The sequence below is a fragment of the Chenopodium album genome, chromosome 15 (assembly GCF_948465745.1).
Source record: "Chenopodium album chromosome 15, dcCheAlbu1.1, whole genome shotgun sequence".
NCBI lineage: Eukaryota > Viridiplantae > Streptophyta > Magnoliopsida > Caryophyllales > Amaranthaceae > Chenopodium > Chenopodium album.
Genome location: NC_137848.1, coordinates 2,774,637 through 2,904,547, shown reverse-complemented (window position 1 = coordinate 2,904,547; position 129,911 = coordinate 2,774,637). Strand labels below are relative to the sequence as shown.

Sequence of the window (129,911 nt, the reverse complement as noted above, 5' to 3'; positions counted from 1 at the left end):
TTCCTTGCTAAAGCAAGTTGGTAACCTATATACTACTATATTAAGGCCATTGATTCGTCCAAAGTACAAATTTGAGGACGTTTTAATGTGGATCATCACTGTATCTAAGAAAGAATCAGAACACTTTTGAAGGTACGTTGAGCACAAGGTCAGTGAGAAAAATTGGAAGATTCGAGTCGTGACTACTACTAAACTTTGTTTACCGACTAATTCAGCTGGAACACTTGAAGAATGAATGAAAAAAATTTAGAAACAACCAGTCATACCCTTCTACATCATATTGTATACAGAGTAAACCAAAAATTGATCAATCATTTATTTGTGTGTGTTAATTTTGTCAAACTTTATACTTAGGTCTGTTCTCATTTACTTAACTGAATTGGGCTGAGCTGAACTAACCTGAACTGAATTGTTTATGAGAGAAGGAAATTAGGAACTGCATTAAACTGAACTGAGGTGAAATGAATTGAACTAAACTGAAATTAAGCTGAAGAGAACAGACACTGGAGTAGATTATAAGATTTATAAGATCTCTATACAGGCTAAATTGTATGGAAGTTTAGAGAGGTTATATTTATCATGAATTCATGACTCTGAAAGACATCCAGCTGCACTCCAGATTAATTATTTGGAAAGTCTTGCCTTTGTTGTTCATTCAATTAGATAGTTTAAAGTGCTGATGTCGTACGGGTAGTTGATCAGCGAATTTGGAAATGTAAACGATAGAGAATACGTGGGAAATGTCTATCAACTATTGTCTAATCTTTCCTCAAAAGCCTCAGATGTCAAGTTTTGCAAATCCACAGTTGGCGAAACACCTAAGAAAGTACTAGTATATGTAGAGGTGTCAATTCGGATAACCGGATGGAGTTTGGGTCGGGTCTATTCGGATCGGATATGTTCGGGTCAAAATTATTCTTATAATTCAGGTCGGGTCAAATTTGGGTCATGGTCTATCGAGTCCGGGTCGGATCAACTCCAGATCGGTTCATCTTCGGTTCGGATAAATTCGGATCGGGTTCAAAACGGGTTTAACCGGGTTAATTTCGGGTCGGATGAATTTGGGTCGGGTTGATTTCGGTTCGGTCAAATTCTGTTTGATTAAGATAAGGTTGATCCGTTGATTCATTAAATTGGTCAATTTCAATTCAGTTCCTTTTGCGTTTGGCTGGATTTTAATCGAGCTGACCCAATTCATATTTAAATAAGGTTATTTTTAAACTAGAGTTATTATTGAGTTTTTACCTTATTATTGGGTCAATATCAAGTCATTCATGTATCATACGGAGTATATTTTATCGAGTTAAAAGAAGAGGTTTTAATGTTCAAGTATTACAAACTATTTGTAGCAAATTTTAGATGAGATGAATATAAAGCTTAGAAAATAATTTTATATAATTGGTATATACATGAAGTAAACTTGTTACTCCGGATTATTTCTTTGTAGTAAAAAACGTAAACTTATTAATAATAACGGAGCAGTATAAGAACTTGAATAAAAAGGTCAAAAATTAATTATGGCCTGGTTAAATTCGAATCGGGTAAAAATCAAATCAAGTTAAAATCGGGTCGGGTTAATATCAGTTTGGGTCAAAACAGATCGGATTAGATCGGTTATTTGCCGGGTCAATTTCGGATCGGGTTGGATCAAGTCGGTTCAGTTAGAGTTCAGGTCGGGTCAAATCGGATTCGGGTTGAGTTTAGGTCGGATCAAATCGGTGTCGGATTACGTTCAGATTGGGTCGAATTCGGATTCGGGTTGAGTTCAGTTCGGTTACAGATCGGGTTTGGGTTTTGAATTTCTCGAATCAAATCGTATCGGTTACAGTTCGAAACGGATAGTTTTTTTCGGATCGGTTCGGTTTTGACACCTCTAAGTATATGGGATGTTTCAATGCCGGGAGAATTTAAACCAGCAAGTTTGCAGCAAATGCGTATCTCGAAAAGTGGTCAACGAAAAGTAGTCAAGTTTGGTTCAAGTAAATCTATACTGCTACGAAGAAGGGCAATGCTAACTTTTTTTTTCCACTTATCCTGGCCGAGAACAAATATAAACTACGCGTTTACGTAGATCAATTCTTTTGTAAAGTACTAGTATTTTGGATACGAGCATAAGACTTTTCTTTTCATTTCTTACAATTTAAAGATATTACTCCGTATTTCTGATTATTTTCGAGAAAAATAAGTCATCCTGGATACTGTACTTGATTTGAGCCGTAAGTGACGAAGTCAAGACTTGCTAATGGTTGAGTCAAGTTATATGCGTGTAGTGACTGAGTCAAGTTAATTAATGCTTCTTAGGTTGTTCTTAAATCTTAAGTCTAAGTAGGGCGGACCCAAATTGGAAAGATATGCATGGGTCAATTTTTTTTTTGACACTTGGGCATGCATGTACAACGAATTTAAAACAAATATGCTTGTAAAAAAAAAAATGAAAAATATATGATGTTGTATGATGATCATGAGAGGTAATATTCGTGATCTAACGTTTATTTCAGTGCGACGTATGCTAAAGGTTGTAAGAAAAGGTGGGGCAAGCATGTCACCCCATCGCGTAGACCCAAGTACTATGCCAACGTATTTCATGTTGAAGCAGAATATGTTTAGCAGTTTAGAATAGTGACAGATTTGGGCTAAAAAGTTTAGGGGCCAACCGGCCAAGACTTTCACGATCCTTCAACCTTTTGCTCAAAAATAACAAATTAATATGTCATAATCTTTTAAATGTAAGTATTAAACATTATATTATTTATAACTAATAACTTTAAAAAAAATTAAGGGAGTCAAACTTCGACCCGTCGTAGTCAAGAACATACTCCCTCCATTTAGTGTTGCAATTATTACGAAATGGAAGGAGTAACAAAATACAGTTACATTATGGCAACTTCTGTAGAAAAAATTGTCTTCATATTGTGTTGGACCGTTCAAAATCGAAGTTCATGCACGATCCAACCCACATGTCAGCTGAGCTTGTGATGGCTCGTGTTGGGTCAGTCATTCTTGTACCATGCCTAGCCGGCATTCGTGCTAGCCTGATCTATATCCATCTGATCTCTTAACTAGTCATTACATAAGACAAAACAAAATAAAAAGTCACTTGTATTACCTTTGGTTAATGTGCATCTATTTTTGGTGCCACATTGCCGCATGATTGGTTGTGGAGCCATAGAAGAGTTTTAAAAACAGAAGGAGAAGTAGATCGAGTGCTTAACCAAGAGATTTGCTTGAATCAGAAATAAATGTTGGAAATAAGTTATGTCAATTATGGTGAATTATTTTTTTTATTGTATTTTGAAAGATTGGTTACAAAATAGTCATTATATCTATTTGTATCCAGTCCTATTTACATTAGATACAAGGATATTTTTAGGCTTATTTATAAATTATAGACACATACTCCTGTTATGGGACCTTTTTTTTTTTTTTTTTTTTTGGAAGAGAAGAAAAAGGATTTCATTAATGAAAAATAGCCAAACGACACTTATTACAAACAATTTCTAGGGAATCTAAAATTCCATTACAAGTACAAATCACCTTAGAACTAGTTAGATCGCAGATTCGATCAACAATCGCCTTAATAAAAAACTTCATCCGTAGCAATACAATATGTGATTTAGCACTAATCCGGCTTGAGATCCACGGATGAGTAGTTGTTTGGGTGAAAAAACTCATATGGCCTTCTAGATACTTTTGGAGACAATGAAACCCTAAATCTTCAATCTTTAGCACACGAACAAACAAAAGGAATAAGCCTAATTGAATAAACATCATCATAAAGATGAGATCCATTTATTGAAAGCAATTAAAAAGTGTTTTGGGGCTTACCACCGGTAAAAACATCGGTAGAAGCCTCTACAAAAATTTACAATGGAGATCAGAAGAAAAGAGATGAAAGAGAAAGAGAAAAAAAAGGGAAGAGTGAAGGAAAACCTTCAAAAAAACAGAAAAAGTCTAGCAATGAAGGTTAGAAAAACCCTCTCAAGGGAAAATCCTAGAGGAAACCGAAAAACCCTCCCAAGGAGAAAACCTAAAGAGAACAGGGACATTGCTTTTTTAAAAGTACAATGATACTCAGGAAAATAGTAGCCTAGTAGGAGAACGTCTATTTTTGTTATACGTAATAATCCCAAAAGAGATCAACAAAAGCAACAAAAAATAACCCTTCGGATTATTTTGTTAAAACCACTTTTTCCAAATAATTTCAGTTCCTTAGAAATAATTTTTATTCAGTAAAATAATTTAAAATTTTGAAAAAATAATTACAGTTTAATAAAAGTAATTTCAATTTAGCAAAAATTAGGTGAGAGACCATGGTTCGAATATGCGGTTTGGGTTACGATCACAAAAACAATTGTGGTGTCAGGGGAACAGGTATATATGATGCGTTGATCGCGGATCGTATCACGGTTATCGCGATGCAAATTTGGTTTAAAGATAGTAAAAGATTAGAGCCATCAATGGCGAGATATCGTAGAATGAATACTAAAGGATTAGAGCCGTTAGTGGGGAGATCTTTCACTATATCTTTGAATAGGAAGTAACTTTTGAGTAAAACAATGTATGTAACTTTCAATAAGGGGTGATTTGGGATTGGAATGTTTTATTTGGACAAAATCGCGGGTTTTTTTACACCCCTTGTTGATACGGATAATCTTTTTTTTTTTTTTTTTGATACGGACAATCTAGGTTCGGTCAATTGAAAATCCTTTACAAAACGGCCCAACCAAGACATCGCGGCCTTGTTTTTACACCATGGGTGAGGCCCTAGTCTTAATTGCAAGGGAGTGGGGAGGAAATTATTATATTCGATTCCTAACTGTCAATTATTGCTGAAATTTCAAAGTAATGCAATTTCACTAAGATATTCCCAAGCTACGAAATCACATAAAATAGGGGTCAATATTTTTAGCTGATTTGTCAAACAAAATTTTATGCGTTCTTAAGCTTTTGCAAAAGGCTTTCAAATGATGCTGAATGATATCCTGCTGCATCCAGGCTTCATTAGAGAAATTTTGCCTTTGATATTCTGCTTTTTGAACATCCACTTCATTAGTATCACTGCTGATGTTACCCTGTTAGTTGATAAATGTGTCAGTAGTAAGGTAACTGTTGATGGAGGATACGCCGAAAATGTCAATAAGCTACTGTCTGATCTGTCCTCAAAAGCCTCAGATATCAAGTTTTATAATTCCACGGTTGGAGATACGCCTACCAAAGTACGTGGCCTGTTTCAATGCCGGGAGGACCTAAGCCCACGAGTTTGCAGTGAATGCGTTAATGCTGCAGCTAAGTATATAAATGAAAAATGTCCTCTTTTTGAATCCACTAATTTGTGGTATATGGAATGCTCTTTATGGCTTTGCAATAGTTCCATATCTTTAGAGGACGTAACAAAACATACTTTCTTTTGGGGCTCATCAGTTGAGATTGCGAATCCAATTCAAGTTAATGCAGTACTGACAAAAACATTTGAATCCATGATCAAGGTTGCGGCTAATGATTCATCCCTTGCTCATATTGCTATGAAGGAAGCAACCTTTCCATCATCGTCTGCTAGACTTTACTGTCTTGCACAGTGTGCGCGTACCTTAAATGGATCTGAGTGTGCTTTCTGCCTAAAAAAAAGCTCTTAATACCTCTGCACATCAATTCAATAGATCAGCTCAAGCAATCTTTCTTCCAGGTTGTCGATTGATGTATAACACAACTTTATTCTATAATGTGAGTTACCTGTCATCGCCTTCCCCTAACTCAGCCTCACTACCTTCAATCAAAATCAAGTCCAGAGGTTTATTTTACACTCTTTACATATTGACTCTGATTAGTAATTAGCTTAGTATCTATAATTTTCTTATGTTTTTTTTTTTATTGTAATCTTTGGTTCCAGGGAAGCCCTTGGCTGCCTCATATATTGGTGGAATAGCAGCAAGCTCTGGAATCATGGCAATAATATTTCTTTCCACTACTTGGTTTTGTTTGCGAAGGAGGAAGATGAAAATGAGATTACAGGACATGCTTAAAGAAACATCCAATATTAAAACATTTTATGGTAACATTTTATTCAGTTATAACTTTTTTTTTTTTTTTTTTTGGTTCTAGCAGGTTTGTTTAATCAAGAAATTTTCTTCATACACATGTTACCTGTAACTTTGTAAGTTATATAACGCAATTTGAATTTCCAATGTACTTGTTGTTACCTGTTATTTGACAACGGTGTTTGTTGTTAGCTAGACACGATACATTTCCAGTAGCTCCTTAAGACTAATACTTTGAAGCGTAGAAGTAAATTTTTAATTATATATGTGTTTGCAGATGATATGGAAGACATTAGGAACATAGGATCGTTGCAATATGAGTTCAGCACTATAAAAATTGCAACTGACAATTTCTCCAAGGATAATAAACTTGGAAAGGGTGGATTTGGCGAAGTCTATAAGGTAACCGTGAAGGCGTGAACTGTTACAATCTTTATCAGTCTTATGTTGATTCATGACAATTGGATGTGAGCACAACTACAAACTACTATGTTAATTCGAAAACGTTACAAACAAAATTGTTACTACATATTTACAGTTTTAAGTCCTAAAACAAACTCACAACAACAACGAACGAGCCTAATTTTTTTATAAATGGCCTTGGAAGTTGGAACATTCAGCAAACAGTAGGTCTTCTAGTGCTTTTATTGTTGATTAGGTAGTCTATTGTAAGATAATTCTTAAAAGAATGTAGTTCACTTGTATTTCTATTAGGGAAGGCTTGAAAATGGGAAAGAAATAGCTGTGAAGAGGCTCTCAGAATATTCTGAACAGGGCACCTTAGAGTTCAAGAATGAGGTTCTTTTGGTTGCAAAGCTCCAACATCGAAACTTGGTTAAATTACTGGGATTCTGCTTATCAGAAAAGGAAAAGATACTGATCTACGAGTTCCTACCTAATTCGAGTCTTGATCGCTTACTATATGGTACATCATAAGCAGCCTTAAAATACTACTCCCTCAGTCCCTTAATTAGATGCCTACTTCTCTTTATTAGGTGAGTAATAAATGTTAGAAACAAGCATCTAATAAAGGGACGGAGGGAGTACTATGAATGTTATTATTCCTCTACACTGCATGCATTTGACATAGTATGCACTCACAGACCCACTGAAGCGTGCATCATTGGATTGGAAAACAAGGTTTAGCATCATCACCGGAATAGCAAGGGGGCTATTATATCTACATGAAGACTCACGACTGAAGATAATACATCGGGATCTAAAATCTAGTAACGTACTCATTGATGAGGCAATGAATCCAAAAATTGCTGACTTTGGCCTTGCTAAGCTTTTCAGCGTGGATCAAACCCAAGGGGACACCAAGAGAATTGTAGGAACATAGTAAGTACTAGTACCAATTTAGTACGTTTGTCTAGCATTTTTACTGAAGAATTGGACACTATTTTTAATAATGTCCTAGTTATGATGATGCAGTGGATATATGGCTCCAGAGTATGCATTGGCAGGTCAATTTTCAGTAAAATCTGATGTTTATAGTTTCGGGGTCATCGTCTTGGAGGTGGTCTGTGGCCGGAGGAACAATTTCTTCCGTCGACAACAACATGAAGAGGGTTTACTACACCGAGTAAGTTTCAAATAAAATCAGTTGACATCTTCCTTTAAGAAATTACTCCTGAGATACTAGCAGTAGCAGGAGTTGTTTAGTACTTTGGTTATGATCACAAAACGGAAAAAGTAGCTTGCATGCTTAGTCCCCCAGGACAAGTTGAACTTCTCAGGAAGTCACTCTTCCTGTAATTAACCAAAACGCTTTCTGCTTCTCTAGTTGATGATATTACTACTTGGGAATTGCAAATTATGGGAATTGTAACTTTCTATATATATATATATATATATATATATATATCCAACTAAACATTAATTAGGCCATGTTCACTCCACTTCAAAAAATTAGTATTAAGTAAAAATAATTTCAATTTAGTAAAAATAATTTCGGTTCAATAAAAATAAGTTCAGTTCAGTAAAATTTAGTAAGGCCCCGTTCACTTCACCTTATTTTTGCTGAACTTAAATTATTTTTACTGAACTGGAATTATTTTTGCTGAAGTGAAATTATTTTTATTGAACTGAAATTATTTTTGTTGACCTGAAATTACTTATACTGATTTTTTATTATAAATCTTCTTTATAGTTAGTGAATTTTACTAAATTGGACTTATTTTTACTGAACTGAACTTATTGAAGTTATTTTTATCTAATATTTTTTTTTTAAGGTGAAGTGAGCATAGCCTAACTATAAAGAAGAAATATAATACAAAACCACTAAAAATAATTTGTAAAAATAATTTCAGCAAAACTAAGATAAAGTGAACGGAGCCTTAAACACAATTTTGCAACAAATGTCATAAACATGCCAAAATCATTACACGGGCATGGAGGCTGTGGAATGAGAATGCTGCACTAGAGCTGGTAGACCCTTTATTAAAGAACAACTTCTCCATTCAAGAGGTGCAAATCTGCATCCACATAGGTCTTCTCTGCATCCAAGAAGATGCAACTAAAAGGCCTGGAATGACCTCGGTTGTTGCTGCACTGAACGGGCAGTCTGTTACTCTATCTTTGCCTTGCTCTCCCCACTTTCTCTCAGCTAATGTTGACACTGATGAAGATCAACCAATTCTTCATGTTCATAGCGTTGATGTATACACGGGACCTGAGAATATTACAGAACTCTGTCCTAGATAATGCCACAAAATGCAGTATTTATCAATCCTGTGAAACTAATTCCTATTCACTACACCCCCCTTTGGCTAGTATTACCTACTCCCCCCCTTGAAATTACTGAAAAACCCTTCCACCACTAACCACACCCCACTAACTGCAGTAAAACATTTAACCTTACCCAAGCAGTTACCATCCACTTTCCACGGTAACTGCAGTAAATGCAACTTCCCACCCAAAAAACCCATATATATACGAATTAAAAAAAAAATTTCAAAAAATTGATCCAATTCTACACTCTTCTTCATTCATAATTTCTCTCTCCATTTTCTCTCTCATCAAGCGTATGAACAAGCAAAATTCATACTAATTTCTGCAATTTCTTATAATCGATCAACAATGAGTACTCTACAAGAAGAACATGCATTGCAAAAATCTGCTGAAAAATCAGAATCGTAAGTATTTGAGCAATTTTTTTCCAATTAAACCCTAATTTTTTGAAATTTTGTTCAATCGCAAGTTTAATTTTGTTTAATTTTTTGGTAGAACACAAAACGAATATCCAAAGGACGACAAAGAAGATCCAAAGGACGACAAAGAAGATCCTGAAGCTTTGTAAGTGAACAATTTTAAGAATTAAACACTTAATTTTTTAAGATTTTGTTCAAAAACGAGTAAGAAAACTACTAATTTGTATAATGTGTTTTGCAGAAAACAAAAGGAGAAGGAGCAACCAGAAAACAAAGATCCTCTAGTTGATCCTAAACTTTTGAAAGACATAATAACGTCTAGTGGTACTCTTGAAAAAGAAATGTCTTCAGTTCCAAGGTATAATGGTCAATTATGAATTACTAAATGTTCATATACCTATTTGAAGTTGTACATTTGAATGTTGATTTTTAATTACATAAATATACATGTTTGTACTTGCACATTTATACATATATAAATGTTCATTTTACTGCAAAATTATGAATATGTACATATTCATTTATACAATTGTACATTTTATTGTAAACTTATGAACAAATATAATATATGATACTTTTTTCCTATTAAAATGCAAATCACTGTAATTAAGAAAAATGAACATTTATATTTTATAAAATGATCAATTACAATTTGTGTTATAAAACTATCATTTCTAGGCTAATTCAGTGCCTTGTTTGTGGATGTTATATATGAAGTTGCATGCAAACTGATATATTGATGGTAACTTTTGATATTGTAGTGTTGAACCATATAAAGTGAAACACATGATGAAATTTAGATATGGAAATTCTAAACCTAAAATTGAACAAGAGATTATGCAGCCAATTATTTCCAATGAAATAAAAGAAGACCATAGTAGTTGGTGGGAACCATATATTGATAGAAACATGTTAGACCCCAAGTAAGTTAATTTATGTAATTTACTTATTTCCATAACTAATTATATGCATGTCATTTTTCTGAAATAATTCTTAAAATTCTAGTGAGAAAAAAAAGTTCAAGATAACTTTTATAATGTCAAAATCAAGGCCAGAGACAAATCAACCAATAAGGTATCAAATTTTAATATGACCATTGTTTATTTCAATTACATTTTTAATTTAATATAACAATGTAAAATATAACCATTGTTTTCAATTAAACTTTTTATTTCAAACAATTTTAATTAAAACAATTGAACTTAAAAACAATGCAGAGAAACAAATCAAGAGATGTCAACTGCTGTTGATAAATCACAGAAAAGGTAAATGTTCATTTTGAAATTATTAAATAATCATTTACATAAATACAAATGATTAATTTTATACTGTTACAATTTTTGCCTTTCAGTGATGAAGAAAAGAAAGAACCAACTCCTATGGCTCATGATGTAGAAAAACCAATGAACAAGGAGTAAGTATGCATAGAATAATTAATGTTCATTATCACTATATAATATAAAGATATGTTCATTATCACTATATAATCATAATCAACTGTTTCAATTTTTATGCTGTTTGTTATCTAATATATTTAGTATTATTTGAAAATAATACAGCAAAATGGAAGAAATGCAACATGATGCAAGAAAAAATCCAAAGTTTGCAAAAAGAACTCAGAAAATTCTTCAAAAGCTGCAGAAGAAGAATCTGAAGTTAAAATTAACAAAATTGAAAAAAGAAAAAGTTGGTGATGAAAAGAAATCAATTGAGGAAGGTAAACCTGTAGAGAAGCTGTCAAAAGAGGAAGGTGAAGGAGAAAAACCTATTGAAGGTAAATGTTCAATCATAAAAAGTAAATTGAACATTTGTATAGGACTGTTTACTTATCTATTTTTAATGTGTGAACATGTATGTATTGTAGGAGATGAACCAAAGGATTCAGAAAATATTCCAAAGAGCCAGAGTGATGAAAAGGAAAAAAGCCCTCCAAAGGAAAATGTTAAAGATACTCAAGGTAAAATGCTCAATGGTATCACATAAAATGATCATATTATCTGTTTTTACATAAATGTTCATTTTATATTATGTATGTGATCATTTTACATAAATATTAAATTACATGCTAAAATAAATGCAGCAAAGAAAAAATTGAGTGAGGTCATTATTGAGGATGAGACTCACCTCATTGATAAAGAAAAGGAAACAGATAGTCTTGATGCTTCAATTGATCCTAGTGAAGGGTCAACACAGAAGAAAAAAAATTTTAAAATGGTTGCAAGAAGAGTGGGAAAAAAGAATTCCCCTTTGGCAGAGGAGCTGTCAACTGGTAGAGTTACAAGAAGCAAAGGTATATATATTTTATATAAGTTTGTATACATAAAATGTTTTAGAAATGTCATTATCTAATTGACATTATCTAAATTTTGCAAAAGTCCTATCTCAAGCTTCACAATCGGAACCTGCTGTCAAGGAAGCTTCACAAAAACAGACACCTGCTGTCAAGGAAGCACAACAATCTGGAACTCCTACAAAAGGTCAAAAAAAAGGGCAAGCAAAACAAATTAGTCCCATTCAATAGATGCCAGGTGCTCCTGTTGAAAAAATAGTTAAAAAAGGTAAATATTCAATATGTTTTTTATATCAGAATAATTTACTTTTTGAAAATGAACATTTTAATATCTAATGAATAAAACATTTTTCTTTTTGAAAATGAACATTTTGTTTTAAAAAAATGATCATTTATGTTATTTTTATGTAGGAGGAAAAAGGACAATTGCTGCAGATATTAGTCCTATTCAAAAGATACCAGGTGCTCCTGCTGAAAAAGCTGTTCAATCAGGAAAAAAGAGGTCTGCTCCCACACCAGCAGGAGGAACAAAGAAAATTGCTAAGAAATCTGGTACAATCATGATTTTTATTAATGTTCATTTGCAAAAAACTAAATGATCATATAGTAAAAGTTCATGTTTTTTTATATAGATAAATTTAATTTATTAATGTTCATTTACAATAATTTAAATGTTCATAGTTAATCACTTTTATATTCATTTCAGTTGTTAGCCCTGCAAAGAAGATTGCTGGAAAAAGGAAAAAAATAGATGAAGTTCCATCTGATGAACCATCTCAAGATCCTTCTGATGAAGATTCCACTGACAGTGGAGATGACAGTGAGGATTCTGTCTACAAAGCTGAAACAGAGCCTATTGATGATGAAGATGATGAATTGGAGGAGGAGCTGGAAGTTGAAGTAAAACAAAAGAAGAAAAAGGCAATAAAAAAGGGGAAAAAGAAAGTGAAGGCAGAAACTGAGAAGGAGGAGAAAAAGTTAGTCTTGTATGATCAAGAGAAGAGTGAAGGAAGAGGGAGAAAGAAGATGAAAACAGAAATAGTTTTGGCAGGTGAAACTGATGAGGTTGAGGAAATTCAAGAAGAGGAGTTTGAGGAAGAAAAATCATCCAAAAGGGGAGGACATGTCAAGTTCATAGCTTGGGTAGATCAGATGACAAACACCGAAAAACAAGAAATTGTTGATATAGGTTTAGGATCACTGCTAGAAATCAAGTTACCACAACTTGATCAAAAGTTCTGTAACTGGATATTGGATAGTTTTGAAGAGAATAGTCAGAATTTTGAATTGCCAAAGAATGAAAAAATTTAAGTTGAGGTAGAGGATGTGAGGGTGGTTTATGGATTGCCTATGGGAGAAATTCCTATTGTTGAGGCAAAGTCTGATAAAGCTAGTGAAGAATATGCAGAATTTCTGAAGAATTGGAGAAAGTCATGGGGAGGAAAGACTCCATCAGTGAGCCAGGTATAATCACTTTCTTTCTTTAAATGTTCTTTTTTAATACACTAAATGATCATTAATAGTAATTGTCTTGTTCATTTGCTTTACAGATTGTGAATGGATACATACATGACAAATTGAAGAACAACAGACCACCTAGTGAACATTTCATAACCAATTTTTTAGCAGTTGATGTGAACTGCATGATGAAGTGCATAGCAAACAATCAATGTCATTTCAAGTTTCTTTTTTCAATGATGGACAAAGAAAGAATAAGAAACTTGAATTGGTGTCAGTATGTCTTTGATTCACTAATAAAGAGTCATGTTGATTGGAGAAAGCAGAATGGAAAGGGGTTCTACAAAGGCCCTCTGCAATTTCTGATGGTAATATATGGTTTTATAAAATGTTCATTCATAATATGTAAAAATGATCATTCATTTTATGATTATGTTCATTTGTATTTTCATTGATGTTCATTTTCTATTTTGTCTTGTAGCTGTTTTACTTTGATAGGGTTCAAAGGTTGGACAAACGGCCTCCAAGAACATTTCCCATTATATCTGCTTGGAAAAGAGAAATGGTTCTTGAGAGGTTGAAATTAGAGAATGAACTGGGGTTTGGAAGAGGTAAAATCTTACCTAGAATTGCTGTAAAAGTGGAAGAAAGTCCAGAGGTTAGGAAAATGATCAATAGTATTGACATAAATGTTCAGTTTATTCATAATAAATTTATTTTAGTAATTCTTATAATTTGATTTGCAATACAGGTTTTCTTGAATGATTTTGTTAGCCTAGTGATAGAGACTAGTACAAACCTTTCAAGACTTATAGGAAAATTGATGAAGGCAAAGGAAATATTTCCAGAAAATCATTTGGTGAAAAAAGTTGATGAAGTTTTAGGAAGAATGGCTACAAGAGAGCAATCAATCCTAAGCCAAGATGAAGAGTTCTATGAATCAGAGGAGTTCTTGAATGCAATTGCTCAAATAGAAAAAGATCTCATGGAAGCAGCTGATTTGAACAAAGCTAGAAACTGGAAACAGCAGGAGTATGATGTACGAAAAGCATTCACCTTACATTTAACTCCACCGTCTCCAGCGACTGGTAAATACAATTTACATTCTTTTTTAAGCATCATTTTATCGCTTTTAATTTAACAACTTTGTTTAACTAACAAAATTTAATTCAAAACAGGAGCAGGTCCTAGTTCTTCAACACAGGCTTTGATTCTTAAACCCCAAATGGAAACATTTTTAGGGTCTATTGGTAAGGCTAATGAATGTTCATACTTAATAATCATAATGGTCATTTTCAATATTTGAATGTCTAAAATAAGTTGATCATATTACAGATGAAAGAAATGAAGCCCCTGCTACAACATCAGTTGAAAAGGCTGTTGAAGAAAGTTCAGCTTCAGGTAAACGATGTTCATATATAATGAATATAATGATCATTTACAAGTAATTTTCATTATAATTGTTTATTTTCAATAATTGAATTTCTAAAATTAATAAAACATATTTTACAGAACAAGGAAATGTAGCCTCTATTGTAGATCCAAATACAAGAAATGTAGCCCCTGCTACAACAGCAGTTTAAAAGGCAAATGAAGGAAGATCAGCTTCAGGTATAAGATGGTCATATATAATATGTATAATGATCATTTACAAATACAAGAAACTGTTCTTTTTCACATAATTAAAAATGTTGATTTTTTTAGGTGATCCAAAGAGGGGTTATTCTCCAGTTCCTCCTGATAACATTGATTTGAAATTGACCATAGGAGGAAAGAATGAAGATGATAATATGAAACATTTATCCTCACCAACTCAATGCCCATCAATGGAAGAAGTATTGGAAAAAGACAAACAAGGAGGACAGGGGTAATATGAAAAACCTCACCAAACTTTCAAGATGTATTTACTGGACATGTATCTTTAAAACAACCTAAATATGTAATAAGTAAGACTAGTGTTTTATTTTTGGGGAGGAAGAAGTAGTGTTTATTTTGCTAAGAATAATTTGTGTTATGGTAATTTATTTTGCTTAGAACAATTAGTATTATGTATAATTGTTGTATTATAATTATGTAATTGAAGTTTTTAACTTTTCTAATATAAGAATGTTTAAAAATGATGGGCATTTTCAAGAGGTTATTCAGAATGAACATTTAATGTTGTATGATTGTTCATTTCTGTACCTACTAACTACCTTTGATATTTCAGTGAGAACAAGGAAAAAGATTCATCTGGGAAAGTCATGGACAGGTAAACAATTTTAAACAGTAATGAACATTTTCAGATAAGTAAATATTCATTTGTGTTCAATGTTAAATTATAATGAACATTTATAGATTACTAAATGTTTAATTATGTTGTTTAATCTGTTCAGGAATGATGAAAAGAAAACCCAAGTTGCAGAAAAGAGTAAAAAGGCTGGAAAGGAAAAGGCTCAAAGGTATAATTTCAAATTTATTTATATACATTTAAATGTTCATTTAATTTATTTATTTATATACCTTTGATATTTCAGTGAGAACAAGGAAAAAAATTCATCTGGGAAAGTCATGGACAGGTAAACTATTTTAAATAGTAATGAACATTTTCAGATAAGTAAATATTCATTTGTGTTCATTGTTAAATTATAATGAACATTTGTAGATTACTTAATGTTCAATTATGTTGTTTAATATGTTCAGGAATGATGAAAAGAAAACCCAAATTGCAGAAAAGAGTAAAAAGGCTGGAAAGGAAAAAGCTGAAAGGTATAATTTCAAATTTATTTATATATATTTAAATGTTCATTTAATGTTCTTAAAATAAATATAGTACATTTGTTGAACATCAAGACCTCAACGTGAAAAGCAAACAATTCCTCATGCTTTCCGATCTCCGTACCTGATCAAGTACAAAGATCTATTCAAAGATGAGAAAAAAATGAACCAAATTGTAGTAGACTTTGCTCTCAGTGGTGAAGATTTAAGGTAAATACTTGCAATAATTTAATTAAAGTGGAATTTATTATCTAACAATATGTTCATATCTATATCACTAAATGTTCATATTGCAGTGCACTTTTATATTATGATGGCTTGAATCTCATCAATAGAGAAGAAATGAAAACACTTGGAGATGATGTTGAAGTAACAAATTGTGTGATAGATGGTTGGGCAAGAGTTCTTAATCATAAAAGGCCAAAAAGCAAAATTTACTTCTCAACAATGCTTCACGTTAGTTTTACTTCTTTTTTTATACTACACGTGTTGTTTTATATGATTGTTTATACAAAATTTTCACTAACTTTGTATATCATTGTTTCTTTTTCAACAGCACATTATGTGTACAAATAGAGTTTGTAAAGAAGGTTCATCCATGGAAAAAAGAATTCATGCCTTCATAGAAAGAATTGACAATGAGTTGAAAATGAATAAGATTGATAGCCTTGTTGGATACAGACAGGTATTGCCATAAACTTCATAATAAACATGTTCAATTATGAATAGCAAATTGATCATTAACAGTATAATATTTGTTCAGGTCTTCTTCCCAGTATCAACTTCTCAGCATTTTTTTCTATTGTGCGTCAATCATATAGAAGAGAAAATTCAAATTATTGACAATAGGAAACTACCTCAACATATCTCACTCCAATCAAAGTATGAAGAGCAACCAAAAATGATGGTGAGTAATTATGTTCATTTTATTTTTGCTAAATGATCAGTTTATGTTGCTATTTGTTCATGTATTCTACACAATGCCAACTTCTAAGTATTTTTTACTATTGTTTTTATTAGCTGAAGGGATTGGCAGGATACATGAAACACTTTGGGTATGAAGATGCTGATAGAATTGAAGAGTACAAAATTGTTTTGGAGAAGATGAAATGGCGTAGCAACGACGAACATACAAACTGTGGTGTATACATTATGAAGCACATGGAAACCTTCACTTTTGATCCTAATGAAAGTTGGATATGTGATTTAAAACCAAACAATGTAAGAATACTAAATGTTCAATTATATAATATAGAATGGTCATTTATATAATACTAAATATTTTAATACATTTTGTTCAACAGGTGAACCAAATTAGGAAGCTAAGGATCCAATACGTAGCAGAGCTGATGCTATTTCCAGAAAACACTGAAGTATTGATAAATAGAAGGAAAGCGAGAAAGTTTGCAAAGGATTAATTGTAAATGTTCATTGACGAATATGCATATGATCAATGTTTATATATAGACATATAGATTTTTTATTTTTCACAAAGTATTCTATGTGATATTTCTTCTGGTTATTATAATGCAAACAATATTTTTCAGTTTATTTTGAAATTGAATGTTTTATAATTTTGCTCTAATTCTTGAATATAAAACACTTAATAAAACAAAGTAATAAATCTTTCAAAAAAAAAAAAAAAAACAAAGTAATAAAAATGTTCATTAACAATAGAGCATATGATCATTACCAAAATCAAATTTGTTCAATTACATATCTTGCAACAAAATATTTAAGTGCAGCAAAATAGTTCAACAAAGTAAGTTTTTACATATTATTTTTTGCCAACCTCTTAGCTACATTAGTATCAAAAAATGCCATAAACCTATCATACTTATAAGAAACATGTTGACCACCACGTTGAGTGCCTAGAACTTGTTCATCAGTTGATGGACCTGTAACTTCAATGCTTCTTGAAGATGGTACAGGAACTTGAACAGGTTTTGGAGGTAACTGAACATTTCTTGGAGGTACTTGAACATTTGTTGAAGGACCTTGAACATTTGTTAAAGGAACTTGAACATTTCTTGCATGAACTTGAACATTTCGTAGAGGAACTTGAACATTTCTTGGAGGAACACTTGAAGAAGCATGAGCATTACTTGAAAAATTTTAATCCTTCTCCTGTATAAAAAATTTTAAGCATTATAATAAATATAAATATACATAAAAAAAATTATAAATGACATTTAAAAAGAGTAAATAAACCTTAGCAAGAGCAAAAATATCTTCATCAAAAGAACTTTCAACAGCAACCTATAAAAAAAATTACAATTAACCAACAAAAAAATAATACAATTATTATATTTACATAATATCAATAAATTTTAACATAAAAAGAATTAAAAAAACAAATACCTGATTAAAACCATTAAAAATAATTTCATCAGAGTCATTAGAACAATAAGGATCTTTTTCTACAGAAGATGCCTTCCTAGCAACCTAAATTATAAAAACATGAAATATGATCATTCATGAAAACGTAAATGAACAAATTAAGGAAAAAAAAAAAGGTATAAAAATTTTACCTTAGAAGGTGGGTTTTTCAATATAACCAGTTCATCAGAATCACACATAGAATTAGCATAAGAAATAGGAAGTCCATTATCATCAAATTCCTAAAACAAAAAAAATAAACATTAGTACAAATAAAATGATCAAGTATAAAAAACTTTATGTTCAATAGTACCTGAACTCCTGCTTGACCTTTAGCCCTCATGTAAGGTGTATATGATGACTTTCTCTTCCTCCAATTACCCCTAGCTTTATTAAACTCCTTTTCAACAGTACTTTTAGGCCGAACATTTCTCTCACCAACAGGTCGTTTTTTTGGAGGATCATTAATTTCATGATCAACAATTTCAACACCTTCAGCAGCCTCATTGAAATCAATTGTGCCCCTAATACTCTCAACTTTGTCTTTTAAAATATCAAAATAGAGGTCAACTTCAGCTCTTGAAGGCAAAGAATTTTGACAACTAGTTACCAACTTCACAAACTTCCTTAATGTTTGCGACCTCCAAACAGTAGAGGACACCAAATTAGTTCTTGAAGATGGTTTATCAACAGTAGTATGAGTACACATTGCAGCCTTGGTCCAACGCTTCATAATATACTCATCCGGAATCTTAGGTACACAATGTAAATGATATACACGAAGAGAATGAGAACATAACAATCCCATTTCACTAAAGTACATGCATGTGCAACATATAGAATGAGTTTCCTTGTTGAAAACAACTTCATGCCTAATCTTATCTTTACCAGATCTCCATAAATGGTATGAATATTCAGGAAAATGAAGACCAGCATCAGAATGTTCATAAGCAGTACCCTTAATGAACTCCTCTTCAAAAATAATATATGCTTGAATGGTGTACAAAGACTTAGCATGAACTAAAATGCTAATATGAGCAAAAGCAAGATGACGATTACCCCTCAATGTATTAAAATCATTTCCATTCTCTTTGCTCCTCCACTCAGAGATAACATCAAGAAAAACATGATAGAAGTCACACAAACCTTGGGTCTTATTAAGCCTTTCCGAAACAGATTTATTTGTAGTTTCACTTCGTTGAGATGATAAAACACCACCAGACCAATGCTTCTTAGAATAGGCTGGACACCACATCTCTTTAATCTTGTACAAATCACACAACCAATCATCTTTGTCACATTTATATTTCAGTAACATTCTGCATAAAACATATGATCATTAGATATTGTATAATTGAACAAATTATATTAAAAAATGTACATATATACAAAACTAAATGATCATATTATATAACTAATATAAACAAACTTCTAAATACATATTATAATTAAAAAAATTGTCAATACCTTTTCCAAAAATGTTCAAATTCAGCAGGGGTTTCACAATACTTGAGCAAATAACCAAACAAATCTGTAAATCCATCCAAAGCTCTCAAAGCCCCAATATGCTTCTTTGAATTTTGCTCAATGTGCCAAACACAAAGACGATGATGCACACTTGGAGGAAATACATTCCGAATACCAGCTGCAACAACTTGAGCTTGATCTGTCATAATAGTGATAGGACTTTTGTTTCCCATAGATTTCAAGAATGTATCAAAAAGCCACACAAAAGATTCGGTTCTCTCATTGAAAATAAAACCCATACCAAACATGAGGTTATTAGCATGATGATTCATACCAACAAAAGGAGCACAAATCATTCCATATTTATTTGTCCTATATGTGGTATCAAAAACCAGTAAATCTCCAAAATACTCATAATCTCTCTTCATCCGACCATCACGCCAAAAAAAGTTAACTAAACGCCCATTCTCATCTTGTTCAAAGTCATAGTAAAATTCAGCTTCATCAAGTTGTCTTTTAGCAAAGTATTTGATCAATTGATGACTGTCACAACCATCAAGTAAAGCTCGTTTTTCAGCAGATAAAGCATTATAGGCATCCGGTGCTGTAAATCCTAAATTAGGAGAGCCACCAACATCCTTCTTCATTGCCCTCAAGGCTGCAGAAATTTTAACTCCACTACACCTCAATGTAGACATGAATTGCAAATTTTCTTTAGAGACATTCCTTTGAGACCTTAACAAATGTCTCTTTTCAAGAGGAATCATATGATGATTATGTTTCATATAATGCTTTGTACATGTCCATAAACCTAAACGATCAATCTTAAACTGAATAAAAGCCAAACAACCAGTTCTTATATTAAGTCTCTCATAAGCTCTTTTATTCTTTGCCTTCTCATCCTTCCAACCTTCATTGCAACAAACAAATCTTTTCATCTTCAAAGAGCCATCATTTCGACTTTTACTTTTATCAATTCTAATCCCAAATCCATGCTTAAAAGCATATTCATTATAAGTATCATAAACTTCTTCTTCAGAATTAAAATCTTTATAAATTAACTCTAATTTAGTTGCCTCTTCAAATAAAATTTCATCACTAGTACCCACTGCATAAGTTCTTAAAAATGAACATAATGAATAACAGATATGTACAAATACAAAACAGTACATATATAAATGATCATTTAGCATAATAAAAATGATCAAAATATTTAAATAAAATAAATTACAGAATATTAGTGTAATTGATAATGATCATTTAAATTATACAACTGTTCAAAATAATAGTACACAGTAGCGTAATCAAAAATCAAATCAAAATTCACAAATAAAACTAAATCAAAAATAATTTAATCAAACAAATCAAAATCATAAAACAACTAAAATAAAAGCAAAATCAGTTCAAAAACTAGCATAAATCATAATCAAACAAATCAAATTCATTAAACAACTAAAACAGAAACAAAATTACATTCATCATAATCAAACAAATTACATTCATAAAACAAACAAAATCAAAATCAAAAATGATCAAAACAACTTACATTCATCACAATTAAACTAATTACACGTATGAACAACAAAATCAAAATACAAAATTAATCAAAACAAATTACATTCATAAAACAACAGAATCAAAAACATAAATGATCAAATCAACTTACATTGATCAACAAATGAATTCAGCAATACAGTAGAAGACGGAAAAACAACTTCACAATAACGATCAAACTCAGAAATGGAAGAATGCGGAAGTTCGAAATCACGATCAACATCTACAATCATGAATTCATCCATATTTGAGAGAAAAAGGAACGATCTAGAGAGAGAAAATGAACAAAAAAAAGAGACAAAAATGCAAAAATTAGGTTGAAATTGAAATATATACGTAGCTTGAACAATAAGTAAGGAAAATTAGAAAAAAAAGGAAAGAGGGGAAAAAGGAAGGAAAGTCAGGGGAAAAAAAAGGAAAAAAAAAAGAATGAAAGAAAAAAAAAAAGAAAAGCCAGGAATGATCAAAACAACGTAGCTTCAAGGGGGGGAGTAGACAACAATAGCTAAAGGAGGGTGTAGCTAAAAATTGACCTTATTATTGGGCGGGCAGGAATGGACCTTGGAAAAACAAGGTTGGGTCATTGCAGGACAAAGCTTAGGATCAAGCCCAAGTTTGGGCCACTATTTTGGGCCATATAAAAAGCTCGGCTTTCCAGGAAATTTTCAGGCTTTTTTTTATGGCTAGGCCCAAGTTAAAACTAAAAAGAAAAAAACAAATATTGAGCTGTTCAAAACTTAAAAAAAAAAAAAAATGGATTTCAAATTCCTAATATCGTGTTTGGGCCAAGCCAATGGAATAGCCAAATCGAAAAGAATCAGGAACTAACATTAGTTTATGCAAATATGATATGGATATTGGTTCATTTTTCTATTTTAGGGTATGATTCAGCAAATATTTATGTATCGGACAAGCTCGAAACTCTTAACGTATTCAATTTTTTTTTTTTTTTTTACCATATGTTAATCGAATTTGTACTTATGATACCAAATATAAATTTCGTAGTACTAACATAAGGTTTGTGCCAAATTTAATTTATTTAAAATTAAATAATTAATTAAAGTAACCCTCTAAAATATTACAATATACCATTTTGAGATGGAAACAAAGAATGTCGCATGCAAGCATGAGATGCAAATTGCAATCGGTCAAATATTATGAATTCTAGCTTAATTAGCAGCAACATGCATTATCAAATTTCATTTAATTAGTTGGTGAAGTGCTTAATATATTGTACTTTCATCATAGACTTATGATCAAATCAAACCATTTTCATGTCTAGTCTAACTGTCAAAGTTACTTGAGACAAATTAAACTGTCACGCAATGTTGTTCTTTTGTTCCACTTGTATAATTAAGGAAAGTCAAACAAATCTAGATGCAGCAAATGACCGCAGCCCGCTGAGTAGGTAGCAATCGTACCATTAATTTTACTTCCGTTAAATATTAGTTGTAACTTTGAGGTATAATTTGTGAGATATAAAATATTTCAAATTTGCAACTAATATTTAACGGAGGTAATATAAGTTTATAATTCATAATGTGTAGGGGTGCAAATGAGATAATATATTTACGAATCAATTACTTTTCAGAATTGAATGTGAAGCTATTAAACAAGCTTGAACGAAATCTTAAGCTTGCAAAGTACACAAGGCAAGCATTAACAAAAATTTATGTTCAACTCAATAAGAAAATGAGCTAAGCTTAAAGAACTCGTCTATTAATCCTTCCACTATTAAAAATAACATTATACAGTGCCTAATAGTCATTTGATGGTATTATAAAACCGATTAACTATACAAAAAATATCTAAATCGTACAACTAGGACTTGTAGTAAAGGCTTTTCCATACAAAATAAAGTACACCTCAAACTCAAAGACGGACTAAAATCGGCCAAATTAAAACAACCTTAAGAGTCAAGACACACTTTTGAAAAGATGTAAAATCCATCAAACATAAGTCTTTCAAGATTAAGACTGCTTCTAAATTTGGAAAGCAATAATTCAAATTAATTAGTATTCCCTCCATCCTATAATATAGTTTCTGTTTTTCTATTTTAGAGAACCAAAATATTATTTCTATTTTCATTTTTGAATAGTGTGTAAAAACCATTATACCCTTACTTTTTAACTTTATTCATTGTTCTTCTAAATTTATCCTTGAATTTTGCACATGCTTGTACTTTTTTTCATTTTCTCTCTCTAACTTTTGTCTATAATTGTACTTTTAATTTTACTTTTATTAATTTACTTTATTCACTTTCTCCTCCTATTTCCTAAATAAGGTGTAAAAATACAAGCAATAACTATATTATGGGAAGGAGGCAAGGAGGGAGTAGTAGTCGTATCCATTTATATGTATCTTGATTCTTGAGGTTTAAGACTCTGAATTTACCAAATCACATTGAATAAAAATGTGTTCCCATAATTCTGCCAGCTACACTATAGTCCGAATTCCAAAACCTTAATAATTACAAGCCGTACTTATCTAGCTGTTGAGTCTAAACACACCCTCGTCACGTGTAAAATTTGTTAGGGTCAAAAGAAAATTTGAGTGGTAATTTTTCTTTTGGAATTTAAAGGAGATTGTGTAACAGAAGTAAGTGAGGATTTTAAGGGAAAATCCTTACTTTTTACCTTTAAAGCAAGCGAAAATATGACATTTTTCGGCGGAACAGTTAACTTTCACACTTCACATGCCCAAATTTGCAAAGCTACTTCTTGTGTTTGGGTTGTCATTTGTTGAATTTATGACGCTTTATAAACAAGTTTCTGATTACACAAGCATTCTAGATAGTACTCCCTTGTCCGTCGCAACTTAGTGAACTTACTTGTTTCGTAACTATTATTCCGTATATTTACGAATGATTTTATGTAAGTGAAAAATTAAAGAAAACAAATTGAATGGATGAGTATGAAATCCAACTTAACTTTAAAAAATTATTTCTTTACAAGAATCGAGATCGATAAATTAATTAGTACATCTTATCTTAAAAACGAGACAAGTAAATTTACAAGAGGCAAAGTATGTCGTTAAAATTTTTACGTAGTATTTTTAAAAAATAAAAAATACTATCCCTACTCTCCCCATGAAATATAGTGCATGGGTAGTTTGGAAGATGACATACAAAAGTACAATTGTACGTACAAATATTTTGTCTATACGTACAAGCATAGAAAGCTTGTCGTAGGTGGTCATGAAAGATATAGAAGCAAAGTATTGGTCTTATTCTTATACTATGGGTTATATGACTAAATATCTCATTGGAGAGTAGAGAGTTTGTTGGTATCCCATATTTAATAAAACACTTGTACGTTACCTTGTACGGAGTATCATAATAACTTGCATGTACAAAGTACGGAGAATAATTTTGGGTCGTCATATACATACTAAAGAATTGAAATACCTATACACTTATAGTAAAGTTGGATGATATTCTTGTATTTACTAGGTTCGCAATAATTGCTGACATCCATTTATACAATATATATTGATATACAATCGCTTACATTATTGTATAGTATATAAATTATCTAAATAATACTATTTTTGTGGTTATTTATATACCTTAATTATTACTATTTTGTATTTAAATATAAGAGAGATATTTCTAAACAAGAAAAAAAAACAACCAATAGATAATACGGAGTATAATAAATAATGTTATTAAAAAAAAATGTATATGTACTAATATTATGTCATCGTTTTCATTTTAATCTACACATACTAACAAAGTATCGGTTATATATAATTTTACTTCTCTTCCAATCCTTATTTCATTAATTAATCAATCTATAATGAAGAATATGTTCACTTTTATATTAGGTTAACAATCTTAATATCATATTTCAATGACAACGAAAAATATATGGTATCATCTGATCTGATAAATAGTTTCTCAGTTTCTCTTATACAATAGTATATGTAGTACATTAAGCTTATTCCGATGAATGCAATTTTTAAGTGATGGTAAATGCACGCAATAGTGTTAGTTGCCTATTGATTTAGCACTCTAATATTTCATCGCATTCAAGCTGACCAAAATGATATAAAATTTGGCAGCTTAAAGGAAACATACAAGTATAATTAGATTTGTAGTGATATACGTTAGTGTATAGGAAACAATACTCTACCATAAAAACATAGGTTGCCAAAGAGTAACGAAAACAACACGTAGCTATTCTGATCTTTTTTGTCCATCAAGTAATTTCTATATTCACAAATGCAAGTACATAGTACTCTATATTATAGTAATGTACTAATTTAACTCTTTTGTACGTTAATTAATAACTGAGGTCTTACTTCTAGGAAACTATACAAGCCTAATCCTTTTCTTTTCTTTCTTTCTTGTACTGTACTAGTTTAATTTAATGTCGAGATAAATTCAAGATGTAAATGTCATAACTACCTTTGCGAATTCACACAACATTCCCCGCACGACCTCTTTCCACCCCAGGTCACACTTCTAAAAAGACTCAAGAATCATGTATAATTATACAAAGTACGACTTTTTGTCAAACAAAAATACCTTGTGTGCTCAAAATTTCGGACTCCCTCCGTTCCTGGAAAAACGATCATTTTGGGTTGATTTCGCGAGTATGAAGAAAGTAAAAAAAAAAAAAAAAAAGTACGATAATACCTTATATATCAAAGTTTTTTTTTTTTTTTTTCTTCTTCTTTTTTTTGTGTTCAAGGAAATTAAATACAAAGTACAATATCTTGAAAAAATCACTTTGTATCTAAATATTGTTTGTTAATTTAGTACCAACCAAATACATTGATTGTTTGTATCTTCTGGAATCAGGAGAGAAGCTCTAACCACTTGAGCTATATATCCCTAACTCTCTGAAATTATAATTTGTATAAACAAAGTGGTTTATAGCTAGTGCCTACTAAGGGTCTGTTCACTTCAGTTTCAGTTCAGTTCAATTCAGGTCCAATCAATTCAGTTCAATTCAATTCAACTCCAATCAGTTCAGTTCAGTTCAGTAAATGTGAACAGGCCCTGAGTGCTACTTCATATGTCGAAATAAATAATGTTATGATATAAGTTTTTATTTTTTTCCATAAAATTAACCATATAAGGCTTTTTTTAACAAAATTTTGAACAAATAAGGTTTTTTTTTATTATTATTTTTTTATTTATTTTTTTACAACAAAACATAATTTTGATATTGCAATTAGACTTTACCTTTTTAAGTTTTCCAATTTAAAATTTTGAGCATTAAGGCTCTGATCACTCTACCTTGTGTTTTGCTTAATTGAAATTCTTTTTATAAAACTAATTATTATTATTATTATTATTTTGCAGAACAAATAGTATTTTTCTTGAACTGAAATTGGTTTTTTTTAAACTGAAATTAATTTTACTAAATTAGAATCATTTCAATTGATTTATATTCCTTCTTTAGAGTTACTGATGTTTACTGAAGTAAAACTATTTTTACTGAAATGATTTTTTTAAGAAAAAGTGAACAAGGACCAATACATTTATATATTTATTAAAAAAAATCTTGATATTTTATAATTGTATATATATTGTGATTAATCAAACTAGATTATACATGAACCTTCCTCTGTTTTCATATTTTATGTACTCCACTTTGACTAGCTTTATCAATTTATAGTTAAGGAAAAATATAGTCATGGAATATCGTTAGGATCGTTTCGATCTGTTTATATACTTTATTGATATCAAATTTTGATCATTTCTTACATTTTAATATAAAAGATATTAAGGATTGTAATAATGCAAGTATAACCAAGTGATGGTCAAAGTGTAACCCTAATTTTGAGACATAGGTATTAGGTAGTAGTACTCCATTATACTTCTTCCGGTTTTTTTTTATAGTTGTATCAGTTTAATTAATTTTTACTCTATTCATGTGTTTTACTTTGACTAGATTTAGGGTCTGTTCACTTCAGCTTAATTTCAGTTCAGTTCAGCTCCTAATTTCCTTTTCTCATAAAATATTCATTTCAGCTCAGTTCAGTTCATTTCAGCTCCAATCAGTTCAGTTCAATTCAGTTCAGCTCCAATCAGTTCAGTTCAGTTCATCTCATTTTAGTAAATGTGAACGGGCCCTTGGTGACTTATACTAAAGTAAAAATATAGTCATGTGGGATAGATCTTGTTAGATTTGTCCCGATTTATACAATTCTAATATCAAATGTTTATAATTTTTACTTGATAATTAAACATATTAACGACTAAAATAAAATGAATTGAACACACCTTAAACTAATCTGAATTTATTTTAGTTGTTATTTAAACTTGAATAACCCTTATCAAAACTTATTTTTCTAAACTGGACTTATCTGGACTTAACTAAACTTATTGGACTTGAAATAAGTAATAATAAGATGAATAGAATAAAGCCTAAAACTTCTACTATGATTTTTTTTTTCTTTTTTTTTTTTTGTATTATATTTTGAAAATGTCAGTTTTTTTAAAAAAAAATGTACGAGCTTAAAATATTGATATAAAAATTAAATAGAAGAACAATATTAACATATGCTAGATTTGAACCAACCCATAAGGTAATAAAACAATGCTCGAGTTTTGTTTGGTTTAATTTGGAGGCCGGTGAACCAGCATAAGAACAACTTGATTGAGGAACCGATTACATTGGTCGTGCCCATCTTTACCATTATTAAATATAAAGTGGTCAACTATACAATCATGCATATTTTTGAGCAATTATTCACCCATCAATCCATCATCATTTCTCAATTTATTTTTCTATGTTTATTTTGATTGTTTGTTTCTTGTTCAGCTTTCTACGTAATTACAAATGGATCCATCCTTGCTTGTTAACTCAAAATATCAATGACTTCATATTATAAACTAGATTAATTTGTTTCGATACATTGAACAATGTTTCATTATTGAAAAATAAACACCACGTTAATCTTTTTTGTCTTTTATAGGTTTGTTTCAATTCTATTTCTTTGAATTGGACAAGTTAAATTCATGCATTTTTTTTTTTTTTATATAGTGTCAAATTAAATTTGCGGGCATCTCAGATAGATTAATGTTCAAGCTATTTCACAAAAAAAAAAAAAAAAAAAAAAAACAAAAAAAAAAAAAAAAAAATGAATAGAACCACAATTATTGAAACTCAAGGCAATTAATATAAGGAATACTACTCGTAATATTTTGTTTGTGCTTGTCAATTGTGAAAATTCGTCACTTACAAGTTACAACCTTTTCATAGATAAAATGTGACGTAATTAGTTAATTACAACATAACCTTATAAAATAAAATCTGTTGTATTTGACACCTTTTTGCATATTCTTTTTTTTTTTTTTCGTGTGATTTGAATAAGTGAATTCACTGATGATGTTATTGATGCTATCAAGTTAATGAGTTACATAATAAAAACACCGACAACAACTTTATTAATAAGGAGTATAAAATCGATCATCACAAATTGTCAAAAGATACTTAAATCAAATAATTTTTTGTGTATAAAAGTTGTACACTAGTAATTATTATATACCAAGTATGTTTTTTTTTTTTTTTTTTTTGAAGATTTTAAATTTCAATTTTATGTCAATTCTCATAATCATGACCATGTAAACTTGTCTACGCTACTCTAAGCATAAAATAAATGAAAAAGATCATCGCAAATAAGGAAACGATTCCTTAACATGTAGGGCACTTGTTCTTAAATGATTGACATGCTCCGTAATGTATGTGAAGGATTAAAATACAATGATTTGCACTCATATCAAACTTCCTGTTCGTTGATTAAATGATAATAAACCATATTAATGTATAAAGAAAGACATTTATAATGATAAACATACTTATATTTATATTAAAATATGATAATAATGCTAATCACGTTTGGTTACCATTTCCTTAAGCTGACGAAATATGAGTATATGACCCTTTGCCAGCTACTTAATTGGAATGAAAGTTGATACAATCGACATTTATTCTTCTCGTAAGTAAGCTTTACCGTTCCTTCTACTCTTCACTAGTTGATTTAATTATCATTACTTGAATTGGTAGAAATACAATTTCAAGTTAATTAAATTACTAATTATCCGACAAGCTAGAGATCCTCGTTTGAAATAGAGTTGTATGTAAGCAGTTATACTACGTATCAAAATAGAGGAACTAACTTAGTCGTTGATTAAAGTATTGTAGGTCGTGGTACCTAAATTCTGAGATCAACATTCATACAAAGGCCCTATTTGATAATTAGTTGGTAGCTGATTTATATAGTTGACTGTATTATATTAGCTGATTTGACTAACTGGTTATAAATAGCTGGCTGTGTAAAAATGTTTGGTAATAGCTGTTAATTGTTAGTTGTTTTAGTGTATTTAATAATCAGGCCAAAAAGCTAATTGTTTAATAAGCTAATTCTAAAAGGCTCATTATGAGCCCAAAAAACTCTTTTAATAATCTATTTATCAAACAGTCAAATTAGCTTATTTAAATGGTCAAACTTTTAATAGGATAAAATAAGCTAAAAGCTGTCTAAAAAGCTATTTACGAGAGTCACCCAACCGAAAGAGAGAAGAAGGATTGAATAACTGAATTTCCAACTAAATTTCTCAAGTAATAATAAATAAGGGTATGTAGATGTACCATATAAACTTGGTACTACATATTGAGAGAGAGAGTAACAGGTACGTTTAGTTAAACCAAATAACCAGCTAAAAAATAACAAGCTCATATAATATAGTCATTTTCGAGTCCCTTAAAATAAATATATATTCGTAAGTCATATTCAAGTCTTTTCAGAGAGAGAATGATATAAAAAAGAATAATGAATAAAATAAAATAAAAAAATAAAAAAACAGTTGGAGAAGAGAAATGAGTTTTCCCTTCTGAATACGGAAGCAAGCAAGTAGCTTGAGTAATTGTTTTTGTCAATCTTTGAGGCTTCCTGTTTAACTACAATCTCAACCATCTTCCCACGTTAGCCCCACTCTCCTTATTTTTTTGAAGGAATCTAGGATTATTTCTTCTACTTGATTTAAATCTTATTTTTATTTTTATCACTATTTAGTTTTACACAAATATCTATTATATATGTCTAGACACGTGGTGTGATCACTTCACATATAATTTAAGGTAATTAATTGAGCAATAGAGATTACTGTAATGAACAAATGAAGTTGCTCTGATAATGCATGAGGTAAATATCATAAATAAGTAAAATTATAACACCAAAAAAAAAGTAAATTATTTTTTATTAGTTAAGACTTAAAACTAAATAATAGGAATTACTCAAATGAACAAATAAACTTATTTTTTTCATAATTTAATCCATATAGAATGTTTTGCCAAAAATAAGAAACTCTTAATTATACTCAAATAATAAATATACTTTATGTCAAAAAAAAAAAAAAAAAAAAAATATACTACACCTTTGTCTCTATTTAATTATAATTTTGTTTTCAAGGTCAAAGATCATCAATTTTTCTCTATGTATTTTCTCACTACTAAAGAAAAAGATATTATACTCCTCATGTATGTGGATTAGCTAGATTTATTCATCAATTGAAAATATATATATATATATATATATATATATATATATATATATATATATATATATATATATATATATATATATATATATATATATATATATATATATATATATATATATATATATATATTGTTTTCATTTCAATCAAACTTTTTAATTGAATTTAAGTAGCTCTTATTTTTCACTTGAATTACATGCTAGTACGTATAACGGTATAAGATTTTTAGGAATGCTTTTTTAAATTTGGCTCTAGAGCAAGGAGAGTGCATCCTTGACATGGGATCCATTACTCATTAATAAACATGATAATTGAGAAATGATAGTGGTGTACCAAAAACATTTGCAAACTGTTTAATTATTTTGGATAAGCTTCTTAAGTTACGTTCAAGCTTGTGTGGCCCCAAAAACAAACGTCTTAGTCTCTTAGATGATCATTAATGCACGTTTCTGCTTAACCTTTCTTTTGATTACTTCTTAATTATGCTTAATTTGTCTAGTCTACTATTTACATATCTATCAATGTAAGAAAATGCGTATACTTCAAAGAGTTTGGAGCTTGCTGTTGTAAGAATTTAACCTAGTGTAAACAGTTGGGTATCTCTGTTGCATTGACATCGTAGCCCGATATTTGCAAGCCAAAGTCAGCAATTTTTTTTTGAGAAATATGTTGACTGCGGAGTATGTTGTAAGCTATACTTCGTATTAATTTTAAATTACATTGTATTGTTTATGTTTCTTTTTTTTTCAATGCATTCAGAGTCATTTTTTCTAAACTATATATATATATATATATATATATATATATATATATATATATATGTATATATATATATATATATATATATATGTATATATATATGTATATATATATATATATATATATATATATATATATATATATATATATATATATATATATATATATATATATATATATATATATATATATATATATATATATATATATATATATATATATATATATATATATATATGTATATGAATTTTAAATGAAACATCAATTATTAAGGATTATTTTATACATCTAATTTTTCACTTATCTAAAGTTATCTTATTTTATTAGAATTTACCTGAATTAATTAGACCTTATTAAAATTATTTTAGTTGCAATTTGAACTATTTTAGTGACCTTATTATTTTATTAATTAGACCTTATAATTTTAGTGACCTTATTTTATTTTATTTACCAGAATTATTTTAGTTATCTTATCCCTTATCAAAACTTATAATTTATGAACATATCTTATTTAAACTTATTGAACTTATTTGAAATAAAATAAGTGAAAATAAGGTGAACAAAATTGGTCCTAAGATTGCTTTTTTGAAAGAATGTTTTTCATCCCAAAAATATATTCTAGTATTCTACTAATATAGATGATTATTATAGAGCTTGAGATATCTGATTCCAATTTAATCAATCATTTAATTACAAATTTTGAGTTTTCTTTAAATCCCAAATGGCAAAACTTTGACCTAACTCAACGAGCCGGCGATTACTTGTATATAACAATAGTGCATATTGCAAAACCCTTATACTATGTGGCCTCATATAGGCTTTTCTTTCAGTTGGATGAAATTGATGAGAGAATTAATTGGTAGAGTAATATAGTGAATAGGAGAATAAAATAGTATTGTACTCGTAATACTCACTCACATACTCAGAATAAAATAGTAAAAATAGGTTTTTATTTCAGTTGGATGAAATTGCTTGACAATAATGTGATTATGTAGGGTGTTCCGCAAAATAAAAAGAGACACCCAAAAAAAAAAAAAAAAAAAGAGGCAATTTGAATCGGAGGTAGTAATAACTAATAAGGCAATAAGCTCTTTAGCATATATACGTACGTGCTAAAAGGAAAAAAATACAATAATTTATAGAAATGAAAAGAGTAAAAGGAAGGGAGGTCGAACTATGAAAAGCACCAAAAATGTCAACGCACATCGTTATAAACTTTATAAGAAGGGTTATGTTAGTCATTTTCAAAGAGAAGGCGAACCTTTAAATGATTTCTTACAAATTGCTATCTGATCCAAATTAGTGAGACAACAAGATCGTATGAAATCTTTAAATGGGGCATCACCTTGAATCTGCCCTTTTTTGTCACTTACCCCTTCAATCCGACGTGATTGTCTGTCGTTTTGAAGGTCCCTTACCCTTTTCTTTTTCAACTTGAGGCCCCTCATAGTGTGAAATGACAATTTTACCCTTCAAGTTTTCTTTTTAACTAAATTTGCTCCCAATGTACGAAGTATTCTTCTTTTTCACTTAAAATAAATTAAAGGATAAGAAAGAAGGCTTTTCCCTAATTAAAGTGTGGGAAAAAGAATCACCATTGCATAGTCAATATCTAAAGAGAAAAGGTCCCTTCTCTTAAAGCCTACTTTCTTGATGCTTCTTAGTCTTCACTCTTCCTTCTCATCCTAATTAATTTTATTTTCTTTTAACGAGTGCATTATTAATAATACATTTCTCGTATTTGTAGCTATAATTAACAGTTCATTTAGTAAGCAACAAGATGACTGATATTAGCTGTTGTTTCTAAATTTATATGATTCTTATGAAAAAAGTAAAGACTCAAACATAACGTATAACCATATGTTTTAACAAGATGGCTGATATTAGTTGTTGTTTACGTTATGTAAGTTTTAGCAAATGGTGAAGATTACATTATGTTACTATTAGGGATTGTGCACTCTTTATATTCATACATATCCAAACCTTTGTTTTTAAGGAAATATAATCTGATATATGTATATATTTGTTACATAGAGTAGACACTTTTAGCATTATTTCTATAAATATTGGCTGTAAATGAACTTATGAAGATCAGAAGATCCAAAAAAAAAAAAAAAAATTATCATGTTAGTGCCATTTGAATGGGACAGACGGCTAGAAATGAATGTATTAGATTTTGTAAACATGTTAAAGCATATGATACCGACAATATAGTAGTTAAGTTAATTTAAACCTATTTTTTGTTTGAGATGTGCTACTAAATTCTCAAAATTACTCTAAATACTCCAACAGCATATCAAGATCATATCCATACATCCAAATACCATACATCTTACACGCAAAGTATAAATAGATTTGTTTTTGGCTGTACGTTATTAATTAAAAAAAAAAAAAGTTATACAATAATAGCTCGGGAAAAACATGTGTCTGAAACTTTGAAAAAATCTTGTTCCACCAAATTTGGAATAAAGATAAATAAAATAAAAAAAGTATGATGATTTGACCTAAATTGTGCTTATATTGGAGTAAGTAAAGACAACTAAAAAACCTAAATATACAATAACAACACGAGGAAAAACACGTGTCTAAAACTCCGAAAAAATCTTGCTCCACCAAATTTGGAGTAAAAATATATTGGAAAAAATATGATAATTTGACCTAATTCAAGCTTAGATTGGAGTAGGTAAAGAAAACTAAAAAAACCTAGATATACAATAACAGCGCGACGAAAAACACGTGTCTGAAATTTCGAAAAAATCTTGCTCTGCCAAATTTGGAGTAAAGATAAGTCAGAAAAAGTATGTTAATTTAACCTAAACCCAACTTAGATTGGAGTAGGTAAAGAAAACTAAAAAAACCTAGATATACAATAACAGCACGAGGAAAACACGTGTCCGAAACTTCGTAAAAATCTTGCTCCGCCAAGTTTGGAGTAAAGATAAGTCGGAAAAAGTATGATAATTTGACCTAAATCCAGCTTAGATTGTAGTAGGTAAAGAAAACTAAAAAAACCTACATATACAATAACAGCACGAGGAAAAACACGTGTCTGAAACTCTGAAAAAATCTTGCTTTGCCAAATTTAGAGTAAAGATAAGTCAGAAAAAGTATGATAATTTGACCTAAATCTAGCTTAGATTGGATTCAGTAAAAAAAACTGAAAAAAAAAACTTAGATATACAATAACAGCACAAGGAAAAACACGTGTCTAAAACATCAAAAAGATCTTGTTCCGCCAAATTTGAAGTACAGATAAGTTGGGAAAAGTATGATAATTTGAACTAATTAAATCCAGTTTAGATTAGAGTAGGTAAAGAAAACTAAAAAATCTAGATATACAATAACCGAACGAGGAAAAACATGTGTCTGAAATATAAAAAATATCTTGCTCCGCCAAATTTGGAGTAAAGATAAGTCAAGAAAAGTATGATAATTTAAACTAAATCTAGCTTAGATTGGAGTAGGTAAAGAAAACTAAATAACCTAGATTTACAATAACTGCACGAGGAAAAAGGAAACATCGAAAAGATCTTGCTCCGCCAAATTTGGAGTAAAGATAAGTCGGAAAAGTTATGATAATTTGACTAAAATCGAGCATAGATTGGAGTAGGTGAAAAAAAACTTTAAAATCCTTCAATCATGTTAAAAACCTTTTCAAAAAACAAAAAGAATGCTACACTACATAAACCCAATCAAATTGATGCAACCTCCCCATTAACAGCCTCAAAGTTTATCAAATGATAGTAGTAGATGCACCAACAAAAGCACTGCCAAAATTTATATGTGACCTTTTTATAAGGCATATATTTAGGGAAATATTATTATTCATGTATTACATGATACAGAGCTTTTGTATGCTCCAATTATGGGTAATGACATAAGGTGACTTCAGGCTTACAGGGATAGATTAAGAAGCGTGCATTTTTCTTCTGGAACTAAAATACCCCTTTCTTTCTTCCAAAACTCTTATACTGTAAAAGACTAAAATACCCTTTCAATCATCAAACAATTTTGGACATAAATAAATTAGAGAATTTTATCAAAAAAAAATAAAAATAAATTAGAGAATAATGCAAATAGGATTTCCGACATATCACTTTCCTTCAACTTGATACGAGGCGTGAAGTAGAGGGAAAAGGGCACAAAGGGTATTTCGATGGCAGCAAACAAAATTAAATTAAAGGAAGCTTTTAACAAAACACTTTTTACAGCTTCATTTACTTTCAAGTTTCAACTCTTATTCAAGTGTTTATTCCCTTCATTCCTGGAACAGGCCCTTAATGCCTACTGTAATGTATATGAGAGGGGGAGGTAAGGGAATCCCCCTACTCTCAAGCCTTTTGTAGTTGATGAAGGTCGAACTCGTGACCTCAACGTCATAAGGTGAGTTTCCTACCAACTCCACCAAGCTTTGCTTGGTACTATAATGTATATGTCTTGATGCCTATAAATATGGTAAATTACATACACTTTCTTTATACAGAGTATATACTACTTTGTAACGCAAATTTACTGATTTACAAGTGTTATTATTCCACTACTTCAGAGTGTCTACCTCGTAGATATTGGACAATAAAATCCTGTGAGAGTTGAGGTAAAAGTGAGTCTTAATCCATCCTTGTTTTTGCTATTAAAAATACTTAGGTTACCATTCATTTGTTAATTAATACTTCCTCCGTTATTTCTAAGTTTGTCTAACGTAAACCCTGTTCTTTTGAGCTTATGGGTAGAACTGGACAGGATTCAGCAGAGCAGAGCTTCCATCACATTGCATAACAAGCAAAACAAATTTCAGCAGAGCAAAGCAGAGCAGAATAGCTCAAAAGGACAGGGTCGTACTGCCGTAGTATGTTACTTATAGTTATAGGGGACCACACCTTTATTCTAACAACCACTGAATTAGTGCATTTGGTCCCGCCACTTTTTTTTTCTCATCAATAACCTTACCTTGAAAGAGCAAAAAATTAGGGACAACAAAAGTAACTGATAAAATTGACACAAAACTCCCTTTAGTATTTTTAAGTATTACATCTTGATCGACACATAAAAGATGATAAGAATATTAACATAACTCACTTAAATAATAATTTAATGCATTCATCTCTTTCTTCTAAAATTCCGTAAATATTAAAGTAAAACACGTATTAAGAAACAGAGAGAGAGAGTACTCCTTAGTAATATTTTTACCGGCAATCAAACAGACAGGTTAAATTCAATTTTTAACCACAAGTCCACAACTCCAATCAGATAGAACATAGAAGTTGTCTGACTGTACTCTGTAGAACCTATCAATTTACATACGAAGTTGTATTTATTTATTTAATTATTAAAATAAAGAGGGGAATTGTGTCTATTGAGATGCAAAATGATCAGTTTCGTCTCAAATGAACCAACAGCAAATAATTTAATAATAATATAAAATTTCCTCGTCAAAGAAAAAATAAAATACTACGTAAATGGGTTACCAGGAGACTCCAAACACTGCCTAAATAAACAATCTTTCTGAATTTAAATCTAACCATAAAATAAATAAATAAAAATAAAAGAGTATAATAATATAGTTTGCGTCAAAGAGAAAAGAGGTTGAGTCTGGTTTACGCCAAACTCTCTTCTCTCTTTCTTTCTCTGGTTTTTTTTATCAAACATCAAACTTCTCCCATTACTATAAAGAAGCCACCCTTTTCCCTCTTCTCTCTCTCCTCAAACCTCAAACACTTCTTATTTTTTCTCCTCTTTTTCAGCTTCTCCCTCTTCTTTCTTGTTTTACTGATGAAAAATTTATAACAAGATGTACTAAACATGTGTTTCTAGGAACTTGTAACTTTTCAAAACAACCAACAAACCCCTATAAATATTGAGCAACCAAACTCTTTCTTCTTCAGTTTTTATATTTCTTATAACAGTGAATTCAAATTACTTTGAATTTACTGTTACAACAAAAAAAAAAAAAAAAAAAAAAAGACTCAATTTTTGAGAAATGGAGAGGATGAATTTTGTTAAAAATGGGGTGCTGAGATTGCCACCAGGTTTCAGATTTCATCCAACAGATGAAGAGTTGGTTGTACAATACTTGAAAAGGAAGGTTTTTGCTTGTCCTTTGCCTGCTTCCATCATTCCTGAAGTTGATGTTTGCAAGTCTGATCCTTGGGATTTGCCTGGTATAATTTTTCATTTCTTTCTATTACTTTATAGTCTATACTCACTCATTTCTGCTCCCTGCATTCTGTAAAAATAGACGGGATTTGATCACAGGTCTTTTCTTTCTTGCAGGCGATAAAGGGCAAGAGAGGTACTTTTTCAGCACAAGGGAAGCCAAATACCCAAATGGGAACAGATCAAACAGGGCAACTATGTCAGGGTATTGGAAAGCCACTGGCAAAGACAAGGCTGTTGTTGCTGGTCCTAAGAACAACCACCACAACATCAACAACAGCCCACTTATAGTTGGGATGAAGAAAACACTGGTTTTTTACAGGGGAAAACCTCCAAATGGGTCAAGAACTGATTGGATTATGCACGAATATCGCCTCGTGAACTCGAATCAAACTCAAACCAACCCACAGGCACTGAATTCCCCTCTCAAAAGGGGTCTAGTGCAGGTAAAATTGGATGCAAATTTGTTAAACGAAACGAAAGCGTCTATTAACACCCCACTACATTTTATACATTTGTTATTAAGGGTTAATGAAATAGACACTCTAAAATATGAAAATGATTATAAAAATCATACAACCTTAATAAACTAAACTAAGGATATTAATTATAAGCAAATTATTAGTGGGAATCTTTAGAGTTTTGATATTGTCCCCACATTTTGAGCAGACATCATTAAACAAATCTTTCTCCTTTTCCAAGTGATTGACTTTTTTTTTTTTTTTTTTTTTTTTTTTTTGGGTGTTGCAGAAAACAGGGGAAGCAACAGGAGATTGGGTGTTATGCAGAATTTTCCTGAAGAAAAGAAACAATGCAGCAACCAAGAATGATCAGGAGGAAGAAGAAGGGGTTATTTGTGAGGAAGAGGAAGCCATTGTTACAAACAAACGTATTGGAAACCCAGTTTTCTATGATTTCTTGGCAAGAGACAGTGGAGGTGTTGCTGCTGCAGCAGACTTGAACCTCCCTGCTCCTTGTTCATCGTCTTCGGGTTCGAGTGCAGTCACTGATGATGATGGTCATGACAACGCTAAACACCTTCGAATGACTGATATCAATGAAGATTCATCGGAAGAACGCGATGACAGCAGCAGTAGCTGCAATAGCATCTCATATCTTAGAAGAGAACTTTAACCCCCCCCCTAAATTAGCAGTTTTAATTTTAATCATGTATCAAGTTTTAAGTAACAACTAGTACTAGTAAAATAACCAATCTTTTAAGTTCAAAACTTTCATGTTCTTTTTTAAATTTTATTTCAATTAACCATGTTAGAGTTATTTTCTTCTGTCAATGAATGTCCAACAAAGAGAACCAAACTTACAAGAAGAGAAGAAATAAATGGTTAAAAAGATGGTATGGATATTATTGGCAATTGGCAAATTTCATAAGTAATGAGCAGTTGTAAGAGAAAGGATGTGGCAATGTCAATTAAATTGAATTGAAATTTGTTGCTTGTAATTTACGACTGTTGTACAGTATTGTCACAACTTTAGAGATGCTTCCAAGTCCATGCAAAAAGGGGAGTGATTCTCAATTCTTACGGCTCTAAAAGATTGAAAGTTTTGGCACGAGTGGAATAGTTTTATGGCTAAAGGGTTTTATAAAAGAATGGAATACATGTGTGTAACAAAGAAACTTTGCTCAAAGCGAGTTACTTTTTTATATATATATATATATATATATATATATATATATATATATATATGCACTTCGCGTATGTGTGTGATTTTTTTATCGCTTTCTCTTGTGAGAGGGAGCATAAGAATAAGAACATAATTTTTTGCAAAGATCTTAATACCTTCCACGAGGTACGCTTTGCATTTTTGCATCTTTTGGTCTTAAAAGAGAAAGGAAAGGTAATGAAGTCAATATTTACCGGAATCGAACCGGGTTCCTTGAATTATAGGGTAAATGGTTGGCATCCGATGAAGCTCCTGGGCCAGTAGTACAAATATCAAAGTACCATTCTTGTTATCTACACTACCATGGTAAGCATCTTGTGTGTCCAAAGAAGTAACAAATGGTGCGGCATAAAGTGGTGATGAATTTAATACAATCACAACTAAAGGTTATTTGGCCATTTTGAAACATATCGTGATAGGACATGTTGCTTTGATTGAATTGCCTACCACTTGGAAGATGTATTTAATTCTACTATAACTCCCCAATTACCATACCGTACCCTTTTCCGTTAATATCTGATACCACAACGGTAAATACTCCGTACTTAACCTGAAGAATTCAGGTAACATTATACTTTTCCAAAAACAAAACGATCTTTCACTCCACATCTCTGCACTTTCTCTAGAAAGGAAAATTTTGTTTCAAAGACATATCAAACATATGTATATCCCATCTAAGACCCCTATTTTACTTAGGGCTTAGGGCTTATTTTCATCATTTTAATTTTAATTCAATTTAGTTCAGTTCAGTTTAGTTCCTAATTTTCTTTTCTCATAAACAATTCATTTCAGCTCTATTCAGTTCAGCTCCAATCAATTCAGTTCATCTCAGCTTCAATCAATTCAATTCAACTCAGTAAATCAAAACAAACCCTTAATGCTTAAGGAATTTCTCACAAATTCAGTTAGTGCTCAACCAAACAACCATTACGGCATTTAAAACACCTCGTAGAGCGAAAATGATCTAAATATGCAAGGGTGCACACAATTATCACCCATATAACAAGAAATCCAACATCAATTTCACCTACCTTCTACGTTTACAAGAAGGGGCAATTTTTGTTTTAGAGAATCTCAGTTACAGAAGCAAAACATTCTAAGGACAAATTTTCAACATCTGTTACAATTGTCATAATCATAGCATCAAACACAAGAAACCAACACAAAGTAGGGTCCCAAGTTTTAAACAAAAGAAAGAGGGAAATATACTGAGGGTTGAAATTCACAAGACTTGGTGAATTTGGTAGAGTTTGGAACTCAAAAACAGGTTGAGTATTTCACAATGTTAGTGACACTAATTTGCAATTAATTTAAGGTATGTCAAATAAAACAAGGAATAACCTAAACAAATTGGGTCTAAAAAGTCATCACGTATAAGTATGCAATTTCTTGTATAATTGAACAAAGTTCATAAAATTGTATGGTCCGACCCCACAAAACAAAGCCAATATATCCTATTTATGTTGCAGCTGACTTTAGATAGCTAATAGACGTCAGTTCCTTGTAAAATCAGGAAGGAAATATTAGATATTAATCTCACAATAATCATTATTAATAAAGCACTACTATATAAGCCAAATTCTAAGCCTTGGACATTAAATTGTAGAAATTGGTGGGGAGAATGAAGATTCTCCCACCATCTTCCAACTACATAAAAACTTTGACTTGAATTAAGGGAAAATCATTCCCTAATCAAAGTGTAAAACACCGTATCATGTAAATTAGTACCATAATTAACCCTAAAGTGGCGGCGTATATGCCCTTAACACGCGTCGAAAAATGCTTTGGTTGACTTGCCCCTAGTGTTAGTGCATAACCTAAGAAATTTAATAACTTATCAGATTATCAAATGATCATGACCATCCCATTCTTTATACATTATTAAGTATAATTAACTCATCATAATCAAGCTGGAACATGATGCTTAGCACATAAAATCTCAACATCATAGTACTAGTATATGTTAAGAAGACTAATTAATTAGACAAGGTTATGAATGAAAGTGGACTAATAGCCAATGAGAACGCGCCAAATGGATGTGGGACATAGGAAGGACGGCAATAAACATCTCGACTAAGTGTTTAATTATGGGTTAATTAAGAGCACTTTATCACACTAATTATTAGTTAATTTGAACAAGATTTATAAGAAGAGTTCAAGAGGCAAGAATTGGAAAGAGGGTGGGAAGGAAGAGGAGAAAGGAAATTTAATTTGCCGACCAAGGTTACTTGCGACAATGGATTTGAGTCATCTAATATGGATGTTGGAGTTCTTCACGTCACCCACACTATAATCATATTTCATTTTCATGACAATAGGAGAGAGAGAGAAAGATAGAGAATAGAGAATAGCAAGGGTGCAATTGTCAATCACGTGGGTCGTGGGCAGGGCCGTCATGGTAGACCAAAAAAAAAAAAAAAAAAACTCATCGTAAATGTAAAAAACTTAGACAATAATTACTAAAGGTATGTTCTGATTTACACAATAATTACTAAAGGTATGTTCTGATTTACAGAAAATAACTGAATTGAACTTATTGAGGTTGAAATGAACTGAATAGGGCTAAAATGAATTATTTATGAGATAAGGAAATTAGGAATAGAACTGAACTGATTGTAGCTGGGCTTAAATAAACTGAATTGAATTGAAATTAAGCTGAATAAAACAGGCCCTAAGCAGAATAGAGCATGTGCCAGTAGAGCAAAACAACTTATCTATACTAAACAGAACAAAACAGAGCAGAATAGAGCAGTTTGAATTTTAACCAAGTAGAGCAAACGACAGCAACTCAATAGAACAGGGCATAAACCTATTTGATTTGGTTGATGGATAATCTGATTGCACAATGTATGATATACAACGGATGCCTAAGATATCAGTAATACTATGAGCTTTTAGAGTTTAGGCATAAGCAATTAAGCATGAACCTGATTAATAAGTGATTAGGTCAATTACACTGAAGAGGAGAGAGAAAGGGGGCCCATTAAGGGTCCAGCAATATTTAATTTTTCAGAGGAAGGCTAAAAGGGATGGATTACTAATAATGGGTATCTTGGACAAAAGAAGGGCAGGTTTGAGATTTCTACAACTGTGTTAACCTAGCAGACAGGGAATTGATTCATCAAATGGTGTAGGTTGACTGGCTCCATTACATTTACCCCACTTTAAATTGCCTACTTGATTAGACAAATTTTATTTTTTTGCCCAGTATTTCTTCAACAGTGATATGTCATTTTCTATAATTTATATTTAGATTAGATCCATAGAAGAGTGCCAACACTTGTGTATACGACCTATACGTATTATTATCTACGGAGTATAGTCCAATTACGGACTACCCAATTTCAATCAAAATAAGTTCAAATAAATGCTGATAAATTTCGACGAATTTGGATAATCACTTTTCAATGGATAGAGCGAAGCCTTAAGTTACTATAGAGTTCATCCGCAATCAGATTAGGGGGAAAAAACAATTCAACGTAAAAACAAGCGAAAGTGCCAACATCCAAGGATAGCCCCTATCCATGGCTGTGACTTGTTAGTTTGTAATAGTAGTTTAATTGTGCACTACAAGCCAATATATGGTTATGGTGTAGGTCTAAGACCCTCTTCAATTCTCAACTTCTTTAGTGTTCGTGGTCATTAATAACCAAGAGCTCGTACTAAGTCCTTGATATAGGGCCAAAGTCAATATGCAGATACTTAAGATATACTTCCCCTATTTTTTAATAGTTGCAACACATCTTTTATCACACTTTTCGATGAGTTAATTAAATTAGGTAATCGAATTAATTAAGCTATGAAATAACCGTAGCAACTTATTTCTTTCTTCTTATCGGTGTTAAAATTTTATGATTTAATTTATCTGTTTACCTAGTCTAATATCTCCATTAAAATGCGTGCTAAAGAGTTGTATTGCTAGTAAATAAAAATAGAGGAAGTATTACTCATCATGGTGATCACGAACTAAGCATATCAATCCCAAATTTCAAATACTACCTCCGATTTTATTTTATTACTCCATTTAAGTTTATGGGCCTTGATATGACCTTGAATAATTAACATAAAATATCTCTGTGTCACATTATTTATTAGTTCTCACACTTGCCTACACAAAAATTATCTACAAAGTAATTGATTGACGAATTTGAGATACCTAATAAAGGTAAGTGATGAGGTAATGTAGACTAAAATGGAAATATGGAGTACGGAGTAGTAAATATAGGATACCTAATAAAAGTAATTGCTAAAGTAATACGCCCTGCTTAAATAATTAAAACGTTTTGACTTTCACGAATTTTTAGGAAGGTTAGTTAAATTTATTAAAATAATAGACAATGAAGCATGAGTTTGACAATTGACAGCAGACAGAGATAAAGGAGTAAAGGGTTTTGTAGAGACTATTAGTTAGCAGAATATTATTTAAAAATAGAGAGAATGTTATTAAAAAATAGAGAAAGGTGGCTAAAAAAAAAAAGGAAAATTTTCATTTATTTAAACACGGCCGGAAAAGAAAAATGTTTCACGGGAGAGTAAAACGAAAAGAGTAAATAATCTGAAGTATCAGTAGATGAAAAGGAACAGCTCAAAAATAAATGTATGGAGTAGAAACTAAAAAGCAAAAAGGACGGAGAGACACTCAAAAGAGTAGAAAAATAAAAGAATTTACTCCCTCTGTTTTTAAATACTTGCTCCATTTTTCATTTTTGGCCGTTTTTAAATAGTTAAACCATTTTCTTATTTGGAAAGTTTTTACAATACTTAATTCATTTGTCTCACCTAGTAGACTTAACATAAATCATATTTTATTAACTTCATATTCCCTCTCCTCCAAATCTCTCCACTACTTTTGCTTTTTACAATTTTTTATTCTTCCACCTACCCTACTACCTCCATATTTTATTACTTTTTCTAATTTCTCCTAAAACTCTGCGCATGAAGAAATGGAGCAAGTATTTAAAAACGGAGGGAGTACTTCACTATTCAAAGTCCAAATTACTCTTTCCTACAGGCTACTAATTACCAAACACCTCAGTAAAATCAGATTCTTCACTATAATACAAAGTTATTTAAATTTGAGACCAAACAATTGACATAAAGAAAATTCAACTTCCAAATCAATCAAAAACAAAAATGGAAGAAGTGAAGCAAATGAATTCATCAATAAGATTCGCACATGGGAGCTGGCAAAGTCGGCAACAACCAATGCTGATGATTAAATGGAATAATAATATGGATACAAATGTATACCTATATTTTGCATCTGCCCTAAAAAAGGTGACATTTTTATATGTAAGCAAGAACCAAAACTTTGCACTCAGCAATCGGAAAATACAGCACATACTAAACCATTTAAAGCAAGAGAATTGCACATGCAAATTGTCATTTTTAGAGAGAAGTGTATACAGACTACTTAACACTTCTTTTGGACAAAGGAAGAGGGTGCAAGGGAAGGAATACCAAGTCATTGAAAGAGGGTGGAAAAGGGAAGAGGGTATTAGTGACTAGTGAGTTGTACATACATGTAAGAAACTAAAATTTCCATATTTTGATTGGGAAGTTGGGGTAGGAAGAGAAACGAGATCAAAGAAACTCGTATACTAAGTAATTATGGTTATCGAGCAGTTTCCACCAAAACTCAAAGAAATTGAGCTGATCAAGAAAGTTTCTAACCTACGTTTACATTAACGTCACTCTAATGCTAAGAGCTCTAGCATCATAATGCAAGATAAAGGGTATTGGATAGATGCACACTTCCTAATCCGTATGATAACGAAAAAAAAGTGTCATTTCTAATTGACCCTTAAACGACAAATAGATTCTAATTCAGTTCATTAATATCCAAAACTAATTAAAAATTATTATGACACAGTTGGAAATAGACAGATAATTCAATATAAGTTTCTAGTCTCGCAAAGGAAATATAGTTCACCTAAAATTTCACTCCCCAAGTCTTTAGACTCCATACCACTTCTATTAGTCCTAATAGAGTACACAGTAAAATAGATTTATAGGACCACATTGTAACACAAAAGGGCAAATAATTCCAACGATCATGGTTCAAGCTACTTAACTTAGTGGTCAAGGCCTACTTCCACAACTTATGGGGGATGGGTTAGAACTTAAAACTATATTTAATTAAATCTACTAGAAGAAACATGCCCTACTACCAGCATTACTGTCCATAGGCACAGCAAGGACCCTAAGGAAGAGCTAAACCATAAAGGTTCGTCGTTTTTGGACAAGTTCCCAATCAAAGGGGTCTCAATGAATTAACCTCTATCCATTCGTCTTTATTTTGCATTTTCCTATTTTAGGTATGTTCATTATTATCATTTTGAGACAAAGGCTTTGTTATTGTTGTTGAGGTGTGTTTGTTATAGATCTTCTTATTTTTGCTTTATTTATTTTATAGCACATTCTTTTTTGCATATTATTTTATAGCAAATTCTCCTTTACCCCCTTAACCCACCACATTGGTCCACTAATAATATTCAATAATACCAAGTCTAAACAATTTTCTCTCTCTTATCTTAACTAAATACTCCAAAAAGGAATCCACTTTTGCTAACATTTTTCCTTTGATTAATCTTTGTTGCTACTATGAAAAAGAAAAGAGGGAGGATGATGAACAAAGGGATTACTGTAGATGTTTGCATAACTTTGCCTTCTACTCTTTCTTGGAATATGGTTAAGAAACTATATTATAGATCTTTTGATAAAGTGTCACTTGTGCGCAAGTGAAGATAGGTTTTGTTAAACAAAAGTTAGGGCAATAATGCATATAAATAATGGCAATTTACGTCTTTCCTATTAGAATACAAAAAAGCTCCCAAACATTTATCTAAATATTAAACAAAACACCCAAATTCACTAATCATATTATTTGCATGATTAGGATATTATTAATGTTCCCTTCACTAACTCTAGTATAGTGACCAGCCATCATTATAAAGTAATTACTATATATGGTCTACTTCCACAACTTTGAGATAACCATAAACCTTAAAATACAACAAAACCAAAAGTCAAAATTGGACAAATCTGCTTAATAAGTAAGCCAAACGTAAGGGTGCCGTAATGAAAGTTTCTCAGAAAAAAATAATATGAATTGTGGAAGCAACAAAGACTTAAACATGAAAGATAATAGCTTTCTTTGTGAAAAAAGATACTTTTTCCTTCATACTTATTGTTCTCCTAACACCTATCGGTATCATAGATTACGTCTAAAGATCAATATGGCTGGAATAAAGGGAAATAGAAATTCTTGTTTCACGTCTTTGAACATCTTGGATATCAAAATCAATCCCCCCAATTCCAAGAATAACCTCAAAGGGAATTGTCCTAGTCTAAAGAGAATTGTCTCTTAGGTTTATGGCTAACCTTAAAGTCGATTTCATATCGAATGGACCACCAATTTACATCAGATGATGTACATCATAAAGACAAGCTGAAACGGCAAATACTCCACCAAGTAGACCCAAACTTCCAACACCCTTTTGAACTAGGAAGGGGCATCGTCCCATGACCAACTACCAACAAATACCAAATTTTGAGTGAAAACCTCAGCCTTTCAACTTGACAAAAAAGCACTCATTTGATTCTAAGCCAAACAAGCAAAGACATAGGAATATATAAATTCTATTTCCCAACACTTCATAGTGGAATTTCCAATTAGCCTTTACAGGGCATTACACCTCAAGTTCGGCAAAAAGTAATGGGGCAATCCAACCACCAGTATACCTTATACTCCAGATGCGGTCAGGTTTTCCGCTCACAACAGATTATAACGATGTTTATTTAGCAATAAATCTCTTTCACATCCCCATAAAAAATCCTCAGCCCTTCTAACAGCTCAAATTGGATAGTAAAACCAGTTCAAGAGCACCAATATTAACAGCATCATCTTTAAATTAAACCAAAAAAATCAGTTCATCTCATAACTCATCAAAGCATACTCCTAAAAATTACCAACCGGTAAGGATAACCATGCACAAAAACAATCCCTCAATGCTAGACGGAAACTCAGGTAAGAATTCACAAATGATACCATTTATATTTCATCTAGTGATGCAAAACAAAAAAGACATCTGGATGAACGTCAAGATGTTACTGTTTTGACCAGCCTACTGAAGTTAGAACTGAAACATTACTAGTCAAAGTGAAAATTGAGAGCTTTGACGCAAAAGACTTAACCTTCCAGGTAACGTTTGAATATACTATGATTTTGACAGGGCTACCTAATAATAAGATTATTCTGGTCAAGCAATCATAGTATCCAAGAACTAGGGGTCTAATTTCACAGTAAAAATTCAAGAATATTCAAGCAGGAAAGATATTCATAAAGATACAAAAACAATAACTATTGTGCACCCTTAAGATCATCCTCTATTCCTCAAATTTGTTCAAGAATCTTGCCTGGTCTCCCCACTGCTTGCTATGCCATTGTCTAGACCATTTAATTTTGCAGGAGTTTGATCCGAACAAGCCTTAAGCACTGCTTCATTCTGTGAAAATTATTTGTGAGTATAACACATTTATGTGTGTCAACAAAGTCAGATAAAGATATACAGGTTACAATCATTCAGACTACCCAATTCAATATGAACAAAACAGCGACAAACATCCAAATTCTATAACTACATGCACCACAGGCTCCACATAACATAACACTTATATTTGTAGAAAATAAAACAGTACATGCAGACAAGCATTCAAGGCAGTGGCTGCAGGGTTGTTTTTATTGATAGCATTGTACCATCAAGAAAATCTGCCAAATTCTGACAAAAGGGACATTTCCAGAATACAATAGCAACTTACTGTCAGCAACCACCAACTGTAACCAAGCAAGATATGCAGTTGCAGTTTAAATTATGGCCACCCTAAATAAGCAAATGATTAATGCGCATGATTGAAGACAAGACTGTAAACTTATATAGCAGCAATTCAGTTGACTATACACTCTGCAAAATACTCCTATTGATAATAGCACAAATAGAAGATTCTCTAATCAAAAGGAATTTGCCGTTGAAGTTCTATCTAATTGCAGGTTGTTGAGAAATATCAGGAAAGATACATAGAATATGATTGATAATATGTCCTTTTTGGTGGACGTGGGGAGAGAAAGGGGTGAGAATTCTACTTAATTGTAGATACATAGAGTAAGAAAATTTAAAAAGTGTGACTGTAAGAAATGGATATAGTAAGAGATAGAGCAAAAAGGTGGGTGGGTGTACGGAAATGGTAGATAAAGTAAGGATGTAAGTGGAAAGGTGTAAGTATTGTGGGGTGAGAAGGATACGATAGTAAAGGGGGTTAACCAAAATTTAGATAAAGTAGTAGTAGGGAAAAAAAAAAAAAGCAAAACCCAAACTGAAAGTGATTTGAACAAAAAACACTGAAGTAGTACAAGCATAAACAGTGTGAAGTTGTAAACTTGCCACTATTAAGTGGCGATCGTACCTCTAACAAGCAGATAAGCTACTTATAAAATTTCCTCGAAAAACCTGTAGTGAAAGAGTAAACACAAAATACTCCATAGTACTCCCCCCATCCCAGAATAATTGACAGTCAAACATGGCACGTATGCCAATACACTAATTAGACCCTCACTTGCAAATTTGCAAATGAATTTCGGGTTGTGGAGTGGTCACCAGGGCACAGAATTCAACATCCAGATCAATAACCAAAATGAGTTAGCCAGAGTGGAGTAGAGAGAGTGCTGAAGTATGACCATTGCCATTGGAAGTGTAGTCTTCCCTTACCTTAAACCCCAAGAAAGATACATTACAGTCCATGTGTTTTATAGTTAGCAACATGAGTGGGCTTAGGTTGTTCAGGGTATGGGTCATATTATAAATTGGGCTTCGTAGGATAAAAACCATGATATGTGTACAAGTACAACGAGTGGACCGAAAAGTGGGCAAGATATTTTATCAATGAGACGAAACATTTGTTGTGGCCACTTTGACACGAAACATTTTTGCCAATTTACATGTTCCAAATCATTATATGATCCATAGGCCCAAATCCTGCCTATGTAGTTAAACCTAAAGCATATTCTTTTTATGAGTTGGGGAAGGCCACACTTTTAATGCTCACACTCCTGCACTCTCTCTCCCGAATATGACTTAGCCATCAAAGGCTCTGGGGACCAACTAAGGATTCCGAGTATATCTGATCCAGGTTTGATGGGCTCATAATCATCCGGAAGGTATATGTGGTTCCATTCTGTAACACAAACAATATAACCATTCATTTGCCATGAGTGATCACCTTAACAAACTAGCTCAATGGCACTGAGGGATATTGGCAATATAGCAGTTCTCAGGCCACAAAATTGGTTGCTTTTCTTTTGTCGCAATTTTACATTCAAGTACATTAAATCTCTTTTAATCCCTTAGAAACCCTCAACTCTAGATTATTGCCCAAAAGTTAAGCTTAGATGGCGACTCACATACCAAAACGTCTCAAAAAACATCATGGAACATGACTCAGTGTTTTCTACTAAGCTCATTTGTACATTTGCGAGGAAAGGACTAAAAGTGGACTTTGATTTATGTCATGCATCCCAATTTTGAGAAAAATATTGATTTGTGTTTGTTAGTAATGCTCAAAAGGTAACGCTTTGCTTCTATAGTGTTTCCATTAATGAACAACTGGAGGTTATCCCCAAGTAGCTCCATAAACCACTTTGACGAGAAGAATGAAACAAAGGTAGATAAATAACAATCTTAGGACAAAAAAATATACAGAATAACACTCACAGGCTAAAGCTAGTCTAAATTCTCTCACATATTTTCTGTCCATTCCTATTGAATCTTGCCAAAGTACTCCAATAATCCAGTTCATCGAAAAACATATCAATGTCATATATTTTATCTCTTACCTACCCACTTTTGGTTAGTCCTATTTCTTTTTACACTGTTCATGACATAGTATATGCCTTGCTCAGCTCCTTGTTCCCACCCAAGGTAACCAAAAAGGAGTATCATAATTCATACATAGATCCTCACACTTCCACACTTTGCATTAGAAAACTGGGAATGCCATATCATCCATCTGATCAATTAAGTGTGAGCTATAACCTATTTATCTTGGAATGCTAGTCATAGTCCTAGTGCAGCATGATGAAATTACCTGCAGGTATCTGAAACAAATCCCATATGGAAACTTAAAAGTAAGCTAAGTCTACTGAAAAGAATAAATAAAAAAGCCTCTCGAATTGTGCTGCATATATACATTCCATGCAATTGTGCTCCAATTGATAAAGCGTGTCTAAAGTCCACCAAACAAGTGCCTATAGTGTTTTCCACAGCACACAAGACCAGCAGTTTCTGCATATTCTTCGCGCATCATTGAGGCCTTTCATATAAACACTAGACAATACAAACCTGACAAACTAGTCCCAGATGTTCTCCTCAACCCTATTCCATGGCCCCAACTCCAGTACTCCACGATAATCATGTCTCCTAAGACTCCAAGAAGCATCTTACATTCCTAATTTCCTACTAGTATAAACTCTTTTCCCCTCACTCTCAGTCCCAGATAAAGCTGATGTTGTGTTCATTCTAAGTACAGTAACTGTTAAAAAGGAATAGCACTTTATTGAGACCCAAGTATAAGATCTTTTCGTTTAATTTAACAGCCGACAGAGCAGAAAGAGCCGTTACAAGGTTGATTTCCAAATTCAATAACTGATATGAACATCTCACTGGATTACCCTCTATAACTTACCAGTCGTGGAACATCAAAAACTCAAAAATTTGCCAAACTATAGATTGCTAATAAAGTAAAACGCATCTCCTTGATCACAATTAATTAGACATACATTGATCTTGCAATACAGTGTATAGAAAAACATCTCTAACGAAGAAGGTAATAATGGGTAACAGACTAACAACTTACTCTATATCATTGATGTGGTCAAGCATTCGAAAAAAGGGAAAACTACTCTAATTCGACAACGAAATAGGCATCAATGGTTAAATTCAGCAACTATATCATATTAAAGTACAGACATTTCTTCCAATGAATGATAACTACACTACACATTGTAAGTTCCACAAATAGACAATTAGTTAATCCACAATTGAATATGAGCAAAGAGGAATAAAGGGTTTGTAGATGATAAACCCTAGGACAAAATAGGGTTTAAGGGTATCAAAGAAGTAAAGCAACATCAACCAATCAATCAATTAAACAACACAATCAAGAAAGATAGAAACTCAATTAAAGCATAAGAAAAAGGGGATAGAGAGAAAAGAACCTGCCAAACACGACGAAGACGTTTCTTAGCGTTAGCCTTACGAGTAGAAGTGAGCTTGATTCTCTTCCAAAGAAGACCACCAGAATCGTGTTTTTTCACAATCTCCATCATTCTTGTACCCCAGAAAGCTCCCAATCCTCCCATTTTCTCTCTCTTACTCCGAGCCCAGTATAGCCCTTGTTTGTAACTCGATCTTCTGGAGAATTTGCGAGTTCGAGTGTTCGTGTTTGAAGTTAGGCTGCGATTTGGGGGCCTCGTGGATTAGTAGGGAAGGAAATGGTACGCTACACACTCGCATTGAGCGGCATTGCCTTCGTTCTTGTTGTGGAAAAATTAGGGATGCTGATACGACTAATGAAGGGATGGACCGATGGATACAACTCGCACGTTAATCGACCTTGGTTCGGGTGAAATTGACTTGAACTCGAACTCGAACTCAACTTGATATTAGGGCTGACAAACCCTGACGTGACCCAATAACATGCCCCAAGTTATTGAGAGAAACCCAAACCCGAATTCAACCCAAACCGAACCCAAACAACCCAAATTTCATATTTCGTAATAATATTAAATTTTACACTATTTTTATAATTTCTAAGCATAACATGAAATCTGACCCGAACTCGACCTACTGACCCGAATTTCCACCTCTACTTGAGATATTATTAAAAGAATATTGAGTGAGAGTGAGGGATAGCTCAAGTGGTTAGAGCTTCCCTCCCGACTCCAGATCCTGGGATAGATTCTCATCACTCCGCCTTTGAGGCTCTTTAAAAAAAAAAAAAAAAAGAAAAAAGAAAAAAGAATATCGAGGAATCATTATCTTTAATTGTACAAATTACAATTAGGGCTACTTGCTCGAGGTGTTAGCTTAATTTTGTTACCAAGAAAAATCGAGAGAGGTTGAGGACTACTGTTACAAACTTATCATTAATGTACATTTTGGTTTTACAAGGTGACCTACTTTCGCCATCCAACTAAATACTCAATATTTTTCTTGGAAAATATACTGAATTATCCAAATTCCATTTCATAGTAGTAGGAGTTTAGTATTTGCGATTCGTGTTAAATATTCCTACGGGGGTTTCAACTTGCAAGTGTCTTTGATGCAATTAATAACTAGAAGGTAGTTGGCTTTGATGATTATATATAAGAGATGTCCTCCTTGATTGTTACTCGTACTAGAAGACCTTTCTAGTTTGCTATTAAGCGGTATCACCGCTAGGTTTAAAGTATTTGCCATTATTGCCATGCCATTGTGATCCTTGATGATGATGCTCGCTGCTGAAACAACGATTGTTTATATGACCTGTCGAAGTTGAGTTTGTGGGTACTCAAGGCCCCTATGGCAAGTATAGACCTAACTTGTATGGACATATTGAGCCACTCCCTCCATTTCGTAATATTAGTCCCATTTAAAATCTTTTAACTCCTAAAACTTTGAGGGAATCTTCTAAATTTCTCTTTATATATAATAACAAACATAGTCATATGAGATCTAGTTTTATTCGCCTCGATGACTACTTTATTAATATCTAATTTTTATAATTTCTGATAATGTGAGATTAAAGATATTTGCAATTAAAGATTTGCATTGATATACGTAAATGAGACTAACAATATGAAACGGAAAAGGTATTAACTTTATTCGTTATGACCCGAATGAGGTGATAAAAAATCAGGCCGGGCCGAGCCTTACAAAATTCCTCGTGCCCAAACCCGCAAAAAAGTAGCGGGCTTTTTGCGGGCCGGGTTCGGACTTTTTAACTAAAAATGTGTTTTTATGCTTGCCCAAACCAATTCTATTTTCAGATCGGATCGGGCCAGACCAATATTTGATCACCTCTACTGAAAAGTAACCAACTACAGACCCAATTTGACTAATTATTTATGGCTAGACTCTAGTCTAGGCATCTTCCCCTACACCCCTCCTTAAACCCATCGTATAGCACCCCTTCCCCCAAATACCCACTTTCCCAGAATCTGCTCATATAGTAATCGTACTACATACAAAAAATAAAATAAAATAAAATAAAATCAAACCACTATTCTCATTTCACTTTTTCTCTCCTCACCCATTTTCTACATTTTCTCTCTCTACACCATTTTTGCATTTTCAAATCAGAAAATTTCTACGTATGTGTCACAAATTATCAAAAAAAATTTGTTCAATTACTACAGAATTCAGCAAATCAAGGTCGAAATTCGAAGGAGTAAGTGATTTTGTTCAGATTTTGTTCGAAAAAAAGAGTATAAACCCTTTAATAATTTTTTGTTGCAATTGTGTTACAACAACATCATCGAAACTTGAAACATGGAAACAGAGTATGTGTAGACACCTGATTGTGTCTCCCCGAAAACCAAACCCAGTGATGAATATCTTTCATGTCATTGATTATCGAACGAAGTGAAATATGAAAAGTCTTGTGATGCGGTTGTTTTAAATAAAAATACTTCTTTCTATTTTCGAAAATGTACTCTCTTTATGAAAAAGTCCAGTCCAATTTAGTTTGGTCCATCATACGGGTCCAATAATGATGTAGTTGGATTGGGTTTGAAAAGAGATTTCCAACGATATATTATAAGCCCAATTCCGATGAATAATGAGGAAGTTATGGCCGAAATACTAAACTGGGCTCAAACCGGATTTTACCTATGGCCCAATGATCATGTAGAGGGTCCAAAGGTTTAATCCCATTCCTAAACTAATTAGGATTTATTAGAAGCTTCTATAAGTTTCTAAAAGATCTTAATTATCCTTTTTAAAAAGATAAGATTAAATAGTTTGAAATTGGATAAAACTTTCTTTTTTTAAGTCCTAATTCTATTCGAAATGAAAGAAGTTCAAAGATGATCAGATATTATTTTTTTGCCTCATAATTTTTATCCAAATTTTATATGGTTGGATAGATATTGAAATTATATTTCCAATGATATATTATAATATTGATTCCGAGGTATAACGAAAAAGATATGAAAGAAATATGAAACTCTATCCAAAACTGAGACCTTTCCACTTTTTCGGCCATATCTTTTCACATACAAAAGATTTTAATCTGATTTTAATTGGGTTGGAAAGTAGACTCCGAGAGCTTTCTAACGACATATTATAGGACTTATTTCTACTTCTGGATCAAAAGATATGATAAAAACAAAATCTGCAAAAAACTGTCTCGTCGCTTTGCGACAGCTCTGTCGCTTTGCAACATAACCAATTTTATTCCGATGCGAATTTTGACTCTTTTCTCTCATTTTCTGACTATTTTCTCTATAAATAGGGCCGATATTCTCCGTTTTTAAATCATCAACAAGCTTGGTCACCAACAATCATCTTTCTCTTCTCTCTCTTAAGCAATAGCTTATTCTTTCTCCCTCATGCTTTCTAGCCTAGCCTTTTTACAAATACAATACCGCATTCACGAGTTCTAGACATACCTATCCAAGTTCGAAGTTGTCTTCACCTTAGATGTGAAAGGTTGATAATTTCTGAGGGTTTGGTCCCAAATCCCTATTTCAATTATTTAAATTAATTGTTTGATTTAATATTTTCCTTGAAGTTACTAACGTGTGAATTGTTTGATAGAAAGAGATACGAGACAACAAAGTAAGTAGTTTTATTGCTATATATCTATAGAAAGCATGCTTAGATTATTTTAATTCCTAGTATCATGCTTAAGTTGCTTCCTATTTTCTTCTATCATGTTAGTATTATTTTAGAGATAAAACTTTGATCTTTAATGTTTAATGACATGCTAGGATTTGTTATTAATCTTATTAATATCATGCCTAGGATCTTGCTAATATTATGCTTTATTGAGATTGAGAATATTATTTTGATGATGATGATTTATTGATATTATGTTGCTTGATATATTATTGTTATTGCTTGATCACGCCCTTTCTTGCAGGATTAAAGGGAATTTGTACTTGTAATCACGCTTAATAAGATAATCTTGTTTAGACTAATATGATTTTAATTCAAGTGATCGCCAATAATAGTTTGTTTGTGCATTAATATTCAATCAACATAGATTAAACAGGTTTAGGATTAGTATATTGATTGTATGTTAGTCAGAAAGCGCATATGAATATGAGAAGAATAAAGTAGAGGCCTATTATTAGGGCAAGTTCAATCTCTTTTAGGTTAGATTTGTACCTTCATCCTCGAATATCCAATCATGGTTCCAGACCACTATGGAGTTAGCGATCTTATGGATCGTGAAGGGGTGTAACTTTCACCCTATGAACAGTTTACAAGTTCCTAAAACTTGTTGGCGACTCTTTTACTCTAGCTTCCTCCCTTTGGACGCCACCATACTTAAGTATATGATTACAGCGGGGACCACTATGGAGTTAGCGATCTTATGGATCGTGAAGGGGTGTAACTTTCACCCTATGAACAGTTTACAAGTTCCTAAAACTTGTTGGCGACTCTTTTACTCTAGCTTCCTTCCCTTTGGACGCCACCATACTTAAGTATATGATCACAGCGGGGCTCAAATATGGGATGCTTGAAATATTCCCTACAGTATGTATGAACTATTGCATTTTAGTAATTTTTATCAATTTTCATTTAAAACTTAATAATCTAAACAAGTACATTTTGATTTTTGAGTATGAGTATATTTTTTTTTATATTATTATTATTTATTTATTTATTACTATTATTATTATTATTTATTTATTATTTTTTTTTTGCAGTACGAAGGAAATAGTTTCAGATAAGAACATCAAAGAATTTTGGAGAAAAATAAGCATTAATTAAATTAGTTTGTAGTGGGGCTTTTTTTATTTTTTATAAATGTTCATTTATGGAGTATATATTAGTATAATGTCATTCACATGTTAATAGATGATTAATACTCCATAAATGTTCATTTATATATTACTACACATAGTCATTGTAATAATGTTCATTCTTTTTCAAAGTTTGGAGTGGAAAATTATTTTGATGAATGTTCATATTTATTTTGGTGGATGTTCAATTACATAAATTTATATGGTTTTCACATATTAATATACGATTATCAGAATTTTGATAAATATTGATATTTGCTTTCATCTGAATATTTCATGCTCAATTCAATTTTGAATTTCAATATATTTTATGCTTAGTAGTATGTCTTTTCTCATATGGATATATAGTAAATCACATATTGATAGCTTTAAGAATTATTCACGTATATATTTCATATTCATTGATTGATATCTTTCATAGGCATTTTTAAACTAATGCATGTTCATTTATATATTAATAGATGCTCATTTCCATATTCAATTACGAAAATATGTTCATTAATGTATTGATAGTTGTTCATTTCCATATTAATGGATGGTCATTTCCGCACTAATATATGTTCATTTATATATATACTGATAAATGTTCATTTCCATATCGATCATTTTAATTGTTATACTATTCATATATTCATATAAAACTTGGTTCATTTCAACACTTATTGTTGCTCAAATCTAACTAATTCATTTTTTTTTCTATTAATTAAACAAAGAATCGTGGATATAGTGACCACACAATAGCAAGGAAAAAAAAGACGAAAACAATTGAGGAGATAAAAAAGGCATGGATTTGCGCAACATGAACCAATAACATGAGCTTGAATTTTTTGATTTTGGATCGAGAAATTTATTGTGTATGATAATATGTGTGAATTGTATTGTATATTTTAATTTCCAATATTTCAATTTTTGGTGATATACGATTTCTGTTTGATTTTAATAAGAATGAAATAAACTTTTTTTTTTTTTCCGATCCCTAAGTAATATTATAAATCAAATCTTTCAAAAGCAAATATTTATTAGATAGTATATATATAATGTTCATATTTTTGATGACTTATATAATGTTCATATTAGGAAAAGAACATGTTCATAAATAAAAAACTAAATATTCAACAACTTGAATTTGTGGTTGAGCATTTATAATTGTCAACTTTGACCCTTAATTCAATAACTATATTAGAATATTTGACACTACATGTTCATAAACACACCTGAACGATCAGTAGAAAATTAAACTGTGCAAAAGCTAAACATTCAATTCATTCTTGTATCAAGTCTCTCATAGGACCTAATATTTCTACACTTATCATCTTTATAAACCTCATTAGAACAAACAAATCTTTTCACAGAAAATGAGTATCCCTTCACCTCTTACATACTCCTCTCAACTCTAATTCCAAAACCTTTCATAGAAGCATATTCATTATACATTTTATAAGCATCATCTTTAGAAAGAAATTGTTTCCCCAATACTCAGACTGATGCTTCTTCAAAAATAAGAGCATCCTCTTTTCCCACTGCAATAATCAAACATGTAACAAATGAACACATACAGTAGCAATAATGTTCAATTACAATAATGCATTTGATCAATTACAATTAAATTACCATATGTAAAAATATAAATAATCATCCACAGTTACATAACTGGACATTATATATAAAACTACAAAACAATGATAATCATTAAAAGTCTCATGCACAAATATTAAAATATGTTCACTAGTTAGTATATATATATGTGAGCGTATATAAAAGAATGAAAATCATTGAAATTCACATGTACGACATATAGATTCAAATACTATAATAAACATATAGTTTACTTTTGAAAATATAAGTTAAACATAAATGAACATTTACTATTACAAACGTGAGCATTTTTTTAAGCTAAGATTATTTTTATATGACACACGAAATTGGTAAAAATAATTGATTAGCAAAATAACAATTATAAATGTTCATATAAGATGCACAAAACTGGAATAAGAAACAATTAAATAATATGTTCATTATCAATTCCACAAGCTGAAAATATATGGTGGCTGGAAATAAATTTATCATCTCCTCCTCTCATCCTCATCAATCCTCTGATATATACAAGTAGCTATTTTGTCTAACACAACTTCAACTTTGGCCACAATAATTGTAATTGTCGTCATCACTGCCGTTGTTGCCGCCACCACAGTACATCAATACCAATTAAAAATCATTGTTATTAGTTCGTTACAACCTTTGTGTAAATCTTCATCACAACCAAAATTAGGGAGTTATGGCTTAGATTCTCTATACTATTCATGTGCTATTTGCTTGTTTTTGCTTCGATTAGGTTTGTAGTTTGCTTGTTGAATTGATTGAATATAAGTTAGGATCATCAATATGGGCGAACTCGATTGAGATGCGTATATACTCGACATCTTCTTTGAATTGCCGCTGTTGTGATTTCTGTAGAAGCAGGGGGTGTACCTACAGAGACAGCAAGGCGAGTAGAGTATTAGAGCGTGGGTGTGTGTGAAGTGTGGCGATGCGGAGTTGAAATGCAAATCATATGATCGTTTGGAAGGGGGTGTATGCATTTTTGCCTATACTTGGATCTAGGCAAAAAATTGTACAATTTGACAGCTTTACTAGTAATGCAATAGAGAAGGCCGGCCCAAGCCAAGGCCCAAATCGCAACAAATAGCGGGAAGTCGGGAAGAAAAGATAAAAGAAATAGAATAATCATATTCATTTCAATTGATTCCTTCATTTAATTAATCGACATTATATTATAATAATCATAATTATATTAATCAAAACATTCCCAGAATCAGCAGGAAGAAGGCGATCATTCTCCAATTCGTTAATCTTCTACTACCAAGCTCAACGTACGTCGCCATTTCTTTCTTTGATTTCGATTATCACTATTTTTTCATGATTCTTTGGATTCTGCGGTTTTTTAGGCATGTCAGTTAATTTTTCTTAAATTATGGTGTTAAAGTTTGCAATTTTCATGCAAACTAGGTTATAGAATATATTAGGTTGTTAATTTTGTTGAATCATACGTGAATCTTATTTGATTTTCTAAATTATATTGTTTGATTTGATTATGTTTTTATATTTTCGTGTTCGTCTGATTTTGGCGTTAGGTTTTGTAATTTTGCAAATATGGTGGGAATTATGAGGCAGAAGTTGGCTTCTGGAAGCTTCTCTCAATCGGTTGGTGGAAATTTCAATTTTGTGTAATATTTAGTCTTGTAATTTATGTTCTTGATCAAATTTGGTGATGAAAATGATGGAATTATTATGAATTGCAGTTGCAGAGGATTAGACCTGCTATTTTGGGTTTGAGAAGCTACTCATCTTCTGGAAAACAGGTTGTTTTTCTTATTTTTCTGTAATTTATCTCTTTTAAGGTTTTAAGCTTGATTATACAATGTTTTGTATTGATGGAGTGAATATTGACTGAAGTTTTAGTGTTCTATTAATCTATTAGAGTTGTATATTTGTTTATGAAATGTGTTTATTTTTTTGGTTTTTATATGTGTTAGTTATTACATTCGTATGTTGGATAGAAGTTACTTTTAGTTCATAATGCTGTTCTATGCTAGGTCCGCGTCCTGCTTTTGTTCTTGTTACTTTTGGTCTTGTTTTCCACTTCAAATTTGTTGGAAATATGTGTAATTTTTCATTTTGGATCATAGATGATGGTTAGGGATGCCATTAACTCTGCGATTGACGAGGAGATGGGTGCTGATCCTAAAGTATTTTTGATGGGAGAAGAGGTATTTAGAATTTGTTTAGAAATATTATCCATGGAATTTTACCTATTATCTTCCGAAGTTTGTTAATTGTACATAATTTTATATGCAGGTTGGGGAATATCAAGGTGCCTATAAGGTAAAACTTATTAAAGAGATGAAATAAAGGGTGTTGACATGTTTGTAGTTTGGAATTTCTCTGATAGAATTGTTAATTGTTACCTTACTCTACATCTCTCCGGTTTGATTTTTGTTTACTTAGATCACAAAAGGATTGCTCGACAAGTATGGTCCCAATAGAGTTATTGACACACCAATCACAGAGGTCAGGCTTTCCCACTTGCTTCATGCTCGTTGTTGTTGTAGTCTGACTCTATCTTGCATGCCTACACAATGCTAACTTGGGTTTGACCATTCTTTCATCTTTTGTCCTACAGGCTGGTTTCACTGGTATTGGTGTTGGTGCTGCTTTCCATGGCCTGAAGCCTATTGTGGAGTTCATGACTTTTAATTTTGCTATGCAGGTTACAACCTCTCTTCCTTCCACACTTTTTTAAAACAAAGTCTCCTGGAATCTATTGAATGTTGTTTTGTAATCCATACTCCATACATCTGTAGCTCCGTACTAAATTGGGAAGGCGTCAGATCATTATGTCAGACAAGTAGCACAATATTCCAGATTTTCAGATTCTTTGATGTCCGCTTATAGAATTTCTCTATGCATGGGAAGAAAGGCTGTATAGCATGAATGTTTGAACTTTTGATTGTACATGGCTTCATGCTAGTTTATAAAGCATGTATTTTGTTGTTATTTTTCTTTGTTTCTGTTAGACTTTAGAATTTAGATGTTAGGAAAATGATGTATGTATTGACTAAACTCTATTTAATTTATGGCAGGCAATTGACCACATAATAAACTCTGCTGCAAAAACATGCTACATGTCTGCAGGCCAGATCACTGTTCCCATTGTTTTTAGGGGTCCTAATGGTGCTGCTGCAGGAGTTGGTGCCCAGCATTCCCAGGCATGTCTATTCTGTTTTAATTTAAGTTGGAAGTAAATCATTACTTACAGGAAGTCAGTGAGAGTGATGTTGTTAAGAATAATCCTTTGTCTCCTCTTAACTTCCAGCCATATATATTATGTCTGTTCTCACCAGTGATCTTCCCCTACATTTTTTGCAGTGTTATGCACCGTGGTATGGCTCTTGTCCTGGATTGAAGGTGTTGTCTCCATACTCAGCCGAGGATGCTCGGGGATTGTTAAAGGCAGCCATTAGGGATCCTGATCCAGTTGTTTTTCTGGAGAATGAAATACTGTAAGTAGTTCATATCTCTCTGCTGTGTCCCTGTGATGGTTGATTTAGTTTCTTAACTGATTATATGTCTAATGTCTTTAGATATGGAGAGTCATTTCCGATTTCTGATGAAGTTGTAGATCCCAACTTTACTGTCCCTATTGGAAAGGCCAAGGTATCATCCTTAATCTAGATTATTGAAATTTATTGTTCAACATGTTGCATCGTTTCACTTCTTGTAAGTATCTCTGAATATGTTGCATTACTGCTCTTTTTTGACCTATAGATTGAAAGGGAAGGGAAGGATGTGACAATAACAGCATTCTCAAAGATGGTGGGTTTTTCTCTCAAGGTTAGTGAACAATATTTCTTCATCCCCTTTTTGTGAACATGTATGATGGTCTGCATGTCTTTTTGCTTAAATTCAACTCTTGTTATATGTTGCATCATGTTGCTGGAGATCCTTAGCATGTATTACACAATGCTTATAATGTATAAATGCGTCTTGTTTAAGATGGTTATTGTCATCTAAATATTTTATTTCCGACCCTTTACTAATGTCCAGGCAGCTGAGATACTGGAAAAAGAAGGAATAAGTGCTGAGGTAAACGTCCTTATCACATTTGATCTTGATTGAACATGTTTTTAAGTGAAAATTTTGATGATTTTATTATTTTTCAGGTCATTAATTTACGATCAATTCGGCCTCTGGACAGAGCATTAATCAATGATTCTGTCAGGAAAACAAGCAGATTGATAACTGTTGAAGAAGGGTTCCCACAGCATGGTGTTGGAGCTGAAATCTGGTTTGTTCTCTTTTTATGACATGATTAGGATGTTTTCTTAAGTTCATGGTGTTACTGGATAGTTGTGTAAGTCATCATTCAACTAGGATAACCACATTTCGACCTGCTGTGTCTGTAAATGCTGTAGTCTTTAGGGTAGACAGCGTGAGTATTTTGCTGATTGCATCAGCTAGTGGTAAGGAATCTCTATTTCTTAAATACTTCATACTATTTTATTGGTCATTACTTGTCAAATACAAAGATCTCACCATCATGAATCTTTTGTGTTTTATTCTCTTGATGTTTGGTCTGGGTATTGGAGAGGGATTAGAGGAATTACGAGGAACATACATTCCTTGTAATCTGAATAGCTTGTAAACTTATGCTTCTATACCAATATGCTTTAAAGCTTAATATCTTAACATGTTATCCTAATATGAGTATTATTTAGAACTAACTATGCAACATAATCCCCAAGGTGTGTGTAGGAAAACTTTGAGTAATTGGACTCCCCAAATTCCTCATAGGGTGAGGTTTATAGTGTATGGTGGAACACTGGACATCATAATTAACGAAATTACCGTTCCTTTTGTCCTTTCATAGAAATTTCAACAAATGACAAATTCATTTTACTACTTTTAGTTACTTATACTGCTATCATAGACGATTCGTAAGCTTCCTGCCTTCCAGATGTGACTAGAAGTGGAGCAGTCTCTAAGGAGATGTTCAACATTGTTTCCTTTTCACCATTTCCAGAGCAGATTCACCACTTTCAATTAGAAAACCTTTCACATTAGCTATTAAACCATCCCCACAATCTAGCTCTTAGAAGCCTATTTCGTTAGAGTTCACTAATGCTCTCTGATGCCTGAAGTGCCTGATAGTGATAATTGATAATTAAATTAGACTATAAGAGCAGAACTACAGAACCAAGTGTGTCGACGAAGACATCACGTCTGATTCATTAATTTTCTTCGCTTTCACATTTCAAACATGTGGTTTTTATGGAAAATACTAAGACTAATCTGCTTACAGCTTACCTGAATATATTAAGGCTGATGTGAGTTTTCTGTTTCTCTTTATCTTCTCGGGTTACTTGATTTGCTGCACCTGTTCACATTCTCTGATGTTCTTGACAGTACATCTGTTATTGAGGATAGCTTTGATTATCTTGATGCACCTATTGAGAGGATCGCTGGGGCCGACGTACCAATGCCTTATGCACCCAACCTTGAGAAAATGGCTATACCACAGGTTGTTTTTACTGTTTATCATGTTTGTGTGAATGCTGTTGCTTTCAGATTTTTATTTAGCAATGTCTGTTAGTCATTTCAAAAATATTTAAAAGATATTACTTGAGTTCCTTGGTTGATATCTGAGGGTGGTTATTTAGCTCTGATTTTTTGACGATCTCCTGTTGCTTTGCTGATTGGATACACCAGATTGAAGATATCGTACGTGCTGCAAAGCGGGCTTGTTATAGAGCAGTACCAATGGCAGCAGCAGCATAAGCTTTACCATACCTTTCATGTACCTTTGAGGTAGTTTCTTTGTTTTTAATGGTACACTATATATATATATATATATATATATATATATATATATATATATATATATATATATATATATATATATATATATATATATATATATATTGATGCAATATGTGACTTTTTTTTTTAAATTTTTTTTTTTTTATTATTATTGTTATTAAATTGCATGAGTATACTTTTTTTTCTTTTCATTCTGAAGTTTAGCCATGCTTATATGTTAATTTATTTATTTTGAGGATTTTTTTTTTTTTTTTTTTTGCTAAAATGCTGAAGTGTTAAAATTTACAACCTTTGTCAAATTTGTAATTAACTAAACTTCAGAAATTTATTTATTTCATTTAAAAAGAAAAGTTGATGCAAATTATATAAAATAATACTGTAATAAATTGGACTGTTATGGAAGTTAGATTTTCAATCAATTTGAAAAATAAAGTCGATGAGATATTGTTATGCCAATATGTTTCTAGTACGCTGATTTATGTTGAACTGATTTTTTACAGGAAATTGTTAAGCAATAAACCGTTTTATGTATGCTATGGGACGGGAGTATAAGGTGAATAACCTCTAATTTGTGAGGGTTATGTCAATTGAGCCATATATTAGATGCTTCTTAGAGCCACATATGTAGTTTAGAATTTTAGATTGCAGAGATTTTGTTACCCCATATCTATCTTCTGCAGTATTACTTCCTGTATGATGACAGAGTGACAGTTTTTCCTGGTGATGGCACAAATATGGTTCAGTTTGATTTTTCATTGAAATAAGTTTAATGTGCGGGAGATGGACAATTTTTTATGAGCTTTTTCTGAGGAAATTCTTTGTTGTAATGTATGCATTTTCTCATCGCTTTACATTGTAGAATTATGTCCTTAGCTTTGTTTCTTGTTTGTGCTATTCAAATCTTTTTGTGCTGGATTTACTTCGTATGTTTTTGTTGCTCTTTATATTTGTCCAAAACTTTCTTGATACATTTGTCACTCTCTCAAGCAAGGAAAGTCTCCATAAATATCCGTGACCTTGAGGTATTGAGTTCAACCCCTCCCTCCCCTTTCAAAGGGGGCAATTTTCTACGGCTGAACTCGGGGAGTTGGGGACTAACCTGTTAGGGCCTGAGAGGTGGACTGAGTAATTTGACTAGCGCATTGATGAATGACCTTTGAAGCTAATTAATGAAGTATAAACATTTTGAAGAGTCATGTCCCTCTTTGATAATTCAAAACTATTTACAAGTTCTACCGAGTTCTTTGGACAATGCCTTAAACAGAATGTAAATCCATTTCATTTTGATGATCTTACATTAACCGTACGTAGTACGTACTTGTTCAAATTAAGTGCAAAGCTTGATTTAACACTGGAAAAATAGGTATGTAGTAATATTCTACGTGAGGTCGTGTTTTGACATGATTTATCGATATATTAAGACCCATAATCAATATGCGTGTATATTACTATTGTTGTAAGTATATTATTGGAATTTCTTGTGTTGGAATAAATATCTAGTACCATTATCATGCTCGTTTTAATGTGAATTAGTTTAAAACATACTCCGTAATAACTTATAGTACTAATAATTGATTATAATTATAATACTTTCGTAATCGAGAAGATTAGAAAGTGGGAACAAAGTTGGTAGGTCATAGAATCCATGTGAAAGCAGTTGGCAAATACTTGGGAAAAAAACAAATTCTTCATAAGAGATATAAAGTGAGTGGTACTTCTGTAGTTCTGTTATAAGTGCGTTAAGCCAAATCCTCCTTGTTTGCCTGGTTGGAACATTTTTAGTAACAAACACGTCTTTTTTGACCGTGAATTATAAAAAATGTAATCTCCTTTCTAATCCCTTTTTAACCTATGTTTTTTTTTTTTCTTTTTCCTATCATTGTAATTTTATTAAAAGCTGTGTTAATGAGGTACCTCTGTTATCATCTCACTTGCTCATGATGCAAAACGATCAACTATGATTACTAGAAACACTTTTGGAAACCTTTTGCAATAACATTACAAAAGGCAACAGAAATACTGTGGGGTTATAATAGTATAGTTGTAAATCTTGTCATTGTAACAAGGTTCTCAAGTCTTCACCTTACCCCCTTTGCTATTTGAATGTGTTGTTCTCTACTTTAGTCTATTGGAGTAAATTGTTATTCTGCTAATTAGAGGTGTAAATTTGGATGATTAGACCGGGTCTAATGAGGTCAGGTCAGGTCAAATCAATATTTAAAGTTGAGTCATGCTAAATTATTATTTCCACGCGAGTTCAAATCTGAATTGAATATTTTTCGGATTGATTTTAGATCGGGTTGGGTCAGATGTGGTTTTGACTAGGGCTGTGCACCGGTCCAAAATTGGACTGGACCAAGATCTGAAATCGACTTTTTTTGGGGACTGAGACCGGACCGTAATCAACTGGTCCGGGTTCCGGTCCAGACCTGTTTATTCCTGTCCGGTTTTGGACTGGAATGGACCGCTTATATTCTTTTTTTTTTTTTTTTTTTGCATTTTAGTATCTTAATATATACATACATTTTTAACGTCTTGTTTTTGTTTGCGTGTTTTCCTATGTTGCACCTAGAATTTATAAATTACAAGTTTTGTACCTAAATTTTTCAGAAATTTAAACATAAAATTTAAAATTTTCACCCAAAATATTACAAAAATACACTTTCCCGTCCGGACCGAAAACCCAAAATCGCCAATTTATGAGGACCAAAAACCGACCCGAAATCCCCCGGTCCAGTCCAATTCCGATCGATTTTCCGATCCAGGTCCATTTTTACACACCCCTAGTTTTGACACCTCTAGTGCTAACCCTTTATAAGTAAGGTGTTCTTCATGATTGTATCACAGTAACATTTGTAATAGTCGTCTTATATCTATCTTGTGGCCTTTACTTTGAGGGTTAAACGAGTAATTTTTCACACATATCTGAAAATAGTTTTTTTTTTTTTTTTTTCTTTGTTTCAAAGTCTATTACTCATTTGCTTTTGACACACAAATATAAAGATGATGAAGTATAGACTATATAAAATGAGACGTTCTAAATGAAGAAAATACAATACTTCAATTCGTATAGATAAGGAGAAAGACCCTATTGAGCTGAAATCTATCATAGGTCAATTCCGATCCTGATTAACAGGCTAACTTCTTTAGGAATAGGAGTGAAGAAGAATAAGGAATCCACACAATAAAGTGCTTCTAGCTAGTAAAGTTTGAAATAGGCTATGAGATAACAAAGTTTACCATTAGATAAACCTTTGCTAGGGAAGACCAAGTATACAAACAAGGTATTATATCTGAATGGACTAATTTACATTTTTAATCAATAACCGTTTAGTGGATTAGCTGTTAGCTAGCATATCTTAAATCACATCCTTCATCTTTTTCCTTTAGGAAAAACAAAAGTTATAATACTATTGGACTGCTTTGACTTTCCTTTTTGTCTTCTGATTAAACCTCAAAATTTCAAAATTGTGCGGTTGTGCCAAGTTCTAGTACGTGTCACCGGATACTTCATTTGAATCATTGTTTGTGGGAAAAACTATTACACGCTCGATAGCTACTTCTATTTGAATACTATAATAATCACTAAAAGGTTTTTTATTTTTATTTTTATTTTTATTTTTTTTTTATTTTTTTTTTTAAGCTTTTTGGTAGAAGAGAATTGAAAAAGGGGATTGAAGAAGGAATTGTCAATGATTTTTTTATTTTTTTTATTTTTTTTTTAATGGTGAGGACATACATACTAAGTTAATATGACAACAAGTACTTTACAATTAAGCCTTTGAACCTTCATAGGTAATCTTGTTAGCATTTGTCGATGCAATCATGGAATCAATTTGAGTAGTTTTTGCTCATTATTGAGTCAATAACTTCGGCAAGAAATTATTTTACCTCTTTTTTCACGAATTAAATGTTGTAACGCTTTACCTTATGTTCACCTTAATTTTATTTTACTTCCTATCAACATAAATTTGCATCCTTTTTAATTGGAAGTATCTAAAGAAATATTTCATTCCGTACAAAGGTTTATCAAATGTATTACTCCTCGGAGTTTTTTGCAGTAGTTGACAATTAATTAATTTATAGTGTTGTGTTGACATAATTCTTATCATGGACCTAAAATCATAATGCTGAAATATTGTATTCTTGATCAAACCAAACGGCCGGCAAACATCATTTTTTTCCTTTTCTTTTCTAGGTGCAATTAACCAGGCAACTAACAAAATTTCATTTGTAAAATAACTATGATGGAGACTTACATTTGTCAAAGGATTTAAATGGAATAATTCTTTATGGTTGACTAAAATATAATTCGTATAATAATCATGCATTTTTATAACCATATTTGAATAAAATTAAAAGTCTTCTTAATAAAACAAATAAAAAACACAAACCATAAATTTCTTTCGTAACTAATTTTCCTGTATCAAAATCAATTTTATGAGACCCTGTCATATAATATTTGCGAGTAATTCTTGCTAGCCATCACTACGGGTGGTCAAAACTTGGAGTTGTAGATCACTATGGAGTAGTAGATTGTTAGGTAGTGTCCATTCCTTGAAGGATCAAAATGAAAAGACACACACAAGAAAAACTTAACAAGAATAGCAAAACATAATTGTATAATGGGAGAGAGTCACCTTCATTTAGCCCACATCTTTTGCCACAAATAATGATAAATCAAAGCTTTCTTCTAGGACAGGTAACATTCATAGGGTTTGACTGTTGACTCAACAAATAATATTTTCTACCAGTCAAAGCCAAATAATGCGGCCTTCTAAACTTGAATGCACTCTTCATCATTCTCGTAAGCAAACATGTAAATTACAGTACAATTTTAGTCTTCTTCTTCACGTCTGTCTTTCCCTTCTACTCCTTTTGGAGGTTACTCATTTTTCAAAATTTTTTTTTTTTTTTCAATTTTTTAATTTTTTTTTTTATTTAGAGATTGTAACATTGCATAATAATACTCTCAATAACCTTAATACTTTATGTAATACTCTGTAATTTTATTTATTTATTTATTTTTTGTTTAGTTGTAATAAAAGTGAAAAACATATGTAGTTAAAATCTCAAATCAAGATATTTAAATAGCGTAAAAACCAAAGTGAAATAATAACTAACTAGGTTAGGTCCCGTGTCATGCATGGTGATCGATAGTTATAAATTAAATTAACCTTGTGCGATGCACAACATAAAAAATTTCTTTGTAATAAATATATTTATATATGTACCTCATACGAAAAAAAAAATATAGAAACATAATCATTAATTGCAATGGTATTTAGATCTAAATAATTTTGAAATAGTAAAAATTTAACCAAATTATACAATAGTACTCTTAAACCGGGAGTAATTACATTTGGAAGCCATATAGTTTTTTATAAATCCATAATAATGTAAAAAAAAAAAATAGAAAATAACATAATAATAATTGTCTTTAAAAAAAAATACTCCGTATATATAATTTAATAACATAATATAATAGTTGTCTTTAAAAAAAAATATACTCCGTATATATAATTTAATAATTTTAAGGTAAAAAATAAGAAGGTTTCAAAAAATAAGTAAAAATAAAAATAAGAATATGATGTCAGCAATTGATTTAGGCGGGAAATTTTTTTACCACAACTTGACATCTATAATTTAAATAGGGGATGATGTCAGCGGTTGTTCCTTTAATTATATTTATAGATAATAATAATAATAATAAACATAATAATAATAATAATAATACGGTAAGTATAGTACACGACGATCTAAGGAAATTGTCACTTGGAATAATTGGTATGCTTAGCTTGGAAAGGCTCCTCTTCTAGTCTCTTTTCAACATTAATTAGTATAATAATTCAATATCTAGTGGATAATAGATTATTAATACCGAAAGGAAAAATATGTCCGAATTTGGGACATCAATATATGGGAGACACATTAGATTACACTGGATAAGAATTAAGGAATCAGAAACCATGTATTAAAAAAATTAATTAAAAGTACAAAAAAGAAAATAAAAAAAGAAAATAAAAAGACAAAAAAAAAAAAAAAAAAAAAAAAAACCATATACGAAGTACATCTGTACATGTTACGGAACAAGCAAATTGTAGAAAGTCTCAATACAAAAGAGACATAGGATGTTGAAAATTAAGGTGGTCCAAACAATAGAGTCAAAGTCAACACGATCGTTAGAAAAAAAAAATAATAAAATTGCGCTTAAAAAAGCTTATGGGCGCTTTTGTTGTTTGATGAGTGTAGAAGCAAGAAAAGGTCCAAAACGAAATGAATTTTTAAAATCCTCACAAATCAAAGTTTATTTTAATTATCATGAAATTATTGTTATAACTTATAAATCTTATCATCTCGTAACTATTTACAATTTAATATAAAACATTTTAATTGTTACTAATATTCAATAATAATAAATAAATAAATAAATAAATAAAACACAAATATAGTTTTGTTACTTTTATCCAAATTTTAATTTGTTTAATTTGATTCGCATGGTTTAATAATATCAAAATTTATGAGATTTTACTAGTATATAATTAGAGATAGTTAAAGTATTTTCAATGTTATGCTAACTGTCAAATTTACAAGTCATAATATATAAAAGCTCAATTTATTATCTTTTTATAGCCAATTTGTATCCGAAAAATTATTATTAAATTGTTATTTAATTTAAACGTCCTATTTGTCAATAGAAGATTGGCCACCATCGTTACAATTTTGGCCATTTTTTTGTCAAGCAAACTTCTCATTTCAACTCCAAGTCTCCAACAATCAAGCTAATAGTTTAAAACTTACAAAAGATTGCAAGCAAATTCCTAATTACAACTATTATTGTAAATGCACAAATAGTTATAGAATATGCATGGATTGACAACATGCACCCATAAAACGCAAGAACACAAATAAGAAACAAAAGTCATTTTACGCCTAAAATAACAATAATAAGTTACATATATGAATAATATGATCACTATTTATGAAAAAAAAAATGATCACTATTTATGACAATGTATATGTAAATTTGTCTTTTCTTGTTTAACGTCCTCATATATATATATATATATATATATATATATATATATATATATATATATATACCACATTCCTTTAAATAATTTTGGCTTAAAATGTTTCAAAAAAAAATTAAAATAATTATGGCTTAAAAACTTGAAAACTATATATAATTTATATACAACATAATGTGATCATATATTTTAATTATAACATTACTTCATATAATTTGTTTTGGAGCTATGTTAACAAAACAAATTATATGAAGTATATGTGTATACAAATGTTTAAAGTAGTCGCAGATAAACGTGAAATGTTACTTATAGTATGAAGTATATGTGTATACAAATGTGAAAATCAACTATACCAATTGATTCAAAATGTGAAAAGTAGTATTTCTGTAATAAATTAAAATTCAAAACGGAAAGAGTGTGAGTGTAAGAAACTATAATTAGAGCTCTGTTAACAAAAACGTGTTAAAAGTAATATATTTCGTACTCCGTATCTGATTTTTGAACGGACGAATTATATTGCTTCTTTCCATCTAAGTCTTAACTTCCTAAATTTGGATTTTAGAAGTAGTATTTCAAGGGCAAATGCATTCAAGTTCACATTTCATAAAATTCTAAAAAGGAAGGAAGAAAGAAGAAACAAAAAGAGAGAAAGAAAAAAATATAAAAAGTAGAGATATAAATAAAAATAAAATTAAAAATAAATAAATATCATATGATATGATTTCATTTTCATTTCATATTCGTATCCATATTGGTACGTCGACGAGTACATAGAAAAATTCAACAACAAAGTCTCACACGAAGAAGAACAACGAAGAAGAACGCATTAGTTGAACAAAGCCTAATTCACACATAAAGGGTGTGAATATTACCTAATTTCATTTCAAATTCTTCAATTTTAATTTCAATTTCAATTTTTTTATACAATTTTGGGAGGGTTTTTTGTTGATTGCATCGCAAGTTTTCTCCGCCATTAATCCTTCAATTTCGACCTTCGTAATTTCTCTCTCCTCTGTAATTATTGGCGAAATTTCTGGGTTGAAGAAATTTCTGTAAAAAAAAATGAAGACTTCATTGAAGAAATTGCTTAATCATCATAATAAGCACAATAACAAAGACAGAAAAATTCAGCCTCTTGTTCAATTGGATGAGCTTGCTAAAGCTTCCGAGGTATGTTTTTTTAGGGTTTAATTTCGATTTTTGATTGATTTTTATGCAATGTTTATTCAATTTTAATGTATTATATTATTGGTGAAATTCAAGAATTTCATAATTCTGTAATTTTGATTGTTGTTAATATTTCGTAAAATGAATTTGAAATTAACGTGCAATTTTATGTTTTGAATTGAGCAGGCTATGCAAGATATGAAAGACTGTTATGATAGTTTGCTTTCTGCTGCTGCTGCGGCAACAAATAGTGCATATGGTATGATGATTTTTATTTTCTTTTTACACTTTAATTATTTTGTATATAAATTATGAATTAATGTAGTTATTTTTGCAATTGTAGCACAAAATTATTATGGAATTGTGTGTATAATTTTTTCTAAAATGATTTCTGATGTTCTTTAGAGTTTTCTGAATCCTTGCGTGAGATGGGTGTTTGCCTCCTTCAGAAAATTGCATTGAATGATGATGAAGAATCTGGTGAGTTTTCGAAATTCGATTTGATTTTCGACTTCATGTGTTTTGAAACTTATGTCATCTACTTTTTGTTTATCTTCACTTTGAAAATACAGACATTGGCTTAGTTAACCTGCATTTCACATTAATTAGCTTTTCTTATCAGAATAACATCAGTTCTCCTTTCATGCTTAGTTACTGATATTAACCCTTGTTAAAATATTTATTATTGTTCCTACATATGATATATTTCTTCTTCTGTACTTCCTTTTTGTGTGCATAATTGACTAATTTCGATTAGTGATTGTTGTTTGTCCTTCCTTTAACCCGAATTTCATTACTTGCCTGTAGGTAAAGTGATGTTGATGCTTGGAAAAGTGCAGTTTGAACTCCAAAAGCTTGTTGATAGTTATGTGAGTATATTTTGTAATTTGCACAGGGCATTCAATTTGACAATATATACATCTGGTTTTATTTTGAATATCACTAATCTTGTCCTTTTACTTTTCAGCGCAATCATATTTTCCAAACAATCACGGTTCCATCAGAGTCACTTATAAATGAGCTTCATACTGTCGAGGTTAGTTTGTTTTGCCACTACTTTTTTTTTATTTTGTTTCAATTTTTATTTATGTGGTGATGGTATGTGTCACAAAATCACAGTTAGTGTGTGTCTGGTGGTTTTGATTAGTACTATTTTAATCTTTGTTGGTGCTAATTATTGTACATTGACACAAGATTAAAACTTTATCATCTCTTATTTCAACTTCTTGTTCTGCTGAGTGCTGGTTGTTTTTATTATGGAATGTCGCCCTTGCAAAAATATCTCTTGCCTCATTCAGCCTTATTACATTGACAGGAGGACTTTCTAGATGACATTTTTTGATTTGAATTTGACTTTGCCTGATGCATTGTATTTTAAATTGTATTGCAGGAAATGAAGCATCAATGTGATGAGAAAAGGTGATTCTGTTTTAAGGGTTTGAATCTCCATTCTAACCATTTTTCGCATTTAATCAAGTAGCCCTTAAACTCGTGCTTTGGGTTTTGCAGGGATTTATTTGAGTACATGAGAACAAAATACCGGGAGAAAGGAAGATCCAAAAGTGGGAAGGGGGACACTTTTACACTGCAGCAATTACAAGCAGCAAAAGATGAATTTGATGAAGAAGCTACCTTGTTTGTCTTTCGTTTAAAATCTTTGAAACAAGGGCAGTCCAGAAGCCTTCTTACTCAGGCGGCACGGCACCATGCTGCTCAGGTTGTTATCTTATTATTGAGCTATTTCTTTTTTGCTTTTTTTTTTTTTTTTTTTTTTTTTTTTTTTTTTTTTTTTTTTTTTGGCCATAGTTGGTTTTGACTTTTGATTTATGTTTTTGCTGGCAAACAGCTATCTTTCTTTAGGAAGGCGCTTAAGTCACTTGAGGCAGTTGAACCACATGTGAATTTGGTGAGTCATCAGCAACATATAGATTACCAGTTCACTGGCCTCAACGATGATGAGTCAGAAGATATTGAAGATGATGATGACAGTGAAGATGATGATGTTAGCAGCACCTCTAGCATGGAAGATGAAGAAGAGTTGAGATCCGATTATCAACGTAATGATCGGCAGCTCAGTTATATTTCTGCTGCAAGAAGCAATATGGAGGTTGGTATAATTTTACTTAACTTTTGGCTGAAAGAATCTCCATGCATTATCCTTTTCTTGTCTTTCCAATTGTCTGATGTCAGTTTTGAGTTAAACCTGCTAATCATAAAAGAATTTAAAAGCAAGAGTAATACAGATTATGGTGATCAATTGAATTTTTTTATGTGGCCTAGAAGAGAATTTTAAGGCTAGCCTCACCCATATCTTCTCCCTTATTCTCTTGCACTCCTCCATATCTTTTACTTTTCTGCATACTTTTATAGAGCTAGGAAGACTTCGCTTGTCAGTTTCTATTTTTTTTTTTTTTTCTCCCCCATATGGTTCTGTCTTTTTGAAACACTTGCACAACTTTGTAACATGGTTCATTTGTTTCTATCCATTGTTTGCTTGAACATTTTCTGGTTTCTTTCTTTCTGGAGCGTGTTGCATGTTTCACAATGACAAAAGATCCGTTGGATTAATGTCAGAAAAGTGTGTAATTTGCAGGGAAATGTGAAAGCTAGCTATGAGGATTCTTTTATAAGAGAAAAGAAGATCCTCAGTCAATCAGCCCCACTGTTTACTCAGCGGAAGTTTGAACCAGCTGAAAGGATAAGATTGATGCAGCCATCATCAACAAAGAAGTTCCATTCTTATGTTTTGCCTAAACCAGGTGATACAAGTAGGGTTTCTGCTTTACAAACCAAGGCACTTCCTCTGCATGCTGAGAATTTATATCATTCATCTCCTCTGGAGCCAAACACGTATGAAAAGATTGTGCGAACTGAAACCTTGTCTGGTCCTATCATCCTAAGCTCAAAGTCAGTACTGAAAGAAAGTAATAACATCAGAATGCCCCCACCTTTGACTGAGGGTATTTCAGCGCAGCTGCTGAAACCTGAGATCACATTGAGCAGCAAAAAACTCAAATTACAATCCTTTTCTGGTCCTTTGACTAGCAAACATTTGTCAACTAAGCCTTCGTTATCTGCTGGCAATCCTGTAAGTGCCACTGGTGCTCCGCCATCTTCCTCCGGACCCATTTTTAGGAGTACTGTACATCGATCAGCATCATCCCCTGTGATATCTCCTACTACCTCACCAACTTTCACCTCTCCGAGAATAAATGAGCTTCATGAGCTTCCAAGGCCTCCAGTGCACTTTATATATGGTTCTGGCAGACCTTCAGGCGCTGTTGGACATTCTGCACCATTGGTGTCAAGAAGTTCAGAGAATTCTGCTGCTAGTAAATTCTATTTGCCTAAGATAGCATCCCCATTACCCACTCCTCCTCGAATAGGTTACTACTCCATGCCCTTAAGTGGTGCTGAAACAGCAACGAAACCACCAACTTCCAGGGCTTCGGAAACTTCACCTGGTTCAGAGAAGACGGGTGATATTTTCTCACCTCCTTTGACACCAATGATGTTAGAAAATCAGCATCCAACAAAAAGTTGATTTTTACCATCTTGTAGGCTGCTTTACCAGAGGTAAACTTTATCTTGTTTTCCTGTCTGAAAGTTGTGCTTCAAACATTAAGAATTGATATATTAGATAGCATTGTTGCTTGGATATTCTTGAAGTTCTTCTATATCTATTCAAGTATATGAAGACTATGATTTATGAACCAGTATTCTGACCAAAGAAAAAAAAGAGAGAGAGAGAGACTATATGCACCTGTATCGGGGCTGTATACAATCTGGATGAAGCAAATTACCTTATATCCAAAAGCAGACATTAAATTTTATTATTATTGTACTCCCAGTATTTTTGGCTTTTCACTACGAAACTTTACCACATATTTTCATGGTTAGAGGACAGTATAATTCATTTAACCATCATGATTTCAAATGTTATTGAAAGTTTGAAACTCATACATTACTCAATAGCTTATGAAATTGAGTGTCTTTTACATTAAAGGAGAAATATATTACAGAAAAGGAGAAATATATTACAGCGCTGTCCTTGTGAAATTACAGGTTTTAATATTTGATATTCTTGTATAATGTTGGGTTTTCACTGCCCTTATGAACTTGTAGGTTTTAATTTTTGTTATCCTAGTAATATGTTTGGCTTTTCACTGCACCACATATTTTTCTGTTAATTGCAGAGGACAGCACAATTAATTTAAAACCTCTTTGCCATTTTGCTTTCAAATCATAGTGCAATCCCTGTTAAATTAATTTAGAATGTTTTTTTCCTTTTAACCCAGTTGCTTGTTGATGATGAATCAAATATATGTGCAAGAATTTTTAATTTGCAGCTAAAACGGAACAAAGCTATTCTTGCAGCTAACTAGTATCTTGTCTATTTTGCAGGTCTTATGCTTAGTTTGCACCACCTACTGGGCCTATCTGCTCGTAAGTTGGCGCCTAGAAAATCACAGGAACAAGCCCCTGTATAGACTGTACTTGTTCGTGAGCATAAAATGCTTACAAGCTGGTTATATTGGTATTACAGCATGTTTGTTTGTAAAAGAGCATAGATTATATGGCATAGAAAATTAGGAGATAATCTGCTCTTCATTGTTATATGATATATAGTCAGTACCATTGGTAGAAAATGTGCAGAAAGTTCTTCCTTATGGTACTCAGCAGAAATTAGGCCTCTGTACATGGTTGCATAATTCTTTTGAAATTACAATATATATTTGTTTATAGGAGTATCATTTTCTTTGTAATAGGAATTTCCCGATTTTTGGGTATTTTTTGCAGAATAAAAAGTTTGTAAGATGAATAGATGATATTGGTTAGTTGCTTTACAGATTTCTCTGTACATCCAATTTGATAGTTGATGATAAACTATCTAGACAAGTCTTAAGAATATTTTGCAAATCTTGTTTATTTGCGGAGAAAGTTTATGCTAAGATCATCGAAATTTAATGCAAAGGAAACTAGCAACCTTTGGTTAATTGATCAAGTCTCTTGTATTAACTTTCTTCGTTCTGAAAAAAAATTTGCTACTCTTCATTTCAATCTGATGTCTTTCTACCAAGCAACTCTGTAACAATCAATTAACTTAAGAAATTACAATGACTACTATGCTTAGTCTATTGACCTTTCCGCAAACAGAAGTCTTTACATGCATGATGCATCCGATATTACAGAAGATACGGAAACAAGCAATTTCCGAGAGGTTCCAACCAATTAGAAAATCTACCTCCACAATAAGCTTCCTTACAAAGGAATGAAACCAGTTACAAAACAAGTACTAGTAGTTCTGAGGGTTTACAGATATATTACATTTGGGGACAAAACCGAACTCAAAATAAGGATTCATCCAACATTCGAGTCTCTGTCTTAACATCAGACAGAGAATCCTAAGGACTATAGCCTGTTGTTCTCCCTTTTTGATGCAGTATAATGTTAATTATCAGATTTTCCTACTACATAATCGCTGTTTTTGCCAAGTAATCTTGCGCCTCTTTCAAATTTCAGTAACATTCTTTGCTGGAGTCATATCGCACAAACCCGATCAATTCCGGTCCTTCTATCCTGGGATTGTTCACAAAACTGCAATAGACACAGCAGGAAAACAGAACTTTTTGTCAGTCCAGCAGGTAAAATACAGTAATGGAGATTAGCGCCTTAAAGTAAGAAGAATGTAAATTGAGATCACCTCTCTTCTGTGAACTTAGAGAAGGAACCAGCTGTTGGAAAAGTACCACACAAGTTATTGTTAGACACATTTCTGCAGCCATCAAATGAAGATTGTGAAATACAGTTTTTCCCCTTAAAGAGGTAATACAAAGAGTATAATTGAGAGGCATACAGGATCTTAAGGTTTCCAAGCTTGGTAAGCTCTCGGGGGATTCTTCCTGTCAGATTGTTGTTGTTCAATCGTCTGCAAACGTGAAGAGCCATCATTAGAAGCAGCTTAACATCATAAAAATAAAAAATAAAAAAATACAATGACAACGTAAAAATGAATCACTTGATTCATGTCAAACTGTGTGCAGCATAATGATCCTTATTTTATACTGCTACTTTGATAAAACCTCCAAGCACGCATCTCATGCTTGTGTTTGCATGAAGATATTCATTAAAGATGGTTCCTTGATTACATTAAATTTCAATTTCCATCTTTGGCAAAAATACAGTGATACAGATTAAAGAACAGAAAGGAACTCGTTAACAGTAATTTCAATGCTTACAGAAATTTAAGGTTGGAGAGCTTAGACAGTGACGAAGGAATTGGACCGGTAAGATTATTGTGGAACAGATCTAAGCTCACAAGGCTCTTTAACCCACCAAGCTCCTTTGGTATCTGGCCTACAAAGTTGTTCGTGTACAGTTCCCTGACAAAACCGCACCAAAATTTAGTCATGCAATTAATTAATCATCCATAATGACGTACTAATTGCTACCTGTCTCAGCATCAACTTATATGGTACTAAGTACTAATTAACATAGAGGAGCCTCAAATTATCAAGAGACTGGTCCAACATTTACTGTGCTCAACTTATGGGTGGTGGGTAGGTTCAAATTCCATCCACAACCACATATTAAACTGATAGTGAAATAACATTAGTCATGTTTTGTCATTGGTAAAATTCGTAAATAAATTAAACAAAAAAGATTACCAAGTTCAAGTCGGTACAATACTAATGCATATATAGAGTCGGAAAATAACTGTATTTATCTTCGAGAAAGGATTAACCTGTCTCTAAGTGAATTATTTTTTTCACTCCAAAATCGCCCTTGAGAGTAGGTTAAAAAATCGACTCTCATTAGTCTCATAGCATTCGATATAACAATAACATAAATACATAATTACATCCTTTACCATAATTCCTCGAGAATCAATATTACTAAAGAAGTAAACTTCTTTTCCAAAAATTTGACAAAAATTAAAGGGGTGAACTTAATAGAACATAAGAAAAGAAATTTTTCAAAATTTCTTAAAAACTTACTTTATGACAATAAGGAGGTGAGCATGAATGCAGCAAGAGAAATTTTTCACAAGTCAAGTTCAGATGCAATAAATAAGTTGACAGTTGAAACAGGAACTACTAGATCTATCACTAAGAATACAACTTAAGAGAATTTAATGAGAATAAATAGCAGAGAATTATAAAATCATTTAATGTTCAAAATATGGATAGGTAGATAGCTCTACTGTAAAGTCTGTAATTGATTGAATTTAATTAGATACATAGGTCAACTAGATTACTTGTCATATTAAGGCAGTACTTATTGCTGCATATAAAAAAAAATAAAAAAATAAAAAATAAAAAAATAAAAATAAAAAAGAAACTTACAAGTATTGAAGGTGCTCAAGCTTTCCCAACTCTGGAACTAATTTTCCTGATAACTTTGCATTTCCAAGATCCCTGTTATCCCATAATTTTACACTAATTAACAATTTGGTTACAAGTTAAAGGAAAATGATATATATAGCCGAATAGCCCTTATATAGCTAAAAGCGGAAATATTAAGCTAAATAAATCATTATATACACCAAATGACGGATGATTTTGTCATTCATTCCAAAGATTATACCAATTAAGGTAATCAGCTAGTAGTATTAACTCAAAACATAGGCATATGAGATATGACCATTACGTTGTTGATATTAGGGTCCAAAACTCCAGTTGCTGGGAATTAATCAAACTTAAGCATAAAATATACGGAACAGAATGACCATATGTTATATCGTTTTTAAAAGTTATTCCTGTTGTTTCTAAAAATTATTCCTGTTTAACGGTGATTATTACCCGACAGAAAAAATATTTAGGACGGAGGGAGTACTAACTACGAGTAATTGATATTAAAAAGATGCAAAGTGAAAAGAGAGAGAAATTACAAGCGGGTGACCCGATTATGATGGTCACAGGTAACATGAAACCAAGTACAAGGGTCAACAAGGGTCGGATCCCAACTCTGCAACACATTTCCCGGGTCAATTACTGACCTTCTCAGAGCATACAGAGCATCCCCTGTAAAATTACATCAACATTTATTTTTAAAATTAATAACCCACCAAAAAAAGAGAAACTTTATTTAAATTTATAAGTTCATTTCATTAATTAAAATGAAGAAATAAACTTTAAGTTTAATTTGAAATTAAACCCACGAATGAAGAAACAAAAATGAGCAGAACATACCTTCTAAATTAGCATGAACACAGAAAAGTGTTAATAAAATTGAAAGGAAAGTGATTGCAAAGAAAATTAGAGAATGAATTTCCATTGTTGTAAAACTTGAAGGTGCAGTTTTTGAAGTGTGTTTGAAATCACGTTGATTGTGTGAGAGAGGAGAGAGAAAGAGAGAGAGACAAGAATGTAAGTTTGGTGGGTTGGGGTTCAGTTGAGAAGTGGAAGTGTTTGTTTTGGTGAAGACTGAAGAGGAGAAGAGAGGAGGGTGTTTGTGTTGTTTTGAGTGTGATTTTGGGGTTCGTTAATTAATTATTTATATAGACTCAGGAGCATTTTATAGAGCCCATAAAACATAATGCCATTGGATTTGCTCTTTTTCACCTTTATTAAGTGGTGGTAAATTGGTATAACCAAGTAAGTAATACACCAATGCTTGTATACGTTGTATTAGAGCTTTAGGGGTGCTTAAGTAAGGCCTTGTTTTGCTCTACTTTGCTGAGCCATGTTCTACTGATACTTGATTTGCATTACTCTGTTGAAATTTACTCTGTTGTGCTGAAATCTTGCTATGTTCTGCCTATAAGTTCAAAAGAACAGGGTCTCTTGTTACAACGAGTATTTTAAGTAAATGTGAAAAGGGCCAAAAAAAAAAAATTTGATACAAACAAAATTTACATTTCAGGTTTTGTTATCTAAGACTTTTTAATTAATGACATCTACAATGCTTTTAAATTCATTAATATTAAATAATACTCTCTCTGTCTCTTTATTACAGTAAGAACTTATTTGAGTTTTTTCACGAAAATTAAGAAAGTTGATGGAAGTAGTACATAAGTGCATGTGGGGTTAAAGAGAGATAGAGAGAAATAAAAAATGGTTGGAAACAATTAAAGAGAAGGAGAGAGAAATTGTTGGAATTTGATGTAAAAAGTTATTATTAATACTCCCTCCGTCCCATAATATAGTTCTTGTTTGTGTTTTTTCACGATATTTAAGAAATAGGAGGAAAAAGTAGATGAAATACATTAATAAAAGTAAAAAGTACAATTATAGACAAAAGTTTGAGAGAGAAAGTGGAAAAAGTACAAAGCATGTGCAAAATTCAAAGGTAAATTAGGAAATACAATTAATAAAGTTAAAAAAGTAAGGGTATAATAGACTTTACATACTATCAAAAAATAGAAACATAAACAACATTTTGGATCTCCAAAATCCCCAAAATAGGAAAACATGAAGTATATTATGGGACAGAGGGAGTACAAAAAGTGATGACAATTCACAAAAAATGAAGAATAATCTTAAATACGTAGTATTAGGATACTATTCATATGCATAGAATTAATTTTTATTTATATTTTCAAAATGATTCTTATTAACGCTATTTCTTAAGTGCATAATGCTTAAATAAGTTACTTTCAAAACATAAAAGATTAGTTATCATTTGAGGCTTGCAAACATGGATAGAGTATTTCAATGACTATCATGGGTTTAAGACTGTGTAACTTGCTACTCTTCTAAATTTGTAATAGTGTTTGTGCTTCTCAATTGATTTAATTGTGATAAGGTTGGAGTGTTGGCTTCATTAAGTTTCAAACTTAATTATAGGCTCTAATGAAATGTTACACTACCTCCGTTTCATATTATTTGCAACGATTAGACATTTTTTTCTCTATTTTATGTCAAATCGTTGCAAATAATATGTGACGGAGGTAGTAAAATTATTTCATTCTAGCAATATGTACTCGGGTATATGGTGTTATTGAAAAGATGCGTTAGGTGATACATAATCAACCACATATTTAGAACTTAGAAGGTGCCATTTCAATAGTACTAAAGAGTTAAGACTTGTGTATCTGGTTAATGACTTCTAGTTAATAATTCGTGCAATTGGTTTCATTGACCCAATTTATGGTTATTGACTCTTTAGTAATCAAGTTTTCCATGATTCATAATTCACATGACCCAATTTATGGTCTATTGACTTCTTAGTCTTTATTTGTCCATTATTACTAGAATGAAGTAATTTTATGTACTCAGTTTAGGCTTTTTTGACTTCTCAACTAGGCCATACTTGTGGTTATAGATTAGGTTTATCAGTGAAAAATAAAGTGTTATTAGAACTCTATGAGCTTAAAATCCATCTCGGGATATTATAAGATCAAGGTGTTACTTAATAACCCATAATGACAAATGAATTATACTGAAGTATGAGATAAGAGTTTGATTGGACTATCAATAGAATAAACTAAGAATATGATCCAACCCTGTGAGAAATTTATACATTATCTCTTAATCCATAGTGCTATATTGTAAAAAGAAAAGGAGAAGAGGGAAGAACAACAAAGAAAAGAAAGGGAGAAGAGAGGAGGGATAAAATGGGATTTCATTTTCCTTCACAATGTTACCAATTCCCTTCCCTTTTCTTTCCCTTTAGTCATATTCAAGTAAGGGAACATGAATTCTTTATCAATCACTTTTTCATCCCCCGCTCTTTTTCTCTCTAACTTATCCGATCTAAAATGAATTCATCTTTCAATTCCGTCTTTAAATTTTCCAATTAACATTTATATTATGGCGAGTTTAGTAACTTAATATGGTTATTGAACGAACTAGGCTAATAATGAGATGAACCGTATAACAAGTTGAAACTTGAAAGAGTTCGGTTGGGAATAATGGACATGAAAGCTGTTTAAAGACTGACAATAAAATTGGTTGTCTCTTGGTGCAACATTATACACACCATTTGAAAAAATGAACTTGTTTAAAGAAATTAAAAACATGTCAGGAAGAAGATATGCATGGGACGTACTTGTTGGTGGAACAAGGGAGACCAGTCCATGAAAGAGTTGGTACAAGTACAACGTACAAGACATTAAACAACACTTTTCAAATCTATGCCCATCATTTTTTTTTTATTTATTTATTTTTATGTAAGATGAAAGACCTTAATAAATTATAGGTTTAACCAGGTTAATTTCACACGTCAACGCTGGAGAGTAAAGGGGAGAAGTAAGGAAACTCCCCTACTCCCAAGCAATTTGTAGTTAATGGGGCTCAATTTCGATTCACTCGAGTTTATGACCTCAAAATCACAAGATAAGTTCCCCACCAACTCCACCAAGCAAAGGTTGGTTTACGCCCATCGTATATATACTTATTTATTTTAATACCAAAAAAATATATATATATATATATATATATATATATATATATATATTTTTTTTTTTTTTCTTTTTTTTTAATGTAGATAATTTTCTTTTTGGAGTTTTTAGGAGTCCTTTTCTCCTCCTTTGGCACTATATGGCATATCGCATATGCCTAGCTATATGACATAGGGAATAGTATACCCTTGGTTCCTTACCATGTTAAACAAGTCAAGCTAAAAGAAGGATTATTCTATGATATATTGGTATTGATTCAATTCAGAATCTGAGGTTAGTGTAATTAAATATTAACTATAAGACACAACAATACATATATTTACATTTGACATTCAGTATTACAAGATAACTCGTGGAGATATTCTTCCCAGGATAGTGAAAAAAAGGTATCAACATAGTTTGTATATTTGTTCTTTTTCTTAAGAGAGACCCTGGCTCTTGAGTCTTGAGGGGTGCTTTAAAATGATATTATTTATCTTTTATATTGTAAAAAATTATGGACTATTAAATTATAAAGGGTCATAATGATTTGAGGATGGTGATATACATAGTATGTAGCATGAAAATAGATGGATTTTACATAAATTTAGAGAATCGTTCATCCTAAATGTCATTAGTGTTATATATTGAAAACATCGTTTTTTCTATTCTAAGCGAATAAAGTGTTGAGAGTTTTGTGCTTTTTGTGAGTATATTGAATTCCAACACTTAAATCCCATTCAACTAATAATTAAAATTGACTTGTTTGATATACTTTGTGACATTCTGACATCATTTATCAGTAAAATGTGCACATGTTTAAAATATTTATAGTCATTCTAAATCACATAAAAGTCAACTTTATAAAGAGGTAACTTTACTTTTGTATATTTTAAATTACAAAGTATTTTAAAACATGTTATCAATCATAATAATATACGGAATACAATTTATACATCAATTGTATATGAAACATATCATTCAGCTTTAGTCTAACCGAACCCGAACCTAAGCCTGTCCACATAGAATTAGGGCTAACAAAACGACCCTTCATGGGCCAAAATGTGGGCACCTCTAGCAAGTGCAAAAAGATGATGAGTGCATGTGAAACTCGTCTTTTAATGTTCTTATTCTAATTAACACCGTCCCCTTGGATCAACATTTGTCTGACCTTATTATAAAGATATTATGTTGCATTACATTTCATATGTTAACTTTATTTTTATTATTATGTTCTTTATGAAAAAAGATTGCACTTTCTAGTGGAGCAGACAAATTACAATGAGAAGATGGTGGGTCAACTAATGGAAAATACGAACGTAGTTTGACCAACTATATAGAATGTGTTCCTCAAAAGAGGTGACTTGACTAAGCCATAACGCACTATATAAAAAAAAAATCAAAATAAAGTTTTCTTTTTCTTTTCTTTTGTGTTTCTTGTGTTGCTCCAATCAAAGTTTTGAATTTTGATCAATTTCAAGAGGCAAAGTTAAAGGTGCATTAATCTCTGGAAAGTTTACCTTCTTCAAACCAAAAAGTTTTCTATATAAGATCACCATCAAGTGTATAATTACCTTTGCACGATTGATGTAGCTTTTGTTCATAGTTCACCCTTGCTCATATATGCAATTTTCGCGCCACGAATGTGTAAGTTTATTTGTACTTATTATACTTTATTATCATTTTGGTTTTGATGATTTAATGTTATATATGGAGGGAAAATTAGAACTAGAACCTAGGTTGAATTTATGGTAGATATTTTTAAGCTAAATTTGATAACTCTATTATTGATTTATTTAAAATTATTGTTAACAAAAAACCACTATTAACCCTTCCTTGAAAAGAATGAAAACTATTTTAATCTACAATAGCAATTAGATGCATGTCTAAATTACTTAATAAATAAGTAAGGGCTTGTTCAGTTCAGCTCCAATTAGTTCACTTCAGCTTCTAATTTCCTTTTCTCATAAAATATTCATTTCAGTTCAGTTCAGCTCCAATCAGTTCAGTTCACTTTAGTTCAGCTCCTAATTTCCTTACCTCATAAAATTTCATTTCAGTTCAGCTCAGCTCAATTCAGTAAATGTGAACATGCCCTAACAAACAACTATTCAGGCCGGGATTATAATAACCTGGCTAGACAAATATATTTCTCACCCTTTTAAATTAATCTCTTTGTCTATTCATATACTTGTCTACTCTTAGGATGTTTTGTACTGTATGCTTTTAGTTATTACTCGTATTGGATAGTTTTGAACAAATTAAATAACTTATTTTAAAATGATGCCAAAGTGTTAATAAGAATATAGCAATAGTATAATCATATTTCCAATATAAGTCAACGCCAAAATGAAAAATATAATTATAAAAAAATGAAGCTCAACTTAATTTAGTGCATTATTTATCTTATATATAGGTAGTATACAAGTATTGTTGATGATTGTGACAAATTATATAGGTCAAAGCTCCATAGACTTGAAAAAAGAATATGGATAATAGCATATAATCAGCCTGCCCAACATATATAAATGAAGATTATATTGGAATAGTTAAATAAAAGTCAAGGACAAATCTCTAATAATCGTAGATTCAAAATTAATGATGAGTAATGACCCATTTGTTCAATGTAAAGGTAAACCAAATTGCAGCAAATTATCCAACGAAAAATAGAATTTGAAATAGGAAGTGCATTTGCTTTTTGTAGTAAAGTCTAAAGTGATATTCCCTCATTTTTTAAGTTTTGTTTTCATTCTTTCTGCCTCTGCCCGAGCATTTTTTCTTGTGTTGGTGCTCTAACCTTCTACATTCTTCCATTTCTTTTTAAGACATGGATGAATAAAAAGTTCAGAAAGAAAAAAAAGGTGTAGACCTTACATATAATGTATGACTATAGTCTCATTCGTTGCACGACTTTGTTATTACTCTATATGACTTTAAAATGGTAGTGTACTACTATATGCTATTCTTAGGTGTTGTTTGGTTGACAAATAAAAATATAGGAAGTTGGAATTCCTAAGAATTGAATTTCTTTGAAGTTGTTTGCCTGACAAATTCATGGGAAGTAGTAATTCTCATGAATTTCCACTTCCCACAAAATGGGGGAAGTTAATTATCTAGGGGGGTCTAGGTAAGTGGAACTTCTCATGGGAATTTCCACTTTCCTTGATTAACCAAACACTTTTTAGAATTTCCTAGAAAGTTCAATTTCATGGGGAATCAAATTTTCAATGAATTTGCAATTCCCATATTCAACCAAATAAGCCCTAATTTTTTGGGAAATGTGTGATTACAATTTCAATATATTTGATTCTACGAGTAGTTTTGATTGATGGCTGATTTGACATTTTGACTAAATTATAACTTTATTTTTATATTAACCCACAAGGAAAAATTATACGGAGTATCGGATGTATTAATGTATATTTTTCAAAGAATGTATGTAATTTTCATATATTTTTCTTATTACATTATTAAAGATATTTAGTGATAAAATATTACACATAAAACCTATAAATATGATGTAATTTTTTTTTTTTTTTTTTTTTGATTTTATTTTAGATTAGTTATACTAACTAAAATTATTACAGTAGAAGAGAGTACTAGGAGAAATTTTGTTTGAAGCTTAACTAAAAGGTTAAGCTAATTGTTTGAAAAAAATAAATAAATAAAAAAAAATCATAGATTAATAGTTGAAGTCCACGATCGATTTATATACTTTATAGAAGCATTTTTATTACTTGTATAGTTTGTTGTAGTTTCATATGGGCTAAGAGCTGTGGTCCAAATCTCCAACCAGCCTGTACAAAAAGCAAAAAAGCCCAGATACCATGAAGAAAGTTTAGATTTCCATTCAGTAAAGGCCCAGCCAACAGGGTTTTTATTATTGTGGAAATTGGAAAACATTGTATGATTTGTATGCACCTGTTTAACATGTTTTTCCTTTAAAGAAAAAAAATGCCATTGTTTTTATTCATATTTGCCAATCCAGTAATTTATATACAAGGATGTTATTTGATAAATGGCATTGCTTCAGTGAATTAATAGTCTTCGAGTTGGACTGTTACCATGTGCAAGCTCTTGGTTCTTGTATGATGGTTAATTGGATATCTACAACACTTCAAGATAAATGGAAGCAATATCATATGTCCACAGTACTAGTAGTCATGCAGGACTAGAACTAGTAATCTAGTACGCCTTCCCAATTAACGGAAAGTTTTCAGTATGGACTATGGAGAGCCAGTATCCATCTGCAGTCTACGAGATTGGGTTGAATTAAGTGTTGCGGCGATTCATGAAATTCTTAGTGTGGAATGGTTTGTGAAAAGGAGAGATTAAGAAAATAAGTTAACCTTTTGATCTTGTGGATTGAAACACGTGAAGATTGTTAAAATAGACGAGGTTTATAGTGATCAAGAGACACTTACAGATACCGCAATGACTTTCAGATGCCCAAGAACCGATGTAATGAGCCCTGATAGTCAACTAAATCAACAGAGATGGAGTTGGCCTTGATGCTTTGCAATCAAAAACCGAATTCCTGAAATTGCAAAGTTTGTTTTGTGACAGTTTCTGGACTTGGTTAACCAAGCATGCAGCCATTAGAGATTATGCAGTATTTCCCTTACAAGGAGGTCCTGAAAACTGCAATCTGCAAGTTCTTCTGTTCTATTATACCAGGAGTCAAGGACTGCTGAGCGTTTGATAACTTGTTTGATAAGACATATCATTTTACAATCTTTAAACAGTCAATTCTATGACTTAGACTTCAAGAATAGCACAAAGAAGCAACATAACAGCAAATACCAAGTCATAGATTACAGTGAAGCCTTTATTCTTGGCTAATCCACCTGATAAGCACAGAACATTTATCCAGTAAAAAAAAAAAAAAGCTTCTCATTCGATCAAAAACTCGAGGGAAAGATGGAAAATCAAATGCAAGAATCAAGGTATACACAGGCAGGATTTAATCTCTGCCTTCTTTCTCTCTGCTGTAGCTTCTGATAAGAAATTTTTCTCTCATGCAGCAGAGCTGATTGTTTAAAATAAAGACATTCCATACTAGTAAAAAATATACCGAATCAACTACACCTATTAGAGTTCTTACAGCTAGGGTTTCTCAAATGATAATGTATTATAAGGTTGTTTAAAACCATGATAATTCTAACATGACATTCTCCAGCTTTAGCCAGATGCATAGTTTCAGTTCATATTATCAGACCATTTCCTTTTTCTTGCCCCTGTTGCTTCTGACATCAAAGGAATGAAAAAGAAATTTTTTAGTCATGCTTACCAAGTTACCAGTATGGTAGAACAGCTTCATATCTTTGTACTCAGCACACCCAGGGCGAAAAGCTATGCTACTAAGACTCGACTGCAAGTATCCAAGTCACCTGAAAAGTGAAAACTTGGATGCGCTATTGGCTTGGAAAGCAGCAAACAAGTGTTTCAATAATGTATTCCATAGGATATCACCCAAAACAAATGTATTCCATAGGAACTTCCACTTCATACAAGTCATTCAACAGAAGTTATTTTTTTTATTCAGATTCTACTGCTCTTAGCAAAGACTTCCTTTTCTTTATCATAGTTTTTTAAATTTTTTTTTTTTTTTTTTTTTTTTACAACTATTACATGGCCGGTCTGGGAGTTACACGAACTAAAAATCTCATCTGAAATGTCATCATTCTATGCTAGAAGCAACAATCACATAGATAATGATGTAGTAGACAAAACTGATTTCAAAAATGGAAGAAAAAAATAGAATCTCCACAGCAAATTCATAATATTTACACACTTCGGACTTATTTTAACCGGATGGAGCACCATTGATCTTCACAAATCGTCCTTTCACTCTTTTTCGCGTATCAGCCCTTGCCTTTCTTGACTCATAACGTATTTTCTTCTCATATCTATTCATTCAGGAAAATTGGAGCTATTAAAGGGATGCACAGACAGCCAGGCCAAATTAAATGTTTAAAGAACAAGAAAAGTAAACGAAGGGTAAACATGTACAAAGTGTACCTTCTTGTTTTCTTCTTCTCTTTGTAACGTTGCATGGCATTGCCTCTATTCTGTGCCAGTACTTCCATGTCAGCCTCTGTTCTGACTGCATTAAGTGCATTATCGCCTCCAAGAAATACAGATTCCTCCATAAATTGAATATCTGTGGAGCAAACACTTTTAGGTTTACCAAAAAATGAACCCGAAGATGGCCTTATGATAGGCATATTATTGCTCTCTGATGTTGCTGGACCCTGGCTTGCTGCTGAATTCTGCATGTTACTCTGTAGTGACAAATCACAGTTTCAGTAACATCACAATTAAACAATTAAGAGTATTATATAGCTAATTAATACAGATGGAAGAATCTCCTAAAACACTAACAACGAATGCAGGATCAAAATGTAATAGATTAATCATATAAGAATTCCACAGAAAAGGATATGTTTTTTAAGAAAGCTGAAGCATATAAGTTTAAAAATGCAGTGACTTTGAAATGGCTCTACAATGAGCCTAATAACTGCAGTCCAGAAGGGGATGACTTACATTAAAAATTCGGATATCATCCAGAGTGGTGGAGCAATTCATGTCATACATGTCCCCTAAGATCTTTGAATTTGCCAAACCAGTATCTTGTATAAGTGAGTTGTAGCTGTTGATCATAAATCCCACATCACTTCCACGGTAGCCACCATCTAATCTTCCAGATTCTTCCTGATCTCTCATCCTTCCTGAGTTGAAATCCCATATCTGCAACGTAAAAATACACATGATTATTCATTTGAGCAATTGAGTAATGAAAAAACAATGTACTATGCACTTTAATCAAGTTACCAAGCAAAAGCGTAACACCAACACAACCAATAGACATATCTTAAATACATTTGACCATAGCTACCAAAGATAATCACATCCTCTAGGATTCCTGAGATGCAACTGATGATCAACAGCAAACCAAAGCTAATCAAAGTATCAAACTCAATTTATATCAGAGGCAAACTGTGAACTTAAGTCTAATCACAAACAGCTACTATAATCTAATACTCGCGAAGGTGACAACATATTAAAGCTAATCAAACTTCATTTATTATAAATGGCACGTTGTGAAATCTAATCACACACCACTACTATACTCTAATACTTGCAAAGGCACACAACAAACTAAAGCTAATCAAACTCAATAAACTCCGAATATAACAGGCACATTGTGAATTCTAATCACAAACAACTTAACTCAACTATATCAATGGCATACTTCACATAAAACTACTATACTCTGATATTCACAAAGGTGTACAACACATTAAATAATCAAACTCAATCTATGTAAATATCATATCATAAAATATAATCACAAATAACTACTATACTCTAATACCTACTTGGCCATCCCAATTTATTACTTTAACAAAGAGAGGAAGATAAAGGGGCAACTTTCTAGTATGCATGTTCTTGGTATAACTTATAAAATCTCTCTTTGTTTACAGTTAAAGATGAATTTTTGAGTACTCGAAATTACAGATGAATGCTAACAATTTCGAAAGTGAAGGGCAGGGGCCTAATACTACATACACACTATTCTCACTTTACAGTCAAACACACATACATACATACATACATACATAACACCAAAAGGTCACAAATTAAGCTGAAATCGGAGCTCGATCTCATTATAAACACATAAAAAGCATCCTTACTAATTCAGGCAAGTTTACTCGACATAAAGTGTACTAATCCTACTTAATCAGGTCTATTATTACTTAATCAGGTAAACCTATAAAGGTCAAAGATCATCCTTACTAATTCAGGTAACCATTCTTAATGAGGCAAACAGCACAACTCCCTAATGAATTGAATATACAATAACCAATCTAAAAAGTGAACCAAACTCAAATTTAAATTAGCAAAAAAAAAAAAAAAAAAAAAAAAAAATCATAAAAAAATGAAAGTAATTAAAAACTAACCTGTGTAGTAGGATTGGTGGGACTAGCATCCCACATCACATTTCCAGCTGTTGGACCATCCACATTATTATTATTATTATTACTAATAATATTAATATTTGTGTTCAAACCCATAAAAGATGAGAAATTAGCTCCTTCATCTTGCTGTTGTTGTTGCCGCTGACATCGAAATTGGCTTGGAATAAGATTATAATTAGTAATACCTTGATTATTATTCGATAATTGTAAGATATAATCATCATTTGCAACCAGAGCAGGAACAATAAGATTATTATTGTTATTGTTATTATTATTATTATTGTTGTTGTTGTCAACATCTTCTTCAGCATCATCGCAAGATGAATCTCGACGACGTCGTTGAAGCTGCAAAAGCTGCTTAATCACCGCCTGTTGTTTCTTCGTATTAGAAGATTTCTTGATTAAGCCATTAACAAACCATAAATCATGATTAGCATTATCATCAAACCCCCATGGAAAAGTCGGCCCCACATTGAGGTGGTTATTGTGATGAGCTGGCACCATCAAATCCGACCAAGGATCGTGAGTGACGTCACCCCCGTCGATGAAGAAAGCGAACGGATCATCATCTTCAACCACATCGACAACTGATTTGTTACTGTTGAGTTGTTTCTTACTGTTGGAGATATCGAAGCCGAGGAAAGAAGAGAGGTCGGAGGCGGTCGGACAGCCGGAGAAGCCGTCGGTAGCGGCGGAACGGTCGTGGTTGGCGGTGGATTGGTGGAGATCCCAGTCGCAATCCTGACAAAAGCAAAGGTTGTTGTGGGTGAAACATTTGACGGTGGCGGGTTGGGACCCACAAGCGTCGCAAAGGAGGTTACGGACGTGTTTCTTGGAAAGAGTGTTGGCGGAGTGAACATGTTGGTCACATAATAAGCAAAGCTTGGCGGAGTCAGCGCGGCAGTATAGAACTGCTGCTTGTTGGTTACAAAAATCACACAACTTATTATCACTACTAGTACTATTATTATTACTATTATTATCGTCGTTATAATTTGTAACTGGATTTTGAGTTTGATTTCGAGTTGTGTTTGTATTTGTATCTACATTTAATATCTCCTCTTCTCCCACTAATCTTATTTTTGATGATGTTCTCATTTTTATTTTTCTTCTAAAAGAAGAGTTTGAAGAAATTTGGGTATGAAGAAGAGTAGGAAATAGGAATGGAAGGGTGGGTTTTGTGGGAGGAGAGAAAAGGAGAGGAGATGGGAAAAAGGAAAGGGGGGATAAATAAGAGAATTTTGAGGGAACCAAAAAACAAAAAGAGAAGGGAAAAGAGTAAGTATCTATCTAGAAATAAATATCTAAATTTTCAGTTTCTTACCTGTTTTTTTACAAAATGCAAATACTCCTTTCTTTGCGTATAAAAGCTTTCCCTTTTTAAGGCTGAGGTGGATCATCGACTATGGATTGTGTTGCTAATTGCTATGTCAATGTCATACATTGTATGACATACAACATACAATATAGTCACATGTCATATGCCATTCCCCATTCTCATTCTATTGTGTGTCATATTCTCTTACAAATACATACGTTGTACATCATTGTTCATACTCTATGGGGAGGATTGAGAAAGGTTTTTTTGTATATAAAATAACGGTTTTTATTACTGTAGTAAATTGTGGTTTCATACATGCATGTAAATGAACAAGACAAGTTGTGAGTTTGAATGTACGGAGTACTATATATATATATATATATATATATATATATATATATATATATATATATATATATATATATATATATATATATATATTGTTGGGTGCATAGCAAATACCATGCTTAATATTTTTCTTGTTTCTTTAAATTTAAAACGTGAATTTTATGTTTGTTAATTTCATAGCATTGATTATCAATACTCCTTTTCTTTCATTATATTTGTCTTTCTTAGAATATTTCATTTGAAGAGAAAAACTTGGCTTATATTATCGAAAAAAACTAAATGAGTCGGACTTGATAAGTCCTATATATCTGACACTAGGTTAAAATCCCGTGCAATGCACGATTGTTAAATATTTTTTATAATAATATTACAAAGTACTACATAATGTATATAAACGATATTCAGAAATATTTCATTTGGGTATATATGGAATATGATTGTCAAACTGGAAAAAAATATCATAAAATATAAATAGTTTACTTTTAGATTTTGTAAAAAAAAATAAAAATAAGCGGGAAATTTTTTTACAAAGTAATGATAAGTGTTATGGATGGATTCGCTTTTAGTATAGGTTAATAGATTAGATTATTAGACTATCAATGTCAAATATTAGATTATTAATGTCAGATATTAGATTATTAATGTCGAATATATTCTAGTTTCATGCAAAGGTTTATCTTATATTATTCATTTATGTATTATCTTGTTTGATCTATTTTAGTGTATTTTTATAAGAAAAAGAACAATTTTTAAATTACCACCCAAAAATGTAACCATTTTCGAACTAATCACCCGTTTAATTTTTTATTTTAAATTACCACCCCTTAAATTAAATAAATGCTCAGATTACCACCCATTTCAAAAATCCGGTGAATTTTCCGTCTATGAGCCTCACCTATATGTAATTGAAGATATTGTTGCTCATAAAAAAGATGCATTGAACATTATGAATTTATAAATATTCATCAATTGGTTATGATTACTTTGAGAAATGATTAACAATTTTTTAATATAATTAGTCCTCTGTATCCAAATTTATTACAATACTTCAATTCGTGTATACATTTTTAAAGAATTATTAAAATGTATGAAGTATATATTAAATACCACTAAAATAGAAAGAGAAGGTATTATAATTATGGATGTGAGAGGCAAATAATATAATAAAGGAGGATTTTAATTGTCCATAAGTTATTCATCTATATATCATATACTTCGTATACTTTTTTTTATTGTGTCAATTTTCACAACTATGTAGGCAAAAATGATTAAATAGGAGAAATCTTTTGTTCAACTTATAGTTACATATATAAAATGATATGGAGTGATATTTTTACTAAGCTAGCAAAATTATAGTGTTTTTTTAAAAAAAAGTGATAGTTTTATCTGTTTATAAAAATTTGAATACAACTCCTTCATTCATCACATTAGTACATTTCATTGATTAAGGGTATCGTTGATAAGTGATAATAACAGTACTACATCAATTGTATTCTGTACCCGTTTATTTCCCCTAACCCAGCTAAATAACTAGAAATAATTATCAACTTGACATCAACTGATCCTAATACTGAGGAATATTGGTTGTAATATTCTTTCACTCACACTAATTAATTCCAAATTCTTGAGCAAATGATCCTAGTTTTTAGTCTGTGTAATCTTCTTCAGCTAGCTATTCACTTGCTTTTATTTTTCCTAATTTTAGAGGTGACAATTTGACTAAATTTTCCCTTTTAATTAATATGCAGTTGAATGTGTAAATTTTTTAAATAAATATTAGAATTTACGATTATCAGTTAATTTAATAAGAGCTTATATAATGTAATATATATACATATTCATTCTTTATATATTGCAACAATTTTCTTTAGGAGAGTTTTACATTCATATTCATTGCAAACAATTCTCTAATATCGATCATTTCTTCTCTTTTCAAATTCTTAACAACAGAGTATGTAGATAACCACATGGATAAGATTGATTCATTCTGTTTTCTTCCACCTTAGTGTCGAACCCCAATTACAAAGTATCACAATAGTTAAAATAAAAATGACGAATACAAGATCAATTGAAAGAAAAGGAGTAAAATATGATACGATATTGATAGAGTATAAAACATATTCCTGGGCCTCAACCATCAGTTTAAGCTTTTGGTTGAGATGATCCACTAACATGGTATCAAGAGCCAGCGTGACACAAAGGTCACGGGTTCGAATTATATGGAACTCCCCTCATTCCTTAATGGTCTAATTATATGGAACTATAAGAATTACATAAACATGTCATGAAATCGAAAAGGTGAGTTTTAGATTTAGAAGAAGATGGTGATGATGATGTGTATAGTGTACGTATGTGTAGAAGTAGGGTCGAGTAGTTGTACATTACAGTTGCGAAAATATCAAAAGAGAAAAAAAAGCACATGGAAATATGGAATGGCATCTAATTCTAAAAAAAAATAAAATAAAAATAATACTTGTTTTTGCGGCTCCCTAGGTATGATGACATACATGGTGACGTATATCTCCCTACATTATGCTGTGGCTCAATCCTCCAAAACCCCCCACCATTTTCTTTGCTCATATCCTTTCCTTATTTTAAATGCTTTGCCATGTGTGTTATTTTTCCTTTTTTTTTTTTTTTTTTTTCTTTTGATGATTTCAATTATTGATTAATGCGGTGGAGTGGATTAGATTGAGGCAGGAGTTTTCTTAATTTGTAATTAATTATAGTGATTAAAGGGTTAAGTAGTAATTTTCTAAATCATCGAGGCATTAAGGAGTTGTTCTGGGCTCTATCTATTCGACTTAGGACTTGTTCTCTTCAACTTATTTCATATACTTATTACTTATTGCTTAATAAATTTAGATTATAAAAATTCAAATCAGACCAGATTAGAACTTTTGATTATCATTTACTTATTGTTAAATATATTGTTAATTGCGTATTAATTTTTTTTATAAAAATTACATATTTAAAAAGTTCATGATGAGACGGATCTAACAAGATCCATTTTGATAATGTTTTTCTCTATAGATTAGTATTAAAATGCGGTCAAAGTTTAGTCAAATTGTTAAATCAGATCAGATCAGACCTTAAAAAATTCAGACCAGATCTACTTGTTTCAGGTGAAGAGAACGAGTCCTTATTTCAGATTTTTGTTCAAATACAAAAATTTAGATTAAATCAGAGTTATCAGACTAGGAAAATTTTAAATTAGATCATATAAACTTATTCAACAATGACAAGAAAAATCAGATCAGATTAGACAAATTGATTGGATGAGAATCATTCAAACCACACTAATTCTTATATTCAGACAAGATCAACTTTTTCGAGGTGAAAAGGACAAGTTCTAATTCATGAGCTTGAATAGAAAAGTTTACAAGAACATAATAATATTGGTTATATTGGGCCATGTTGGGCCAGCCATATTATAACAGATGAGGAAAGGCTTGAAAATGACACCAACTTGCGAAGTGTTTAAAAGCTGATCTAGAACAGTTTTTAATGCAGTAAGGAGAAAATAATTGGAACAAGGTCTAGTATTCAAAGCCTGGATGCACGTGTTCTTAATATGTTATACTTTCCCCGTTTCTATTTAGTTGACGCGTTTGATTTAGGTACATATATTAAGGAGAGGAGAGAGAGTGAGAGAGAATGATAAAGCAAGTAGGGTAGCTTGTAATGCAAGGTAAAAAACTCACCCCAAAAAGAAACGTGTTAATTAAAAAAAACTTCCTAAAAAAGAATACGTGTCAACTAAAAAAAAGAACGGAGGTAGTATATGGAACCAATGTCTGTAAACTTTAACTCTACTAATCTCCTCTCCCCCTTATCTGCTGCTACTGATGTTGCTGCTTATTTGAGCCATGATGGGCCTTAGTTAATATATTTTCCCTCTTTAACCAAAAAAAGGAGAAAATAATTGAATAAGATCTTTAGATGATTCCTCGAAGTGATTGGAGTTCGATTTCTCATCTTTCTATTACAATACTTTTCTTTATCATATGTTTTGTTATTTTCGTAATACTTACAAAATTGTAATACTGAGGAAATAGCGAGAGCGCTCGCGGTCTTCATGGAAGCCATGAAGGCTGGGACCATGCCACCTCCTCGTGACCGATCGCCTCCGTATACCAGGCATCAGCGAAGGAGAATCGGACAGGAGGGGGGAAAGCCCCAATCCTTCAAGGAGTTGGAGGATAAATGGGAGGAGGATACTTGGAGAACCGAGCAGGAGAGGAAAAAGAACCCGCACTTCTTCAAGGATTCCGACACCCAAAATTACCACAGCAATAAAAGCAGCAGCTCTGCCTCTCGGCCAAAGACTGCCCGCCGAAGTGTCTATGACAGTCTCGGCGTAAGGGAACTAAGTGTGCACAACCGCCTCTCTTTTCCTGGTAATGCCGAGCCCCATCCTGAGTCTTCCCGGCCGGGGACGAGAACCACTTCTACCTCTCTGAGAGGGCGGAGAGCGGTCCCTACGGCTAGTAACAAAGGAAAGGTTGTGATGCTTCCCACCATTTCTCCATTCGAATGATAGATTCTGGAAGAGCATGTGCCGACGGTTAAAATCCCGTCGCACATCACTTATGATGGAACTTCGGATCCGAAGGACCACATTGCCTCCTATGACGGGCATATGCATCTGAATCCCAGGTCCGAAGCGACCTGGTGCAAATACTTTCCTACTACTCTCAAGGGGGTCGCGCAAACATGGATCTCCAAGGGAGTTAAGGAAAGTTCGATAACTGGGTGGGACAACCTGTCCACCAAGTTTAAGAGCAAGTTTTCTACGGTAACTCGCCGAGAGAAGACAACTACAGAGCTCATGGGCCTTCAGCAAGGGGAGACCGAGAGTCTCCGAGAGTACCTGACTCGCTTCAGCAACGAGTCATCTAGTGTCACCAGCCTTGACCAGGGGTTGGCCGCTTTTTCTTTACAGCACGGCCTACGGACTGGATCGTTCCTTGACTTCATGGTCATGCATACCCCGCAGACCTTGGAGGAAGCTCTGAACGCTTCGGACAAGTTCATCCGAGCCGAAGAGTGGAACAAAACAAAAACCCATCCTCAAACTGGGGCTGGGAAGCAAAAACAACCTTCGTTCGAAGGCCAAGGCCAGAATAAAGGAAAGGGAAAAGCCTCCGAAACATCTTTGGCCAAGCCAAAAAAGGACAAATTTGCCCCTCGTACGGGTAGATTCGAATCGTACACACCGTTCGCCCTTCCCCGCGCAAAAATCTACAGCGTGACCAAGGACGAGCATAAGTACAAAAGGCCGAGACCGCTCCCTCGGTGGTATCAGCAGAAAAATAAAGATCGGTGGTGTGAATTCCATGAATCCCCTGGACACAACACCAAAGAATGTATCCAGCTGAAGGACCAGATTGAAGATATGGTTCGAAGGGGATACTTGAAAAAATACCTCGCGGATCATCGCGAGGAGAAGATAGCCGAAAATGCCGAGAAAGACTCTCGGTAACAAATTGACTTCCCCCGGAAGAGCAAGGCACCGGAGAGGGAGGCATATCCTCCAATCATAGCCATTTCTGAAGGAGCCTATTCTCGGAGGGAGAGGAAACGTCACCTTAGGGCGCTGACCCACCAGGTGAACAACGCTGACATTCAGCCTCCTGAGTCGCCGACGCCGAACATGATGTTCACAGCCGCCGACTGTCGGGGGGTGACGTACCCTCACGAGGATCCCCTGGTGATCATCACCACGGTGGCCAACCACAGTGTCTGGCAAACTCTCGTCGATAGTGGTAGCGGAGCAAATATTTTGTTCTGAAAGGCCTACAACCAAATCAAGCTGAAGACCAAGCACATCACGCCAGTATCCTACCCGGTATCTGGATTCAATGGGTCTTCAACTTATCCTAATGGGAAGATTACTCTTCCTGTCACCATCGGCCGCGACGAAGCAGCCAGGAACGTCATTGCCGAATTTTTGGTTATTGACGCTCCTTCAGTGTACAACGTGATCATTGGGAGACCTTTGATTCATGAGATTCAAGGGATAGTCTCCACGTATCATCAAATAATAATTTACGTTTCAGACGCCGGCTACCCCGAGAGAATTGAGGGCAGCCAAAAGGAAGCTCGAAGGTGCAATTACCTCAAACCATCCACTAGTCGCTCGGAATACGACGACGAAGAGGATGAGGAGGAAAAAGAAAAAGAAGTGGAGTGAAGTGCGAAGAAGCCGAAAGGCTTAAGTGCTTCAGCTCAAGGAGCTCTAGTGAAAGAAAAATCGCCAGAAAAAGAAAGAGCCGGTCCTTCATCTGAGCCGAAAGACTCAGAGGGCCAACCGAAGAAAAAGTCCGGGAAGCCTGCCAATATCAACAGCAGGCCAGATTGTGAAGAGTCCGACCCCAAAGCAATGGAGCTGGACCATCAGACTCAAACAATTGAGTTGACCGAGGGAGATCCTGAAAAATGCGTCACTATCGAACAGGATCTTGATCCGAATGTCCGTGTTGAGCTCATCCAACTCCTTCGGGACAACAGAGATGTGTTTTCCTTCTCGGCAGCTGACATGCCCGAGATTGATCCGAACCTCATCTCCTATAAGCTTAACCTCGACCCAACGTGTCGGCCAGTTAAGCAAAAGAAGCGGAATTATTCCTCAAGTAAGAATCGAGACATCGCAACCGAAATCAAAAAGTTGCTGGATGTAGGCTTCATCAAACCCTGTCAGTATCCAGAATGGCTGGCTAACGTGGTGATGGTTCAGAAGGCAAATGGCACCTGGAGAATGTGCGTTGACTTCACGGACCAAAATAGGGCTTGTCCAAAGGACTTCTACCCCTTGACGAGGATCGATCAGCTGGTCGACTCGACGAGTGGGCACGCTCTACTTAGTTTCATGGACGCGTTCTCGGGGTATCATTAGATCTTCATGCACCCCGATGAACGAGCAAAGATGGCCTTCGTCACGAACGCCAAGGTGTACAATTAAAAAATGATGCCCTTCGGATTGAAAAATGCGGGGGCAACATATCAAAGGCTGGTGGATCAAGTTTTTGCCGATCAAAAAGGTCGAAACATGGAAGTATACGTTGACGATTCAATCGTTAAAAGCAAAGAAGATAAAGATCATGTTACGGACCTGACCGAAACCTTCGCCACCTTAAGAAAGCACCAAATGAAACTGAATTCGAAGAAGTGTCTTCGGCGTGAAGTTTGGGAAATTCCTCGGCTTCATGGTCAGCAAAAGAGGGATTGATGCCAATCCCGCAAAGGTGCAAGCTGCGCTCGATCTTCCCAAGCCGAAAACAAAGAGGGACAATCAGAGGCTCACCGAAAGAATGGTTGCCGTCTCAAGGTTCATCTGTAGAACCTCGGACAAGGGACTGCCCTTTTTCAAAGCCCTTAAACTCCCAAAAACCAAAGAGCTCATCTGGGAAGATGAGCAAAAAGAGGCCTTCAAGCAGCTTCGAGAGAATCTTGCTCAACTTCCTACGCTGGCTCGTCTAGCTGAAGGGGAAACCCTGTACTTGTACGTGGCAGTCAACCCAGCCACTATAAGTGTAGTGCTGCTAAGGGAAGAAGAAAAAGTTCAGCAACCGATCTATTTCGTCAGCCACACTCTGACGGATGCTGAGACTCGCTACCCTCTACTCGAAAAAATTGCTTATGTAGTAGTGGTAGCCGCTCGGAAGCTAAGGCCCTACTTTGATTGCCATCAAATAGTGATCTTAACTGATCAGCCGCTGAAAAAGGTACTCGGCAAATTTGAAAAATCCGGTAGGCTAGCCAAGTGGGCTTTCGAGCTCACTGAGTTCAGCATCAGCTACCAACCGAGGGCAGCCATCAAGGCTCAAGCTCTAGCGGACTTCCTGGCCGAATCCTCGTACCAGGAAACGCTAGATGAAGAAAAGAAATTCTGGACCATTTTTACGGATGGATCCTCCACCGTAAATGGTTTGGGGGAAGGGGTAGTGATAATCTCTCCCGAATGCAAATCCTTTGAGTATGCACTAAAATTTTCTTTCAAAACTTCGAATAACGAAGCTGAATATGAGGCAGCAATTGCTGGCCTAGAATTGTGCATCTCTCTGGAAGCCGAGCATGTCTATCTCAAACAGACTCTCAGCTGGTCGCAAATTAGATCCGAGGAGAGTATGAGGCCAAAGAACCCTCAATGATAGCCTACCTCGCCAAGATCAAAACAATTATTTCAAAGCTGAGAACTTTTGAAGTTCAGCTGATCCCAAGAGGTCAGAATGCTCAAGCCGACACACTCTCCAAACTTTCTAGTTCAACTCTAACCGAGCTGAACCGATCCGTATATATGGAAGTGCGCCGAGAAAGAAGCGTCGACGAAGCACCTAAAGTGTGCTGCGTTGACCACAAACCGAGCTGGATAGATCCCATCCTAGCTTATAAACTTCGGGGAGAAATTCCCGAAGACAGAATTTTAGCCTCTAAACTAAAGCGAACTAGCTCAAGGTTCATAGTCTTCAAAGGAGAGCTCTTGAAAAAATCCTTCTCAACCCCGTTGCTAAAATGCGTGGGACCAACAGATGCTGATTACATCTTTCGGGAGATTCACCTCGGCATCTGTGGGAACCACATTGGGGGAAGGAGTTTGGCCCATAAAGCGTTAAGGGCAAGGTATTATTGGCCCACCATGATCTCAGATGCTAAGGAGCTGGTCAGAAAATGCGAAAAATGTCAAAAATTCGCACCAGTTATATATCAGCCAGCCCGAGATCTTCGGCCGATCTTGAATCCGCTTCTGTTTGCTCAATGGGGGCTGGATATCTTGGGTCCCTTCCCGAATGCTTCATACCAGAAAAAATGGCTGATAGTCGGCATCGACTATTTCAGCAAATGGATCGAGGCCGATGCAGCCTCGAACATTACAGAGCAGACTATCAGAAAATTCATCTGGCAAAACATTATCACCCGCTTCGGTATCCCGAAGGTTTTTGTCTTTGATCATGGGAGGCAATTTGATAATTTGACGCTAAGGCGGTATACTGATCAGTTCGGCATCAAGTTGGCATACTCAGCAGTGTGTCATCCGCAAAGTAACGGTCAGGCCGAAGCTGCTAATAAACAGATCCTTAACGCTCTCAAGAATAGGGTTGAATATCAAAAGTCCAAATGGCTGGAGGAACTTCCTGGAACTCTCTGGTCACTTCGGACAACTAAAAAAGAGGCTACGAGCCATTCGCCTTTTGAGCTGGTGTATGGAGCCGAAACCGTTCTTCCAGTGAAAATCGGCGCTGAAAGTCTCCGAGTACACCACTTCTCGGTTGAAAATGAGCAACTCATGAAGGAATCCCTTGATTTCCTAGACGAGGTTAGAGATTTAGCACGAGACAGAATGGCCGCATATAAGCAGAGAATCAGCAAATTCTACAATCAAAGAGTCCATACAAGGCCTCTCAAAATTGGAGACCTTGTCCTTCGGAAAGCTGCGGCTGTGTAGAAGAGCCGAATTCATGGGAAACTCTCAGCCACTTGGGAGGGACCTTATGAAATTTATGATGAACTTCAGCCTGGAACATACCGACTTTGGCAGTTGGATGGAACTGAGCTGAAGAATCATTGGAATGCGAATGTACTTACGAAATACCATGTATAAGCCCTTCGGGGCAGAACAATCTTTGTAAGTGCATCTTTTATTATTTATGAAAAGGCCTCCGAGCCACAATTTCTATAAATATTCGCAAATTTTTATTCTTTCATTGTTTCCTTATTCTATCTACTCTTTAAGGGTTTTTCTTCGGCACTGTCCAAGCCTTCGCCTCAAAGGCATCAGGTTTTGGATTGCTGATGAGCCCGCCTTTAACAAAACGTCAGTCTTTCAGCCGAAGCAAATGCTTCAGACATACACGTTTTTCAAGGCAAGGAGTCCATGGACGAGTCTGGGGTATTGCCTTAACTGAGCCCTTTACCCCAGAGGGTTATTGTCTGAGACATTGCCTTAAGTTGGCCCTATGCCTTAGATATCCATTCTTTCGGATAGTCGGAAAAACAAATAAGAATAATAGCGCGAAATATTAGAAATTCTGTTAACAGACAATCATCTTAGAAACCAGAAGACCAAGTCTTTAGATTTCTGGGGGACAATAAGCATGCAAGTGCAAATCATCTTCAGCTGAAATCTTCCAAGCCGAAGCTTTTTACTTAGAAAATTTTTGCGAATTTTCGAAAATTCATAAAAGGCAAATATTCAAGCAATGGAAGAAAGAGCATCAGATTCATGAAAGTATGCCCGGATTCCAAGCTACAGCAAATTAAAAAGTTTCATAACACAAAGATAAATATCGGCAGCCGCCCACAAGCAGAAAATTACAGCTGCCGAAATATGTACAAGACAAAAACTAAAAGAGTTTGTACATTAAGGCAAGCTGAAGCAAAAATAGACAAGGAAAAAAACATTTAGAAGCAGCAAGTTAAAAATTTAAGCACAAGTGGATCCGCAAGATTCTGAAGACGGCTGCCCGAATTCCTGGGCTTCAGCTTGAGGATCTGGCTGAGCAGTGCTGCTGGATTCCTTCCCAGTCTCAGCTCCAGCTGTAGAAGAGGCAGGCTGAGCCCTCGACTTGGCCTCCTCTTCCCTTTCTTCAGCTTCCTTCCTAGCCAGAGCCTCTTCCTTCTCAGCGACGTTCAGCCTGATCATCAACTCAATCTCAGCCTGGTGAGGGGCAACCATGTGAAGGTCATTTGCATCCAGAGCCCAGATCTCACATTGGTCCCAGCTGATAGTAGGATCTGCGTGGTGAGCCAGTCTCCTAGCCACATTGAAGCCGTACTCATAGCTTTGGTCATACTCTTCCTGAGTGTAGATCTTGACCTTCAGCTGCTCCTCAGCATCGGCTAGCTTCTTCTGGGCTTCATTAAGCTGAAGCACGACTCTTCCAACTTCTTTCCCTTGAGTCTGTAGCTAGTTTCGGACCAGGTCTACTGCAGTCTAAGCTTGAGACAACTCAGTCTCTTTTTCGTTCAACTGGGCCTCTAGGCCGACCAGCCTTTGACTCTGGGCTTCAACTTCAGTACGAGCTTCGATCAACTGGATGTCCATGTTATCAACAGCCTGGCTGAGACGCTTCACATCAGCCTCCAAGCTCTCAACTCTCTGTCGGATTCTTTCCTCTCTGCCAGCCATTCGGGTGTTGACTTCATCTACTATTTTTTGCTCGATCCGAGCCCTGAGACCCGGAATGTCAACAGCCCCATACTCATTGATCAAGGCTTCACCCTGATCTATTGCTGGGAGGACTTCCGTCTCCATTTCATGGCAGAAGATGTTGAACGCCTTTTCGACTTGCTTGGTTCGATCTTCAGCTTTCTCTTGCTTCAGCTCGGTCAGCTTAGCCCTAGCTTCAGCCTCCTCAACCTTCAGCTGAAGGGTGTCAATCATCTCAATAGTAAGAGTATGATTGTGAACCATCTGGGAATCGAAAGAGGTTGAGTCAGATGAGACGTAAGGAAAATTTGATAAAGTTAAATAAATTTAACTTAGTGAAAAAATACATGCATTAGCAACCTCTGGTTTTCTACGGCTGGGTCAGGGATCCTTCGGCTGGGCTCCCCAATTCCAGCTGTGCCTCGGAGCGACCACTCTCTAGCCCTCTCCACCTCTGATAGGTTGGAGAGGTCTCCGAAAAAAGCAATAGCCTCGTCCCTATACCTTCCCCATATCATATTCCGTACTGCCGAGGGAATAGGGACGGAGGCAGCAAAACCCATTTCTCCAGACTGGAAAGTCCTGAAGGAGGGGAGTGAGGATGAAGGAGCCTCAGCATTGGCGTTTTCGTTCGGATCAGCCTCATCCTCCTCCATGTTCTCTCTGAGCTCCTCCTCAACGACGACTTCAGGCGGATGCTTCAGCAGAGCGTTAGCCTCTCTTTCTATGGCGTCAGCAAACGCCCCGATGATAGTAGGACCCTCGGGGGCACCATCCTTCGGCTTTCCATCCTGACCTCCTCCATTTGGTTAGGAGTCTTTTGATTCACCTCCACGTCCTGAGTGACTGAAGGCGGAGGAGGAGGAGTCTTCGACGGGCTCCCAGTAGGAACTTTCGCTGAGCCCTGTCTTCGGGCTCTCTAATTGAAATCCCAGCGGTTGCCCTTGCTGGGTTGAAACCCCCAGGGGGGACCACCGCCCTTTTCTTTCTCGACGGCCCCATCAAGCTTGGGTCCATGTCTTCGTCTGAGTCCGAAGAACTTTCAGATAGGTCTTCGAGCCTGACAAGACCCTTTCCTTCTCGTCTTGTTACGTTGTCTACTTCGTCAGACTGCTGAAAAGAGGGGGGCAAGAAGTGAGAATAAACTTTAAAAAAAAAAAAATGCTAAGCAAAAATCTAAAGGACTCACCAAAGTCTTCAGCAAAGACTCGTCTTCGGCGGCTGCCGCCTCTTGCACTTCTACAGCACCAGAAGTCCCTTCTCCACCTTCAAAAACCCTGGCTACCCTAACTACTTCAGCAACAGTCTTGGCAGCTTCTTCTTCTTCCGGGGTTAAGCGAATGAAGGAATCTCGCTTTTCCCACCAAGGTTTCTAGTTTAGGTAATCTGAAGCAAGGCAGATTTGAAGCTTGTTTGAGTGAAGGTGTAGAGGACGATCCTTGGAATCAGTGATCCGCGACGCGTTGTTCGTCACCACTCTTCCGGCAGTGATTCCCAAACGCCCGTAATCGATCTAGACTTCGCTCTCGTGCAGCACTTAGACAAAAAATTCAAACCTTCAGAGCAATGAAGCAACAGCTGAAGGGTACTAAAATATAAATTAAAAAGGCAAGAAAGCTAAATCCTCGACCCTAGCCGAAGATACTTACAGTCTTTGTACTTTCGGCTGAGGCCGACAGCAGCAAGTAAGCACTCCTGGAACGCATAAAAAGAGTCCGGTAGTCAATTCTCCGGCACATGCTTCCATCGGCCGGTCCCTCCGGGATTATCCTTCTTCCCTAAGAGATTCAGCTGACCATAATCAGGATGGTTAGCTGCCTCGGGCTCTTCGGGGCCAAGATCCTCCGGGTTAGGATCAGGTCTGGAGAGGTACCGGGGGGCACCAAAGAAGTTCAGATGATTAGGATCCGAAGGAGCTCTGACCTAGATCCACTGGTCCCGCCAGTCCTTGTCCGAACTTTCGTTTAGCCAGACAGTCAGATATCTCGGCAAGCTCTCGATCTGCCACCATCCGGACCCATGGTGACCATACCCACTCTGAGTGTTCGGCACCAGTCTATGCAACCTCTTAAAGCAGTGCAAGTTCGGATAAAAGCCATAAAACAAGCACACCCAAAGATAGGTCATCTCCCTTCGGATGCTGATAGGTGTCAACTGACACAAAGAAATTCGGTATTTGATGAGTAAATCCCTCACAAAGGGATGTAGGGGGAACCGAAGCCCATACTGCAACTGCCGAGTATACACCCCCACGTAGCCTGGGGGTGGACGGTGAATTCTATCAGTCTCAACGGGCATTCGGCACCAGTACCCGTCTTCTTCCAAAATACCATAAAATAACTCCACCTGTTCAGCAAAGGGGTAATCCTCCCCATTCTTCACCCACCAGGAATAGGGGCGGTTCGTCATCAAGCCGAAGTTCTCTTCGGCGTCTAACCATTCAATAGCCCCTGGGGGCAAGTCCTAGAGCACGGCGGCCGGAGCGTCGTCCTGGCCGGAAGTGCTCGTCTCCTCCGTTTCGCGGGGAGGCATTGTATTGAGTGGCACAACGGGAATTCCTTCTTCCCGAGAAGGCTAAGGGTTTTCCTCACCTTGGTTGGTAATTCGATCCCTCGGATGTCTAGCTCGGTCTCGGGCTCTACCTCTAGCCATGGTCATAGATAGTCGAAGATTCGAGATAAAAGGTCGAAAAAAGAAAGGGGTACTTCGAGCTCAACGAAAATCGAAGAAAATTACCTTAAATCGAAGCGAAATTTGCCAATCTGCAAGTTCGGAGTAACAAATTTCGATTTTTGAAGCCCAGTTCTCGGGGAATTAGTGAAGTTTGAAGTCGGAATTAAGGGTTTGTGCAAATTTGGGGTGTGAATTCGTGAAGAAATGAGGAAAGAGAGTTCGAAATGTGGTTTATATTTCCAGAAATGAGAATTCTGGGAGTTCACCCTTTAATCTCTCATTAATCCCTCATTAAGTAACCGTTAAACACACTCCCTCCAAATTAACTACCCATTATCCATCCAACTTCCTTAATCATTATCCAAATGACGGTTATTACCTTAATGACTGTTTAAATTTTAAATCTTTTGATTTAATTAAATCATTTACTTCCCTCCATTTTTTGTTAATCAAAACCCGACCCGTCGTTCTTCCAAATCGGGTCTAGGGGGCAAGTTGTTTGGGTCCAATTTAACCTAATTGGACCAGCCCATAAATGATTTAATCATAAGCCCAAGGTAAAGGCTCAACCTTCCAATCCATGCCCAGTCAAGTCAAGGGTCCAGTTAACGCGGCAAGCCCACTTGGCACCTAGCCCATTTCTCCTCATTGTGTTAAGGTATAAAAGCCTTCACTTCTCCTACATTGCATTCATATTCACAAATAGCCTCAAGCAATTAATTCTCTTGCATAACACTTTTTCTCTCTACACTGTATTGACTTCGGCATCGGAGGGGCCTTCCTCGGCACAACCCCCGAGGCCAATTTACGTGCGTTTGCTGTGCAGGAAACCCTCGGCCCACCTCCATTTGGACCAAATTCAGTCTCCATCCCACTCAAAGAGACCTTGTCGAAGGTCTCATTGTTTCACCCAAACAGAACTCATTACTAAGTAAATGTTCTTGATATTTAGGAATGCCCACTGTTTAGATTAGTACTCAAATTCTATTCGGTGTTTAAAAAATTAGATTGAAATTGAATATATGACGTTGTTCACTATTTGCATGGAGTTCGATGCAACCCTTTCACTTGTAATATCTTCCTCCATTATATTTTAAAGGCTACACTTTGACTTTTATATTTTTTATATATTTAATTTTGACTGGTTTCGATGATTTATAATAAATAAAAAAATAGTCATGTAAAATTTTGATTCATCTCGATTTTTACTTTATTAATATCAATTTTAATAATTTTAAATATTAATAATTATAACCATGTATGGATAAGCGTATAATGAGAATAACGTGTTTATTTTAAAAGTGAATGGATCAAGAACTTCATATAAAATTTCATATGTGAATACAGATATATTCAAAGTAGAAGAACAAAGAGAACAGAGGTGGCATTACGTACGGAGTAAATCATTAAAATTAACACACATAAATAGTAAAAACATTTTTTTTTTTTTTTTTAAAAAAAAAAAAAAAAACCCTTCTTCATGACAACTTGGACTTTTTAGAATTACTTAACTACCAAAACCCTCACATTTAAGTGTTTGACCAATTCACCCTTGAGTTGCCCCACACATGTACTCATACATAAGGTTTATTAGTAGAGGACTAGAGGTGGGGCAGGCCGGGCCTAAGTTAAAAAAATCAGCCCTTCAAATCAGGCTGGGCCATGTTCGGGCTATTGGTCTTTCAAACCGGGCAAAAAAACTAAAATGTGTAGAATGCTTGTCCATGGCTGGCCTAAAAAAATCGAATCAGGCATAATGAGCGATGAAAATCAAGCGTGTAACGAGTGATGAAAATCGATTCAGGATCCTTTGAATCGGGAGGAAAGCTCTAAACACATTAGCTATTCCTCACTTTCCTAAATAAATCTTTTATTTCACCTAAAACTCTTTCATTTAAAATACATAATCCTTAGGGCTATATTTATCATTTTCCTGTGCTAAACGCAACTTAGCTTTACTTAACGCAACCCTTTTTCCCTTATTTTATAACCCTAATAGAAATATAAAGTTTATTTTTTCTCCTCCTCTCTCAACTTGGTAACACATATTAATAAATTTAAAATTTTTCTCACAAGAGTACCAAATTCGATTTAAAATACTAATTGGGATTGCAATGGATGACAATTTTGACCTAGAAGATCTCATAATTGATGTAAGTTTTTCGTTTTTTTGTTATTATTTTTTATTACTCTTCGTGCTGAACGAGTGAAACATGCTGATCTATTTCGGCTAAATTGAACAAAATCGATGCCTCTATTTTGCACATATTTAACATAATAGTATACTCTATTTCGTACACATTGAACAACATAGTGTACCCTATTTTGCGCATATTGAACATAATAGTATACTCTATTTCGTATATCTTGAACAAAATAGTATACTAAATTTCGTACATATTGAACAAAACAATAAGCACTATTTCATACAAATGTATAGTATCAAGTTGTATGGTTCTTCAAGTCCTATTAATTGGAGCAGCTGATTTACTAGTATATATGTATACAAATTCATGCTAATATAATAATCAAACTTTACATGGTCCGCGGGGGGGTTGCGGCCTCTGGAGGACAGCCGCAGGGTGGTTGCGGGGCACTCTGCTCCATGACCAAGTGAGCAGTAGCAGGCCGCAGGCAGGCTGCGACAACACTCACCTAGTCGCGGGCAGCTTGCGGTGTGGGCTGTTTCCCCCCTCCCCTCTCAAGTGGAGCAACCAATCAACTTCAATTTCATGATATAAGTGTAGGCTACATGACTTTGTTAGCAATAGGAACAAGAAGCATGGGATTATTCAAATAAATAAAAGTTAGATACCATGCATAATAGGAACATAAGTGTATAATATATAATTAGATACCATGCATTAAACAATTTCAAGGGATTCAAAACAACTAAAATTGGGAACTCAATGCAATAGTATAACAATTTCGAATGACCCATATGAACTAACAATACTTGTTAAGAAATAGTCTATTACAACCCAGTTATACAAAGCAGCCAGAACTGTTATATCCCAGTTATACAAAGCAGCTACTACTATTACATCCCAATTATACGAAACAAATTCATCTGTTTTAGCCCAACCATACAAAACAGTCAAATCCATTTCATACCAGTTACACAAAATAGGATAAATTGCATTAGCCAATTTCTTTAATACGGTAATACTACCCAATCCCAATTCGATTTTTGTCAATTGAATGAAAATTTGATCCAAACAAAGATTAAACAATCACAAATAGAATAAAGAGCATACAAAAACCCCAAAATTCATCATGCTAAAGCGTTAAAAAAATCGAAATTAAACCCTAAATTAATTTGTAAAATGGAGCAACAAAAATTATGAGAGATTGTGAAGATTACCTTGGCAACAACAATGAACAATTTGTAGGGAAGATCAAGCGACAAATTTCGTCTGAATAATGATAGCACAAGTACTCAAATTGATTTGAGTATTGAATGAATTTTTTGATTGAAAATTTTGGAGTTTTAGGTTGAAAGAGAGGAGAACGTAAGAAATCAGAGAGAGTTTGAGAATGAGGGTATATTTGGGTTTTTAGGGGGGTGTGCTCAGTAAATGAAGGTTGTATTTAGCAACCATGTTTTTGTTGTTTTAATCAATTAATCCCACTATCTTTTTTTATTCACTTAATTTTTTTATTTATTTTTATTTTTTTATTTGTAATGTTATATTTATTCATCTATGATAAGCCAAACCCTACTTTATATTCTATCCACCTTAGTTAAAATCTTACATGAAACTTTTTATTTAGAGAGTATTACTGATTTAATGCATGATTTGATTTGTAAAAACCTCATATCTATTGAATGCATGTAAAACACAATTGATTTGTAATCCATACGTATATACGGTGTATATTATATACGAGTATTGAATATTGACACAAATATTACACAGTATACAAGTATTACTTAATACAAGTACTTATTATGGATTTGTTTGAAACAAATTGAGAAATGGGGGTAATGGGGTATCAAAAACCAAAAGCAAGTTGAGATGGGCCTCAAATAATGGCCTTATTGGGCCTAGTTAGAGACGGACCTAATTTGCAATCTGCTTTTTACTACCTTCAAATTGAAATCCAATTGTTCCTTTTACAAGTTTTTAATCGTGTATCAACTCAGGAAGTCACGATGCTCGCATAGTCCTTTAATCTTATATGTGCAATGATAATGAAATGCTACGTGTTTTTTTTCGTGTTAACTATTTAATACCAAGTACTTGAATTTTAATTTATATTTTTATTCACCTGCTTCACTTAATATTCAACTTGAAATAAACTTGTTATACTTGTAAATTGAATTTACTGTAACCTTCTTTTTTTTTTTTTTTTTTCGAGCATACCAATCTTTATCAATTATTTAGATAATTTCTTCGAATTACATTCTGATTAGCTTCATTCATTGTTTATTCATCCAAATGTCCATTACTAGTTACTAGACAAATGCTACCATTTGAATAGGAGAAAATAAAAAGTTGCTTAGTTAAGACCGTGGGTACTCACACTACTCAATCTCGTCCATTTTTAACACTTTAAATAGCTTGTCATGCTAAAATTAACTGATTGCCAAACCTAATCAATAAGATGTACAACAATTATCAGCTTAGGATTTTTTGTATTTACAAGCTAGTACCTTGTTTTGGGGCTTGCCCCTCTCCTTCACCAAAAAAAAAAAAAACCAAGCTAGTATCTTTTTTTTAAAAAAAAAAGTTGCTCTTTTATAATCTTAAAGAAGAAATGTAGATAAACTACACCTTTTTGAAAAAAAAGAAATAATTCCCCCATATTTGCAATTGAAAAGATAACAACCTGCAAAATAGAAGGAAACGTGGGCCGGTATGCTGTTTCTCAACTCACCCTCATTTCTTTTCCTTTTCTTTTTTTATTTTTCAAATTCCAAAAAAAAAAAAAATTAAAAATTAAAAATTGAATTCTTATATTCTGAAAAGGAATATAAAATGAGAAGTTGTTGAGGGTATTATTGGGCAAGTCAAAATAGAATTCCAAAACTCATATTTAAACAGTTAATTTCTGTAACACATTAATTCAAATTCAGAAGAAGAGAGAGAATCAGAATCAGAAAAAAATAACACAGCAGAAGAAACAGAAAGATTAACACAAAATGGAAGGAGCAGGAGGAATGCAGCATTCTGAGTGTGAAGTAAACTTAGATGATTTACAACAACAACAACAACAACAAAACGGTGAGTCTCAATCACAACAACAGTATCAAGAATCTCAAAACGATGATTTCTTGGATCAGATGCTGTCAACTATTCCTAACTGTTCTTGGCCTCCAACCCCACATCATGACCTTCCATCTCCCTCTTCTAATAATCATAATCCCAACAATTCTAATTCAAATCTTTCTCTTAAACCCGGGGATTCGCATTCGCCCCCGGATGATCATCGATACCCTTTCGACGAGGCGTCTTTGGTTTCGAAACTCAGGCAGCAGCAGCATCAGCAGCAGATGACAGCTAAGTCATTGCTTCTGCAGCATCAGCAGCAGTTTCTGTTATCTCGTAGGTCGCCTGCTGATGCTGCTCCTCCTGGGATGTTGCCTATGCCTTTGACTCTTGGTAATACTGATTCTGTTGATCCTTCTTCATTCAAATCTCAGGTATGTACATGTACTCTATTATTCTTTCTCATTTTATTATTACCCGCTTCTTCTCACTTTCACCGATTTTATCCCAACACTAAGACAGAATAATATGAAACGGAGGTAGTACATTTATTAGCAGTAATTCGTGTTTATTATTAAATGAGCAGTTCAATTAAAATGAATAATGAAAGTATTGTATTAATTATTAGGTTGGAGCAGAAGCATCAGTTCAAGCATTGTACAATGGTTTTGTTGGATCTCTTCATGCTAATGCGCAGCCTCCGCCTCCCAATCAGCAGCATTTTCACCCTCCTCCACCTCCTCCTCCTCAGGTCTCATTTTTATTTTATTTTATTTTTTTTTTCCTGAAGATTTTAAATTTTTTACTTGAATCAAATCTAATGGTTCGTAAATGATTAATGTAGGGAGGAAATATAAGCGGAGGACAGAACTTTGGAGGACAAGGAGCAGGAATGAATCAAGCACCGCCAGCGAGCGCATCGACAGGAGGGAGTAGTGGTGCCGGCGCCCCTCAAAGGCAGAGGGTTAGGGCTCGTAGAGGCCAGGCCACCGACCCACATAGCATTGCTGAAAGAGTATGCACACTTTTTTTAAAAAAAAATTGCTCATCTATTTTTGTTAAACTTGTTCAAGTATTAAACATGTAGCTAGGGCTGTTTTCTAAAAAGAAGTAGTGAGCATTTAATTGGCATAAATGCAATCCACGACGTGTGATTTTGTCATAAATTGAAAATTCACGACATTAGTTTAGCGTATACTTGTATGTTTTAGGTGTACACGGAGTAGGTTATAACTTTTGCTTTGATTGACTACATTTCATTTTTGTTAATTATCTAGTACCGAGTACGTGTTTTTGCTTTGTTAACGTCGATTTAAGGTTGGCATTTATTGCAATGCAGCTTCGGAGAGAGAGAATCGCAGAGAGAATGAAAGGTTTACAAGAACTAGTTCCGAATGCAAACAAGGTAACCTCCTCAGTCTCTTACCAAAGTTTTTTGATTTAATGTTAGCACGCTACCACATTATTGGAAAAGGCAAATAAAATTGTAATACCAAGTATAACATTAGTTGCATATATGATGCTGAAATGAAAGTAATTTTATTAGTTTCTAATAAGGAAGGAGAAATACATTTGTATAAGACCGCCTTATCCTTATTTGCCTTTCCATTGGCCCAATCTACCTACATCATGGTCTTATTTAAAAATTTGTAAAGGACAGACTAAGTTAAGCTAAAGATTTGTTCAACTAACATATCTGGATGCTTACTCCCCTTACAAGTTCCAAAAGTGTGGAAATGGCCGATGAATCATGTTGGTAGTGAGTAGTGTGACAAGACACGATGAGGGGGTTAGGCCATGGGGGAAAATAGATTCTCATTCACAATTCATGATTGACCATTGATCATCGGGAGAGGTATATTCCTTAGCGGAAAGGGGTAGTCAATGGCTATGTCCAACTCCTAAGCACGATGTTGTTGTTAAGGTCGGTTTTATGATTAAAAAACTGCTGTTGCTGTTGGATATGTGCACAGAAATGGAGCACTGCTTCTGCATGACCCATGAGGTCGTCTGACTATTGTGACTAATATATATTATTACTAGTAAAAGGGTGTTGGAGTTGTAACTACCTTAGGATATTACTCCATAACAAAAAAATTATCATTATTAATTATGTAGTGTATGATTAAGGATCGATTACAGTCACTGCATTTAATGGTTAGGGAATAAGAGATGAGACATCGATCTGATTCTTGTGATTACATTAAGCTAAGTCTGCATATGTGTTGGAGACATCTTAAATTTGGACCTCTGACTCGTAATTCTTTTTTATGTAAACATGATCTACGACAAAGAAGTGTTATTATTTTCTATTTTCTATCATTAGTTACATTCTTGTAAATATTAAACTGAATTCTGGGATTTTTCTAATTGAATGGCAGACTGACAAGGCCTCTATGCTTGATGAGATAATCGACTATGTCAAGTTTCTCCAGCTCCAAGTCAAGGTCCTCTCTCTCCCTCTCGCTTTCTGTCATCATCTCGCAAGCTGGCTTATTTATTGAACTTATATTTATTCATTTTTTTTTTTTAACAGAACGAAGTCTAATAAGCTTAATTATCAGACTTAGTTTTTGGATCATGGTTTTTTGCTGCCTTCTTATCTTTGATCTCATCATTTCTCTGTAAAGTCTATACGTACATTTAACATGTCAACGGAGATTAGAATTTGCATTTATTTGCAGTTTTACATGAAAAAAATTGGGAATATACTACTGTGTAACATATCTAAGTTATTGAATAAGTTGATATTTAGATGGCTAATTTCTGAAGTAAAATGACAGTATATATAATAGATTATCAAGTTAATACTCAAAAGTATTAAGAAATTACCCTATCAAGATGTTTGTTACGAGTAAATTTCATTAACGTATGCTAATATTATTGTGGTGTGTGACTTTGGTTGGACACTGATATGGTGGCCTCAGGTACTAAGCATGAGCAGATTAGGCGGTGCAGCTGCTGTAGCTCCACTGGTTGCAGCCTCTGAGGTACCAAAACCTTGTTGAGCTTTTTCAATTTGCTGCTTTACTACTCTTTACATATTTTTGGCCCTTTTTCTTTTAACATATTGGTGCTAGGACTTTTCCAAACAGCTTTTGTTATTGTGGTAGTAATTTTCTTCTTACAATAATAGAGAAGTCGTAAAAGTATAGAAAGAAAAAGGTTTAATTCTTAGTACTACTAATCTTTTTGCAGATTCCCTAACCTTTGAATCTTTTTGGATGATTATTGTGAAAGTCATAACTTGGTTACTAGTAAAGAGTGTACATTATTGTTAATAACAATTCAGTATTTCATGTATTTTAATAGTGAAAATGTCACGTTATAATTGGATACTGATAGTCTGGTACTTAATGTGGGTTATGGAACAGGGAGGAGTAGGAGTAGGGCGGAGCAGCAACGCAAACCAGCCAACATCAACAAACGACAGCATGACAATAACGGAACATCAGGTGGCAAAGTTGATGGAAGAAGACATGGGTTCAGCCATGCAGTATCTGCAAGGGAAAGGGCTGTGTCTCATGCCCATCTCCTTAGCTACAGCCATTTCCACGGCAACATCACTCTCCAGGACTCCTCTGCCTCCACCTCGGCCTCTCATCAACAACAACGGCAACCACCATGACATCAACAACAACAGCAACCACCACCATGACATAAATCATCATGTCCTTATCCCAACTATACCTTCAGAAGGAGACAACAACGGAAATGGTATGAGTATGACTAAGGCTAACCCAACTCCAGACTCTTCGGTCAAGGATCCATCCAACTGATTTCGTAATGTAACCAACTTCATCTTACACACCTACTCACCTACCTTATCACTATTGTTTCATCATTAGTACTTTAATTATGTTATCATAGTTCGGTTTAGACGGCAGGAAAGAAAGGAATAGTAAATTATAGTTTGAGATTTGAGAATCACAATGGAATGAAGTTGAAAATCAACAACAAAAATATGACTTTTTTTTTTGTGATTCTGTCTACGTCGTATATGCGTAGACTTTTGCTCAAAGATAATCCTAACATCTGCACCATCCGACAAAGCCCAAGATTCCCTACGAAACTTCCCTTTTAATAATTAAAACCTTATCTTTCCTCTTCTCTTTAATGGTTCAATAACAATATTAAACAATACCAGTACCACCATTTCTTCTCCTAGTATTGTAATGGTTTTATTTTTATTTATTTATTTATTTTTTATTATTACTATAGTTTTTATTTATATATACTGGGACTGTTGAGTCCTCAGAGGATGAAGCTCTTTGTCTTATTGTAAATATTACACTTAATCTTTCTTTAATCACGAATTTCGATATTTAACCGGCCTCATTGTAATTTTTTGCAAAGGAGACATGAGTTTATAAAATAGGTTACATTGTTACAGTTTCAATTTGTTAATCATGTAATCATTCATGATGAATGTATGATTAAGAAAATTAACAGGTTGAGGTATCTAAGCTTGATTTCTTGCTTACACATAAATAAACGATTGAGACAAATGAAATTAATGGATTGTCTAAAATCACAACATATGACCAAAAACAAGAGTTGCATAATTAAAAGGGCATTGAAGTATAAGTTGGAACGACTTGAAGTTTGATAGAAATGGGGAAATGATTTTTGGCACAGATAGAGCACAATGTTATGTTGCATGGCTAAAATGTGCTAGAGATCCGATAGTGAAGTCCACAAAAACCGTCTATCAAAGTCTGCAATGTACTTCGTTGATTTCAATGGTGTTTTTGAAGACAATCTGCTCCTAAGTGTTGAATTTAACTTAGGACTTGTTCTCTTCAGCTTAATCTCAATTCAATTCATTTCAGTTCCTAATTTTCTTCTCTCATAAACAATTCAGTTCAGTTCAGCTTAGTAAATCAAAACAGGCCATTAGTTGATCTCATGTAAACAGGGATGACAATTTCGTTGCTCATCATCTTACTAAGCTGGTGCCATTTGGTGTTGAACAAGTGCGGGTAAATCACTCTCCTACCGATATTGCTCCCTAGTTGTCCCTAACTCCCGATGTACTTTGAACACTATGCCCCTTGATTGCATTAGCTCCATTTTCCCCTCAAAAAAGGAGTGATTATATTAATTTTTGTTAAGTGTTTAGAGAGGCTCATGAAGTGACATATGCGGTCTAATGCTACTCCACTTGATTACTCAACTATAGCACAGCCAAAAAATGCTCAACTTGTATTGAGGATGTAATTACCACTGATGTATCGAGGATAATGTAATTACTACCGACTTGTGCTTAATCAATTAATACAAGTCTTGTGGCCGTTTACTAATTGAACAAAATATGGTTAGGATTACATCAAAGTACTAAATTAGAAAGGTGGCAAATCTTATGTAGGTATACAAGTCATTCAAATTAAGTCATATTAAGATGATAAGTCATCCAGTTTGCAATCCAAGGTGATGTTGAGAATTTGAGATGTACTTTCAAGTAATTCAACTATAAAACACTTATTAGTCACATTAATATTATCACATTATGTCGATCGAGTTAATTTCAATTGAATCAAAGCGAAGTTATGCAATTTCAAGTAAAGTTTAGGTTTTCATAGGGTAACTCGAATTGATTAATCAATACGAGTAGTCAGTTAGGTCTCCAGGTATTTTTTTTTATTCTTCACGGGATCTTGGTAGGTGACAGGTCTAACCACCTTACCGGGCAGGCGGGTGGGTTAGAAGAAGCTTTTTTATGTTTAGAAGTAACAGAGTTCGCATGCACCTAAGCTTTTGAGCATTGCTTCATTTCCTATTCTGCATGTTGCAATGCTGCAGCAGCCTATATTGTATGCCTGTTTTAAGCACTTAAAAACAGTAAACGAACTCCATCAATCCTAAAAGTCCTAGAGTAGAAAAATAAGCTTCTAATTCAATCCAGATCCAATAACCCCTCTCACCAAAACTTGCAGAGAAACTGAGGTCCTAAGTTAAACAGTATTATCACAAAGTTGCTTACTTTAAAATTGCCTTATGCACTTGTAGTGCCCAGGAACCTGTTCTTGAGCTGAATCAAATATCTAATGTCGTGCTCTAAAACAATCAACGGAATAGATTTGAACAATCTGAAGAAGCAACGCAGAAAAAACTGTATAAACTTGCAGCATCTTAATTGAATTCATCTTCCAACACCATAAAGCACCAGGTAGGAACCTAAACAGGGCTAATTTATCATATTGTCCCTTTTAAATATCTTATTCAAAGAAATACAAGACATTTTTTAGGGTGAAAATGGAACATTCAAGTTACACTAAGGCTTAAATCTTGACACTTCAATAGACCAGTTTCATGAAAAGACAAGTGCTAACAAGTTCAAATAGTCTGCAAGGGTCAATAAGTTGCAAGGCATACAACTCACAGCAAAAAAAAAATTCAATTCACAAATAAGATTAGTTCAAATAAGTCTTAAGACAAGTTTTGGATAAGGATTTTGTGTGTCATGATCTGCAAAAAAGAAACCACTATATGACGTATAGGTGGCCGTTTCCTAGTAGGGACAAGTGAAAGCAATGTACAAAGATGACCTTAGATCAAATAGGATAACTCTTTGATCCTATGCTTTAGAGAGTAGTACTTCTATGGGAGAAGAAGAGTGGATTCTTTTGACTTTCACTTATACAAGAATAAAATCTACTCTCTTATATGCATATATTATTCAGTTTGATCTTTCACTTTAATTATTGACCATCCTATTATATGCCTACTCTCTTATCAAAGACTGCATCCTTTTATTAGCTGGGCCTTTCTAAGTGAGCCATCTGTCAGTACAATTTTAGACGGCTCCCAGTCAATTTCTCAATGAGTTACAGCAATCTCAAAGAAATCATGTTAACATATACGATTATATGAATACAATTTATGCCACTAAGAGGAACAGAATTATAAGTCAAGTTCCCCACATGATCTTCATCTATCCCGAACATAAGAAGGCCAGTGTCAAACTGATTAACGTGTCAATCTCCCTTAGATCAATTAACTTGTGACCACTATTACTCCTAATGACCAAAATCAATCATCTAATCACATTAAAGACATAGCTAAAAATAAAAAACTCTTGCATCCTTCTATTCTGCTGAACTAATACAGGTTGTTATAATTGACAAGACAACATTCAATTGCTGTCCAAAATGACTAGTCCTTCTCAGGAGTCATGTCATTTACATTTCAAAAATGAAAAAACACACTTGTTTTCCATGTGGAATGAGAGTCTGCCAATAAATTTACCTTTTTTATTTTAAAAAATATATATAAAAATAAAAAAGAAAACAGGGAATGAAAGTTCATAATGAGACTAAGAGTTGGTTAAATCTATAGTCATGCAAAGGAATTGGTACATAACTTCCTAAATGTTATCAGAGATGTAACATCATTAGCCAATCAGCAAATTAACTTGCCCAGTTAAGCTCAGAAGTTAGGGTCATTGGTTGGGTTGTTGAATTTCATCCCCACTGTTCTATCTTCACTATGGTCAGCAATTATGTGGTGGTGCAAAGCCAATACCCTTTCTCTATCCACTCTTCTGAAAGCGACAAAGAATTTGAAGGAATTGCTAAGGCCAATTTATATAAGAAAAGACTCCCCCATGGTAAAGTGTATTACACCCTCTTAATAACATAAGTACATCCAACAGTCAATGAAAGTCTCAAATAGAGAGAGAGATTGTGCATATCCAGCCATAAAGTCAAAGAATTGATTCCAGTCCATTAATTCAGAATCACTAAAATCTTAGAGGATGCTGATTTATGTGGCAAACAATCAGATTCTGTTAAACCACAAAGCAACATTTAGTATAAATGACAATTTCTGCCTACACACAACATGTATAAATTCAAGTGACGCTGAGGCGCTTTAAACAGCTGTGTTAGAGGAAGAGAGTCCCTGCACGAGGATGCAGAGTCATTTTCAGGCAGCCAAGGATGACTTGCCTACAGTTCTCTATAGGTTTTCTATGCACAAGATAGCCTATTCTATGTAAAGAAGCCAAAGATAATCCACATTATATGCCCACCCAAGTGCCTTCGATGAAAAGAGTTATCATAGTACGTCCTTAAGTGAGATTTTGGAGGCAGGTCATCCTTGGCTACCCTGACAGACTCTAATCTCTCATGCTGGAACTCCTTTTCCAAGCTCTTCAAGCGCTTTGTTCATCTTTTTCTAGCTAATGCAATGATGCAGTATTAAGCATCAGGTAAGTAATCAAGGTATATCATTCAAGATGCATTTATAGCTTAATTATGTGTACTATCAAATGCGTAAATGAGTCATCCATTCTACCTGCTATAAGGCATAAGCCAATATGCCAGACAAGAAGCATGAACCATGTACACAGGTATGTGGTCCAGTGACGTGACAAATACAGCATAAATTTCTTTTTCCTGTTGACCCCTATTTGTATTCACAATTTCACAAGCCTGACCATAAAATATCACACACACACAATACCATCTGTGCAATATTCATCACATGAATAGGTAAAATCATATACACAAGACCATTTGTATAGACTATGCAAGCAGTACTAGTATTACAATGCACCAAGTTTCAACACATGACACAAAATTAACTTATTCACACCTCAGCTCATGTGCTACATTCATAATCTATAGAGAACATATAATAGAGCAAGGGCATCGAGATAAGGCTTAACATCAGACAAACTAACCATCGCCATATTAGCTTCAGCTGGTTAATGCAAAACTTCTCTCTACCCAATGTGGAGGATCCATCACAGCACAAGGATCTGATTTCTCAAAGTCGGCAACCTACAGTAAGGGCAGTAAGCAAAAAAAAAATCAAGTTTTACTCCACAAAACTGATAGTATGATAGTTATAAGGTTTTAGTGATTTTAACACCTTTTCTCCACATCTAGGGCAATAGTGATACTTATGCCAAAGGCAATCCATGGAAGGGCAGAGGAAGCAAAATCCAAGCATCATCGGCATCATGCAACCAATAAAAGCCGCAAGACTAGGTTTTGACCTGGATTGCATTTTCAAATTAGAAAATTAGGGATCTTAAAGATTAGTAGCCCAAAGAGCATTGAACGTGCAATGATTAGCTAATAATGATTACTAAGAAAAACATGCTAAACTACATTAATACATATAAATTCCTACACAAATATTTTCATATGAAATCACCAAAGGTAGCTTAAAATCACCAAGATTAACTTATATCCTAATCTTGATATGATTGACATTAGATGATAAACTGGTAGAAACGCAATTAACAAAGAATCAAATTTTAGTGGCATCTGGAATTACAATGGTTTGCATATCCAAAGAAATCACTCGAAAATGTATGATGGTTCAAATCATCAATGACAAATGGTCATAGTTTTTCATTGCACAATTCTATCAAATTCACTACAGCTAATTTCCATATCAATATTTGGGATATTAAATTGTGGGTAATACAATAATTCACTACAGCTAATTTCCATAGACAATACTACCACTAATTGACCTAAAGATTACAAATAAAAGGGGCAAACCAATCCATCGCTTAATCCTCAATTGAGCTTAATTTCACATAAATCAAACCAATAAAAAAAAAAAAAAAAAAAAAAAAAAAAAAAAAAAAAAAAAAAAAAAAACCCAAGAATCTAAATAATTGAAAGAACATAAAATGGAGCAAATGGAGGAGAGAGAAAGAGACTAACTTGACGGAAGTAACGGAAGAATGAGAGCAGAAAACGCAGGAAAAAGGAGCAGGGGTATCTCTGTAAAAAGTCTGGTGAATTGGGGCACCTTTAGGATCATCAAAAATGGCGTTGGGAGGAAGAGTTCCTCTTTGATAAGGGTTTTCTGCGACATAATAATACTGCGGCGGTTGTGATGGGAGCGGCGGTTGCGGCTGATACGTGATTGCCGGCGGCGGATGTCCGGCGTTGTACGGAATTCCGAGCACTGGTTCTTCATCTTTATTACCCATTATTTTTACCAGAAGGTGAGATTAAGGAGAAATTCGGAAATGGGATGTTTGATTTGGGTGAATGAATATTATGGGAGTGAAGATCGATTTTTCGTGGGAAGGAGTGAATATGAATTTGGGACGCGTTTTTGAAATTTCTACGCCGGCAGAAATTATTTCTTGCTTTTTTTTTTTTTTTTTCCTGATGTTTAACAACAAAGAGTGGTCTATTGGTCAATGTGGACATGTAGATGCTTGCTTGGTTAATGGTTGGTTACTTCTTGATCATCATATAGTCATGTTTATTTTTCTTATACTTCTAGATTTTTTTTTTTTTGAAACATCTTATATTTCTAGATTTTAAACTAATGATATACGGTCAATATGGACTACTGGACTAAGGCCCCGTTCTCTTCACCTTATTTTTGTTGATCTGACGCAAATCTTAACATGTACTATGGTGCATGTTAAACTGTGTGCACCACCGCCACGTGTTTTACAATTTGCCAGCACAATACCAACATTATACTCTCTTCTCAGTATTTTCTCTCTCCTCTCTTCTCCTCCTCTCACACTTTCCTAATTTCTAATTTCTCTCTCATCTATCTTCTCTCTCTTCTATTTTACTCTCTCTTAAATTCTTTCATAATTTTGTTTTTGATTTAATTTCTTCATCACCATAGATTGAGATCCTTCGTCTCCCTCCTCTTACAAATACCTAATTTCTGATTTCTCTCTCCTCTATTGTTCTTTTTCTTAAATTCATTCATTATTTTGTTTTTAATTTAACTTCTTCATCACCATTGTTGATCACTATATATTAATTTCAAAGTTCGTTTTCTTCAACCTTCAATTTAAAGCTTTGTTAATGGAGTTTTTGCAATGAAGTGAAGTTAAAAATGGCAGATTTCATGAGGAGGAGGTGGTTAAAACGACGGAGATGATTATTTTCCGATGAGATTCCATTATCTAAATCACAGGCTAGGTTTGAGTTCGAAATATGTAGCTTTTATAATATTTTAATTTTTTTTGTTAGTGATATTTGTGTATTTTGTTATGAACAGTTCTGTTTTTGGTTATATTTTGGTATTTTGAACATTTTAAGTTACAAATATGAACGTAGGATACGTTTCCTATAAATTTATATTTTTACTGACATATATTTTTGGATTTATAACATCTTAATTATAATTCTGAACATGTGATACATTACTTATGAACGTTTTTTAAATCTATGTATTTTGTAATCATTTTTTTTAAAAAAAAAATTGGCATTCTGTACTTTATAATTTATACATCTTAACATTTGATTATTTGCATATGAAAATTTATTTTGTTTTCGATTTATGTATTTTTAAAACCTTTTTAAGTTTTGTAATTATGAACATATTATGTTAGATATCTGAACATGTATATGTTTTTTATGAACATTTGAGTAAGATTGTTACATGAGCATAAGTTAATTTGGGTTAAGGAATTACGAACCACAATTGGGATTTGATATATAAAATGAACATTTAGTATATTTCAAATGAACATTTAGTACATTATAATGAGCATAAAGAATTTAAAACGAATTAATATGATCTATTTTTCGTTAACAATTATATAAATAAAGTTTTAAGCAATAGTTTATGAAAATGAACAAATTATGAACATGAAACTATTAGAATTTGAACATATAATTTTTGAAAATAGACATTAAGCTTTTTTATTTTTTTATTTTAAGGAACATTGAAATTTTTAATGATAACCATTGCATTATTTTATAATGACCATCAATACATATGAACATGACAGTACTAGAATTTATACATTTATTATTTAAAAATGAACATTGAAATTTTAAATCCCAAATCCCATTTCTTCAACTACTTACTTTTGTTGTGGGCTTAAGTTGATTATAAACTTCATGAACTAAACATGCACTAGTAGAAAAAACTAAATGGGAAGCCCCTAATGGCAAGCGGTTTTTAAAATCCACTTCGAAAAACCCCACCAAAAAGAAAAAAAAAAAACCTTAGATATGTAATGGCAAGCGGTTTGGGTTGAACCGCTTCCAAAAATGTAATGGTATGTAATGGGAAGCGGTTCAAATCTCTTGCCATTTAAAAAAAAAAAAAAAAAAAAAGCGGGATCTATCAAAACCCTTAGTCAATTTTTTTTGGCCAAAAGTTTCACACTCCCGCTTTCACACTCCTCTCTTTCACACTCCTCTCAATTCGCACCACCTCCGCGCTACTGCTGTTCGTTGTTGCTTAACCACCACCACCACCAACACTCTTCTCGTTATTGTTGTTCGTTGATGCTGTTGTTGTTCAGGTTGTTGCGCGCTGCTCCTTCAATCACCGAAGCTGCTGCTCCTTCATCGAAGTTGCACGACCACCGCACCACCACCGAAGCTACTTTGTTGCTTCTCCTGCTTTGCAACCACTGCATCGCCGCCGCCGCCTCCACCACTGCTTTGTTGCTGTTCGGGTTGAAGCAGCTTCCCTTCTCACCTTCATGCCGTAAATACTTCAAAGGCACCACCACCACACCTCTCCCTCTCATCCTGCATTCCTTCTCTTTCTCACTCTCAAATTAGGGTGAGTTCATGCTAAATTTTACTTCCATACCTATATGTTTTCAACAATTTCCCAAGCTTATCTTGATTGTTTTATTAATTGTTTGTTTATTCCACAATGTTAATTGTTACTTTAATTGTTTGAATGTTATATATATGTGTAGTTTGAATTTGAGTAGATTTAAAGTGATTTTTTTTAATAGAATAGTTATTAGTTAACTAGCTAGTTTGTTATATTTGGTTAGTAAAATATAATGTATGAATGGATTGTTAAGTAACCTTAGTTTGATTGTAGGTAGTTTAATTAGCACTATATGAATGAATGAACTTGTGTATTGTTGAATGTTAAATAAATGCAAATTATTGAATGCTTGCATCATCATTTTCCTAGATACCCGTTTGAGTCTTTCTCAATAGGAGAAAGTCTTGAATAGTCCCCGTTTGGGACTGTTCTTGGACGTTTAATCTCACTTAGGTAGTGAATGTATGTCTCTTTTTCAATTTAAGGAATATCTCGGTTTATCATTTTCTCACCATGTTCTCTGGGTGCATATGTAGGTAAGTAATTACCTACATTGTGTACTTGGAGAACTAGGGGAATATGCTGCCGGATTTTCCTTAAAATTGAAAAGTTGACATACATTCACTGGTGAGATTGACGTTCAAGAATGGGTTAGGTTGGAGTGATAAGGACCTTTTGGGAGCATTCATTTTTACGCGATATGAATGATATATATGTTATGTACTTTGATTGATATAATATATGTTATATTTATACAGTATTTGTAATGTGTTGGTATGTTTAAAGGCTATTTAAAACGTCAATGGATCGCAGTTGGATGTATGGTAGACGTGATACATTGGAATTCTTTAATGGGGTTCAAGAGTTTTGCAAGAGTGTTTCACGGTATTAGCTCAGAATGGGTGTCAATTACCTTTATTGTCCTTGTGTCAATTGTAATAATGTCACAATGGTTGATAGTGTTGATACCATCATGGATCATGTACAATGTCATGGGTTTAGGCCTCAATATCATGTGCGGGTTTGGCACGGTGAAAAGGGATCGTATAGAGAGAATATGGTTGGGAATGAGACGCATGATAAAAGTGTAGAGATTCGTGTGGAAGAGGAATATGGGAATGATGATGGTGGAGATGGGGATGAGGAGGGGGATGAGATCGAGGATGGTGGTGGTGATCACTTGGATGGTTTTTTTTTTCGTTCGATCAATACTTGCTTCCATTATTGCACCGAACACATAAATGGGAAAGTGAGAACCCAAGACAGCAGCCCAACTATATGCAGAACCCGAGGCAGCTGCAGCACCTGAGGCATCAACCGAGTCAGCTGCAACACCCCAGGCATTAGGGGTGAAAGTTCGGTTTTCGGTTTGGTTTTTTGCCCAAACCGAAACCGAACCACTTTAATTCTGTTTCTATATCTTTGAAACCACACCGCACCACTTTACTTTAAAAACCGAACCAAACCAAACCATATTTATTTCGGTTTCATAATAAGAAACCGAACCAAACCGAATTTTTTGGGCCTCATTTATTTGGGCAATAATCTGCAATTTTTTGGCCTTTTGGGCCTCATTCATCAACATAGTAGTACTGCAGTAGCATAATAGCATTAACAAGTACTAAAAGTCTAAAACTTCTAATTCAACAAGTTTCAACTTAACAAAACCAAAACAAACCAATCCAATCCATACACATAATTAAACAATTTTTAACAACAAAGTAACAAAATCAAACCAACCAATCCATACAAACAAGTTTTAACAACAGAATTGAACAAGTTTTTAACATAACAAGATTAACAGCAGCATTGCAGTCTGCAGCAGAATGGCAGAACAGCAGTCAGTGAGTCAGCACTCAGCAGAACAGCAGACAGAAGAACAGCGATCAGCAGAACAGCAATCAGCAACCAGCAGTCTACAGAAGAAGCACTTAGCAGTTAGCAAGTGAGCAAGCAGTAGCAGCACAGAGCAAGTGAGCTTAATCACTCTACTATTTCAATCATTTCATCAATATCAACATCACCAATTGCCATATTCTTCAAGTCTATCATTATTCAATAAATTCATAACATAAGAAACCAAAATAAATATATATACATAATGAAAAATAATTAACTTTTATTTAGATGTTCTTATATATTACCTTCTTCAAGATGCTCAATTTCCTCTAAACATTCTTCAATACTTGGAAATGGTGAAGCACGTAACCAACTTTGAGCACAAACAAGACCTTCCACAACTCGAGGAGTTAATGAGCTCCTGAACTGATCTAGAACCCTGCAATATTGGCCTAGGACATAAAAAACAGTAGCATAAGAAGACTAGCAGCAAAGCAGACTAGCACAATAATAGCAAAGCAGTAGTAGAGCAATTAGGCAGTAACAAAGCAATAAAGTAGTAGTAATTAAGCATTTAAACAGTAGCAATTAAGCAATAGCAGAGCAGTTAAGCAGTAGCAGAGCAATTAAGCAGTAGCAGAGCAGTTAAAAGCAATTTAATCAAATTCCAAGTATAATGACACTATAAATTATACATGCAAGTATAAATTACAAATAGTCTCAATTATGTTGGGTATTCTTCAGCAAATAGTCTCAACTCTCAATTACTTATGTTGGGTATGATGACTTGTTTATCAGAATCAACTTACTCGAAAATCATTGCAAGAAAATAATTGCATTCATGGATAATCGCAATTCACAAGTATAATCCCAAGCAAAATCGCAAAGATTAAAACTTAAAAACATACCTTAACAAGAGTAGGAGGAGAGAGAGAAATTTGCCGGTGGAATACTGGAATGGATGGTGGTCGGAGCTCGGAAGGAGACTCAGGAGAGGAGGGGACAGTGACTCAGTGAGTGAGAGAGAGGAGACCGAAGAGTGAGAGAGAGAGGCTGAGAGTAAATTGATTAGGGTTTTTTTTTTTGCATTATATACCTAGGGTTGGGCTAGGGTTATTTGGGGTTGGGCCTATAGTTCGGTTTTGTTCGGTTTTTCATTTTGGAAAACCGAAACCAAACCAAAAATCGAAATTTTTTAGTTTTAGAAACCAAAACTGAACCACTCTTTAAATAAACTGAACCAAATTGCTTATTCGGTTTTCGGTTCGATTTTAAACCGAACTTGTTTCATCCCTACCAGGTATCTGCCGAGTCAGCTGCAGCACCCTAGGCAGCTGCAGCAGCCCGGGGAGTAGCCGAGCCATGGTGATAGTGGGATTATGTTGAATTTTTGTAAATTTGGTCAATTTGGTAAAATTTTGTGAACTTGGTGCGTAATTGTTAGTGAATTTGGTAACTAAGTCATATAGGCAGATTTTTAGGGCATTTTGGATAAAAAAAAGCGTCTTAAAACTTAGTAAAATGCTCTTTTGATGTGATTTCAAACCTTAGACACCTAAGACTAGGTAATATGGGCATGCTATGAGAAAGAAATAGTTCATTTGATAGAAAATGTAGAAAATGGGCAAAGTAGAAGTCATATATCCCTTATTTGGGCCATTTTGGATAAAAAGCGTCCTAAAACTTAGTAAAATGCTCTTTTGATGTGATTTCAAACCTTAGACACCGAAGACTAGGTAATATGGGCATGCTATGATAAAGAAATAGTCCATTTGATAGAAAATGGGCAAAGTAGAAGTCATATAGGCCTTATTTGGGGCATTTTGGATAAAAACCGTCCTAAAACTTAGTGAAATGCTTTTTTGATGTTATTTCAAAACTTAGACTCCTAAGACTAGGTAATATTGACATGTTATGAGAAAGAAATAGTTCATTTGATAAGAAATGTAGAAAATGAGCAAAATAGAAGTCATATAGGCCTTATTTGGGCCATTTTGGATAAAAAAAAACGTCCTAAAACTTAGTAAAATGATCTTTTGATGTGATTTCAAACCTTAGACGCCAAAAACCAGGTAATATGGGCATGCTATGAGAAAGAAATAGTTCATTTGATAGAAAATGGGCAAAGTAGAAGTCATATAGGCCTTATTTGGGTCATTTTGTGAAAGAAACAAACCTATATATATAACCTTTGAAATATTTGACATACATTTGGTTTGAATTTTTTGTAATACACATGATATAGAATGTTTGGTTTTTTTTTCCCCCAAAGGTTTGCAAGATTTAAAGGGAAGGCCCGTTAACAAGCAAAGAAATCGATGAAATTCGCAATATGTGGGCTTTTTTTCGTGACATTTGATGGCATCTAGAAGTGTCGGAGTGGGTGCACACACACCAAATTAATTAGTGAGCTTGAGTTTAGTTATTATGAACAATATTTTAGTTATGTTTTTTTTTATATATTTACATTAATTATAATTAGTATGTAGTATTTGTGAGTGTTATCTTTATGTATTTTGGTGTACTTAAATATATTATTGTTAATTAAATATATTAATGATGTTACTTTTGATATATATTTATTTCATGTTGTTATTGTATTATTCTTTGTAATATTAATATTATTATTAATTAATAATATTAATTTTATTAATAATTAATAATATTAATTTTATTATTAATTCATAATATTAATATTATTGTGACAGGTCACTGTTATAATTAAGACAGATTACTATTTATATTAAAACAGGTCACTAATACTATTATTATTAATTATTAATAATTTGGAAAAAAAATTAAATGAGAAGTGGTTTGGCGCCAAAACCGCTTCCCATTACACTTGACATAATATTATGTCAAATGCAAATGGCAAGCGGTTTGGTGCCAAAACCGCTGCCCTTTCTCTACAAATGGCAAGCAGTTTTGAACCACTTGCCATTTAAAAGGCCAATGGCAATCCCCAAGCGCATGTTGTTCAAAACCGCTTGCCAATAGAGGGTATGAACCGCTTGCCATTTAGTTTTTTCTACTAGTGATGTCCCACTGTGTTTTTTTTTTTTTTTTTAACATGTCCCACTGTAACACTAATAATCTTGTCTTCTTCAACATCATCCTCAAAATCATCATCACTTAAATCAACAACATCATCTAAATCAATCAACTCCTCATCATCATCTTTTTTCTTTCTTTCTCTCTAATTTCACCTTTCACCACTTTTTGAATTTCTTTGTTTATTTTTAACTTCCTTAACTGATTTCTAAACCTCCTCTTGAGATGATTTTCACCCTTTTTGAACTTCTTTTGTTTTCTTCTTGATTTCCTTTTTACCAGAACTTCCTATGTTCTGAACCCCCTACTTTGTTTTTTGAACCATCTTTGTTGATTCCTGAACATCCTGTGCTTCTTCAATATAAATTGCTTCTTGGGAGCTTTTGCTTCTTGTTACTCTGCTTGTTGTAGAAATTTTTTCCCTTAGCTTTTTTAAAAGGGTATTCAGTGGTTTTTGAAGGGGGTTCAGAGTTTTTAAAGGGGGTTTACAGGTTTATGGAGGGGGTTCAGAGGTTTTTGAAGTTGGTTAAGAGTTTTCTGGGTGCTTTCTGTTGTTTCTTCGGGCTTTTCAGCGGTTTCTAGTAACTTATTTGTGTTTTCTGGTGACTTTAATGGTTTGTGGGGGCTTTTCAGTGGTTTTTGGGGG

At 33.4% G+C, this 129,911-nt stretch overlaps 9 protein-coding genes and 2 long non-coding RNA genes across 12 annotated transcripts; 6 read left to right on the top strand and 5 right to left on the bottom strand.

Annotated features, from left to right (window-relative positions):
* The first annotated feature begins 4,310 nt into the window (after positions 1-4,310).
* On the top strand, positions 4,311-8,741 carry LOC145583474 (cysteine-rich receptor-like protein kinase 8). Its single transcript, XM_081640705.1, has 9 exons — positions 4,311-4,498; positions 5,054-5,575; positions 5,658-5,788; positions 5,888-6,049; positions 6,313-6,437; positions 6,750-6,960; positions 7,139-7,376; positions 7,470-7,585; positions 8,392-8,741. The coding sequence occupies exons 1-9, from the start codon at positions 4,311-4,313 to the stop codon at positions 8,739-8,741; spliced, it is 2,043 nt and encodes a 680-aa protein (XP_081496831.1).
* Positions 8,742-36,927: 28,186 nt separating this feature from the next.
* Positions 36,928-38,810, top strand: LOC145582689 (NAC domain-containing protein 83-like). Its single transcript, XM_081639683.1, has 3 exons — positions 36,928-37,523; positions 37,636-37,964; positions 38,269-38,810. The coding sequence occupies exons 1-3, from the start codon at positions 37,343-37,345 to the stop codon at positions 38,650-38,652; spliced, it is 894 nt and encodes a 297-aa protein (XP_081495809.1). The 5' UTR covers positions 36,928-37,342; the 3' UTR covers positions 38,653-38,810.
* An 8,582-nt stretch (positions 38,811-47,392) lies between these two features.
* LOC145581590 (uncharacterized) lies at positions 47,393-51,758 on the bottom strand. The gene is made up of 2 exons (XR_014099650.1): positions 51,470-51,758; positions 47,393-47,708 (listed from the first exon to the last, which is right to left on the bottom strand). It is a non-coding gene; the product is annotated as an uncharacterized LOC145581590 (long non-coding RNA).
* A 7,283-nt stretch (positions 51,759-59,041) lies between these two features.
* LOC145581589 (pyruvate dehydrogenase E1 component subunit beta-1, mitochondrial-like) lies at positions 59,042-64,562 on the top strand. The gene is made up of 16 exons (XM_081638604.1): positions 59,042-59,136; positions 59,398-59,467; positions 59,566-59,625; positions 59,953-60,033; positions 60,122-60,148; positions 60,272-60,334; positions 60,447-60,533; positions 60,907-61,032; positions 61,193-61,326; positions 61,408-61,480; positions 61,592-61,657; positions 61,871-61,909; positions 61,987-62,111; positions 63,230-63,344; positions 63,533-63,631; positions 64,144-64,562. The coding sequence occupies exons 2-15, from the start codon at positions 59,417-59,419 to the stop codon at positions 63,599-63,601; spliced, it is 1,116 nt and encodes a 371-aa protein (XP_081494730.1). The 5' UTR covers positions 59,042-59,136; positions 59,398-59,416; the 3' UTR covers positions 63,602-63,631; positions 64,144-64,562.
* Positions 64,563-71,429: 6,867 nt separating this feature from the next.
* On the top strand, positions 71,430-76,593 carry LOC145581588 (uncharacterized protein At2g33490-like). Its single transcript, XM_081638603.1, has 10 exons — positions 71,430-71,844; positions 72,028-72,100; positions 72,247-72,321; positions 72,649-72,710; positions 72,809-72,877; positions 73,232-73,260; positions 73,351-73,558; positions 73,688-73,948; positions 74,435-75,417; positions 76,246-76,593. The coding sequence occupies exons 1-9, from the start codon at positions 71,737-71,739 to the stop codon at positions 75,383-75,385; spliced, it is 1,836 nt and encodes a 611-aa protein (XP_081494729.1). The 5' UTR covers positions 71,430-71,736; the 3' UTR covers positions 75,386-75,417; positions 76,246-76,593.
* A 298-nt stretch (positions 76,594-76,891) lies between these two features.
* Positions 76,892-80,312, bottom strand: LOC145581586 (leucine-rich repeat protein 2-like). Its single transcript, XM_081638602.1, has 7 exons — positions 80,034-80,312; positions 79,733-79,865; positions 79,188-79,259; positions 78,081-78,224; positions 77,699-77,770; positions 77,546-77,617; positions 76,892-77,439 (listed from the first exon to the last, which is right to left on the bottom strand). Exons 1-7 carry the CDS (start codon positions 80,116-80,118, stop codon positions 77,361-77,363), a joined length of 657 nt encoding a protein of 218 aa, XP_081494728.1. The 5' UTR covers positions 80,119-80,312; the 3' UTR covers positions 76,892-77,360.
* Positions 80,313-87,908: 7,596 nt separating this feature from the next.
* LOC145581585 (zinc finger protein CONSTANS-LIKE 15-like) lies at positions 87,909-92,325 on the bottom strand. Of its 2 annotated transcripts, XM_081638601.1 has the most exons (4): positions 91,129-92,325; positions 89,711-89,914; positions 89,186-89,448; positions 87,911-89,073 (listed from the first exon to the last, which is right to left on the bottom strand). In XM_081638601.1, exons 1-4 carry the CDS (start codon positions 92,242-92,244, stop codon positions 88,971-88,973), a joined length of 1,686 nt encoding a protein of 561 aa, XP_081494727.1. In that variant the 5' UTR covers positions 92,245-92,325; the 3' UTR covers positions 87,911-88,970. The 2 variants fall into 2 exon arrangements, with proteins under 2 accessions (XP_081494726.1, XP_081494727.1); XM_081638600.1 differs by having other exon boundaries at positions 87,909-89,448.
* Positions 92,326-97,457: 5,132 nt separating this feature from the next.
* LOC145583473 (uncharacterized) lies at positions 97,458-98,300 on the top strand. Its single transcript, XM_081640704.1, has one exon. It carries the CDS (start codon positions 97,458-97,460, stop codon positions 98,298-98,300), a length of 843 nt encoding a protein of 280 aa, XP_081496830.1.
* A 13,281-nt stretch (positions 98,301-111,581) lies between these two features.
* LOC145581584 (bHLH transcription factor RHL1-like) lies at positions 111,582-116,051 on the top strand. The gene is made up of 7 exons (XM_081638599.1): positions 111,582-112,284; positions 112,479-112,601; positions 112,695-112,865; positions 113,190-113,255; positions 114,232-114,297; positions 114,778-114,840; positions 115,225-116,051. Exons 1-7 carry the CDS (start codon positions 111,784-111,786, stop codon positions 115,627-115,629), a joined length of 1,395 nt encoding a protein of 464 aa, XP_081494725.1. The 5' UTR covers positions 111,582-111,783; the 3' UTR covers positions 115,630-116,051.
* Positions 116,052-120,318: 4,267 nt separating this feature from the next.
* LOC145581583 (GSH-induced LITAF domain protein-like) lies at positions 120,319-122,031 on the bottom strand. The gene is made up of 3 exons (XM_081638598.1): positions 121,537-122,031; positions 120,728-120,854; positions 120,319-120,636 (listed from the first exon to the last, which is right to left on the bottom strand). The coding sequence occupies exons 1-3, from the start codon at positions 121,806-121,808 to the stop codon at positions 120,553-120,555; spliced, it is 483 nt and encodes a 160-aa protein (XP_081494724.1). The 5' UTR covers positions 121,809-122,031; the 3' UTR covers positions 120,319-120,552.
* A 4,252-nt stretch (positions 122,032-126,283) lies between these two features.
* On the bottom strand, positions 126,284-127,257 carry LOC145581582 (uncharacterized). Its single transcript, XR_014099649.1, has 3 exons — positions 127,123-127,257; positions 126,520-126,666; positions 126,284-126,420 (listed from the first exon to the last, which is right to left on the bottom strand). It is a non-coding gene; the product is annotated as an uncharacterized LOC145581582 (long non-coding RNA).
* Between the last annotated feature and the right edge of the window lie 2,654 nt (positions 127,258-129,911).

Excerpts from the sequence above, each read along its gene's own strand:
- LOC145583474 (XM_081640705.1), top strand. The coding sequence starts at position 4,311 with ATGGTTCGAATATGCGGTTTGGGTTACGATCACAAAAACAATTGTGGT. Across the intron at positions 6,438-6,749 it reads GATTTGGCGAAGTCTATAAG|GGAAGGCTTGAAAATGGGAA; the intron begins GTAACCGTGAAG and ends TATTTCTATTAG. Across the intron at positions 7,586-8,391 it reads CCGGAGGAACAATTTCTTCC|ACAAATGTCATAAACATGCC; the intron begins GTCGACAACAAC and ends CACAATTTTGCA.
- LOC145581583 (XM_081638598.1), bottom strand. The coding sequence starts at position 121,808 with ATGGGTAATAAAGATGAAGAACCAGTGCTCGGAATTCCGTACAACGCC. Across the intron at positions 120,855-121,536 it reads TCTTCCGTTACTTCCGTCAA|GTCAAAACCTAGTCTTGCGG; the intron begins GTTAGTCTCTTT and ends AATGCAATCCAG. Across the intron at positions 120,637-120,727 it reads GCCCTAGATGTGGAGAAAAG|GTTGCCGACTTTGAGAAATC; the intron begins GTGTTAAAATCA and ends CCCTTACTGTAG.
- LOC145581589 (XM_081638604.1), top strand. The coding sequence starts at position 59,417 with ATGGTGGGAATTATGAGGCAGAAGTTGGCTTCTGGAAGCTTCTCTCAA. Across the intron at positions 61,033-61,192 it reads TTGGTGCCCAGCATTCCCAG|TGTTATGCACCGTGGTATGG; the intron begins GCATGTCTATTC and ends CATTTTTTGCAG. Across the intron at positions 63,345-63,532 it reads AGAAAATGGCTATACCACAG|ATTGAAGATATCGTACGTGC; the intron begins GTTGTTTTTACT and ends TGGATACACCAG.
- LOC145581588 (XM_081638603.1), top strand. The coding sequence starts at position 71,737 with ATGAAGACTTCATTGAAGAAATTGCTTAATCATCATAATAAGCACAAT. Across the intron at positions 72,322-72,648 it reads GAATGATGATGAAGAATCTG|GTAAAGTGATGTTGATGCTT; the intron begins GTGAGTTTTCGA and ends ACTTGCCTGTAG. Across the intron at positions 73,949-74,434 it reads CTGCAAGAAGCAATATGGAG|GGAAATGTGAAAGCTAGCTA; the intron begins GTTGGTATAATT and ends TGTAATTTGCAG.
- LOC145583473 (XM_081640704.1), top strand. The coding sequence starts at position 97,458 with ATGCATCTGAATCCCAGGTCCGAAGCGACCTGGTGCAAATACTTTCCT.
- LOC145581584 (XM_081638599.1), top strand. The coding sequence starts at position 111,784 with ATGGAAGGAGCAGGAGGAATGCAGCATTCTGAGTGTGAAGTAAACTTA. Across the intron at positions 112,866-113,189 it reads CACATAGCATTGCTGAAAGA|CTTCGGAGAGAGAGAATCGC; the intron begins GTATGCACACTT and ends ATTGCAATGCAG. Across the intron at positions 114,841-115,224 it reads CACTGGTTGCAGCCTCTGAG|GGAGGAGTAGGAGTAGGGCG; the intron begins GTACCAAAACCT and ends GTTATGGAACAG.
- LOC145581586 (XM_081638602.1), bottom strand. The coding sequence starts at position 80,118 with ATGGAAATTCATTCTCTAATTTTCTTTGCAATCACTTTCCTTTCAATT. Across the intron at positions 77,618-77,698 it reads CTTGGAAACCTTAAGATCCT|AAATGTGTCTAACAATAACT; the intron begins GTATGCCTCTCA and ends TGATGGCTGCAG. Across the intron at positions 77,440-77,545 it reads TCTAAGTTCACAGAAGAGAG|TTTTGTGAACAATCCCAGGA; the intron begins GTGATCTCAATT and ends TGTCTATTGCAG.
- LOC145581585 (XM_081638600.1), bottom strand. The coding sequence starts at position 92,244 with ATGAGAACATCATCAAAAATAAGATTAGTGGGAGAAGAGGAGATATTA. Across the intron at positions 89,915-91,128 it reads CCACCAATCCTACTACACAG|ATATGGGATTTCAACTCAGG; the intron begins GTTAGTTTTTAA and ends TTTACGTTGCAG. Across the intron at positions 89,449-89,710 it reads ATGATATCCGAATTTTTAAT|AGTAACATGCAGAATTCAGC; the intron begins GTAAGTCATCCC and ends TTGTCACTACAG.
- LOC145582689 (XM_081639683.1), top strand. The coding sequence starts at position 37,343 with ATGGAGAGGATGAATTTTGTTAAAAATGGGGTGCTGAGATTGCCACCA. Across the intron at positions 37,524-37,635 it reads TGATCCTTGGGATTTGCCTG|GCGATAAAGGGCAAGAGAGG; the intron begins GTATAATTTTTC and ends TCTTTCTTGCAG. Across the intron at positions 37,965-38,268 it reads TCAAAAGGGGTCTAGTGCAG|AAAACAGGGGAAGCAACAGG; the intron begins GTAAAATTGGAT and ends TGGGTGTTGCAG.